Raw genomic sequence first — 143,284 nt, forward strand, 5'->3', positions numbered from 1 at the left:
CTTGGGCCCTGCTCTGGAGTAGGATGCCCTAGCCTGTGAAGCACTGGCTCCTGATGACTTGGATTGAGTAGGTCTGGGCTGAGAAGGCCTAGGTTGGGCAGGCTTAGGCTGAGCAGGTTTGGATGAAGAGCTTCTAGCTGGGGTGGGCTGGGGGTGAGTGGGTTTGGACGAAGAGCTTCTAGCTGGGGAGGGCTGGGGATGAGTGGGTTTGGACGAAGAGCTTCTGGCTGGGGAGGGCTGGGGATGAGTGGGTTTGGACGAAGAGCTTCTGGCTGGGGAGGGCTGGGGATGTGCGGGTTTTGTTTGGGTGGGTTTGGGTTGAGACGCCATGGGTTGGAAGGGTTTGGGCTGGGAATGTTTGCCCTGGGATGGTGTGGGCTGACGGAACAGAGAGTTGGGTACAAATCTGTTGTTGGACATAGGATGGGATCCCATTTGGCCAGCTGGATTTGAAGGCCCACCTGGTGTCTTTAGCTTGAATCCCTGCTGAAAAGCGGGTCTTAGGGGTCTATGTAGGACTCCTGCCGGCTGAAAGTTCCGAGGGTGAGGAGTCACCATGTGGGACGATGTTCTCACCAGTTTTTCAGTTGCCTCAGGTGGCTGTGTTCCCCGGGTGTGGGCTTGCCTAGGCGCTGGCTTCCCAACTGGTCCTGCTGGCTGTGAGTGGAAGTGACCTACTGGGGAGACCACCATGGCAGACCTCGCACAAGCTCCCGTGGTCTGTGGTCTGCCCAGCCAGGTCTTCACATGCCGCCAAATGGGCCTTGGTGGTCTCCCAAATGGTCCATCCATGTGACGTCCCCGAGCAGGTCTCGGAAATTTCATAAAACTTTCAACTGAACAAAATCTCTGGGGTTGGAAGTACTGAACCCCAAAACTTCTACCTTGACCATGGAACCTTGAGTTATGAAAGGGTGGAGGACGGAACCACTTAGACTTCTGCTCTGACCCAAGGTGGAAGCCCGTAACCCGAGGGGCTTTCACAGGAGCACGGTTAAAGTGGCCTCCAATTCCGACTGGGAACGGACAGAGGTTTTGCACGTAAGGCATGAATACTGGGGTGAGGTGGAAACTCTGAAGAGCCTGGGTGACCTCGCCTTCAGCTCCAGGCTCTTTCACAGGCATCTCAGCGGGGCGTTCAGAAGAGCTTTCTGGCTGACTATGTCTTTGTGGCCTCTCATCTTCAACTGTTCCAGCCAAGTGTTCACCAGGGGAAACTTGGATTCCTTGAACGTCCTCAAAGTCTTGGTCTACCTGGATCCCCAACTCCCTGGCCAGGGAGGCCATGTCCTCCACAGACACACGTCTGAGTGATGAGGACATCACTTCTTGGAGGGCAGCTTGGAGGCCCTTCAAGTTCCTCCCTTTCTCCCCAGCTTCCTCCTCCTCCCAGAACAGTAGCTGGGATGGCTTCAAGTTCAGAATCCTCTGGAAAATCTGAGCCTCTTCACTCTCCCTGGCCTGGGGACTGAGGATAAAGTAGCATCTTTCAATGGCATCTTCTCCTAAAAACATGAGCAGGTCCCATTCCTTTTCACCGAGGCAGTCCGTGAAGAAAAACACAGCTGAGGAAACTTCCATCAAGAAACCAAATTGTGTCCAAAAACTTTCTAGATCTCCATGAAGGTTGGCCACAGCAACAGGCTCTTGGCAAAAGGCAGGGTTTCCCCTTAGACCGTCGCTATCTGGACAGCACCACGCTATTTCCACCAGGCCATCCGAGATCTGCCGGGGAAGCACCGGAACGGGCAAATCGTGATGGAGGAAGACTTTGTGTGGTTTGGGCTGGGCAGGGCTGAGCAGCGTGTTGAGGATTCTGGACTTGGAGAAGCTACAGTCTCCTAGACGCACAAAAGAGATGACGGGCATCTTTGCGAGAGTCAGAGACCTGTCGGTTTCCCCCACTGGCCCTCCTGAACACGGTGCCGGCTGCTCCTTCACAAGGCCTGTCATGGCCCCCAGCATTAAGATGCTTTTGTTGTTCTCCGCATCCGGCAGGAGCAGAGGAAGAGCAAACCGGCATCGATACATGCTTGCCATGACTGCACGCTGCAGGGAGCTGTCGGCACACAGCAGAGAGGCACAGAGCACATCCAGGGGATGCAGGGCTGGTGTGTCCCTCATTTCCAGATTCTCTGCTCCGCTTGGCGACTCCCCTTGGGTCTCCTCACGCTGAACCTCGTGTCTAAGGATTGAATCCCTAGCCGTCACATCCAGGGCTTGAACTTTCATCAGGAAATTCCAGGCCAGGTCTCCCGGCGTCTCGGGTGTCCACTTACATCCTCGATCTAAGGAGAACTGTTTAACAACATCCGGCAGGAGCTTTCTGCTCCTATCCAAGTTCAAACAGGACAGGACATCTTTAAACACCTTTTTTCTTTCTGCGGGAAAGAAGACACTCCGTGAATGTCACTTTCAAATTGAAAGTCCCTCGCTGACTTTTAAAACTAAGTAATTGCCGTTTTCACTGTAAAAAGATGAAATGACTCTGCCAATTTTCTTCCCTTCTAAGAGACGACCCTATGTTTGCTTCCCACCCTTTTCCTATGCAAGTCCCAGAAGTCTGCATGGATATATAGAAATACAACGTTTGGTTTAATGGGTGCTAGTTTATTTGTACATAAATGATAAGGTACTAAACAAATGATTCTTCAACCTGTTTTCATTTCATGGTACTCCTTACTAATTCTCCCCAGTCAGTATTTATAGAGATCTACTTAATTCATTTTAGCTAATCCATTGTATTTCATGGTCTGGAAATTTTTTGGCTAATGTTTATAGGCAGAAAATTAAAACCTTGTTAATGTTTCATTATACACATGTAGGAGGAATTCTCTGATATTGATTCCTTTCCCAAGTGCATCTCTTGCTAAAGTTTGGAGAAAAGGAAGAGGCCATTGCCATTTAGCTTTTCTCCAAATGTCCATGTTGCACCTAATTTCTCCTGGTCTCCCATTTCCTAATGTACCTTCTAGCTACTTCTTAGGAATAGAGAGAGAATAGAGAGATAGTGCTTAGTACAGAAAGAAGATCTGACAGCATTTATTGCTCCTGATGAATGGCAAATTAGCATAAACTTCTTGAATCCGATACAAAAAAAAAATACAAAAAAAAACAACCTTAGAATAAACAATAGAAGTGAGAGAAAAGTATACATTTTAAGGATTAACAAACGTAACTCTAAAAAATCCTTTGGGTTGCCTGAAAGTTGCCAAAGATTTCCAGCAAGCCAGCAAAGCTAGAAACAGGTTTTCTCTGCAGCCTTTAGAAGGAACCAACACTGTAGACATCTTGATTTCAGACTTCTAGCCTCCAAACTGTTGAGACAATACATTTCTGTTGTTTATTGTCTAAGCTACCCAATTTGTGGTACCTCCCGAGGGCAGCCCTGGCAGGCGGATACCGGGCCTGGTGAGGAGGAAAGAACTCTTTCCCAACCCAGAACTGGATTCGAAATCCCCCAGGATTTGGACGGAATGGGAGATGGTAATCATCTTTCCCTTCTCTACTCAGAACTTGGTGATGTTTATTTTCTTAGGCAAGATCTCCCCAAATAAAGCATTTGTCATATTTTGAAATTTCAAAAAGCTGTGGCACATTTACACAATGGAATAGTTCTCGGCCATAAAAAAAAGAAGGAAATCTTACCTTTTGTGGATGGACCCAGAGAGTGTTATGCTAAATGAAATAAGCCAGTCAGAGAAACACAAATACCATATGATTTCACTTATGTGTGGAATCTAATGAACAAACTGACAAATAAAATAGAAACAGACTTATAGAAGAGAACTGACTGATAGCTATCAGAGGGCATGGGGTAGGGGGACAGGGTGAAAAAGGTAAAGGGATTAAGGGAGGGGGGAATAAACCTCACAGACACAGATAACAGCATGTGATTACCAGAGGGAAAGAGGCGTGGGGAGCTAGGAGAGGGCATAGGGGGGATACATGGTGGCAGAAGGAAACTTGACTTGGGGTGATGAACACACTACAATATACAGATGGCATAGAATTGTACACCTGACATTTATATAGTTTTATTAAACAGTGTCACTCCAATAAATTCCATAAAAATAAATATTTTTTAAAAAAGAAAAAAATATTCTAATTGAAGATGCCAGTATAGTTTCCCAAGATGGCAATATATGGACTGGATCAAGCCAAGTAACAGTATTTTGCGATTTTATCCATTCATCATAAACTCCTCTCCTGCTTTCACTTCAATAACTAGGCCCATAAGCACCATAGCCCAGTGGTTCTCAACCTGTGGGTCACGATCCCTTTGGCGGTTGAACGATCCTTTCACAGGGGTCGCCTAAGACTATCCTGCATATCAGATATTTACATTACAATTCATAACATTAGCAAAATTACAGTTATGAAGTAGTAACGAAAATAATTTTATGATTGGGGTCACAACATGAGGAACTGTATTTAAAGGGCCAGAAGGTTGAGAATCACTGCCATAGCCCATTGGTTACAAAGCCCTAAAATAACTAAAGAGACTTAATTTAAGGAATAGAAGATAACACCTAAAATGGGTGTGTAGCAGCCCTAGCCGGTCTGGCTCAGTGGATAGAGCGTCAACCTACGGATTGAAGGGTTCCAGGTTCAATTCTGATCAAGGGCACATGCCCAGATTGTGGGCTCGATCCCCAGTAGGGGACATGCAGGAGGCAGCAGATCAGTGATTTTCTCTCATCATTGATGTTTCTCTCTCTCTCTCCCTCTCCCTCTCTGAAATCAATAAAAAATATATTTAAAACAATAAAAAATAAATACAATAAAATGAGTGTCTAGCAACTCTCATATGTGTGACAGAGGTGACAGCAGAAACCTACACCTGCACTTCATATCATATTCACTTTGGCTTATCCTGTTCAGCGTTTCCTAGGTGCTGCGTCTCCCTCCCTGTCAACGCCACCTCTGAGGACAGTCCAGGCTAGAGAGGCACAAGGAATTTCTGAGAGGCTGCTCTTCGACTGACGTCTGGTGCCCTCCCTCATCCTGCCTCTCCATTATGTGACGGCAACCTAAAAATATGCTGTTGCCTAACGATCACAGGTCATTTCATACCTTCCATACTTTCCTCCTCCTCTTCCTCCAGCGGCATGCCGGGTTCTGAATCACCATAATGCTCATCGTCACCAGAGAACTCTGCGGTTTCTGAATACACAGGGTCCTCTTCCCCACCATAGACAAGGTACTCTGGGTCGTCATGATCTTCTCCTTCCAGGGTGTTTTCTGCATCTTCAGAGAATACAGCCGACTCTAGATATTCCTCTTCTCCTAAGTACAAAGAATCATCGGGCTCATCGTACCTCTGTTGGTCCTGTGAATAATCAGTAGTTCCTGAAACTTCAGACTCAACATTCTCTGCTGAATGCGGCATCGTGGTGGTTGGCGGGTCATATGCCTTCTCGTTTTCCCGTGAGGGCCACGCCATCTCGCCATCACAACTTTCCTTGTCCCTGAACATCTCAGAGGTTTCCACATCCAAGTGCTCTTTCTCTTTAAAGGACACGGTGATCTCAGAACTCTCAGGCTGTTTCTTTCCCGGGGAAAATGGATCTTCCGAATTCTTGCTTACCCCTGTAGATTGAGGAGATTCTGTATGTTCATGTTTTAAAGATTCTGAAAAGAACAAGAAAGTTATGGGGTTTTTCACTTTGTTTTCCAAATTCACAAAAAGAAGTTTTCTATTTACTTGTGTTTCCGAGACCTCGAAGCATTATCTCTCTTCTTTATGTCACTGGAGGATAGGAATACCTACCCCTTCCAACACAAATGGCAATAAGTCAACCGTCAGAACCTGCTTTTCCCACTGGAAAAAGATCAGAACGCACTCCAGCCTTGCTCAAAATTCCAAGTCTTTCACAGCAAACTCAAGTGTCAAACAAACAGAACAAAATGTGAATCTTATGAACAGTGCTAACTTGTGGATTTACTGTGACCCCAAACCAGCTCCGAACTCCCAGGGCTGTTGGTAATGAAGTCTGATCCTAATAATTTCTAATCAGGAAGCAAAGAGCTCTAATTTGGAATATTAAATCATAGAAATAAATAGTAAGACCCATTTCTTTAAGCGAACGGGTCTTGTCCCACATTAGGGACCATTAACATAAACCTTTTACCGGAGACTGCATCTCTGTAACACCTCTTAAAGTAATCCTCAATAGCCTTAGGTTCCCATAAAAGGAGCTACACTAGCCCCTGGCGGTAACCTACAAAATTGCTAACCAATCCATTCCGGAAGGATTGCTCCCTCGTTTGTCTGATTATCTCTGCACATTGGAAAATTAGGATTGGAATTACTTCAGAGGGTTCCCCAGAAAAGAAAGTGACTGATCCACCATGCAAGGGGATTATTTTCCAAATGGTTACACGAGGCTGTGGTTTGGGGATTGCTTATATTCAGGAATTCACTTACTAGACAAAGAAATCCCCGATATGACCCCTGTCGTCTCTTTCCAGCTGTAAATATTTGGGGATGTCTATCATAATAATGAGGAGTCTATACCAGCACTAAAACCATTGCTAATTTTGGATACAGTTTAAAGAAAAAATTATCAATCCCCTAAACTGATAAAATACATTATTCCCTGCTTTTTAACTGCTGGCCACTTCCTCTTTGTCATATTTCAGTGAAAAATTATCTCTGGGAGAAAGACAAATAAAAATAAAGGTGATCAGTTTCTTTTTTTCTTTTCTTTTTCCAGGAAATTTGCCTCATTTCTTTCATTCCCCTACCCACCCCACCCCCACCCACCCACCACCCACCACCAAAAAAAAAAGTGTAGAAATTCAACTTACCGTGCCTTAAGCCCCAAGTGGTAGCTGACTCTGGAAAAGTACTAAATAAACATTTGAGGAAATGCTGACAACTGTCTTCTCCCTTTTTCTGCACCAAGATCAACAGCTTCCGACTTTTCTTCAGAGGGTCTGGGATGTCCTCCAGCGCCTCATACTCGTCCTCAGAAATCAGCCTCCGAGAGGTTAGTGAATCTAGGATGGAGTCCAGGTCTTGCTGGAGGATTTCCAGTAACTTCTTTCGCTCTCTTTCTATAATCTCGGAGGGAGCACTCCCGGTGGCCATAGCTCTAGCTTTCTCTAGAGCAGGAACTGGATTACCAAACCCGTCCAATGGATTAACAAATGGAGGCGGGTCCCAGCAGCAAATTGTTGCCACATGCTCCAGAGGAAGGTCCGCTCCCGAGGGCGGCAGAGGAGCTGCCTCAGAGGAGGTCGGTGAGGTTGTCACTAAACCTGCTCCTGCCAAAGAGGAAACCGAGCCAAAAAAGTGGCAGGAAAGGCTGATCTGCAGACAAGGAAGTGCAAACAAAGGGCAAAGCAACGCAGAGGTAAAGCAGGCTGAATTGGCTAACCACTCACTATCTCACGGCAGGAAACAGAGAAACCAAAAGGGCGAGCGGAGTCCAGCTTCGGAGGAAGCAGGAGAGAAGGAAGACAAGTCTGATTAATATTGATACGGAAATTCCGGACTGGAACACACAGTGCCTCCCCCGCTCCCGCCCCCAGGGCAGGATGGCTTCCCAGGGCTCTTTGTCCTTCGGAGTCCACGTGCAGGTGGCAGCCAATCACTGCTTCTCTCTCATCATAGATGTTTATCTCTCTCCCCTTCTCCCTCCCTCTCTCTGAAATCAATAAACATGTGGGTTTTTTTTTAATTGAGAAAAAAAATGCATACAAGTCCTTCGGTTGATCTCTTACCCCCCTCCCTCCTGCCCCCCAACCCTCCCTGGCCTTCCCACTACAGTTTGACAATCAGTTTGAGGCAGCTCTGCCTCTGTATCTATTATTGTTCAAAAGTTTGTAATGGTCTTAATTATCCATGAATGAGTGAGATCATGTGGTATTTTTCCTTCATTGACTGGCTTATTTCACTTAGCATAATGCTCTCCAGTTCCATCCATGCTGTTGCAAATGGTAAGAGTTCCTTCTTTTTTACAGCAGCATAGTATTCCATCGTGTAGATGTACCACAGTTTTCTAATCCATTCATCTACTGATGGGCACTTAGGCTGAATAAACATGTTTTTAAAAATATTTTTTAAAGGACAAATTGAAATGTCTGTGTACTTATCCTCAGAACAAGCAATAAAATCTCAAGAAAGAAAAATAATTTTTTAAAAAGGGAAAGATTAATTCTATTTGACAAAGATTAAATATGGCAACGCTGCCTACTGTTGGAGGAGCAGATACAAACAAGGCAAGGCAGTGGGAGAATCCAGCCCAGAGCGCTCCCAGCCCCTGCCTTCCGGTGGGTTATTTATCTGCTCTTTCGATCACTTGACTCAGTCTCAGCATGACCAGGCCCCAGGGTCAAATCCTGAGAAGTCTCTCTCTCTCTCTCTCTCTTTTTTTTTTTTAAAGGTCCAGGTCTTTTTTTTTTTTTTTAAATATATTTTATTGATTTTTTACAGGGAGGAAGGGAGAGAGATAGAGAGTTAGAAACATCGATGAGAGAGAAACATCGATCAGCTGCCTCCTGCACATCTCCCACTGGGGATGTGCCCGCAACCCAGGTACATGCCCTTGACCGGAATCAAACCCGGGACCCTTCAGTCCGCAGGCTGACGCTCTATCCACTGAGCCAAACCGGTTTCGGCTCTCTCTCTTTTTTAAAAAATATGTATTTTTACTAATTTCAGAGAGGAGTTGTTTCAGGCCAATGCCCAAAAAAATGTATGTACAATGTCTGCATTACAAACTTTTTATAACAGAAAATTAGGAATAACCAAAATTTATCAAAATAACCAAAATTTCCATAAATTGTGGAATACATGTTGATACATTAACAATGAAGCACCAAAAAGTGGTTAAAAAGATTAAGTAAATCTGTACATATTGACAAGTAGTGGTACACAGGATATATTGTTACAGAAAACAAGGTATAGATCCCATTTTTGTTTAAAAATTAATGTGTATAGTGTACATATGTGTACATAGAGATTTAAAAGAACACAGCTACAAAAGATACCCAATTGTAACACTGGTGTGTGATTACAGAGGGGGCCAAACTTTCTACTTTAAAAATTACTATATATTTTTTTTGTTTGTTTTTATTACCAGACTTTGATTTTTTTAAAAAATTTAGTTGGGCCCTGGCTGGTTTGGCTCCATGGATAGAGCGTTGGCCTGCGGACTGAAGGGTCCCAGGTTCAATTCCAGTCAAGGGCATATGCCTGGGTTGCAGGCTTGGTCCCCAGTAGGGGGCGTGCAGGAAGCAGTTGATCCATGATTCTCTCTCATCATGGATGTTTCTATCTCTCTCTCTCCCTCTCCTTTCCTCTCTGAAATCAATAAAAAAACAACAACAAAAAAACACATTTAGTTGGGCCCTGGCGGGTTTGGCTCAGTGGATAGAGCTTCAGCCTTCGGACTCAGGGGTCCCAGGTTCGATTCCGGTCAAGGGCGTGTGCCTTGGTTGCGGGCACATCCCCAGTGGGGAGTGTGCAGGAGGCACTGATAGGTTTCTCTCTCATCGATGTTTCTGGCTCTCTATCCCTCTCCCTTCTTCTCTGTAAAAAATCAATAAAATATATTAAAAAACAAACAAACAATTTAGTTGGTCTTTTTTTACAGTGATGCAGTTCATAAGAACCTGAAAACCTCACACAGTTATCTGATCCTAAATTCCTAACTAGGCAGGTCAAGGTGGGTGGTCATGCCCGAGCATGTAACTTTTTAGTAAAATGTTTCTCTTTGCTTTTTTCCCCAGCACCTAGAAAAGAGCCTGGTCGTTATGTTAACATAAAAACATTCAAACCTGTATGTAATTTTTGTGAGTTTATTTGAGCCAAACTGTCGATAATTGCCTGGAAGCAGATTCCCAATGGATTGGGATAATGCTCTGGAGAATGGCCGTTTTTCACCTTGTTTCATACACTACAATCCAAAGAGGAGACATAAGGAGGTTACATGAAATCTGCTGGTGATAGATTACGGAGGCGGGAGAAAGCAAAGGCGGGAAGGAGGGGAGAAATTCTGGGATTGGATAAGAAGTGAAACGATAGCCCTAGCTGGCTTGGCTCAGTGAATAGAACATTGGCCTGCCGGCCTGCTGGACTGAAGGGTCCCGGGTTCGATTCCAGCCAAGGGCACATGCCCAGGTTTCGGGCTCACCCCCAGTAAGGGGTGTGCAGGAGGCAGCTGATCAATGATTCTCATTATTAATGTTTCTATCTCTCTCGTTCCCCCTTCCTCTCTGAAATCAATAAAAGTATATTTTGAAAAATAAGTAAAATGATAGACACATACTTCTGGTACTCAGGTGAGTACTGGATAGTTAACAGTCACAATTAAGAAGAGAACAATAACAATGAAGGAATTCATGGTCTCTGTCCTGGCACCCAGGTGGGTTTGGTTGTGCCCTGAGGGCTCAGGAAAAAGGGAAGCTACAAGTTACCCTGACATTTCATAGGTATATGTTATCTTTGCTGCAACAAGACCAGAGGCTCAGCTACGGTAGAAATGGACCTTGTCAGGGAAAACACTGGCCTAGGACATGACTACCCACCATAAATGCTTTTACTTAGTTTTCCTTTCAGACAACCCTTTGTGGTTACGTTAGGTCTTTGAGTTTGCAAGACCGCCACGCAGCCTTCCCTGAGCTTGTCAGGTTAGCATGTGGCCTCCCGCTCCCCCGTGATTAGGCTGAGCCTGTGGGCACCCATCAACTGTTCACCCTCAAAATTAAGCCTGATTCCTAGGTTCATCTTGTTCTGCTAGCGGTCAGTCTCGCTTGCTGGTATTTCACATGGGACAGGTTCTTGGTTTGCTTTAGAAGGCACATTCTATGGTTATTTGGGATCTTTTTCCCCTGTGATTTTTAAATGTTTGGATCGTTTATACCGTTTTGTTTTGTTTTTTTGCCAGGGTTGGGGCTTTGTTGCATAAGAGGTTACAACTGGATTCACGCTTGTCGAGGTCTGGGGGCCACCAAGTTAGAAACTATTTGGAAAGCGTTCCCTCAGTACGGACTTCCAGACCCCAAGCTGCTGACCCGGCTTCTTCACGCCTCTACGCGGGGCCCCCGCCCACGTGGCTCGAGGGCTGAGCCTCCACCTATGAGCCGGGAGGTCCTGGTTGGGTTCCCGGGTGCGGGCTCGATCCCCAATGTGGGGTGCGCAGGAGGGAGATGATCCACGATTCTCTCTTCATTGATGTTTCTATTTTCCTCCCCCTCTCCCTGTCTCTCTGTGAAATAAATAAAACATTTTTTCTTTAAAAAAAAACAAACAAACAAACCCAGGTGTGATTCCTGGGCACAATGCAATTCGGAAACAAAATTGTGCCTCTAAACTACTAGTTATAAAACACACGATTTGCCGAAACCGGTTTGGCTCAGTGGATAGAGCGTCGGCCTGCGGACTGAAAGGTCCCAGGTTCGATTCTGGTCAAGGGCATGTACCTGGGTTGCGGGCACATCCCCAGTAGGAGGTGTGCAGGAGGCAGCTGATCGATGTTTCTCTCTCATCGATGTTTCTAACTCTCTATCCCTCTCCCTTCCTCTCTGTAAAAAATCAATAAAATATATTTAAAAAATAAAAATAAAAATAAAAAATAAAACACACGATTTGCTTGGGTTTTCCGATTCTGAGTCTCGGTCCACGCAGCGACTTCAGCTCAGCACCCGGGCGAGTGGGGAGCAACCTGGGGAACCCGGCTTCTCCGCGTCGGGGTCCCAGTCCGACCCGCGCCCCCTGCACACGCCCCGCGCGGATTCGCGGCGCGGGGACCCCCGCAGGCGTCTCACTACAGCTTCCCCAGCAGCTCTGCGGGGAACCCGCGATGGGGTCTCAACTCTGACAAATTCACGCGAAGGCCCAGGAGCAGGTCCAGAAGCAGGAGTAGAGGGAGGAGCAGCAGCACCTAGAGCCCAGTCTTGGTCCCGCCCGCCTGACCAAATCGGGAGCTAAACTCCTATTGGCCCCGTCTCGCTCCGGAACCTCCTTTCCACCCAGCTCACCGCGGCGACGGACACTTGAGAACGACGCACCGCGCCCTCCGGAAGTACTTCCCTGAGCGGAAGCTTCTCTGCGCGATATAGCGGAAGTGTCTTCTCTTCCGGCCTCTTTGGTCTCGGCGGCAGAGGCAAGATGGTGAGTTGGTTGCAAGGGCTGTTCTAATCGCCTTCCATCCTCGTCCCCTGCGTCTCGCTCCTCGCTCTCCGTGGGGGTCCTGGCAAGGTCCCCGATAAGGGCAGCGGATGGACAGGAAAGGGACTCGCTGGGGCCCTCAAGACCCAGAAGAATGTCTCCTGACTGTACCTGGGGTGCTGAGCCTGTAGTCGTGGAACCGGAGCCGCTTTAGGTCCGTTGCTGCGATCCGAGCTTTGGGGTCCCGCACCGCCCTGCCCGCGGGTGGGCACTGAAGGAAGCAGCAGCTTGGTTTGGAGTGTTGGGCGCTGTAAGCAAAGGAATTAGTTGGTGGCGGGGCCGGGCAGGCTGCCTAAGGTTCTAGGATGAGGGTAGGTAGGAAAAACACACTTATCCCCCCCCCCCCCCCTCAAATGTAGCAGATTTCAAAGCACAGCACCTCTTGCGGAAAGCTTGAGATGACGTGAAAGGCCGGTGGTGACATTTTTTTCCGGTTAAAGGTTTTTATTGATAGAATCTCTGGTCCGGTTACTGCCTTTACCCACCAGCCGAGACGTGTCGGGTAGTGGTTTCTGATCGAGCCTTTCAGGAAAGCCCCGAACTCCCCCCGCGGCTCCAGCCCTTGGGACGGTCCCGTCTCCTCTAGTGTCCCGGCCCGAGGCGACCCGTGGCTGAGTTGTTTGCCCCTCCGTTTGCAGACGAAGGGGACGTCCTCGTTCGGCAAGCGCCGCAACAAGACGCACACGCTGTGCCGCCGCTGCGGCTCCAAGGCCTACCACCTGCAGAAGTCCACGTGCGGCAAGTGCGGCTACCCCGCCAAGCGCAAGAGGAAGTGTGAGTGCGGGGCCCGCGGGGGGCCCGAGGGGGGCGGCCTGGAGCTGGGCGAGGGTTAACGCCAATGACGAACCCGGGGGAGGCTCTGGCCTGATGGGCCAGCGGGGCCGGCCCGGGGCCCGGGGGGAGCCCGGCAGGCGCCTGACCCGCGTCTGTGTTGCAGACAACTGGAGTGCCAAGGCCAAGCGGCGGAACACCACCGGGACGGGCCGCATGCGGCACCTGAAAATCGTGTACCGCAGGTTCAGGTACAGCTTCATGGGCGGTGTGAGCGCGGAGGGGGGCCGGCTCGGTCACGTGCGGGTGTAAAATAGGGGTGCTGTCCCGACGAGGGGGAGGGGGTGTTGGAAGGTGTTTCCTGCCATCCAGGTTTTATTCATCTTCCAGTGAACTGTAGTGTGAGTTGTAAACGTCAGGGCGTGATTTGAGCTACAGTCTCAAAACGTGATGGCATTTACTAGTCGTGGCTACTCTCCCCGTTCGTGCCTAAACTCGCCATGGCAGTGGGTGTGTGAATGGGGTCTGGGGCCCGGCCTGGGGTTGCGTGGCTTTGGGCACGGCCGCTGGAGAGAACTTGTCAGTTGCTATTGCAGTTGTACAGAGAGAAATCTTCAGTCTTGTTACTGAAAGTCAGGCTTTAAAAGTTCGTTAGAAATGCAGGGATTTCAGCCTCAGCCTAGACTCATAAGCTGCATCTTAATGGTAGGTTTTTAAGCATTAACTGACCGAAGGCCTCAACTGAGGTGAATCCCTTGCTGTGAGCAGCTGCCCTGTGCAGTGTAGGATTTTGGCAGAATCCTTGGCTTTTCCGCCCACTCCGCTCCACATTTCCTAATTTCAAAAGACCAGGAAGCCGGGGCTTTGTAAGCAGTGGCCTTAGCTGTGTCTGTCCCTGTGCGGAGGTGATCGTTATTGTGCACAGTGGAGTGGACTTCTTGTCCAGTGGTCTGCTGGTGGCCCACGATGCAGGGCTTAAGAGCACGAACTGAACCAGACGTGGCCCTTTCTGTGCCTCAATCACAGTCTTCCTGGGGGGTAACAGCACTTGCCTTAGAGCAGGTGTGAATAGTGAATGAGTTAGAACAGGGGTGGGCAAACTTTGTGACTCGAGGGACACAGTGGATTCTTAAACTGGACCTGAGGGCTGGAACAAAAGCATGGATGGAGTGTTTGTGTGAACTAATATAAATTCAAAGTAAACATCATTACATAAAAGGGTACGGTCTTTTTTTGTTTGTTTGGTTGGTTTTTTTTTTTTAGTTTTATTCACTTCAAACAGGCCGGATCCTGCCCGTGGGCCGTAGTTTGCCCACGGCTGAGTTAGAATGTTGGGCACTGTCCAGCGTTTAGAAAATACCTGCATTTAATGTGCTCTTTGTGCTTCCTTGGCTAGGGGAAGGTAGTTAATACCTCTGCCTCAGCATAGGGATCCGTTTTCACAAGTACCTTGGGTCTCTTAACAGGTGGTGGGGAAATACTAGTCCAGTGCTCAGCACAACCTAGTGCATTGTTGAGTTTACTTTTCACGTGCAGTTACCTATATCCCTGAAATAGATACCTGGAAGCAGAAGGACACAAACTGTTGGAGCTTATCAGTGATGCTGTACAAATAAATGTCTGAACATATGAATTCAATATTGATTTCAACATATAACTGAGATAAGCTCATTAAAATCTGTTTTAGGAAAAAATAAGATGTATGTGTGGCGTTGCTGAGGTAACGGTTCTTGTTTTTAACTTCGTGCAGGCATGGATTCCGTGAAGGAACAACTCCTAAACCCAAGAGGGCAGCTGTTGCCGCATCCAGTTCATCTTAAGGATTTCAGTGATTAGTCTCGCAATAAATCTCGGTTTTCAAAAATATCTTGCGTGCTAAGGTATTTTTAATAGGCTTGTAGTGTTAACGAACTACATTTGGTGTGGGACAACTTACTATCAGATGTACTTGTTCAGTGGTGGCTTGGGAGTAATAACTTTTGTGCTGGGTTTCGATGCTGCTTAAGAGGATGAGAGCCAAGTGGAATTCCAGGTTCCTTCAAGCAGACAACACTGGAAGATGTAAAGAATATAGTAAGCCCTTGCTGGATTGGCTCAGTGGATAGAGCGTGTGGACTGAAGGGTCCTGGGTTCAAGTCCAGGTCAGGGCACATACAAATACATTTTTAAAAAAGAATATAGTAAGAGGTCTGGCTGGCTTGTCACAGTGGTTGAGCATCAACCTATGAACCAGGAGGTCATGGTTGGATTACTGGTCAAGGCACATGGGTGGGTTTTGGGCTGGATCCCCACTGTGGGGCGTGCAGGAGGCAGCCAATCAATGAGACTTATGATGGATGTTCTATCTCTCCCTCTCTGAAATCAATAGAAATATATTTTTTAAAAAATAGTAAGCGGTAAAGTTACACAGTTTATGTGGCTTATGGATGTTTAACATGTTAAGAGTAAATTAAAGCATACATTCCTTTTAGCAACATTCATTTGCTATAGAGCAGTGGTTCTCAACCTTGGCTGCACATTAGAATCACCTGGGAATCAAGGTTGAGAACCACTGCTATAGGGTAATGACTTTGGGGAGTGGTTGTCAATCCTATACAATAGGGCTTAGAGCACTGATGGTGAACCTTTTGAGCTCGGCGTGTCACGTAGAAATTTTTTGATATTTGCAACCATAGTAAAACAAACATTTTTGATATTTTACATATTTAAATGCCATTTAACAGAAAAATCAACCAGAAAAATGAATTCGTGTGTCACCTCTGACATGCGTGTCACAGGTTTGCCATCAGAGTACCAGTGAGATAGGAAGGTTAGGGGTCAAATGAATTTTTTAAATATGTTGTGGGTTTTTGCTTGGTTTGTTTTTAAAGAGTAAGGGAGAGGGGTAGAGAGATGGCAATATCCATGAGAGGAACATCATCGATCCACTGCCAACTGCATGACCCTACTGGGGATTGAGCCTGCACCCTGGGCATGTTCCCTGACCAGGAACAGAACCGGCTACCTCTTGTTTGCTAGGTCATTGCTCAACTGCTGAGCCACACCAGCCCAGCTAGAGGTCAAATGAATTCTATTTTAACTCATTCCAGTATCCAAAATGCTTTAACTCAATCCAGTACCTAACATTGTCAATGGGGTTTAAGTGAAAAACTAAAGCAACCAGCTAGGTGTGTGGAATTTGCCAGGGCCATATGCAAATGCAGTGGATTGAGTAGGAAAGGAACGCCAAGTATAAACTTACTGTAGACTAAAGGCAATGATAGATTGATCCCTGGTAGAACTTTGTTAACCTTCAACTGTGGGCGATCAAGGGTTTTTCTGTGTTAAAGTGCTCTGGGATATTGTGCCATGCTTTCCCAGTTTGGTGGCTTATTGCCAGAGTTCGGAAATGAGACAACTTTGTTGGACTGCTGAGTGAGGACAGATTACACAGCACAAGTGTTGTTGGAACAGTCACCATAAAATAGTTAAGTGCTGAGCTGCTGTCTAACTTGTAGCTTCTCATTTTAGGGTAGCATCCTTAATGTGACCTTCAGTGGGTTCTTGCGATCTTCATTGCCTCACCAGCTTGGTCTTACGGTGCTCTAGAATGCTTTCCCGAGATACTGATTACTGCCCTCGGCCTGCTTTTCCCTCAACTTATATTCACTTGTATAGAAGCCCCTGCTGATGGGAATCTCCATTGGGCTGCCTCCCAATATATGAAATAGTATTTTGGCTTGCTGAACTGAAATCTGACTTGTTCTCCAGACCTTTCTGAAGTTTCAGTATTACTAATGGCTGATTACTGAGTGATGGAGGGCCCATTAAGAGAGGTAGCACTCAGTATGGAGTAAATGATGGTAGTTCCCTGAGGCAAGAAAAGCCCTGTTCTGATAGTGTTAGACTTACATGGCTTTGCAAATAGATACTGAGCAAATGAAAAAAGTATTTGCTCTCCAAAATGTGTAGTGATTTGAACTCCTGAGTTATGTAGAGAAAATAAGTCCTTTAAGGGAAAGATCTTTGATAAAACAGGGTATTGGAGAAAGGTCTAGCTTCCTCAAGTTGGGGCAGGTGGTAGGAGTGACTGGGAAGGTAGCAAATATACCAGGTGACAAATGGTATTTCAGAAACAGCCACCTTGGGCAAACTGGGGGAAGAAAGAGTTGGTTGTATATGGTTCAGCCACCTCGGTAGAGAAGGTGAAGTCAGCGAAAACTGATTATGGTCCCTGTGTCCCAGGGGAGCAGCCCTCAGAAGTAAGCAGCTTCTCCAGGGAGGACAGGCAGGAAGCAGGAGGCCTCAGGGAAGTGCTGTCCAATTAGGGATGGCTCTGGAGAGCTCTGGGAACAGCTCAAGGAGGCGCAGCATGGCGCAGTGCTTCTAGGGCTGCAAGGGACTCCCGGTGGTGGGAGCAAGCTCCTTTCCTTAGGAGAGGAGACAGCTAAGGCACAGGGCACCTGTTAAAGGTGTACATTTGCTGGTAATAAAGATTTGGACAACAGTGAATGTTGTTGGAATGCATTCCTTTAATTAGGACCTATGGTACAATGTAGAATTAGTTTCGTAGCAAATTTGTCTTCATAATAGAATCCTTACTCATCTATGGCCTGGACACAGAATCTTAGTGCTAATCATACCTTGCAATATATAGAGGTCAAGATATCACTGAAATAATTTTATCACTGGATTAAATTTTTATGAGGTAATAGCAAGCCATTTTCCAATCATATTGATCAGAGTGAATCTGCCCTTTCCTGATACCCTCCCTCAAAAAAAAAATCTATATGAGGACATATTATGGAATAAAGTCTTCAATAGTTTTACATTTTGAGAACAGTTTTCAATTTTGAATGAATTTTTTTCATCAAAGAGACAACTCTTAGACTCTAAATAGATGAACTAATAGACTAAAGGCAGTATCACATTCTGTCTCATGGTATTTATCATTGTCTTGAGTTTAGACCAGGCGTGGGGAAAGTCCGGCCCATTGGCTGGCCTATCATTTGGTCTGGCCCTGTCCAGGCATTACGGGGGAGTGAGACTCAACCTGCATAAATCTGACCTGGCCAATACAAGTGTCTGTAAAATGTGCCAAACGAGCATTGTTTAACAAATACATGAGCCACAAATGCAAACTGCTTATGTAGTTGTAAATATTCCAGTAGCCACATTTAAAAATGTAAAAAAGTGAAGCTAATTTTAATGTGCTATTTCAACAGTATTTCCAATATATCATTTACTGTGTAATCAGTATAAAGAAATTACTGAGATCTTTTACATTCTCTTTCATATCAAGTCTTCAATACACAGTGTATATTATACTCAACACATCTCCATTCAAACTAGTCGTATTTCAAATGCTCAGTAGCTATATGTGGCTAGTGGTTCCCCTGCTGGGTAGCACAAGCCTACACAGTAACAAGTTTATTTTGGGGTTGAGTGGTCATATGGTAAAGTTGTCTTCATCACAAATAATGGTGCATTCACTAAGAATATAGGTACAATCAAAACAAAAGTTACTAGCTTTTAGGTCAGTTATTAATTGAAACCCAGTGTTTTACCTATAAAATGGTTGTATCTACCTCATAATGTTGATTGTGAAATGTTGCTCTGAGAACAAAATAAGATGGTGCATACAAAGTGCTCAGCATGGTTCCTTGCACTTGATAAGAGTTTGATAAGTGTTAGCAATTATTATCTTATATAATAAAAGCCTTAATATGCAAATTGTCCCCTCGGGTGGTCATTCGACCAGTTCAACTGCTTGCTATGATGTGTGCTGACCACCTGGGGCGGCAGCGAAGGCGGAGGCGCTGCTGGCCTCAGTGTGCCCCAATGAGAGTGGGACCACCTCAGGATGGAGCAGGTGAGCAGGCAGCACCAGGTCAAAGCAGGTGTGAGCGTGGGCTCAATCGCCCCTCAGATGGTGACCACCAGGGGGTGGGGCTGCTGCCTGCCCCCTCACTCCCCCCACAGCTCCCAGACGTTGGGGGGTGGAGGGGGAAGATTGCCCTCGCAGGCAGGATGGTGGAGCAGGTGAGGGTTGGCATCAGGCCAAGACGGGTGCCTGCAGGGGGGCAGGGGCCCGATCTCTGCAGGCCACCCCGAGGGACCCCACTGTGCACAAATTTGTGCACCGGGCCTCTAGTTACTATATAGATATCATTCCTTGATGAGGGGTATCATATTAGTCCAGATCTGAAACGACCCAATTACTAGGGGAAAATGGGAAACACTGACCCAGCATTTCCAATTCTAAACATGTATCCCACACAAGCACTATAGCATGGGCGCATACTTACATGCCAGTGGGCATTTGTTGTATTTGTAGTATTAAATAGAAACAACTAAATCCTCTAAGTAGAGGTTGTATTAAATAAGTTACAGTACATCCTTACAATGGAATTGTAATAGGTTTTTTAAAAAAACAAAAAGAACAGGCCTTTGTATAAAGCTATAATATAGTTTAGTATTGGTATAAGAATAAACAAAGCCCAGCCTGTGTGGCTCAGTGGTTGAGTATCAACCTATGAACCAAGAGGTCACAGTTCAATTATTGGTCAGGGCTGAATCCCCAGTAGGGGGCATACAGGAGGCAGCTGGTCAGTGATTCTCATCATTGATGTTTCCATCTCTCCCTTTCCCTTCCTTTCTGAAATCTACACTAATAAAAGAGAAATATGTAAATTGGTCATCACTCTGCTATACACCAGCCAATCAGGATGCATATGCAAATTAACCCAACAAAGATGGTGGGTTAATTTGCATATGCAGGTGCAGAGCAAAGACTGAAGGCTACTGCCCTAGGGAAAACGAAAGATGACTGAAGACTGAAGAGGCTTGGCTTATCCGCTGCAGCTAGACCAAAGGCTGGGTCCCGGGTGCTGGAGGAAAACCAGTGCTGGCAGCCAGGGGAAGGAAGGCCTATTGTGCGAATCTTCGTGTAACGGGCCTCTAGTAAAAAATAAGAATAGACATAAATCTGTGGGACATAATTGCATCCTGAAATAAACCCAAACACATATAATAGAGTGATTTTTAACAAAGATGCCAAGGTAATTCCATGGAGAAAGAAGTCTTTTCAACAAACGGTCCTGAAACAATTAGATAATTGTAGTGTGGGCGTGTGTGTAGGAGGGTAGTGGGTGGTGGTAGTGGGGACCCCCACACACCAGTAAGCAATTCTCAGACATCAGCAGGGTGTCCTTTAATTCCAGTCAATTCCCACACTACCTGGAGACAGCATTGAACCCTACAGGTTCAGTCTATAAGATTGCCCTTACCCCCACATCACTTCAGAACCAGCTGCAAACCCACTAGTTATGACCCACTAGTTAAAAACAGAAGTTCTCACAATCCCCCTCCTGGGGGCTCTTTCCATGAACTTGATAGAGTGGCTCACAGAACTCACCAAGATTTAGGAGTCACCTACACTAGTTAACAAGGGACAGTTACCCACAAACTAATTTTAATCACTGTCATTTCCTAGGGAGATTCTAATATAAATTGACTATCGATATTCTTTAAGTCAGGGGTCCTCAAACTTTTTAAACAGGGGGCCAGTTCACTGTCCCTCAGACCATTGGAGGGCCAAACTATAGTTTAAAAGAAAACTATGAACAAATTCCTATGCACACTGCACATACCTTATTTTGAAGTAAAAAAACAAATGTTTTCGGCGGGCTGCATGTGGCCCGCGGGCCGTAGTTTGAGGACCCCTGCTCTAAGTGTTTGGTCCCTGGAACCCTTAACTCTGCAAACCGGGGAAATGTCATCCATGATCATTGATCCACTTGTTTGGTGAGGATGCCCAATCTTTGCAGCAATACGCCTGTGTTACAGGCATATTCCTGGCTATCTTTACCTGAATGTCTCTTAGGTACCCCTTTGAGGGTATGTATCACAATCTAGCAAAGTGCCTAATACCTACCTAGTTATGTTTAATAAATATTGGGTATTAGTTATCATGTAAGTACGGCTCAGCTAAGGGAATATTCGGCTGCATTAACAGCAGTGGAGTGCTCAGAATGTGTAGTTCTGGTCGCCATGTTTAGAGGTGGACATTGAGGTATAATGTCCACCGGTCAGTGTCAGGTGCACTAACACCGAGACGTCCTTAGGAAGAGAAGTCTGCGTGCTCAGCTCCCTAGGAACCTCTGAGGGGCTACAGAGGAAGCAGCTGACAGTGCCTGCTGAGACCCGAGGTCTCGGCCAGCGTTGGGTCACTGGTATGTCTTCATCAGCGCTGACAATTTGCTTTGCTAGGGGCAGAGTTAAAACTGAAGCGCCTGGAAACGGTAGAAGCCACAGTCTACCTTATCTTTGTCTCTACACCGGAAGATGCCGAACAAGAGTATTATCTATTCTGGGGGGAGAGGGGGTTCAGAGAACTGCCATCTGAGATTAGGAGCTCCTCCTGAGCAGGGAACATGACCCTCATTCCCTATCTATCCACAGTGTCTGTGGGCAGGTGTCAGATGCCTGAAGAAAAGAAGAGAGTGAAGGTTTGGGGAACAGATCAATGGGAGAATGAAAGGAAGGGAGAGTGGAAGAAAATGTGACAATTTTTTTTAAAAAAAGGAATGAAGGAAAGAGAAAAGTAAATAAGGCTTATTGCTTCTTAGAAACTGTAAATTGGATTCAGTTTTTAATGGGACAAAATAAAACAGCAGTAAAAGCTACTTAGGCTAGACTGGGAGACCGGACAGGATGACTTCTAATCAATTCAATTATTTGATCTATGATTTTAGGTTTAATTTCTCCAACAATGCTTTTGAGTGCATAGTGGCATTTAATAAATACTTATTAAATAGAATCATAGTCCAAAATAACGCCAAAGGGCCCAGCCAGTGTGGCTCAGTGGATTGATCGCTGTCCCATGCACTGAAAGGTTGCTGGTTTGATTCCCGGTCAGTGCACATGCCAGGATTTTGAATTTCAGGGCTCAACCCCAGCCAGGGGCATGCATCGATGTTCCATCCCTCTCTCCCTCTCCTCTCTCTCTAAAATAAATAAAAACATATTTTAAAGTAACACCAAAGTGGAAGCAAACTGATGTTTCCACTAAAAATAAGTTTGTATTACTTTTCTTTTCCCCCCTGTAATTTTGTAACATACTTTTAAAAAATATAATTCTTTATTGTTGAAAGTATTACATATATCCCCTTTCCCCCCTTATTTTCTTAATTGGGTCTTTATAGTTTCAAGAAGAGATTGGCAGTGGGTTTGCAAAATTCCGCTTCAGTTTGTTCCCTGGTAAGATGCTCTGTGGCTTAGTTGGCACTGTACACAGCTGAGGTAACTTGTGATTTTTTTTTCTTTTAAAGAAATAACAAACTTGCTGGGCTAAATTCTAGACATGATACACATTTAAAGTATTTTAAGATGCTATTTGGGGGCGGGGAGATTAAAGTGTTTTTTGTTTGTTCGTTTTTTCTCTAAGAGAATCTAGAGAGCTCTTTTTACTTAGTGGAGATCCAAAAAGCTTTGAGCTGCAGAAACTCACAGGCAAACCACGGAAGGTGGAGAAATCAGCAAAAATCACAGCAGTAACCACTGCCCTGCCCCCCAAATATCTCAGTAATCAAAGATTTCTCAACTTTTTGGCCCTTCAAAATAGGAGCAGTCCATAGTAAAGCGGGAACTGGTGATCTCTCCAAGGCTAGCTGTAACTGCTCTCTGCTTAGCCGATGTAATTCTAAGCTCCAAGGCTTTTGCTGCCCCCATCGCTACCTTGCTGGAAACAAAACAGTGCTCCGTGCATGCCACTTTGATTTCCTAAACAAGGAGCATAGAAAAATCAGGACAGGTTGGTAACTTTCACTGGAAGAAAATAACATTTTTAGTCTTTTCCTTTTTAAATAATATTTTCATGAAGAGCCCAACTCTTTGCCCATTGACACTGGCCCAAATGCTATGACACTGCAAAACTGAGATCATATAAACAGTGTTGTTGTTTTTTACACTTGATTTTGCCCAAGTTGGAGAAACATAATTGAGTAACAGACGCACTTACCTTTTTTTTTTTTTTTTACAAATAAAGTGTATTTATTAAAAATGAGTATACTTTCTCTACTTCCCCTGTGATATGGCATGATCCCATTTGTATAGGAAACAGTCTACATCTTACTCTCTCCAAGTACAATAAATATTTGTCCATCCCTGTCCGCCTCCTGCTGGGACCTCTGAAGAGGACAGTCACCGCGCTGGTGGCCAGGATTTTGCACTCGGTGGTGCAGAGGCCCCCAGGCAGACCACATGCTGTGACCAAAGGTGTGGAGTGTCTCTCCTGTCCAGATAGGACTTGTCATAAAGTTACCAAGTCAAGAATTCCAGAAAAAGTGTTTCACCCTTCACCTGCAGACCATGAAACATATGGTGGGATCCTCTAAACTGCATAGCGCGACCAGAATAAAAAGTACAAAAAGACGTCCATGTTGGGGAAAAGATGTAATAAAGATGCCTGGATTAGAAAGAGTGCCTACTCCTCAATTCCCAGGAACATCCCTCTGGTGAAGGCAACAGTGAAAGAGGTTACACATTAAGAATCAAGCCCCCAGGTGGTCGCAAGGAGCAGGTCACGGCTCACCTGCCCCCAGGAGCACTGGGGGGGTGAGTGCAGGGGTATGTGAGCCCCCCGGACCAGGAAGCAATGCGGTCCTAACGCCACAGCTGTTTCCATCATTTTTTGTTAAAGATGGTGCGAAAGTGTTCTCACTAAAACAGCATATTATAAAGGCTAGTCGTTTCTACTGACTGAAAACAAATTGTCGACTGCTCTGATGCACGCAACCCTAAGTCTTGTTTTCCCTTCAGTGAAAGCCTACATTTGACGGGTCATCTTAAACATGAATTCCTAGACCTCAGAACGTCGGGGTAATAAGTACCCGGGCCTGGAACACAAATACAGCCCCTCATCGCCCCTCCCCACCTTGCCCTTCCCGCAGAGCGGCTTGCAGGAGGGGATATCTGGAAAGGGTCCGGGGGAGGCGGACCCACACGCTCCCGGGGCTGTCGCGGTGCCCAGGCGCAACTCACTGGCCCAAAGTCAAAGCCGAGCGGCGGGGGCGGGGGTTGAGCAACTCCCTCCCGGCAGCAAGTGACAAGCCCCGGGGGGCTCCGGGCTCCACCCCCGCAGGGAGCGTGCGAGGTGAGGAGGCAGCGGCCGGGCGGCGTCCCAGCCGCGTTTCAGTTCAGACTGCGCTCCGACCGCGCCGCGCGTGTGCGCTCCCGGGCGCGCTCGCACCGGACCGCCGTCCCCGCCGGCGGCGATCGCCCGGGGCCCCGCGGCGGGCGCGGGCTCGGGCTCGGCGGGAGCGGGCAGCCCGCGAGAGGCCGCCCTGCCCGGCGGCCGGCGAGCCCTCCCGCGCGCAGGTGGGCGGAGGGCGCGGGCGGAGGGCGCGGCGCGCGGGGACGGCCCGGACCGCCAGGGGGAGCGTCGGCGCCGACGGCGGCGGGGCGGCGGCGGGCTGGGCTGGGCGGCGGCTGCGGCGGGCTCCCTCCCGCGTCCCCACCCTCCTCCCGTCCGCCCGGGCTGCCCGCCCCCTCCGCCCCCTGCCGGCGCCATGCGCAGGCTCAGTTCCTGGAGAAAGATGGCGACAGCCGAGAAGCAGAAACACGACGGGAGGGTGAAGATCGGCCACTACATCCTGGGGGACACGCTGGGCGTGGGCACCTTCGGCAAAGTGAAGGGTGAGGACCCGGGGCGAGGCGGAGCCCCGGGCGGGACCGGCCGCAGGGCTGCTGGCTCCGCTGCATCCCCCGCCCCGGCGATACCCGGCTCCGGGCTCGCCGTGCGCCCGGCGGGAGCGGGGCCCGGGGCGGCGGGACTGCGGCGCGGCCAGCGGGCCGGGTGGGGGCGGGTGGGGCCGGTCGCCATGGCGACGGCGCCGCGGCCGGGCGGGTGCGCGCGGGGGGCGGCGGTGCCCGGGGCCCCGGGGGGGCGCGGCCGCGGCGCGGGGTCCCGGCGCGGGGCCCGGGGAGGCGGCCCCGTCCTCCGGCCGCGCTCCCTGGGCTCGGGGCCAGCCCATCGCGCCCGGGGCAGCCCTCGGCATTGTCCGCATTTCCGTCCTCTCCGTGCGGCTGGCGACCTACCTGCTCTGGCGGGTTCCCAAGTGTGAGGTGTGTTCCTGCCCAAGTCAGGGTGCGTTGGGGGTGGCTGACAGAATTGAGACAGACAGACAGACAGGCCATCTGGTCGGAAAGGACGCCTCGGTTTTCGGAGGAGCCAATGAATAATGAACTGTCCTGCATTTGCGATGCGCGGTTTCTGTTCTGAATGCAGACTCCATGCCTCCAGGGTTCCCGCAGGACCAGGTCCGCAGTCTCTGTGCCAAACCTGGTAGGTCGTGCGGGTGTGGCGTCCAGATCGGACTCGCTAGTTCATTCATGCAGTTCCTTTCCATTCATTTGCACGGGGCCTTTACATTTTAATAAGCAATTTAGTGTGCATCATTAGGAAACATTTTTTAGAAATGAAACGTCTGGACTCTCTTTCCCATGTGTTTCAACACGGTGTTCTGGAAATAGAAACTTGCTCTCCAAGCCCACCAGTTCTGGCACAAGAAGTTTAATTGCAAACTTTGTGAGGCATAATTTCCTTTTTTTTTTTTTCATTAAGACATTTGACTGTGTTATGAGGGATGCAGAGGAAAATAGTATGAAACGCATACTAATTCATGCATTGGCTTTGGATAAATAATAGCCTATGACTTGCATATCAAGATTTGACTTGAAAGAAAGGAAAGTTTGTGAAAGTCTGTACAGCGAATGAACTAACCGAGTCTTGCTCTCCCAGAGCTAAATAAACATTTTCTGATTTTATCTAGGGATGGAAGAGGAGAACCCTTCCTTCTCTTGCCCTTTCTGAGTCATAGAACTGGAAAAGTGCTGTGTAGCCCACAGGGAACCAGCTGCCTAAACCTTCTTATGAGAATCAGCAAGGCCAACAATGTAAGAAAGTAAGAAGCAAATGCCAGGCTAGGGTGATAGCGGCCGGTAGGGTGGGTCTGCATTCGGTCAGTGAGGCGGTTTGGTGCCCTTGACGTTATCTATTTATTTTGGCTGTGCTGTCTCTCGTTAGCAATTGCAGACTGACTGGAGTTTACAAGTATCGCTCAGAAGTGCTCATTAGTGACCCCCAAGTAGTGATGACAATAGTGATGTGCTCACCTCCCCCACCGTCCTGCTTGGGATGCTCATCATTCTCCTAATATAGACCTGAGCAGTCAGGTCCCTCTCTCTCTCTCTCTCTAATTTGCTAGGAGGCTTTTGGCATGGCAGACAGGAAAGCAAGAGGAAATCTTCCGTTTTCCGGATTTGTTCTGTGATGTGGTTGTGTGCCATGAGCAACAGCGGCTGCTGTTCCTTAACCTTCACTCGTCCCCATGTGCCTCACGCTGTCAAAGTCAACAGCATACAATAAGTCAGCAGCTTCACCAAATATAGAAGGGCCACGATTAGCCAAGGGAACGTAGGTTTTATAGGTATGGTTCAGTTTGTTCATAAATACAGTAGTCGATGTTGGTCAGAATCCTCAACCAGTGCATTTTTTTTTTTTTTTTAATCATCACCAGAGGACATGTTTACTGATTTTATAGGGAGAGGAGGGGAGAGAGAGCGAGAGAAAGAAAAACAAACATTGGAGTGAGAAACATTCATCAGCTGCCTTTCGTAGGGGCCCCATTGGGGACCGAAACCACAACCTAGGTATGTACCCTGACCTGTAATTGAACCCATGACAGTGTTCTAACCAAATGAGCCACCTGGCCAGGGCTCAACCAGTACATTTTTATTTATTTTTTTTATTTATTTTAAAATATATTTTATTGATTTTTTACAGAGAGGAAGGGAGAGGGATAGAGAGTTAGAAACATTGATGAGGGAGAAACATCGATCAGCTGCCCCCTGCACACTCCCCACTGGGGATGTGCCCGGAACCAAGGTACTTGCCCTTGACCGGAATCGAACCTGGGACCCTTGAGTCCGCAGGCCGACACTCTATCCGCTGAGCCAAACCGGTTAGGGCAACCAGTACATTTTTAAGTTGTTAAACAGTTGGGATACTTTTTATCCTAAGTTATAGAAACTCCAACTCAACTTAGCCAAGAACATCTTTTCCTGTCGTGCTCTCTCCAGAGGAAGTGCCAGCATACCTGTCATGAATCTCCTTGGCTCATCCAGTCCCTCAGGCCAGGAATGCCTTGTGCCAACTGGCTTAGGCTGTGTTCCTGAGTAGGCACTAGCAGGGGAGATGGAATTACCCTTGGAGGGAGATGGCCACTCTTGGGGGTGTGTGTGTGTAGGGGTGGGGAGGGGAATCTTATGAAGTGCTTGGATAGTGTGGGGGAGCAGGGAGATATCTATACAGAAGTGGGTATTGGGAGAAAGTGGGATATAGCTGCTCAGTGGGCAGGCAAAGATAGCTACTGTAGAGGTGACGTTGGTAACTTACACTAGCTTTAATCTGGCAAGAATTCTTATGAATACTATTAGCCATATATAGGGTGTCCCAAAAAATGTACACACATTCATTTCCGTAGATTCTTTTAAATTTTGAAAATGAACAGTATGTTAATAAACACTGACTTATAATCATTCCAAGTATATACATTTTGGGGGGACATCTTGTATTTCAGTGGAGACAATTTGGAGTAGATAGAGCTTTTAAAGTTAGTTAAACACATTGGTAAATTTAACCTAGAAAAGGAACCTAATTTTTCTGATATGCAGAACAATTTCCAATATCATATTCCATGCTTAGATGAAATTTAATTTTTGGGAAGGAGGGGACTGTAAATTTATAGTGATTATTTTGTTTCCTAATACAAGATAAAAAAACTTAATGGTAACATTTTGAGGGGACAATTTAAACAGACAACAGGGTTCAGGGTTAATTTGAAAATATGCTTGAATTATCTTTTATTACTTCCAAGGTTTTTCTTTTTTTCCTGGTTGTTAAGGTGTTAGTCTAAGGTGTTAGTCTCCACTCCCTTGCTGGTCCACTCTCCTTCCCTCCCAGGTAGAATAATTATAAAAGCATGAATGAACAAAGAGTCATGTGACTATTGCTTGATTAAACTGGCAGTTTTTGTTAGTTTTCCAAGAGAAGGCTGCCTTTTTAGTGGGCTGGGTGTGTCTTTGGCAAATGAGTAGTTTATACATAGAATCTATTAAGTTGGCAAGTATTTCTACATAAAACTGCAATTTCAGGTTAATAGGTGACGGTTCTCTTTGTGAATGAATCATAGTGGAAGTTATTTAAACATTTCTTTAAGTAAAAAATCTTATGTATGAACAAGAGCTATATATATTAGCATGAATGAATCACAAATATGTAAGACTAGGTCACTAAAACAGAAGTAGAAGGATATGTACACTCATTTATTTAAAGTCTAGAAATTTATCCTATAGTTGCACTCATGTGTGAAATAATGAGTTATTTATTGCCATATTTTTTGTAAATGCAAAAGATTGGAAGTAAGTTCTAATAGGATAAAAGTTATGGTTTATCCATACAGTGATATGCCTTGCAAACATGAAAAAAAAAAAGCAAGAGACTTTATGCAATTTAGGGAACAATTTTTAGGTGTAGTTTTAAGAGGAAAAACAAGGGGATAGTAGAACAATGTGTATAATATACCTACCATCTATCTATATATATAAAAGCCTAAGCAACCGTCTGGTAGCTATGACACGCAATGACCACCAGGGAGCAGACGCTCAACGCAGGAGCTGCTGAACTGCAATGACTTGGCAGCTGCAGTTCTCGGGTGACATACCCAGAATCAGAGAGGAGGGAGCCCAATTCTGGGGTGCGTCACCCAGGAACCACCCTTCTGCAATCCAGGACCCCTCAGGGGATGTTGGAGAGCCAGTTTCGGCCGGATCCCTGCAGGCCAGGCCGAGGAACCCCACCGGTGCATGAATCTGTGCACCGGGCCTCTAGTCCAAATGTATAAAGAGCCAGGGTCCGTCAAGACCTAAACGTCCAGATGGATGACCGAACACCAGGCTAGGGTCTCGGCCTGCGCAGTGGAAGTCAGTCCTGGGTCCCGGCCGCTCGTGGCGTGGTGGCGGGAGGGAGATGTGGGAACAGAGCCATGTTGTGATCTGACTGGCCTCTTGGTCCCTCCCCCCAAGCCCGCAGATCCTGGGGAACCAAAGCCATGCTACAATGGGACTGTACCCTACTCGAGGGGTCCTGGATTGTGAGAGCATGCAGGCTGAGCTGAGAGACCACCCCCCCCCCCCCCCCCCCCCCCCGCCCCTGAGTGCACGAATTTTTGTGCATCGGGCCTCTAGTTTATATATAAGGTGTCCGAAAATTCACACAAGATTTGAATTTTGCGTGAGCATTAACAACAACAACAAATAAAAGCCTAATTTTACTTGGTTTATTGAATCAGATTCTAATATCTGTTGCCCTTTGATTTCAATCCCTTCAATTTGATAAGCATTACCAAGTACCAATGATGGCCCAGGAGCAGGGACAATGAAGACCAGTGAAGACCATGGCTTTGCATATGTGCCAGCAAAGCCGTGGAGGCCATTTACCCGATGTGCTATTCCATACATAACCCTATACTGTATACTTTATGAATCAATCAAAAATGTACAATTTTTAATTATAAACCTGTGTTTTCTATCAAAATTACTCCTTGCGTGAATTTTGGGACACCCTATATAAAAAGCAGGGCAAGTATTTGCTTATGTATAAAGTATCTTTTAAAGATGCACATGAAACTGTTACAGTAGTTACTCAGGGAGGGGAACTAGGTAGTAGGAGACATTTCACTGTGTATCCTTTTGTACTTTTGAATTGTGTGCTGTAGGTATTGTGTGTTCAAAACATTTTTCAAAATTAAATTTGCAAGGTAAGCATAGGAAGACAATGCTGCTATATTGTCTATGGATTCATACTTGTGGGAAAGACAAACACCACATTCAAGATAGTGGTTATCTCGGGAGAGAGGAAGGAGAAAGATCTGTGAGGAGTCGTACTGGACTTCACTTGCACTGTTTACTGCTTAAGCTTGTGGTGGGTGAGACGTGGGTATTTGGTATGCCTCTTGGGATGTCTGAAGTGTTTTATTAAAAGGTAGCTTTCTCATCCTGGCTGGGTGGCTCAGTTGGTTAGAACGTCATCCATACACCAAGAAGGCTGCGGGTTCGAGGTTGGGGCACATACGGGAAGCAACTAATCAACATTTCTCACATCGGTGTTTCTCTCTCTCTCTCTCTCTCTCTCTCTCTCTCTCTCTCTCTCTCTCAAATCAACGAACATATCCTCAGGTGAGTATTAAAAAAATAAAGGTAGCTACCCTAGCTGGTTTGGCTCAGTGGATAGAGCGTCAGCCTGTGGACTGAAGGGTCTCAGGTTCGATTCCGCCCAGGGGCACATGCCTGAGTTTCGAGGTGTGCAGGAGGCAGCCGATCAGTGATTCTCTCTCATCATTGATGTTTCTATCTCTCTCTCCTCCCTTCCTCTCTGAAATCAATAACGAAATATATTTTTAAAAAGTTAAAAAAATAAATAAAGGTAGCTTTCTGAAATTTTCACATATAGCTTTTAAAGCTTACCCCTCTCCAGGATTTTTATCTTTTGATAATATTTTTAGAAGTGAGATTTTTTTTATTCTTTTAATTTTAGAGTGGGGATGAAATCGTTAGGTGATTAGAATATCTTCAGTAGATATTTCTAACTTTGTGGGTGGTATCTCTTTCCTATTTAAAATCCTCTCTTTCAAAGTATGATCCTGTTTCACTTCAGGATTACATATCTGATTAGAAGAGCATTTGTTGCAATGTTCCACAGTTAGACAAAGTTCCCTTAGAGAGCAAGAACAGGTTGTTAGCTCATATTTAGTTGACTAATCTGTTCTGTGAGGAAGATGTGAATTCCGGTAACGTTTGCTGTGAATGATATGCAAGTCTTCCATTTTGTTCAAAAGCAACACCTTAGCACTACTGCCAAACAGTGAGAGTCTGAAGAGTAGAATTTTGCGCTTTGGAAAAGGGGGACATCTCTTAGTAACGCATACCCCGACAAAGCCCATGTATGACATTCATCGATTATGGAGCAGCAGTTAAGCAACTGAGCTTAGTCAGTGGAGAATCTTTAGACTGCTTTGGAGAAAACTAGGTTTCTTGTGAGGCTAAATGTGACAATGTGTGTTTCCTAAGCTATAGGACACTCTAGTTTTAGAAGTATTATGCTACTGGCATTGAAGTATTTTGGTAACTGGGTTCAAGGCAAATCCTTCTGTTCCTATATGTAAAGAAAATACACAGGTAATCATCTGATGGCCTTAAATTGCCAAGATTTGCTGGTTAGTGGGGACACTGCCTTCTCTGATAGAGGAAATACTTTAGAGTCATAAGTGTTGGGACATTATTTGAAAACCTTGAAAGGAAAAACCTATGTCCAGTTAAGACTGGGAAATGCCAAGTTAAACACACCTCACAGGTTTCTTTACTAAAGGGCTTTTCAGAGCCTTTGCATTGTTAATATGCATAATGAGCCGAAACCGGTTTGGCTCAGTGGATAGAGCGTCGGCCTGCGGACTGAGGGGTCCCAGGTTCGATTCCGGTCAAGGGCATGTGCCTTGGTTGCGGGCATATCCCCAGGAGGAGATGTGCAGGAGGCAGCTGATCGATGTTTCTCTCTCATCGATGTTTCTAGCTCTCTATCCCTCTCCCTTCCTCTCTGTAAAAAATCAATAAAATATATTTAAAAAAAAAATGCATAATGAGTTTCTTTTTTTTTTTTTAATATGAGAACATCTGATTTTTAAAAAAAGATTTATTGATTGATTTTAGAGAGAGAGGGGGCGGGAGGGAAAGAGAAACATCAATTTGTTGTTCCACTTACTTGTGCATTCATTGGTTGCTGCTTGAATGTGCCCTGACCAGAGATTGAACCTGCAACCTTGGCATATCGAGATGACATGCTAACCACCTGAGCTACCTGGAGAGAGTTTTGAAAATGGAGAATAGACTTCCTTGAGTATGAAATCTCTTTCTGTGGAGAGTCTCCAGTCCTAGTGTTTTGTAGAGCATATTTTATAACATCTATTATACTGACTTTAGTTTTATGATTTTTCCAGTCCATAGACAATTAGAATCTCTTCATTAGAGCATTGGAAGGGGGCTGTAAGAGCTGGCTCTTGATAGTCTGTGAAGGATGAGACACGACTTCAAAAAGCAGAAAACCTCAGGAACTGGAACATACAGTCTAGGAGTAAGAAGGCCTGTCCTTTGGACAGCATGGCGGGACCTGGAGAGCATTGTGCTAAGTGAAATAAGCCAGTCAGAGGACGACAGGTACCCTATGATTTCACTCAGATGTGGAATCTAATGAACTCACTGAACCACCAAGCTAAATAGAGACAGACTCATAGATAGAGAGCAGGCAGACAGCTCTGGTTGGCGGTGTTGAGGGTGATGGAGGGACTGAGAAAAAAAAGAGAGAGAGAAAGAGCTCATGGACATGGACAACAGGGTGGTGAGTGTGGGGTGGAGGGGGCTGGGTGAGGTGGTAGAGGGCATAGAGGGGATAAAAGGTGATGGGGGGAAAAAAAGTCCTATCCGGCCAAGTAACTCCTACGGGTGTCACTGAGGGCATAGGGAGTGACTGCTGTTCTCACGCTGACCGTCTGCTTGGGTCCTAGTCCTGTACAGTGCGCTCCGTTGAAGAGTACATGAGCATGTGCAGTAGCTCAGAAACCTGTTTTCTAAAGAGATTATTTCTGTTAGCTTGTTCATGTTATTGGTGAATATCATTCTGGAAAATTGACTTATAAACTGATAAACTTACTGTATCAGTTTCCCAGGGCTGTAGTGACAAAGTGCCACAAACCGGGCAGCTTAAAACAACAAAGGTGTAAGGTATTCTTCACAGTTCCGGAGGCCAGAAGCCCAGAAGCAAGGGGTAGGAGGGCCACAGCCCTTTTGAAAGCGGGGCGGGGTGGGAGACGGGGGTGGGAGGGTGGTGGTGGCGGGGCTTGTCCCTTGCCTCCTCCAGCTTCTGGTGGCTGCTGGCCTTCCTCCGCAGCAAGGCTACAAATCCCTGCCTCACATGGCCGCCACCTGTATGTGTGAGTTGGTGTGTTGTTTCTTTCTGAGTCTCTCCTTTTCTTATAAGGACACCAGACACTAGATCTAGAGTTCACTAATTACATCTGCAAAGACTATTTCCAAATAAGATTACTTGCTGAGCTTCCAGGTGGACTTGAATTTGGGGAGGAGGAATACTATTTAACCCACTACAACAACACTTGCATTATATTTTATGTGCCTATAGTTTTATGCTCTTCATTTGTCCTTAATGATACCCTAATTTTTTTTAATGACTTTTAAATTGGTGTGATAGAGTAAATAAAATATCTTCTTGGCATCTTGTCTTAAAACATTGAAATTGACATAAGACAAGTTTTTGGTAGACTGGATTCATTTTCTCATACAGGAAAAGGTCACAGTAGCAGTGCCTGGCATATGGTAGTTGCAGGCATTCATTAACTATTTCTTTTTCTTTTTTTAAATATATAGTTTATTGATTTTTTACAGAGAGGAAGGGAGAGGGAATAGAGAGTTAGAAACATCGATGGGAGAGAAACATTGATCAGCTGCCTCCTGCACACCTCCTTCTGGGGATGTGCCCACAACCAAGGTACATGCCCTCGATTGGAATCGAACCTGGGACCCTCCAGTCCGCAGGCCAATGCTCTATCCACCAAGCCAAACCGGTTAGGGCTCATTAACTATTTCTTAAATGAACAAATGAATGTTTAGAATAATTATTACTCAGTCTATTCTTTTTAAAACTATAAGACTATAAATTAAGGAGTCCTCTGATATCTTAATTTCTACTATTTGTGTTTTATTAAAAGGATATCTATATATTATTATACCAAGTAATGTCCATTTGAGGATTTTTTTTTTAATTTATCACTTTTCACTTATCATTTTTGGAAAATGCACAACATTTTGAGACACACCTGGGTTCATGTTTTGGCTTTGCAAGCCACTTGCTGTGTCATTTCATCTTCCGGTGATGCGTTAGCTGTGAAGTGTTGCTAATAACACAGATCTTCCAGGGTTGGTGAGAGAGTCAGTATATCCGGGGACAAAGTGGGGATGCCATGAATATTAGCTAGTAAATTGTATACCTAAATTACTTTACATATTAACTAGATTTATATTTTTAAACATAGTGTTCATTTAAAGAATCTGATTTACACTGAAGCCAGATGAGCCTGTTTTTTTTGCCTCTGTGCTCTTCTGTGACTGAGTCAGGCAGGGTGCCTGTAGTTTTCAGATGGTGGGCAGAGTCCCCACCAGGGACTTGGTGCTATGTGAATACAGTAAACCCTCGACTTAATGGACAAAACTTCCGGTCCATATGTCATATTTGAAAATTAACACCCTCTTAATTTTAAAATGCTTTTAACCAAGATTTGCTTCCAATTAAATTAACAGGTGCAGTGATCCTCCCCAGTTACTCATGAGTTGAATTTTACTTGGTTCCCTAGTCCCTTCCCTCTAATTATTGCTAATTTCTTTCTTATTTTCTGGTGTGTGTTACATAAATGTTTCTGTCACATTTCTGCTATAACTTACTGCTTTCGAAATGTTTTTTCTCTGTTGCAAGAGCCATCTTGCTCTGCTCTTATTTCATAACTTCTGCATTCTCTTAACTATCGCTCTGAAATAGTTAATGATTTGTCCATTTCTGGGGTGATCTTCATGTGTATTCTCCTCCCCCCCTCCCCTTTTATCCTTTTGCACTCTAATTTTTTTTTACCTTGCCGTTACTTTGGTCGCCTTCAGTGGCGAGGTCGGTCCCAGGAGCCCAGGTCGCTTTGGGTCAGGACTTTTCCCTGGCGCATCACCTGGCACACGGATGCTCCGTGCGTGATGCCAGCGGGACAAGTCTGAGGGTGCTTGGGATCTCCTCTTGCAGCGCCTCGTTTACTGACAGAAAACTAAGTGTGGGGTTTGGGATAAACCCGGTTGTTTTCTTAAACTGCACTGAGCAGGGGGTGATATGCGAAGAGACTGGCTGACTTGTGCTAAGGGTCAGACTGAAGTGGGTTCTGCTCTCATAGCCTTTCCAGCTCTCAGTCGGCCAGTATTCCCACTGTGGTGCCTGTTTCCAGGCTGTGTCAGCTGTGCAGTTACTGGGGAAGGTTCCTGGTCAGCAGGGGAGGGGGGTTGGGGAGTCTGCAGCTGAGACAGATGAGATTCCTTCTTCGGGTATCAACGAACTAGGTCTAGAAAGAAAACGCTTCCCGAGAGCCGTATCAGAAATAAGAATGTGCGGGACTCCCACGGTTCATTTCAGCTGTGACTGTCGGGTTTTCTTCCTCGCTCAGCTCGGCATGTTTTCGTGAGGTTTTGGTGGAAGCATGTCCAGTGCCGTCTGTGACTGCCCTCTTTCAGGAGCTGCTGTCACTCCGTGGCCAGGGATGGTTCTGAGATTAGTTGGGCTATATAAAGGGTGGTTAAATTTAGAGATTCCTTTTGCATTGTGGTGATTCTAAAATGGCATTTTACCTCCTGATCCTGTGCTAATCCTCCGGGTGACAGTGGGCTGCGCTCCGTCCCACGGCGGCTCTTTGCTGGGAGGGTTTCACTGTAGAGGTTTTGTGAAGGTTACAGGGTCGGGCAGCGTGGAGGTTGAACTTGGGTGGGCTTTTTCTCCCTTGTGAAATATCCGTATGACCTGACCTGCGTTTTATATTACTAATGAAAACAGTTAAGCAAACAGCTTTAACATTTCAATACACTGAGGACTGCCCGTGCCTTGTCCTGGCCTCCCAATTGCAGGGGCTGTGGGGGCGGAGGAGCCCCTCACTCGCTGTCTGGGTTAGCCTGGTGGGGACGATGCCGACCTGTAGAAAACCATTGGACCCCGTGATCTGTAAGGTTCTCACTCGTGGTTTGTTTGTTTTTTAATCCTCACCCGAGGAGATGTTTCATTGATTTGAGAGAGAGAGAGAGAGAGAGAGAGAGAGAGAGACATTGATGTGAGAGAGAAACATTGGTTGCCTTCTCATAAGAGCCCAACCAGGGATCAAACCCGAAACCTTTCGGTGTGCAGGACGAGAGGACGTTCCAACCAACTGAGCCACACCAACAGGCTCCCTCTTGTTTCTATACATGTGTATGTACAGTTGGTTTCAGAGGGGAAGGGCGGGGGAGAAAGAGAAAACATAAGTGATGAAAGTCATTGCTTGGCTGCCTCCTGCACGCCCCCTACTGGGGATCGAGCCCAAAACTGGGCATGTGCCCTGACTGGGAATTGAACAGTGGCTTCCTGGTTCATAGGTGGGCTCTTGGGGGTTTTTAAAGGATAATGAGGCTCAGCTTTATCCCACATCCCATTGTATGAATCTGCTTGGGCTGCCACAACAAAATACAGCTGACCGGTCTGGCTTTAACAACAGAAATTTGCTTTCTTGCTGCCTGGAGGCTAGCGCCTGAGGGCAAGGTTTCTGAAGGTTTGTTTTCTTCTGAGGCCTCTCTCCTAGATGGCTGCCTTCTCCCCTGTGCTCACACGGCTTCCTGTGTGTGCCCTGCGGTCTCTGTGTCCACATTTCCTCTCATAGGGACACCAGTCAGGTGGGATGAGGGCCAACCTGTACTGACTCATTTTAACGTAGTCACCTCTCTGAAGGCCCTGTCTCCAAGTTTACTGTCATATTCCAGGGGACTGGGGGTCAGGGCCTCAATATATAAAATTTTGGGGGAGGCGTAATTCAGCCCATAGCAAATACAAAAAACTTAGAAGGGATTCCCTGTTACCATGAGTCTTGATTTTCAGCTGATGAGGATCACGATTGTCAGGGACAGCTCTCTAATAGCATCTTACAAACTGTTCTAATTGAGAGGAGAATGTCTTCCTCTTGTAAAGCTAAAACCTAAATTACTTAACATTTTTGGGGGGGTAAAGTAATACATGTATATTTTAAAAGGTCCCCTTGGTGGTCAGAGGTGTATTTATAAAATAGAATTCCCCATCTCTACTTCGGACTCTTATCTGTTTCTTTTTGTATTTATCTTTTTTTTTAAAGCCTCCACATGTCTAGTGGATATATGCATGCATATAAGTGCTCTTTTACTTCCTACGGACAGGCTTCTTTGGTTGACTGTCTATTATGGTAGATGAGGGTATGAGTTCTCTTGTACCTTTTCCTCTATACCTTCATTCTCCTAATAAAATTATATACTCTTTAAAAATCCATATGTGGTGTTTTCATAATTGTGACTGTATAAAAACTCTTTGGTAAGTCAATACTATGACAGTATTTGTCTTACTTTTAATTTTCCTTGAGTTTTTAACTCATTTTTTTTTCCATTTGCTTTGTTCTCTTTGGACCTAAGTTTAAATTTCCCACGTCTTCAAATGTCTTTGTAAAATCTGTCAGTACAATATTCTATTCTTTCAAACTTGCAAGACAATTTACTCTCTTTCTTTCCCCACAGAAATAACCCTCTTGGATCCCCTGTAGCACTTCTGTCGGGATTTGTTGCCTTCTGGGCCTCCACACACCTGTTACCTGGGGCTATGCTTCATTCTCTATGGGGGTCACCCTTAGCTTTCTCCTGTATTGGATGCCATCTTCATGCTGATTTTGATGGACTGTGTATTCTCCAGTAGATTTTTGAGAAAGGGTGGACATTTTGGAGATTTTGTCTCTATAAACATGTCTAAATTCTGTCGCCATTGAATATCAGGGCATTGCATTCAAAACTAAAAAATAATCACTTAATTTTTTTCTTATTTTTAAAAATAGATATGACATTCTCACGAACCAAATTTTATTTTATTTTTAAAATATATTTTATTGATTTTTCACAGAGAGGAAGGGAGAGGGATAGAGAGTTAGAAACATGGATGAGAGAGAAACATCAATCAGCTGCCTCTTGCATACCCTGGACTGGGGATGTGCCCGCAACCAAGGTACATGCCCTTGGCCGGAATCGAACCCGGACCCTTCAGCCCACAGGGCGACGCTCTATTCACTGAGCCAAACCGGTGAGGGCACGAACCAAATTTTAAAAGATTCTGGGAGTTACAGATAGGGGAAGTTTGTTTGTAGCATGAGGGAGTTCTTGGGGATGGTGAAACTGTTCTGCATCTGATTATGATGGTGGTTACACCAGTTTCTACCCATGTTAAAACCTATAGAGCTGTGCACCAAAAGAAAAACGTTCCATTTGAATGTCTGGTAGTTTAAGAAGAGAATTTAAAAGTGCAAAAAGGAAGTCTCTTTTCTTTCTCTTTCCCTAGCCTTCCGGCCTTCTTGGTGGAAGGAACCACTGTTATCATTCGCTTATGTATTCTCCCGCTTAGTCACTCATACAGACATTCTCGGGTAAATCAGGCAGAATGGAAGGAAGTTAAATTTGCTCAAGTATTTTCTGAGACTGCTAAGATTAGTGCTCTTAGAATATGTGTAAGTATGTAGTTAATCAAGCCAGGCACTAATCCATTACAATGGTTTCTCCTACAGTTGGCAAACACGAATTGACTGGGCATAAAGTTGCTGTGAAGATACTCAATCGACAGAAGATTCGAAGCCTTGATGTGGTAGGAAAAATCCGCAGAGAAATTCAGAACCTCAAGCTTTTCAGGCATCCTCATATTATTAAACTGTAAGATCTGCTTATATTCCTAATATAATCCTGCCACTTTTTCGTCATTGTTGTTAACCTAATTAACACGCGCAGGGAGAAAGATGACTGACATTTCTTTGGTCTGTTCTTGAGGGATTTGAAGTGTCTTCCTGTTCCTGTGTTAACCTAGCCTCTTTCAAGGTCACTTAAGCCTGTGTTCCTGTATTGCCCTTGTGCTTATCAGCAGTTACCTTCCTCATTCTTTCTTGTCTTCTGGATCTGTGCCCTTCGGATAGAATGTTCAGGGCCCTACTTGCTGCAGGACCAGCAATGAAATAATGTGCTAGTCCAAACCCTTAACCCCCAAATTTCCACGTGTCAGCCTCACTAGAGACGTGCAGCAAATAGGGCTTTCCCCCCAATGCTGCTTACTTCTGATAAAACAAATGACAGAGAATAGAATATCAGGAACCCACTATTGCAAAAGGGCAGTAACTTACCGTTGTTTTACAGTTGCCACTTGTAGGGGTGTTAGATCATTTGTCTACTGCTCAGCTTCATTCTACTGGCTATAAGTTAAAGCTGCTTAGGCTTTGGTACTGAACTAGCTGACTCCAAATTGGATTCCTTCTCACCTCTTCTCATTTGATGAGGTGCCCTGGGGTTCAGTACTGTGCACATGCTCATGACCCCTAAACATCCTGTTCTGAAGCCTCTCCCAGACTCCTGCCCACTGCCTGCTCTCCATCTCCAAGTGGCTGTCCGAGTAGCATGCTTCACTCCCCGCTGCTGAAACAACTCGCTATCACTCTCCCCAACTTGCTCTTCCCACAGTTGTCCCCATCCCAGTGAATACCCAGTTCCTCCCGGCAGGAACTGTGGAGCCATCCTTCACCTCCCCCTTGCTCTCACTTCCTCCCATCCATCCCATTGCTTCCTTCCCAGCTCCTTCATCGCCATCAACCTGGGCTGCGCGCCCTTCATCTCGCTCATGGTCTGTGGCAGCAGCTCCTGCCTCCATCTCTACTGCGCACGGTCACTTCTTCACGTTGCTGCCACAGGTAACCTGTGAATAGGCCAGATCACATGACTACTCTGCTTGAAACCTTCATCTTGGAGTAAATACCAAAGCTCCATCACAGCTTGTAAGGTTCTGTGTCCTTGGGCTTCTACTCCCCTCTGTGACAACATCCCGTTTCTTTCTCCCAGCTCACTGTTCGAGCCTTCTCACCATCCTTGAACATGCCAGGCAGGCTTCCACATGGGGGGCCTTTGCACTTGCTGCTCCCTCTGCTGGGTTCACCTCCTTCCTAGACAGTGGCACACTTCATCTCTCACTTCCATTACTTAGGCTCTGCTCACATGCTGCTTTCTCAGAGAGGCCTCCCTCGAACACTCCATATGAAAGGGTCCCCTCAGTTCATTTATTTCTTTCTCTTCAGAGCCTGTTCCACCACCTGAGATAATTAATGCTCATTTAGTTCATGCTTGTTGCCCGACTCCTAGGACATGAACCCCCCAGGAGGGCAGCGAAGTTTCGTTCCCTGCAGTTTTCTCAGCTCCTAGCACAGTACCTGGACTATTATAGTCATATTAATAACTATTGATTGAATGAATGAATATGCATGTTTTAATATTGGTAGATAATGTTTTCTCTCACCAGGTACCAGGTCATCAGTACCCCATCTGATATTTTCATGGTGATGGAGTATGTCTCAGGAGGAGAGCTATTTGATTATATCTGTAAAAATGGAAGGGTAAGCAGTTCTGATTTAATCCTGTACCTGTTTGTAACTCTCCTTACCCCTTACCAGCTTCAGGACACTGGGAGGGAAGCGATTTTGTTAAGAGGTCTGTTTAATACCCATTTCCCTTAGTCATTTGTTTGTCCAGAACCAGACAGTGTTTAGAGCTAGTAAGGACCTTACGGACGGGTTTCTCAGCCTATTTACACAGATGTGGAAACTGAGACTCAGTTTATGTATTTCCTCAAGGTCACATGACTTATTAATGACAGAACTGGAAGGAGACCACAGAACTCATGATTCTCAGACAATGCTTTGGGGGCATACAGATACTTTTAGTATATGTCGTAAAGTATTTATTTAATCCTTACGAAATATATTATTAAATCTAGGCCTTGCTAGTGAACCTAGCCATATTTAAATTGCATTCACTTTTCTGTTTCCGAAATCTGATGTGCCTGGAGTAGTAAGAACAGGCTGCATGAAGGACTTAAGTAGACTTAGAGAATTTAGAGTTGGAAGGAACTTCAGAAGATATTTTGAATAGTATCTTTAGTTACAGTTACAAAAACTGAACTCTGACCCCTGCCCATACTTTTTCTCACATCCAGGTTGTCAGTATGCAAAAGTCTCTACTATAAGAGCCATATCTAGCACCGAGAATCCATTCCCCCCGCTCCTAATCTAAAGTTCTTTATGTCATTCACTTGTTCTCTATAGCATATGTTTATTTTCATCACACTCAACTCATTAACCAAGTTAATTTTCATTTGCCATTTCTTAACATGGTTCATGTAAATTTGAGGCATTCCACTTCTCTGTTCACTGTATCTCCCCACACCCCCTTTTCTGCCTACAGTTATGGAAGTTGAATTGGCATCTAGTTTGCTTTTCCATTTCTTTGTCAGTTTGCTTAACATTATGGGAGTTTTCTTCTGTGTTTATCTGTTGCATATTAACATTTCAGTTGTCATCGTTTCTATTTCAAAGGTCTTCCTTGTTTTCTGAAATTTTCTTTTCTATAAGTAGCCTATTTTTTCTCCACGGATATAATATTCTTATCTGAAGAAGACAAGTAGTTAAATTTTTTCTTGTGTTCCCTGCATTGTTTCTGGACAGTCTGTGTGCCCTGCTCCCTGGTTTTTTTAAATTCACTTTATTAGTCTTTCTTCGTCTCCTGTGCATTGGCCCTTCCTTACTGGATGTCCACTCATTGACAGTGAGGTAGTAAAGGCTTGGCTCATGTGAGTGGGACTGACTGATGGTGGGCCTCCGCACAGGTTGGTTAGGTAGGGACTTACCATTTTATTGGGGTTCTCCAAAGGTCAGTAACAGCAAGCAGCTTTCTTTGGATCAGATAGTCGCTCCAGAAGAAACCTTCCCGTTTCCCCCAGGGCATCAGCTCAGCTGCCAGCACCTGGAAGCTGAAAGGGGAAGAGGCTGCAGGTGACACGAGTCAGTATGTTGACTTTCACGTACTCCCCATGTTTTCCGTCTGGGGCCTCAGCCCTGCCTTGCTGTCCTTGAGGACAGAGCTGGGTCAGCCTTACTGAGAAGCAAATGGTGGGTCTGACTCCCTAGCAGAGGAGTTTAGAACTTCATTCTTCAGCCAGTTGTTCTGTTTTTAGCCCACCTCTCACCTCCACCTTCAAAAATTCCCAGGACTCCCCGTTTCTGAGCCTTCCCAGGGTCCTCTGTACAGACAGGTTATTACTGGCTGCCATGCCTATAGGCGTGGGTTTTGGCCTCCTCTGGCTGGCGAAGTCTCTCACTTTCACCCACTCTCCAGCTGGGTGGCGCCTCTCAATTCTTGCTGTCTCTCCTCTGGTTTTTTGTCTTTATATGCAAATGTCCTTTCAGTAATATCTCAGGGAGTGGAGACCAAAGGTTCAGACTGCCATGAATGACTGGAAATATGCTTTGACCTTTCTAATCTTCCTTTGTAAATTTCCCCTCCTTCATCCTTTGTGCTGTATTTATTATTAATATAGTGTAATCTTCATTTTTTTGTAGCCTATCTAGTTATTTTACCTCTTATATTTTGTTTAATCAAGTTTTCTTCTCTTTCACATTTAGAACACATTCTTTTTTCATTTAGTATATTTGATATGATTGGTTAAAAAAAAACGAACCTACATTTCTTCTAGAAATAAAGGTGTTAGATTGCTAAATCATTAGCATTATTTTTAGAGGGAAGGGTATCTCATAGTTCTTTGATAACTTTTTTAAAAAATATTTTTTTATTGATTTTAGAGGAATGGAGAGGGATAGAGAGATGGATGAGAGAGAAACATTGATTTGCTGTCTCCTGCATGCCCCACACTGGGGATTGAGCCCCAAACCTGGGCATGTACCCTGACCAGGAATTGAACCCTGACCTCCTGGTTCATAGGTCAACAATCAAGGACTGAGCAACACAGTCCAGTCGTACTTGATAGTTTTAATTTTGCTTTCAAAAATATTACTATTTCATCTTTTCTCCCAATTTATCTATGCCATTTAAGGTATAAAAATCTCATTTTTAGAATGCTAATTTGTGACCTGTGTTAGAGAATTGCATATTAGAGTTCTTCACCTTAAGTATTAATAGCTTATTAGTTTGCCTGACCGGTTTGGCTCAGTGGATAGAGCATTGGCCTACGAACTGAAAGGTCCCAGGTTCGATTCCGGTCAGGGGCATGTACCTAGGTTGCGTGCACATCCCCAGTGAGGGGTGTGCAGGAGGCAGCTGGTCGATGTTTCTCTCTCATCGATGTTTCTGGCTCTCTATTCCTCTCCCTTCCTCTCTGTAAAAAATCAATAAAATATATTTAAAAAAAATAGCTTATTAGTTAAATGCCTCTTCTTGGGAGCAAGCATGTCAAAGTAATGATTATGAAAAAAAAAACACAAAATAAGAAAATATGGAAAATTGGAAAGAGAATTTTTAAAAGAATATTTTAAAAAAATGTAGTTGCAGCAAAAGATAATCTTTTCAGTAAGTAAAGATAAATGCTTTTATATTTTATAAAATAAATGGAATTAAAGTTTTTCTTCTGTTAAAACGAAAATGTCTTTTATTTCAGGACATAAAGTGAGGTGATTGCTTGTTAATTCATTGACAATGCTGTAAATGTCACTCCCTCACATAGTCTGACATAGTATCCCCGTCACAGCATAACTGTGTCCTTGTCCTTTATTTTTCTTCAAAGCACTATCACTCGTTTATTTTAATGTCTATTTTCTCAACTGTATTAGTCCCTCTGTTGCTACATAGTATTCAACAGTACATGAGGTTTTCAATAAATATTTGTTAAAGGAATGAAAGATGAAATGTTTTGAATTTATAGGAGAAAACATATCTAGTTTTAGGCAGAAATTGAAACTGTCTGAAATAGCTCCTGAGATATAAAGGAAAGCAAGCTATAGCAATGGAGTCATGAAAGTGGTCACATTAGAAAGTTGAGTTACTGATTTGGGTTCCAAGATCCTCCTCGAATTTTCATTTGTGCTGCATAGCTCTCCTCTGCATTTCAAAAGTATCTTGTAAGTGAGGTCCATGCATTCATACAGTTATATAGATTGGAGAATTAATTTCTGTTGAAAGACACACCTTTAAGATGCCTCTCTACTCTTCTTAGCTGGATGAAAAAGAAAGCCGACGTCTGTTCCAACAAATCCTTTCTGGAGTGGACTACTGCCACAGGCACATGGTGGTCCACAGAGACCTGAAACCGGAAAACGTCCTGCTGGACGCGCACATGAATGCCAAGATAGCCGATTTCGGTAAGGAGGTTCTTACGGTTTCACGCTCATCACGTTCAATGGACATGGGTAGCATTCTTCAGATAACTCTTACTTTTATGTCATAGACTGAGGATTCCAAAGTAGCATATCTTCACCATTTTGTTCATGAGCATGCAAAAGGGAGGAGAGATCTAGGAATTCTCTTTTCTTAGCTTTATGTCTTTAAAATTGAGTTTTGTGACAGTAGGTAAACAGTGGTAGTAGAGACATCATTTGAAGGAACCCATTATGTGTGAAGGAGAAGTTAGTGACCTGTTTCCAGTATATTCTTTTAATCCATTATGGAGCAAGAGGTAGGAGACTGGGATGCAGTTATTCAAACTTTGGAAGCCAGAAGATGAATTATATGAACAAAATTATTTAGGGGAAAAAAAAGGGAAGATGTTTTATTTATTTATTTATTTTTTAAATATATTTTATTGATTTTTTACAGAGAGGAAGGGAGAGAGACAGAGAGCCAGAAACATCAATGAGAGAGAAACATCGATCAGCTGCCTCCTGCACACCCTCCACTGGGGATGTGCTTGCAACCCAGGTACATGCCCTTGACCGGAATCGAACCTGGGACCTTTCAGTCCACAGGCTGACGCTCTATCCACTAAGCAAAACTGGTTTCGGCAAGGGAAGATGTTTTAAATGATAGAAAAACAATTTCAACTTGAGAAAAATGTAATCTCAGCCAGAAAATACAAATTTTGACAGATTATTAAAAATGAATTTAAGTTTCTTTTATTTCCTATAGAAATTGCTATTACCATTGTTAAATCTAACAGAAAAATGAATCGAATACATTTTTGAGAAGATATAGGGTCTTTTTGTAGTAAAACTATGAGGGAACTTCGATTTTCAAAATTATTATATTTTATTAAAGAATCAGAACAGGGATTAAAAGAAACTTTCAATTTTAATTCTTCTCTGTTCTACATTTTTTTCTAGTAATTTCTGTACTAATAAAATTTAAACATGCCAAGTTTATTTTAGTAAGCACAGTGACTAATAGCTTAATACATGCTCATTAAATTGAAAAAATGCACTAACTTTAAATGTTGAAATAGATTACAGATTTTAGGGCATAGTGGCAAAATATTTGGGAATAGTAAAGACTATAGGATTTTGTTGGAGTAAAGAATAAAATGATGTTTTACTTTAATGCAAACTCAATGGTATTGTTTAATGGAGTTTTGCTTTTATTTTTATCCTTGGGAAATCTTGAGTAGTGGATTTTGTGCATTTTCAGGTCTTTCAAACATGATGTCAGATGGTGAATTCTTAAGAACAAGTTGTGGCTCACCCAACTATGCTGCACCAGAAGTAATTTCAGGAAGGTAGTATTTGACGCTCCCTGCCCTCAGTACATCTGTAATTGTCTTTTTCTCCTAGATTTTGTTACTATGTACGTAGTGCCTATAGTGTTTAATTTAGTGAAAGGATTGGAACTTAAGGCTTACTCTTTTCTTATCCAGAAAGTGTTCTGTTTTAAGAATAAAACATTGTAGTTAAGGTCTCCATTTATAGAGGAGAATGTTGGTATGCAAAGTCAATGTTACATTAAAGTAATTAGATGAGAGTACTTAACATTTTTGCTCCTGGTGGAAGAAATTGGAGGTTTAAAAGTAGTGAGTTTTAAAGGTAGGTAAGACTTTAAAAACTTGGTTAATACAGAAATATCTAGTAGTTACAAGTGACTTACTGTTTACTTAGGTCAGGGGTGGGGAACCGTTTTTCTGCCAATGGCCATTTGGATAGTTATGATTCACTTAATAGAAATTTATGTTGCTATGAAAAAAGCTCCTAGATTTATTGAACTTCAAGTCCCGCCTGCAGTTGCCCTGGCAGGGGCAGCCCAAATGCTTTCATGGGCCTTATAAGGTCTGTGTGCTGGATGTTTCCCACCCCTGATTTAGATGAAGAATTAAAATTGTAATGTGCAGCTTTAATTTTTCAAATAGATAGTATTTTGTAGTAGCTTAAGGTTTTATGATAAAGTGTTTTTGGAGAATTGGACTCAAATATTAATAAAATCTTCAGACTTCATTTATTTTGAATTGTCATAAAAAAGTTTTTTTGGAGACTGCAATACTGTAAGAATGCTAACCTCTCAAATTACTAAGTTAATGTTTGAAACAATGAGAATCTTTGTAAGGTGCGCCTTTTTGAATAGTTTAGATGACAGGGAAGTTTGGAAGTTTAATTTTTTTTAAAAGAGTAATTGTTCTTCACTGTATCACTGAAATTCAAAACAGAAGGTTGATTTTGTTTACTAGTTTTTATAGTTAACTTATTTTAAAAATATAAATTGTAATTGATTTCAGAGAGAAAGGGAGAGAGAGAGAAACATCAATGATAGAAAGAATCATTGACTGGCTGCCTCCTGCATGCCCCACGCTGGGGATTGAGCCTGCAACCCGGGCACGTGCCCTGACCAGGAATTGAACTGTGACCTCCTAGTTCATGGGTTGATACTCAATCACTGAGCCATGCTGACCGGGCTACAGTTAATTTTTAAGAACTTTTATTCAAACCAATTGTCTTTGTTTGAATGTTTCAGATCCTGATTAATTTGTAATGCAGAAATATTATTGTACTTTCTTCATATTTTCATAGGCTTGCTTGCCTAACCTGTTCAGAGAAATTATATTTCTATAAAGTCATGGCTATGAATAAGGCAGAAGTATCCTAATTTTAGATTTAGCAAGTTTTATCATTTTATATTAACTTAGTGTCCAAAATTCTTTTAAAAATTTCATTTGTGCTATCTAAATTCTTTTGGGAAGAAAATTTAGCATCTAGATACTGGGGGCAGGGTTAAATAAATAAAAATAAATGTATTGTAATTATGCATATGTGCAATGGGCCATGACTGAAGTCTGATTTTCCTAGTTTGCATAAGGTCTTTCTGTGAGATCTGGATGAATGGAAACTTTTACTTTCAAAACAGTGTTTATAGTGGGAAGAGATCAACCAAAGAACTTGTATGCATATATGCATAACCCATGAACACAGACAATAGGGTGGTGAAGGCCTGGGTTAGGGGTGTAGGGGCGGCTAGGAGAGGTCAGTGGGGGGAAAGGGGACATATGTAATACTTTCAACAATAAAGATTTAAAAAACAAAAACAGTGTTTATCGATCAGTTCAACAATTTCTTTGACTGATTTAAAGAAATCCTTTCTCCGAAGCCAGACTTTGCATGGGGTATCTGACCGGTCTGCAGCTAGGCTGGTCAGCTGGACACAGTGCACTGCGAACAGAATCGTCTGTGAACCAGTAGCGTGGCTTCCTTCCAGGCTCAGGCCCCGTTACCGTGAGGAGGCCTTGGGTTACTGGGGAGACTGGGTGTAGAGTCCGTCACTAGAGAATATTCTCAGTTGATGAAAGATCATTTCCTCTCTCCTCTGTAACCAAATAACGGTGGCTTTAAATTCACCGATGATATATTTGCTCAAGGTTTGGGACTATTGGTTGAATCTCATGAGGGCCATAGTTGGTGGTAAGAACAGAATTTTAGCTCTAGTCTGTAAATTAAAAAACAAACTCCTGACTTTTGTTTTCATAGAAAGTACGGATAGAATTAGTACAAAATCTTAATATGTAGTATACAGCACTGATTACACAAACTATAATAATAAAAGCGTAATATGCTAATGAGACCGGACAGCCAAACGACCTTCCGGACGTCCTTCTGGACAACCTTCCGGATGAAGCTGGGGCTGTGAGGGCCAAACCCTTGCACAAATTTCGTGCATTGGGCCTCTAGTCTATAATAATAAAAGCGTAATATGCTAATTAAACTGGACAGCCGAATGACTTGGACGAAGCTGCAGTGGTGGAGGCCGAGGCAAAGGCAGTTAGGGGCGATTAGGCAGGCAGGCAGGCAGAGTAGTTAGGGGTGATCAGGCAAGCAGGTAATTGGTTAGGGGTGATCAGATAGGCAGGCAGAGGGGTTAGGGGCAATCAGGCAGGCAGGTGAGTGGTTAGGGGCATCAGGCAGGCAAGAGAGTGGTTAGGGGCGATCAGGCAGGCAGGCGAATGGTTAGGGGCAATCAGGCAGGCAGGCAGGCAGAGTGGTTAGGGGCGATCAGGCAAGCAGACAGGTGAGTGGTTAGGAGTCAGCGGTCCCAGATTGCGAGAGGGATGTCTGACTGCCAGTTTAAACCAGCAGTCAGACATCCCTGAGGGGTCCTGGATTACGAGAGGGTGCAGGCTGGGCTTAGGCACCCCCTTCCCTCCCACCCCCCCCTGCACAAAATTCATGCACTGGGCCTCTAGTATTCTAATAACTATTTATGAACTATCCATACTTAACATTTTTAAAAAATACATATATTTTTATTGATTTCAGAGAGGAAGGGAGAGGGGGAGAGATAGAAACATCAATGATGAGAGAGAATCACTGATAGGCTGCCTCCTGCCCGCCTCATACTGAGGATCGAGCCCGCAACCTGGGCATATGCCCCAACTGGGAATCGAACTGTGATATCCTGGTTCATAGGTGGACACTCAACCACTGAGCCACGCCAGCCAGGCCGTACTTAACATTTTTGGTTAAATGACTGACTCTTAAGTTGCTAACCCAGTGGGTGTTTCCTGTTGCAGACTGTATGCAGGTCCGGAGGTGGACATATGGAGCAGTGGGGTTATTCTCTATGCTTTGTTATGTGGAACCCTCCCATTCGACGATGATCACGTGCCAACCCTTTTTAAGAAGATATGTGATGGAATCTTTTATACCCCTCAGTATTTAAATCCTTCTGTGATCAGCCTATTGAAACATATGCTGCAGGTGGATCCCATGAAGAGGGCCACAATCAAAGACATCAGGTAATAAAGCAACTTGCACATGATCAGGTCTAATAGTATCAGTGATGTAAGGTAAGTGAAAGGAAAAGTTGCAGGACAGTATGTACTGTTTTTATGTTAAAAATAGCGTATGGGCACATTAATTTATTGTGTTATTTAAAAATACACACTATACTGTGAGATTGGTAGGAGGGGGGATTTTCACTTTTTACTTGTGCATCTTTATTTGTTTTGAAATTGTAATAGTGAGCATTATATTACTTTTAAAAAAAATATATTTTTTATTGATTTTTTACAGAGAGGAAGGGAGAGGGATAGAGAGCTAGAAACATCGATGAGAGAGAAACATCGATCAGCTGTCTCCTGCACATCCCCCACTGGGGATGTGCCCGCAACTAAGGTACATGCCCTCGATTGGAATCGAACCTGGGACCCTTCAGTCTGCAGGCCAATGCTCTATCCACTGAGCCAAACCGGTCAGGGCTATATTTCTTTTTAAATAAATAAAAAAAAAAAAATAGCTAATGAAAAATAAAAGGGCCGAAACCGGTTTGGCTCAGTGGATAGAGCGTCGGCCTGCGGACTGAAAGGTCCCGGGTTCGATTCCGGTCAAGGGCATGTACCTGGGTTGTGGGCATATCCCCAGTAGGAGATGTGCAGGAGGCAGCTGATCGATGTTTCTCTCTCATCGATGTTTCTAGCTCTCTATCTCTCTCCCTTCCTCTCTGTAAAAAATCAATAAAATATATTTAAAAAAAAAATAAAAATAAAGAAATAAAAAAAATAAAAAGTAAAAGGACCCTAATAGGGTCCTTTTTATAGTGCTTCTATGAGATTTTCTACAGTATGCTTCATTTTTGACATTTAAGTATTCTTATTAGGATTAAAACTTTTTAGTAGTTAATTTATGTGTAGTTATTTGAGTTCTGATCTCATGAATTATTCTTTTTCCTTTTGTTCATCTCAAGGAATGGAAACATTTTAGTGTAATCCATGACAAACTTTTTGAAGTAGTAGATATTGAAGTTGCTATTTTGTAGGCACATAATCCATCAATATTGCCAGTTTCTTACAGTTTAACCTAATAGTTTAAGTAAGACAAAGGTGATGGTGACAAATCTACTTCTCAAATTTGGGCAAGCCTTTTCTGATGGAGGCTTAAAATTCACTGCAAAGTATGTTTCTTCTACTGCTATGTTTCCTTTTTTTTTTTTTCTCCCTCCTATGGGAATTTCTCTTTGGTCTTATAATAAATGGCTAGACAGCACAGTTCTCTGATGATGGAGGGACAAGGAAGAAAGAAAGAGGTGCAGATCTGGGATTAGCAAACGAGATGCATCAGGGCAACGAAGAAGAAGGGAAGATCATAGGTGGAACTTAGAGCTTGATTCCTTCCATGTACTCCGTGTGCTGTAGACCAGCCAGAAAGACCACAGAGGTCAGCGTGTGACTCCACCGGCTGATGAAAAAGACAAATCATTTTCTAAAGTTTATTTTTTTAAACTAAGTGGGAGATGCTTCTTCTTATTTTATGTGTTTTTTTTCCAATTTAAATGTAATCTAAAGTATACACATTTCTTTTCCTGTAACTACAGCAATCCTTTCTCCCTCTTAAAATCAGAGGGAGGCCACAGCATTTCCCTTTTTTAAAAAAAGTATATTTTATTGATTTTTTACAGAGAGGAAGGGAGAGGGATAGAGAATTAGAAACATCAATGATAGAGAAACATCCATCAGCTGCCTCCTGCACACCCCCTACTGGGGATGTGCCTGCAACGAAGGTACATGCCCTTGACTGGAATCGAACCTGGGACCCTTCAGTTCGCAGGCCGACGCTCTATCCACTGAGCCAAACCGGTTAGGGCAATTTCCCTTGATAGATACAATGAAATGTGAGCCAGAAGAGGAAAATCTCAGTTTAAAAAAAAAAAAAATGATGCTACAGTATAATATATATAAATGAATTGATATCCTAAATTCCCCAACTGTTACTTTCAGTCTCATCTCTACTCAAAATCCCTTCTCCTGGCCCTGCCTTTTTCTCTCAGGGAAGATGAATGGTTTAAACAGGACCTTCCAAAATACCTCTTTCCTGAGGACCCATCCTATAGTTCAACCATGATTGATGATGAAGCCTTGAAAGAAGTATGTGAGAAATTCGAATGCTCAGAAGAAGAGGTTCTCAGCTGCCTTTACAGCAGAAATCACCAGGACCCGCTGGCAGTCGCCTACCACCTCATCATCGATAACAGGAGAATAATGAATGAGGCCAAAGATTTTTACTTGGCGACAAGCCCACCTGACTCTTTTCTCGATGACCACCATTTGAGTCGGCCCCACCCTGAGAGGGTGCCCTTCCTGGTTGCTGAAACTCCAAGGGCTCGCCATACCCTCGATGAATTAAACCCACAGAAATCCAAACACCAAGGGGTAAGGAAAGCAAAATGGCACTTGGGAATTAGAAGTCAAAGTCGGCCGAGTGACATCATGGCAGAAGTTTGTAGAGCCATTAAACAGCTGGATTATGAGTGGAAGGTAGGAAAGCAAGAGCATTCTGATTATGGGCACATTTGGCAAAGCTGTAGTGTTTCATAGACGAGCTGCTTGTGACTTTGTTTTTGTCCATGCCGTACGCCAGGTTGTGAACCCATATTATTTGCGCGTTCGAAGGAAGAATCCTGTGACAAGTACATACTCCAAAATGAGTCTACAGCTATACCAAGTGGATAGTAGAACGTATTTATTGGATTTCCGAAGTATTGATGGTATGTACATCCCCAAACACCAGAGATGGCATATGAGACCTATTATCTAACTTGGCTTTTTTGTCTTTGATTCTTTTGATGCGTCTTGAATTGTTCCTCGTAACTCAATAGAAAAAAAAATGTAATAATATGAGATTTTGTGCTTTTGTGATGTCAACATTTGTAAATCTTGGTATTCTTGTAGTCTTAGACTATATTGTCCTTTTAAGATTATGTTGTAGAATTCTTAAAGCCAGACGCAGTCTCGTCCTAAAGCAATAGTTTCTGCCACATTTCTGTTTTTTTGAAGTGGCTCATTCTGGTAAGATAAATGTTTTATTTGGAAATAATTGCTGACTTTTCTGTAAGTTTATTAAATAATTTCTTACCTGATACTTAATAAGATTTTTACTTTTCACTTGAGGGTTAGGTGATAGTTCGTAGCTTTTAGAGTTGAGTGACAAGGCACTGTGAATAGATTTGATGAGTAGCTCCAGAGGACAAGGCATTATTGGCTGGGTCGGGTTTCTTGCAGGGCCCTTGAGAAATGTTTTGTAGGGATTTCTGGTTATTTTTCTCCTCGGAACCAGCCTTTTCCTCCACGCTTGACACTACAGACATAATCAGAGACGGGCATCTTTTGTCATTTTTGTGAGAGTTCCATGTTTCCAGTATCCTTTACTTTTCAATAAGTGTGCTTAAATAATAGGTCACTTTTGTGTGAAATGCACTGTAGAAGGATTCCTGAGACTAGAACATTTTGCCCCTGGTAACTATCATAGTTAGCCAACAGTGACATTAACCTTATACCTAGACAGTTGAACATTTCTAGTTACCAGCTATTATAAACAGTCAATGACAACCTGATGATCAAATCACTGAAATATTTAGAATTTTAAATTAGGTCTTTTAGTTGGTCATTAAATTAATTACTCTATTGCTCTGTAAGATCTTAAAGTACCTTCTTGAATTTTATTAAAGAAACATTAATTATGTTGAGTATTGTTTTACTGTTTTAATAGTTTGAAAATGAAAATCTCTACTTAGAAAATACATCTTTGATTACCATTATGTATGGTTTGCCAGAATATCTCCTTTTCAAATATTTAGATTAGTTAACTTGAAGAAAATTGCAGAAAGCACATGCTTGTTTTTTGTTGTTGGTTTTATTTTTAAATGGGAAAAAAATGTCTTAAATGCCAAGGTATATCTATGATAGACTATAATACTATAGTAAATGTACAATAATCTTGACGTTGTTTGAAATTTACATTAACTCGGATTTCCCAAGTGTATATGCTATTAAAACTAATTTACCTTATCTATTAAAAAACCTGTTGGAACACATTTGACTCATAATTCAGGTAAATATTCTTTCTCTACTCCATCATTATAAAAGGGTATAGCTCTATATATAAAAATTCTCTCATAAACAAAGCCTATAATTAGGTAAATGTTTATGGCAATTCTTTATTGGCCAAATTAATTGAGTTAAGATGTGTTGCTATTTTTCTTCATCTAAGATTGTATGGAATAGTCAGGTGAGACGACTCACCTCTGAATTCTTTTGTCTTTAAACACTCAAAGACACAGGTTTGAGCTGTGAGATGCTGTCCAAGCTTTTCTGCTTATCTTTATGTCCAAAGAGTGCTTATCTGTTAACACATACTAAGTCAGTCAGAGATGTGGAGTGGGTTTTACTTTTCTCACTGTTTTTGGATCAAATTCTCAACTTTTGCACGTGGGTTTACCAATGCACTGACCATTTATTGTTTTTGTATTGTGTTCCCAACTTCGTTTTTGTCCTGCTTTTGTTCATTTTTGCTCGTTTATGAGATCTTAGATCAAATATGAAGAGAAAATGGGTGAGTGAAAACACTGAGATGAGAGTTAGGAGACGGATTCTAGACTCACTTCCCTGTTCATTGGTTACCAGTGGCAGGTCAGTTAACTTGTGGGCGTTTGTTTTCGTATTGATGAAACAAAGAGTTGGATGAGATATCTTCCAAAAGTACATTTATTCTATGATTTCATTATGGAGGGATTAAGTTCTATTGCTAAGGAATGATATTCATTAAGCCTCAAGTTATTAGTTTATTGGGCTCTTATTCTTGGATTGCAAGATTGATGAGTAGCTACATACTGTACCCAACCTTTTCTTCCTTCCTTCCTTCCTTCCTTCCTTCCTTCCTTCCTTCCTTCCTCCCTCCCTCCCTCCCTCCCTCCCTCCCTCCCTCCCTCCCTCCCTCCCTTCCTTCCTTCCTTTCTCTTCCTTTCATTCCTTTCTTTTCTCCCTTCCTTCCTTCCTTCCTTCCTTCCTTCCTTCCTTCCTTCCATCCATCCATCCATTTATTTACTTACTTATTTTGTGCCCAAACTTGATGAGCCATCAGGAGAATGCATGCTATGTGTAAAAAAGGTGAGTAATTTAATACGGATGCTTTGCTTCTGTTTGAGAAGGGATTCAAAATAGACATGCTCTTGATAGCTGGTCAGTGATTGCACTCAAAAAAGAGAGTGAAATACCATTGAAATGTGGGGGTGTGTAATGGATTCTACTAAGTTGCGTTGTGTTTTACCCAGATGAAATTACGGAAGCCAAATCAGGGACTGCGACGCCGCAGAGATCGGGGTCAGTTAGCAACTATCGATCTTGCCAAAGGAGTGATTCGGATGCGGAGGCTCAAGGAAAATGCGCAGAAGCTTCCCTTACCTCATCTGTGACCTCACTTGACTCTTCCCCTGTTGACTTAACTCCAAGACCTGGAAGTCACACCATAGAATTTTTTGAGATGTGTGCGAATTTAATTAAAATTCTTGCACAATAAACCTAAAACTTTGCTTATTTCTCTGATAGCAATAAGCATGCATAATAAATTATAGCCAAATGCTTCCATTTATAATCAAGTTATACATAATTATAACTGAGGATTAGCCTTTTGGAATGCATTTTGCACAGGGATTGGAACCTGATTTAGTTAAAAGCCTAATGTGCAGAAATGAATTAAGGTAATTTTGTTCCCTGTTTCAGTAGGCATATAGCATCATAAAATATACACAATGAATTCTAGGTCTCTCAGGCTCACTTGATTTTTGGCTCTTTTATATTTAGTATACACAGGGCTTTGTAGAATATTAATTTACCATAAAGGCCTTCATTTGTTATTACATGTTGTGTTATATATTTGCTTCATAAATTTATTCAATAAATACTTGCCTAGAATCCCCAGAGAACTTTATGGGTGATTTTGTTTTCTGGGCTCCTGAACTTCTTAGGTAGCAAGTATCTTCCAACAGTAGGGACAGCATGGAGGACTCTTCCATATCCCCCCCTTAATATTCTCTAGTATTTGGTGAGTCACATCAAAGATTTGACACATGCAAGTTTTCTCTTTAGTTTGGTTAAGTCCAGAAACACATACAACATTGAAATTTCTAGGCACTGAGTTTAATTTTAACAATTTGTCCCTATATTCTGTACATAAATTGCTCTTTTTGTCGCAAGAGCTGAGTTGCATATACTGTGAATACATCATGTTGTTTTTGCCAATCTTACCTGTTCCTTCGCTCCTCCTGTCAGTATTGAATGTATGCAAACACTTCTTGTTGTTCGGTCATATATCTTTTAAATTGATTCACTGCACAGAAAGAACACCTCTTACAAACTATTTAAAGGTTCAGATGTGACTTTTGCTTCCAGATTTCATTATAAACATTTATACATGTGTGTCTACCACTTGGGTTCAACACTTGTTAACTTGTTGCCATATTTGCTTTATACTTGTGTACATGGATATAGTTATACATATATTTTTGTATATATGATATGCTCTTCCCTGAACCGTTTGGATGTTGTAGACCTACCCATTACCCCTCAACACTTCAAGCATGTTCTAAAAATAATTATTTAAAAAAATAATATTTTAAACCATAATCCTGTTACAAAAATAATTCCCTAATGTAATTTAATCATGCATATTTAGATTTTCCCAGTTCTCCAAATTTCTTTTATAGCTGGTTTTTCAAACCAGATCCAATTAAAGTTTACACATTGCATTTGGTAATGTTCTCTTAGGTATAACACTATTTTAGTAAAATACAGAAATAATTGGATAGTTCTAAATGGTCACATTTGTTTTGCATTTTAATTACTTTTAGAAAGGTAGTATTATGGGAATGGCCTAAAGATGCTTAATCTTCCTAAGATTTCTGATTTATAGTCTTTTTCTTGCTCTTAGCAATAGCATTACAAGTATAAATGAAGATTTAAAGTCACCTCAGATAAAACTGCTATCATGTGTATGTTAATAAAAAATAAAAGTATTACCCGTATTCGCCTTATACAATTTTAACTTCAAGAAATGGATATTTTTTGCTGTTAATCATTTTTCCATTGTAAAAGCTCCCCCCCCCCCCCCCCCCCCCCCCCGTTTAAGACTGTTAATGTAGGGTTTGTTGGGTTTTTTTGTGTGTGTTTTTGCAAATACAGTGAGCACCTGTGTAATTGGACAGTAACGTACTCAGATGTCATGATAGCTTGCATAGTACTGTCGTTGATTTGCCTCCAGCGCCCCTAGAAACATGCACTGAATCCAAAAGAAAAATCTGGGCTTCTTTTTGTCCAGGGCTTGTTCTATTCAATTTAGAATCTGAAAGCTGTATAAAATAGTAGGAGTTCCTTTTAGGTATACGTTCAAAACTATATTTTAAATTGTACGTGGCCCTCTGTTTAGAAGATACTGATTTACTATGTAGGCTCTCTAAATGCAGCATTGTTCCTGATGTTAAGAACAGAGACTGTATTTTTAAAGTTACACATCTGTATATAGAACTAAGACATTGCTGTCATGTCTCTGTAAGCTGTTATGGGGCAGGGGAGGTGGGGGGAACAAAGGGAGGAACCAATTAAATAGGACCTTCTAAAAGTTGTTACTCTTGTAAACTTTGCTTCTTTTTAAGTTATTGTGATTCCTTTTAGTTACTGAGTTTTATTTTGAAGATATTTAAATATTGCACTTGTACAGATAGTATGATAAATGCATAGACTATTGCGGTAAGTTCTTTTTTAAGCTGGGACATTTGAAATGACAGCTTTTCGTTGAGTATGTAAAGGTTGCATCAGAATTTTCACGAATTTATTGTAGTTTGCAAATTCTTACTAATTGAAGATGTAAAGGAGTCAATGCAAATTATTTTTTATCTTTTTTTATCTTCAGCAATTTATATTTTTTTGTGATTTTATGCAACCATATTTTTACTTTGTTTTGACAACTGAAAGATGTATAAGGTTTTTTGCCAGAAATGTACTATATAGTTTTAAATATAACAGATTTTACTGATATGTAAAAATTTTGCCATTAAAATAAATGATTTCTCACCAAGAGGAACTTTTCTACCACGTTGGGGGATATGGGAGCTTAATATATCATATCTAACTTAAAATAATTTCACTGAAATAAAATCCATTGCTTTTACTTTGATTATATATTCTCTTAAGATGCTTTTATAGTTTTTTTTCAGAGTTTTCAATGATTTTATACAAAAAGTCCTGCCCTCTCTTACCCCTGCCCCACCCTTTTTGACCTTGTAGTGATAACATTCACATTGAATACCTGCTTGCTGGACTGTGGCTATGCGTAGAACTTTATGCATCTATGTGCTCTGACTGGCACCTTTGGAATGAAAGAAAAATATGTATTGTTTAAATCTTTTCCCCTTAAACTCCTATTGCCCACCTCCACAGTAGAAATCTCTTTTTCATTGTGAGTTCTGGCCAGATGAATGGAATTCCACACACAACATAATAGTAGTACAGTAGACATCAGTCTTAATGGTGCAATATTCGGAGACACGTCCATGTTTGTTTTGAATGGAGTATATTTAAGTATAACGTTTAAAATGCTTTGATTTAGAAATGGGTAATAAAAACCCATCATTTTTCATGTTTTACAATGTGCTTAACTTTTATAGCCTCTGGGAAAACGAAATGGGGGAAAAACCCACTTTTTTTTTTATAGCTGACCATCTGCACCCTCCTTTTAAAAACAATGTACCTAAATATAATTGCAGTGCTTGGACAAACATTAACTCTTGTCTCAACTCTATAGAGAGATGTCACAGCGTAAGTCCAGGCAGGTTTGAGAGAACATTGATTAAAGCTGGGAACAGGGACGCAGGAAGGAATTAGGGTAGAAGCAGCAACAGGGGGAAAGTTACAGGGAAGAAGCTAGCCACGAGGGGCTGCTGTGAGCTCTCCAGGAAGTCGGAGAAAAAGGGGGCTTTGGAGACAGCACCAGGGGGTGAGCTTGCAATGAGCTCCCGCTGGCCACTGCTCCCCTGGTTGCAAGTCTCCTGGGGACCCCTAGAGTTTAGGAAGAAATTAAAAGTTCATGCCCTGGGAGGGGCGGGGGTGTGCTTCTATAGCGAGTGAGCCCTCACTGAGCCTTTGTCCCGAGGGCTTTTTTTTCTGCAGGTGAAAATCTCAGGGGAGGGTTTCAGTAAAATAGTCATCCGGTTTCCAGGTGCGTTTTAAATATGATGATGCATCAAAATGAGTGTGCACTGGAGTTATTCTTTGGTCGGTTTTACTTTCACCTTAGGTCTGTCTGGCTTTAACGGGGTTTTTGTTCTGTGTTCCCTGACTTCACCTGTCCCTGGGGTAGCGGGTCCAGATGGCATTAATCGGTTCTTTGTTCTCCATTTCCCCGGCCGGGTGACTTCAAGTCCCCTGGTTAGGGTGGGGAGGTGTGAACACCTGCTCTCGGGTGTCCTTGGCTGGGAAGATCAGGTCTTGCGATTCCCCAGCTGGCTGTAATTGTCCGAACTGCTTGGCCCTGTTGGATTTTCTTGTGTGCTCCGCTCCGCTTGCTGCGGAGTTTCCCTAGTTTCTTACTGTCCTGCCGCCGGAAGCTCACCCTGCAGGAGCACTGGCGGGCACCGGGGGCTTTCAACCGGGCCTCAATGGCAGAGCGACCTTTCTTCAGGGGATGCTGGGCCTCCGGAGGCGATTCCATTGGTGGCCACAGTGGGTGGGGAAGCGCAGGGCGCCGTGGGCGGGGCCGGGGCTGCGCACCGCGCACCCGGGAGCCCACCACTCACAGGGGAACCCACCGCGCACACAGGGGAGCCCACCGCGCACACAGGGGAGCCCACCGCGCACACAGGGGAGCCCCGGCGCACAGGGGAGCCCACCGCGCACCGGGGAGCCGCGCGCACCGGGGAGCCCACCGCGCACCGGGGAGCCCCGCGCACAGGGGAGCCCCCGCACACAGGGGAGCCCACCGCGCACCGGGGAGCCCCCGCGCACCGGGGAGCCCCCGCGCACCGGGGAGCCCCGGCGCACAGGGGAGCCCCGCGCACCGGGGAGCCCACCGCGTACCACCGCGCACCGGGGAGCCCTCGCGCACAGGGGAGCCCCCGCGCACCGGGGAGCCCACCGCGCACCGGGGAGCCGCGCGCACCGGGGAGCCCCGGCGCACAGGGGAGCCCACCGCGCACCGGGGAGCCCCGCGCACCTGGGAGTCCCTCCCCACCGGGTCACAGCCCTGGGGCCGCGGAAGCCGGGTCCACAGCAATGGCCTGCCTTCACACGGCACAGCTGCAGTGACGACAACCTCAAGTTCCCAGGTGCCCGAACACTCCGCCGCACTTATTCTCAAGTCGGGAACCACAGCTTGTTTAGACCGTAATTCCCCCTCCTCTGTCAAACGTGTGTCTTCCGAAGTCCACAGCGGACGCTCCCCGGCCTGCTTCCCTGGCCCTTTTTCAGTGAGTCCGCCTCTGGCCCCTGCGTGGGGCCGGCCTCCACAGCGAGAGCGGACACTCTTCAGAGCAGGGCCATACCTTTCTGCAATAAACCGCCCACACCGCTCTCCCCACGCCGCCCGGCTTCACCGCTGGCCGGCCGGGTCGCGCAGCCGCAGTTTCCCACCCCCTCCCGCCGGCGTCGGCGCACTCGATACTTCCGCCTGCTGCTAGAGGGCGCGCCCAGCTCGGGTGGCTGGACTACAAGTCCCAGAGGGTAAAGGAGTGGGGGGCGGCCGCCATGACTTCTGGGATTTGTGGTCCAGGGGAAGGATTGGCGGATGAGAAAAGCTTTGAGAAGCGTCTCTTCCCTGCAGGTTTCTCTGGACGCTTCCGACGCCGCGGGTCGGCCAACCCGGTATCTTGGATTTTAAAAAGTAGGCAGGTCGGAGGTCGGGCATGGTGATTTCCGCTTCCTGTGGGCAAAGGGCAAGCGGAATGTAAACACGGGAGCGGGGCAGTGGTGCTCAAGTAACTGGCTCCCTGGTCGGTGCTGGGAACCGGAGGAAGAGCAGCAAAAGCAGGCGAGTGGGTCTGTGGTTGGGCGAGAAGGGAGCTTCCGAAGGGGGAGCTGAGGCGCCCGGGCTGTGGCGAAGCCGGGACGCCGAGGCTGGTGTCCAGGGGCGGGCAGGGCTGGGAGTCGGGCCCTCCCCTGCAGCGGCGCCCGGGCGGCCCTCTGCCGCCGGCCGGTGTGCGCGGCTTTGACCTTCCCCGAGCGGCGCGAGGAGCGGGACCCGGGGCCGGTGCCCGCGGCTGAGGGCGGGGCTGGGAGCTCGCGGGGACGTTCGGGGCAGCTTCGAAGAATTTCTCACATTTAAAAGGTGAAGAACGAAGGGAAGCCGCTAATGCCGGTTTCAGCCTCGCGGTGACGTTTTCGGGCGCCTGGTTTCTGGACCGCCTCATCGCCGGGTGCATCCCGGTACCGGGAGGGTCTGTTTCCATTTCCTGCCCGTGTTCTCCGCGGTTCTGGCCTGGGGTGTCGCATCCCGGACAGGGCGGGGACCGGCCTCTCCAGTGAGGGCTGGGCTCTGTCAGGCGCCGCGGGAACCCAGGGCGGCTGCAGGGACCTGCGCCAGCGAAAGAGCTCGGAACACAGCGTCGCTGTTTAGAATTTCCATGGCATCAATCCTATATAATAAAAAGCTAATACAGTGGGGCCTTGACTTACGAGTTTAATTCGTTCCGTGACGGAGCTCTTAACTCAAATTACTCGTATGTCAAATCAATTTTCACCATTACAATGAATTGAAATGCCATTAGTCCCTTCCAGACACCCAAAAACCAAAGTTTTGCAAAATAACTGCAAGCACAAATGCGAGCACAACACTGATGCTTCAACTAAGAGCTAACCGCTTCAAGTGAACCAGTGAGACACGTGATGCTGGGCTGATGTGGCGTTCACTGTGACGTTCGCTGCGCCAACTAGCGGTGGGGTATCTGAAGCTGGCTCGTATCTAGAAAAACTCGTTAGCTGGGACACTGCTAAGTCAAGGCCCCACTGTATGCAAATGGACCAGCAGAAGACAGGTGGAAGATTGGTCGCTATGACACACACTGACCACCAGGGGGAAGATGCTCAACACAGGAGCTGCCCCCAGCCCGAAGGCCCCAGGCCAGCCAAGGCAGGTGCCAGCAAGGCCCCTCTTCCGGCCACGCCCCGCCCCCCATCGCTCTGCCTGTCGCCCCACAGATTGGCCCTGATTGCCAGCCAGGCCTAAGGACCCTAACCGTGCATGAATTTTGTGCACCGGGCCTCTAGTTAAGTATAATTCTGCATAAAATGAACTTATGTGGTTTCATGAGTTTAACAGAAACCCACTTGATTATAATGTACCTATTATGTGATGTGTTTTGTTTTGTTTTTTATCCTGGTGGAAAATGTAACTACAGATTTAAGAAAGCTTTCTGTATAATAAGTTTTAATTTAATGTTCAGATAGCCTTAGAACGGGAAACTCGTACTCTTTAAGATACCCAAATCAACTTGGAGAGTTACATTTTCCAAAGCAGACAGTGTGTTGTATCCGTCCTGGGACTCACCCTTCTTTTAAGCCTGCCTATTCTTATTCTCCTCTGACATCATGACATCCTTTGTCTTCTCTCTTCTAGCACTTATCCTGTATTGTAATTAACTTTATCTTGGGGTCTCCAGACAATCGTGGAGAAAATACAAAGCTTACCACGGTGTTGGTAAGAGATCTGCACTTTTTAACCTCTGGGCACCCTTGATGCTTTGTGGTGTCTCAGCCCTTATTGTTGCTGTGTCTATTCTTCCTAGTGGCTGTTTCAGGTCTTTTTTGTTCTCCTGGCTCAGGTTCATCTCTTTTCCCTTTGCTTGGAGCAGAGGACCAGCCTTCTGTTTCTCTGAAAAAAATGTGAAGCTTGCGGGTATGAAATTTGTCATTTCCTTTTCCCTCTACTTCTGAACTTGCCTAAACTTTTCATTCAATATTAGTTCTTGTCTGAGAGGAATGTATTCTTGTCCCCCTCTGCAAGGCTAAACTTGTCAGTTGATAGGGGTCATCAGGCTGTTGATACGCCTAAAACCGAATTGTGTCCTGACCTCCCTAGCTTCTGGTCTCTTGGGATCTTAAAGGATTTATGGAGGAGAAGGGCAAAACACCTGAGGCAGCAGGGTGTGTGGCTTCTTTATTCCTGGTTGAAAACCACCATTGGGGCCTTGACCTATATCTGTCTTCATTAGGAGGATGGGGATGGGGAGTGGTAATGGGAGTCTAAATGAAGTATTAACTTTTAAAAAATATGTATTTATTGATTTTTAGAGAGAGGAATGGAGAGGGATAGAGAGAAACATCGATGAGAGAGAAGCACCATTGATTGGCTGCCTACTGCATACCCCCTACTGGAGATGGAGCCCACAAAGCCAGGCATGTGCCCTGACTGGGAATTGAACTGGTGACCTCTTGGTTCATGGGTTGACGCTCCACCACTGAGCCACACTAGCTGGGCTGAAGAATTAATTTAAAAAAATACATATAGGTCTGTCCCTTTTTTCTTTCCTCCAACCCTAAACCCTGCTCCCAGTAATCTACAGATCTGACCAATGAATTATAATGTAATTTGCCTTTAGTAACCACAGCAGATATCCATCAGTATTAATAAGGTTCCCACCCATTAAAAGAATGCCTCACAAAGTTGCATTTGGAAACTGGAAACCAGAAAACTAAGTCATCCTCATTCTAGTCACCTTTAGAAACAGTCGTACACACGAGACTTCTTTCTTTTTTAAAAAAAATATATTTTTATTGATTTCGTAGAAGGAGAGAGAGATAGAAACATCGATGATGATGAGAAAATAATTGATCGGCTGCCTCCTGCATGCCCCCTACTGGAGATTGAGCCTGCAACCCGGGCATTTGGTTAACCCTTATCAACGTGTACATTTCTTTCTTTTTTTTTTTTTTTAAATATATTTTATTGATTTTTCACAGACAGGAAGGGAGAGAGATAGAGAGAGTTAGAAACATCGATGAGAGAGAAACATTGATCAGCTGCCTCTTGCACATCCCCCACTGGGGATGTGCCCGCAACCCAGGTACATGCCCTTGACCGGAATCGAACCCAGGACCTCTCAGTCCGCAGGCCGACGCTCTATCCACTGAGCCAAACCGGATTCGGCACCTGTACATTTCTTTAAAAAAAAGGAAAAATCTGCTAAACTCATTCAATATTTATTGAACTGTGAACTGTTGTAAACATAGCTGAAACCTGATTCTACACATTTCTTGATTGTTATAACTTATTGGCACTGACTCATATTCATTAAGAACTTAGGCATGTAACACACAATTCTCTTACCCCTTCAATTTCTGCCGATATCTTGGGCCTTTCCATGTAAAGGGCCTCACTTTTTCTGTCCCTTTCCTTCTAGTGACTACTTATACTTTACTTCAGCCATGTGCCTCAGATGTGAAGACCGTGGTATCTTCTAGAACTTACTATTTCATTTCTTATTCCCACAATGCCCATTCTTGGATAGTTTTATGAAGACTTCTGGTTCATCGCTTTTCCTATCTTAAGTTGATCAGTCAGTTCATCATAATCTTTTTGGGGTCATAGATTCCTTTAAGAATGCACACACAAACAGGCACATAAAAATTGATATGAAAAATTTAGAGGTTTCTCAGTATTTTTAAGCACATACATATAATTAATAAAGAGTTCTTGGATCCCTCAGTAAATCTCTTCTCTAAATAAATATTTGTTGAATTCTTCTGGGCTTTCCTTTAACTTTATTTCATCAATTATCCTTTTATTCTTTCTTATCCTTTATTTTTATATATCATTGCAGATTTACAAAACAACTTAACATTTGTTATCTTTTTGATTCACCCACTGTGAATTTGCCAAATGAATCTTTGAAAAACTTTTTATTATGGAAAATTTCAAGCATTTATGAAAAGAGAGAAAAGTATAAGGGATCTTATGTTCTCATCACCTAACTTCCTCAACTGTCAGCTCAGCAATCTTTTCATCTATATTTCTCCTCTGCTGCACCCCTACCCTCACTGGCTACATTGAAACAGTTCCTAGTTAGCTTATAATTTCATGTGAAATAGTTTATTATGTATGCCTAAAAGATAAAGGTTTTTTAATAAATGTAATCATAATACTATTTTTCATACCTAAAAAATAATTAGTTATTTCTTAATGTCATCAAATACCAAATTGTTATGCCCAGATTTCAGGATCCCCAAAAGACCACCAGGGAGCCAGCCGAGTCTGATGCAAAAGCAAAGAGTCTTTATTCGAGCTAGCTCGGCTCCCCGACCACACTCACCGACGCAGAGGCAAGCGGCAGAGAGAGTGAGCTCTGTGGGGAGAGGGGTTTTATAGGGGGGTTGGAATAAGGGGAGGAGAGAGGACTGTGGGCCCTGCTGATTGGCCAGGTGCAAGTCGGTGTCTTGTTACACAGGATGTGGTTGTATCTATGGTGCACACTTCCCTTGATTATCATTGGTTAGTTTAAAGAAATCCTAGGTGTGGCTAGCAGAGGCTTGGGCTTCCGGGAAGAAGCTCCTTGCCGAGCACATGGCTAAGGCTGCTGCCCAAAAATGGAGGATCTGGGGTAAGATGGAGGGTGTAGCCCTCGCCCTGGGGCAAGATGGAGGGCGTAGCCCTCGCCCTTTCACAAATCAGTGTTCTGATTTCCCCTTTTTCCTCCCCATTGCCTTGTTTGAACTTAGAGCTAACAAGATCCACAAATTCTATTTGGTTAGTATGTCTTTTCGTCTCTCTTAATCTAGAGGTTACCTCCCACCTTTCTCTCCTCCTTTCACCCCTGGCAGTTTTTAAAAATATATATATATTTTATTGATTTTTCATAGAGAAGAAGGGAGAGGGATAGAGAGTTAGAAACATCGATGAGAGGGAAACATCGATCAGCTGCCTCCTGCACACCCCCTACTGGGGATGTGCCCACAACCAAGGTACATGCCCTTGACCAGAATCGAACCTGGGACCTTGCAGTCTTCAGGCCGATGCTCTATCCACTGAGCCAAACCAGTTAGGGCACCCCTGGCAGTTTGTTTCTTGAAGAAACTAGCTTTATTTTTATGATTTTGCTGTCTGCATCTTTGTCATGTTATTGTGCATGCTCATCCAGATCTCATGTTTTTTATAAACTATAGACTGTTATGATTTAGGATTAATTTTAGTTAAGAATATATCATGGCTAGTGTGTCCCTTCCATCAGGCGATGAATAATGTCCACTTGTCTTTCCTGATGTTACTTGATGATTATTTCTGAGGACCACTGTTTAATTAGGAGTTAAGAAATGATGATAGTCGCCCAGCTGGTGTGGCTCAGTGGTTGAGCATCAGCTCATGAACCAGGAGGTTACAGTTCTATTCCCAGTCAGGGCCTGTCCGGGTTGTGGGCTCGGTCCCCAGTGGGACATGCAGAAGGCAGCCAGTCAGCGACTCCTTCTCATCGTTGATATTTCTATCTCTTGCTCCCTCTCCCTTCCTCTCTGAAATTAAAAAAAAAAAAATTAAGAAAATGATGATAGCCGAAACCGGTTTGGCTCAGTGGATAGAGCGTCGGCCTGCGGACTGAGGGGTCCCAGGTTCGATTCCGGTCAAGGGCATGTACCTGGGTTGCGGGCACATCCCCAGTAGGGAGTGTGCAGGAGGCAGCTGATCGATGTTTCTAACTCTCTATCTCTCTCCCTTCCTCTCTGTAAAAAATCAATAAAATATATATTTAAAAATAAATAAATAAAAAAAAAATAAATCATTCCTTCTACCCCGCCCCCCCCCTCCACATTTAAAAAAAAAAAAAGAAAGATATTCTGATTCTGTTATTCCTTTATTCCTTTATTCCTTTTCACTTATTTGGAATATGTCTATAAAGGGCCAAGTTTGACATTTAAAGCTGTTTTTTTGTGATTCTCCAGAATGGCTTCCTTCGGATGGAAGAGGAAGATTGGTGAGAAGGTCTCAAAGGTCACTTCCCAGCAGTTTGAAGCTGAAGCTGCCGATGAAAAGGATGCAGTTGAGAGTGATGAAGGGAACGGGCTTCATGCCACCAAACGCAGGAAAGAAAGTCTCCTGGAAGGCTGTGCCAGGAAAAGCAAGCAGCTGAAGGATGAAGGAGCCAGCCTGGCTGAAAACAAAAGGTATGTTTTAGGGCAGTGGTCGGCCAACTCGTTAGTCAACAGAGCCAAATATCAGCGGTACGATTGAAATTTCTTTTGAGAGCCAAATTTTTTAAACTTAAACTATATAGGTAGGTACATTCAACTTTAATTCAACTTTAAATTCACGGTTTTCGTCTTCTGTTTTTCTTTGCTTCTTTGTAGCCATCTCAAACAGGGCACCTAAAAAAATGTTTCATTTTATAATAATAAAGCCACCAACACAAAAGAATTACAATTCTTAAATTGATGACAAAAATACCTGTAGGATTTGCAGCTGGTTGGAAAAATACAGGTAACTTTATGCTTCGAGTAGGTACTTTTGTCACCCACACATGACTTGCGGACTCGACTAGCACTAACCACTGCACAGTGAGACTGCTGGCTGACTGGCTCACTCAACTCGTGCATGAATCGCGCGCGCCTTCCCCACTGCGTATCCCACGGCTGCCTGCACTGGGTCTCCCATAGCCCGACTGACCGACACCCCCCACTTCTAACGCCACTTCCTCAAAATAGACTTGCCCAGGCCGAAAACTGACTTCTGTGCATGGGCCACAAAGTTTCAATTGCACTGTACGTGTGCTCCCGCACGTGGTATTTTGTGGAAGAGCCACACTCAAGGGGCCCAAGAGCCGCTTGTGGCTCACGAGCCTCGGTTTGCCAACCATTGTTTTAGGGTTTTCCTTTAGAACAGCGGTTCTCAATCTGTGGGTCGTGACCCCTTTGGCTGTCGAACAACTCTTTCACGGGGGTCACCTAAGACCATCCTGCATATCAGATATTTACATTATAATTCATAACAGTAGCAATATTACAGTTATGAAGTAGCAACGAAAATAATTTTATGGTTGGGTCACAACTTGAGGAACTGTATTTAAAGGGCCAGAAGGTTGAGAACCACTGCTTTAGAACATTTATGTTTTCCGACCTGCTGTCAGTAGTGGGATGAAGAGTTATGAATTCTATAAATTTATGTTTTATTTTTTAAAATATATTTTATTGATTTTCTTACAGAGAGGAAGGGGGAGGGATAGAGAGTTAGAAACATGGATGGGAGAGAAACATTGATCAGCTGCCTCCTGCACACCCCCTACTGGGGATGTGCCTACAACCAAGGTACATACCCTTGACCGGAATTGAGCCTGGGAACCTTCATAGGCCAACGCTCCATCCACTGAGCCAAACCGATTAGGAGTAGTTTATGTTTTAAAATCTGATCTAGGTGCTAAATTAAAGAAATAGGTTTTAAAGTCACCTTGAAACACTTCCCATGGAATCTGAAAGTTTGTAAAAAAGCCTTCAAGATTCTTAAAATGTCTCTGCTCTGCCAGCCTTTCTGTTCTGTCTAAAGTAGAGTAAAGGCTCTGGTCGTGGCTCAGTGGGTGAGCATTGACTTATGAACCAGGAGGTCACGGTCCTATCCCAGGCACATTCCTGGGTAGGGGCTGTGCTGGAGGCAGCTGATGGATGATTCTGTCTCTCTCCTTTTCTTTTCTCTGAAATCAATACAAATATTAAAAAATATATATATATATATATATATATTAAAAAATATAGAGTAAAAACTCAGTAAAATGTAATCCAACTTACTGGTTGGTAGCAGATGGTGTAATTCCTGGAAATGTTCTCTGTGATATGGTGGACCAGATAAATTAGACGTTTTCCTGAATAACTTTGAGGGGGTGTGTGTGTATATAAATATGTAATAGGTGCTCAGTTATTTTTTCCGACTGACTTCTTATATACTTTAGTAAATATGGAGTTTGATAATAGTTTCATTTATTCTTAGCCCTTCCTCAGCTAAACTCTTATACTTTACTTATATGCACCTTTTTTTTCTTTCCCCTTTGCTGTTTCTTCTACTTTTCTTATTCCTTTTCCCCTTCTTCTCCTTAGCCCTTTCAGTGGAATCAAAATTCATTCTTCCACAGATCAGTGGGGAAAGGACACATTGTTTAATAGGTTGTGTAGAGAAAGTTGGAACTTTGTCTAGAAGAAGAAAAAAGGATCTGTATCTCATACCACATACAGAATGAACTCCAGAGGAATCAAAAATCTTAGTGTGAGTAAAAGAAAATATATAAAGCTATCTCTATAACCTAGGAGTGCAGAAGGACTTTTTTATTTTTAAAAATTTCAAATCTATGTTAAAGTTGAAAGAATAGTTGAATCTCCCATATTGCTCTGACTAGACTCAAAATGTTATTTTTTTAAATTAAATTTTATTTATTCTTAAATTAATTTTATTTTAATTTTATTAAATTTAATTTATTTTTAAATTATATTTTTATTGATTTCAGAGAGGAAGGGAGAGGGAGAGAGATAGAAACATCACTGATGAGAGAGAATCATTGATCTTTCTCATGCCCCATACTGGGGATTGAGCCCACAACCCTGGCGTGTGACCTGACTGGGAATCGAACTGTGACCTTCTGGTTCATAGATTGACACTCAACCACCGAGCCACACCAGCCAGGCTTAATTTAATTTTTAAATTACATTTTACATTCAGTATTTTTTGAATTAGTTTCAGGTGCATAGCATAGTGGCTAGACCAGTGGTTGGCAAACCCATTAGTCAACAGAGCCAAATATCAACAGTACAATGATTGAAATTTCTTTTGAGAGCCAAATTTTTTAAACTTAAACTATATAGGTAGGTACATTGCTATTAACTTAATTAGGGTACTCCTAAGGCTTAGGAAGAGCCACACTCAAGGGGCCAAAGAGGAGCTGCATGTGGCTCGCGAGCCGTAGTTTGCTGACCATGGGGCTAGACTATCATATACTTTACAGAGTGATCCCCCCAATACTTCAAGTACCCAGCTGGCACCATACATAGTTATTACAATACTAGAGGCCCGGTGCACGAAATTCACGCACGCGGCAGGGGATGTCCCTCAGCCAGCCTGCACCCTCTCTAATCTGGGACCCTTCTCACAGTCTGGGACCTCTGGCTCCTAAATGCTCGCCTGCCTGCCTGCCTACCTGATTGCCCCCAACCGCTTCTGCCTGCCAGCCTGATTGCTCCCTAACCGCTCCCCTGCGGGTCTGATCACCCACAACTGCCCTCCCCTGCCGAGACCCGCCTCCTCTGCCAGAACCCACCTCCTCCCCGTGCGAGACAGCGGAGATGGAGATGCTGGACCAGTCTCCTCCGTCCCGTATATAGCTGTGGGACTCAGTGGCCACCAGGCACCGCCTCTGCTGTGTGCGCGGCGATGTCACACGAGGCCTCACGCGAGGCTTTTATTATATAAAATTATTGACTATATTTTCTATGTACTTTACATTAGATTAAAAAACTCTTAATAATTGCTTTATTTATCTTCCTATGCACATATATACACTTAACTGTTGATCAGAATTTTTTTGCTGATTTATTTGAAAGTAAGTTGCAGGCATTATGACCCCTGGTTCCTAATTCAGCATGCTTCTCCTAAGTGTAAGGATGGTCTTTTACCAAACACAAGAGCTGTCAAACCTATGAAAAGGAACTGTAATCTGGTATCTAGTCCACATTTAGATTTCTCCAACTTTCACCTAATTCAACTTTAAATAATTTTTTTGTTTTTTTTGTTTGTAAATTAGGATCCAAACAAAGTCCACAGCCTGCATTTGGTTATTGTATCTCTTTAGTGTCTCCTTGGGTCCCCTACTTTTATCCCCCATGTGACACTGAAGAGTCCAGACCAATTTTCTGTTTGATTGTTTCCTTACCATGTTCCTCTATCTCATGCATTTCTTGTAAACGGACAGTTGGGTTGAGGTTTGATTTAGATTCTGATTAAACGTTTTGGGTAAGAAAACTTCATGTGATGTTTATGCTTTCCACCGCCTCGTGTTGGAGGTAAATGACATCAGGTTATTAGTGCAGCCTCTGATAGGAATGCCTATGTCGGTCTGTTTGCTGTGTGTAATATTTGCTGAAAGCCATATTTTTATAAAAATCTTGAAACATTTATCTTTGGTGAAGGAAATATACTAGGAAAAGTACACTTGACATCATGAGGACTGTTGGTTTATTTGCCCTTAAGATACAATTTTTTGAAGACATATGTGTGATGAGCAGGAATAGTCTCTGAGCAGGTTATTGGTCGGACAGAATACTCCCAGACCATCCAGAGATCTAAAACTAGGCCCCGTGCTTGTGACTGCTGTCTGCTATGTGGTAATGAAGAGTCAGAGAAATTAAAAGCAGTAGTGCTCAACAAGTACTAGGTCTTTCCTGTGTTTTTCTGCTCTTTTTTTTTTTAATTTTTTCTAATCGGTAAGGGTGGTTAAAAGATTTGTTTATCATTTTTGTCATAAATGAGTCAAAGTTCAAAAAGCAAACAGTTTAGTTTCTAGGTCTGTTACTATTTTTCATTCTGGGTGTAATCTTTTATTAATATGTTTTAATATAAAACATAAAATGTTGCTTAAGCTCTAATATATCAGTACCTCAAATTGGGAAAGAATGGTAGAAAATAAATAGCAATCAAGGACAGTTAGCAGCTTAACAGCCTAATGTTAGATTGTGAATTCTCATTTGTGGTATTTTAGGCACAAAGATTTTTTTATCTTTTATAACTTGGTGAGATTGATCACTCTGTTCTTAGTCAGAAGAAAACCAAGTGTAAATTTCCTACACTTATGAAATCACTTTCAGAACACCCATAAAACATCTTTAGAAATTCCTGCAAATGTCTGTTCAAAGTTCATTAACGTTGTTTTTGCCTTTTTTCTGGACCACACTAATGAGTGGAAGGGAAAAGCTATTAAGTTATTGCCATGGTATTCCCTCTGAATTTCCTGTGCCGAGGAGGGATATCAACTTTGTCGATAAACAAAATAACTCTTGTTTTTTGCTTGCATGTCAAAACATTGAGTCATTTCATTAAAATCAGCTGGAATAGATGCTCTATTTGAACGAAGGACAATGAGATCAGTAAGTTTTTTTGCTCATTAGTATTTGTTTTAGAATAGTGTACACACAGCTTTAGGAAATAACTAAACAGAATTAAAGGCATCTAGGGGAATCAAGCAGTTTGGTGATTCTATGCCCAAAATAAGTAGAAATAATAGTTTAAAATATCTAAGAGAATATTAAACTTGGTAGAAAATAAGTAGAAAATAATAGAAGCAGAAATAGTGAAGTTAAATTTTAAAAAGAAAGCTCAGCCCCTGTTAGTACTCGCATGTGGATTTTGAAGTTATTTTACCTCCGTTCAGATCCTAGCTTTAGCGTTTCTACCTGCACAAACTTGGCAGGTTACTAGCTTTTTAAGTTTCAGTTTCCAGTTTCCTCAGCTGCACAATGGAGAGATTTATCTCATAGCCCCTGGGGAATTAAAGAGCAAGTGCATACAAAAGCTGAGCATGCCACCTGGCACCCAGCACCCTCCGTCCCTGTACTTCAGATATTACATTTTAGGATGTTATGCACGATTGGTATATTTCATGTAGTGTTAACGTTCTTTGTAAGATGTTGTTCAGACATTTTTTTTCTAGAATTATTACTAACTAGGATATACCTTCTCAGTAGTTACAGTGTGTCCTAACTTCAATATGTTGGCTTTTATGGTTTCAACCACTAGATGGTGATATTTGATTGTGTAGCTAAGTAGTCTGTTTTTTCTTTGAGAATTAGTGCGTATGTGTGTGAAGCAGGACTAGGATTAGAATTTACCATGAACTTGTCTCGTCTAGAAAGGTATACCCATCAAAGTGAACTCGAGGGTGACTTGGCCATGTAACCCACATGGTCTTGAGTGCCAGCGTGGCTGTGTCTCATGACAGTGATCTTCATCTTGATGTCATTTGTTCCTCTCTCTTGGCTCCTTCTCACTGGGATACAAGCATAATCTAACAGCATCCATTTAAAAGCTTTGGTTTTCTCAGTGCTTAGAGCACCACTCCCCCCACCCTCACCCCCACCCCAACTCCTGCCCGGACTGAAGGGTCTCAGGTTCCATTCTGGTCAAGGGCATGTACCTCGGTTGCAGTTTTGATCCCTGGCTCTGGTTAGGGCATGTGTGGGAGGCAAACTGTTGATGTGTCACTTTCACATCGATGTTTCTCTTTCTCCCTCTCCTTCTCCTTCTCCCTCATCCCTCCCTTTGACTCTCTAAAGATCAATGGAAAAAAATATCCTCTGGTGAGGATTAAAAAAAAGAAAAAAAGCTTCCCTTGACTCATATGCCCTACAATTTCTCTGCTTTCCTTCTCCACAAACTCCATTGATTGATGGATTCTTCTCTCAGTCCATTCCACTCAGGTTTCTGTCCCCACTCATCCGCTGACCCGCTCTTACAAAGATACACCTCTGTTCTCATTACTGTGCCTCGCACGGTCCAGCACAGCTGACCCCTCCCTCCCTAAACGCACTGCTCCCTAATCTACAGCACTGCGTGCCTGTCCTTGTTTCAACGTCCATACCTTCATTTTCTTGGCTTGGTCTTTTCTATTGCTCATTTTCTAAATATTGGTGGGCCACAGTATTTAGAAAGTGCTTCTTGTCCTTTCCAAATACAGTCTTTGCCTTCTTAAACTTCCATGGCCTCCTGCTCTCACCAACATCTCTAGTCTTCCCACCTGAGTCCTGGACTTTCTAATATTCGATGCTTGCTTTATACCCACTTGGGTGTCTAGTCAGTATCTCAAACGTAACATGTACAGAGCAGAACTCTTGATTTTTCTCCCAAACATCTGCTCCTTTCTAGTCTTCACTATGTCAGTGAAAGGCCCCACCCTTTACCTAGTAATTGAAGCCCAAATGCCAGGAGTCAACTCTGCTGGCTTCTGTGCTGACCAGAGCTCATCTTCCCCAGTCACCCCAGCTTCCTGCCTTTGAGACCATAAGGCCCTGGCAGCTGCTGTCCTCACAGACCAAAGAGCCCCACGTGTGGTGCTAACTGACAATGAAAGGCCTCGGTGCTGGCCAGCTGGACCTGTGGATCCTCTGGAGGGACGGATCGCACACCAAGAGTAAGCAGGTTAAAGCTTGTGGGGAAGACTTCGACGATGGGAGGCAGGCAGAGCTTTTCCTTCTTCCACCACCGGACTGCTTCCAAGACACACGGTTCATCCAGTCTCTCCGAGGATGTTCTACAGGAAAAGCGATCATCAGAGTTGGTTTTTGAAGCTGTTGCCAGCTTAACATACACCTTGTGTTTATTCTCCTGCTTTCCTGCCTCACTCTGGCTTCCCTGGGATCCTGCTCCCACAGAGTTAGTTCCCTTAGGCCTCAGACTCTCTTTCCCAGGCAACCCAAACTAAGACACCATCTTGGGTTCCTTTCCTTTTTGTTTTCTTTTTTTTTTTCTCACTTCCAAATCCAATCCATGTTGAGTTGACCTGTTTTTCAACAGTCTAACTCTCTTTTATCTTCCCCTCTGTTTTCACCTTGTCTAGTCTGCGGTCATCTCTTTCCTAGATGACTCCTCGTGTAGCTTCCTAACTGGTCTGTGCTCATTCTCACTCCCCCACGGTCCATTCTCCCCGGGGCCCCCATCACACATAGAGTGAAACCCATCTCATAACCACTGGCCTGCTGGTCCCTACGTGACTGTGGCCGTGGCTACTTTCCCTCCCCTTCCTCCTGCTATAGCCAGACTGGTGTTCTTTCTTTTCCTCAGGACACGGATGCTTAGTCCTGCCTTGGGCTCCTTCTGCCCTTTGTCTGGAATGCACTTTCTGCAGCTCTCCAGTTGCCTGAGGACTTTTTCACATTCAGATCTCGTCTCAAATGTCTGCGTAAAGGCCTTTCCTGACCATGCATCCTGAGCGGCCACCTGGTCACTACCTACCATATCACTCCAGTTGCTTTTCATCATGGCATTTATCATATTCTAACTTGTGTTTGTTATCTTTTTCTCTCCACATGCAGATGTTCTAGCATGTAAGATCTAGAAGAGTAGGGTCCATTTATATCTTTTAAAAAAATTTTAAAAATTGAATTTATTGGGGTGAAATTGGTTAATAAAATTACAGGTTCGAAATGTACAATGCTCTGACACATCATCCGTATATTGTATTGTGTGCTCAACACTCAGAGAGTTAAGTCTCCTTCCGTCACCATTTATCCCCCCTTTACCCTCTTCCACCTGTTCCACCTTCAGGCCCTTTTATATCTTGTTGAATGCTGCATCCTCAGTTCTTAGACTCCTACCTGGCCCAGAGGAGGTGCTCAATAAATATTTATGAAGTGAATAAGCTGATAACTATAGAGCTCATTAAACTCGAAACGATAGTAAATGAGAAATTTAATTAGGAACAAAGTAGCTAAACACTGATACTTCTATCTGGTGGATGAGTGTGCTATCCACTGCCTGGCCTGGGCACCAGCTGGCCCGTGCCTCATGGAGGTGTTATCTTCCCGGCCCTTGTGCAACCCTGGGCTGTTCCTTTGCTTCCTTCCTTGTGCTGTTCAGTTGGATACTGTGAAGGTTGCCTATAAACTGGCTGAATCAGACTTGGGTCACTTATTAACCATAGTGACTCTAAACCACATTTTTATCTTTTAATGCCTCCTATCCAACAGCTGCAGTAGGGCTGTGCCTGCTCAGTGTGTTCCAAACTGAAGTTGAGTTAGTAGATACTCGGTGGAGCGTATCTGCATCATGCTCTGTGAGAGCATAATAAGGGAGACGGTTGGTGTATTAGGTGCCAAGTGTCCCATGACCTGCAAGTGGTGTTACCCTTTACTCGTAGGCCAGCAGAAGGGAAGCACTCATTGGTGGTCTTGCCTGCATCTGTTATTTCATGAATGATAATTTTAAAAATGGTAATATTCCTGTCACATTTATCATCTATTTTTTGCCTATAGAGAATTTTCCCTCATAAACATTTCTTTACAGTTTATTTCTGAAGGAAGATTGTTCTATCTTTGTCCCTTACAAAGGTTTTGCACATAGTGGTCTCTGCAGTAGATCTGGCAGGCGTCTCTGCACATTCAGATGTGCTGCCTGCATGGACCACCAGCCTTGGTGGGGTGAGTCTTCAGCTTCGTCACACACAGTCTGCTGCTGCGAGATAACAGCAGCCACTGCCACACCTACAGTGGCCGGTGAGGCAGGCTGAGCAAAGCTTGCTCCCTCCGGGGGCCTCCCTGCTGCTGGCCATGGCAGACTGATTCTCAGCTGACTGTCACCCATTTGCATGTGCCCAGGTGGCATCAGACCCTGGAAATGGTGTTGCCCATTTGTGTTATTTCCTAATAAAGGAACTATTCTATAGCAAAGTGAGTACAGAGAGAATGTACTTTTATGTTCTTCGACTTTGTATTTTCTGCCAAATTCTGCCTCTTTTTTTTTTTTTTTTTTTTCGTTCTCTGCCCCCTGCTTACAAATCAGTACATTTTTAGTTATGTTTGGTTTGGATCTTCTCATGCTGGGTAGGGAATTATACTCAAGAACACATACAGAGGACATGAGGGAACTGGAAAATAGGCAACAAGAATTGATTCAAGAGAAGATAGAACATGATGGGGCTTGATGTACTATGAGAGATATTAAAATCGGCTCATCCCCCCTGGTTTTCATTAGCATTAGCTGAGGACTTTGAAAAAATACAGATGCCTGAATCCTACTCTGAGAATTTCTGTTTTAATTGATCTGAGGCAGGGACCAGCTTGTGTGTGTGTGTGTGTGTGTGTGTGTGTGTGTGTGTGTGTGTTTCCTCCATAATCTCCATAGATCATTCTGTATGTAGCCAGGAATGAAAACTGGTGGGTTATATATTTTCTATTTAGCTCTAGAAACGAGAACCAGTAGCATTGGGAGAAAGGTACAAGACAAAAAGGTACAATGAAAAATGTTCTGGTAATTAAAACTTTCTCCTCCTAGGAATACTCAAGTATACATGAGTTAACTTTCGTGAAGGATGCTGTGAAGGTGACTGCTTTGGGTAACATGTAGGACTTGCTCATTCCTTACATTTATTTGTAGAAAGGAAGAGTGCTTCTGTGCTGCTGCAGGTTTGGCCTGGGGTGTGCAGAGATCAGTTTTGGGCACGTGGAGTTTGAGATGTTTTGGGGATATCTAGATGGAGATGCTAGTTGACTACGTGGCTTTGGAGCTCAACAGAGACGTGATGAAGAGAACATCAGTGAAAGGTGTGGTGGAAGTGACTTCCAATCTTGCTTCATTTATTCAGCCAACATCTTATCCACGTGCCTGTGTTCATAGTGATGGACAGGACAGTGCTTCTGTGTTCATGGTCCTCATAGGCAAGGTCACTGAACACTGAAGGGTCTTTACACAATTCCCGGCAGCTTCTGGCCGTCTGTCAGCTAGACGGCTGCAGTCTAGAGCCCAGGGCTGCACCTGGATTGTAAAGTCCTCAGAAAAGTTCTCTGTAAGACATCTAAAATGACTGACAACATGTGCCGACATTGAGGTTGATGAGAAAAAGAGAAATTCTTGTGATGATTGCTCAGCCCAGGAAATAAAATCTTGGAGAAAGCTTTTCAAAATCTTTTTTATTTATATTTTGCTTTTTTTTTTTTCTCTCTTTTGGTCTCCTTTCCCTTTATCTCTTAAATTTTCCTACTTTTCGTAACATCATTGCTATCAGTTCTCGAATAGAGATATTGCTTGATAAACAATTATTCCTTAGTATCTGGTTTTTAAATTTGGTCATGTGCTCTCAAGGACTCATTAGAAATATGATACAAATGTAACTTTAACAACCACAGATATCGAGAGGCGATTCAGAAGTGGGATGAAGCACTACAGTTAACCCCAGATGATGCTACCCTATACGAGATGAAGTCACAGGTAAGGGCTGTGAAGAAGGCCACTTTCATTATGAAATTGCACTGTGTTTGTTTGATGAGCTTGATGAACCAAAATAGCATTTCCTGCTATTTTCTTTTTACTACTAAAGTACAGTTTATTTGGGGAGAAATTGTTACGATGTTATTTATGACTTTTTCTTATGTATCAAATTAGAAATTTGTTTACCTTCATAATGCAGTTAACTGCTATTTCAACCTGACTATGATATGAACAGATGGGCATCTTTTAAAAAGTCTCTGGTAATCTCGTAAATAAATGAAATGTGTTTGCTTTCCTTGGAAATTAATTGCAGTGGATTTTGCAATAACTTTCTTCTAGTGGATTGGATTCTAGATGATGATATTTCTCTGAAAAATGGCCTAGTCCTTAGCAAAACGTCAGAATAGGCTCAATTCATTAATAGTTTAAAAATAACACTTGTACTTAAAAATACATTTTTAATATTTTGTGGGGAAGTTTATAAAGAAAACCTCTGAGCACTTAGATTAAATTATCTAAGAGAACTTCAAATCTCAAAGCACTGATCATATTTTTGACAGGAAATAGTTGCAATGCCGCCTTCATCCATGTGCCTAACATCTTTTCTGATGATGAGCTCAAACATAGGGTACATACTTTATCAGTTGTGATTTTAGTTTATCCAGGAAAAACCCAAATTATGTCTACTAAATAAAAGTGGTATGAGGACCATCATTTGGATAAATAATTTTCTTTTTAAAAAAGTGTTTTTATTGATTGGGGGAGAGGGGGAAGAAAAGGGAGAGGGATAGAGAGAGAGAAACATCAATTGGCTGCCTCCTGCATGCACCCTACTGGGGATTGAGCCCGCAACCCAGGTGGGTGTGTGCTCTTACTGGGAATCGAACCAGTGACCTCTTGGTTCATGGGTCAGTGCTCAACCACTGAGCCACTCTGGCCAGGCTAGATAAGTCATTTTCAATCTTGAATCTGTATATACATATTAAAGGCAGGATTTGTGGTGAATTGTATGAAATGAGTTGTTTAATTTGGAACTTGATAATGATGATTGTTTCACAAATTTTGTGAAATGCATGTGGTCCCAAAGATTATTGATAATATGCAGCCCCCTTTTTTTTAAAGGTGAGGGGTTCAGGAACACCCTGGTTTTTCTGGTGTGTAGTGTGAAAAACCCAGTTGTGGGGAGGCCTGTGGAATGTTTGCATGGCTTTTATAGCAGGAAGGTGTTCACTGGGGTTAGGGTGGGTGGTTGAACACATTTAAATTTACTTAGTTTGACAGCAAGACCTGGGGTACCCTAAAATCCACATTGTAAGTGGAATAAATAGAAGTGGAATTGAGAGATCAAATAGTTGTGAGCTACCATGGCGAGAGTATGACGGCATGGTTCTGACTGATGGACAACAGTGTTCAATAATTGGAAAGGGAATGGTTTACATTTTTATAGTATTTCAGGAGAAGGGAGAAGAATGTGATTCCTGACCCTGAAAGGCAGTGGAGGAGTCAAAACCACTGAAATACTATGTTTACCAGACTGAAAATATGTTTTTAAAAATGGAAAGAGTTACTTATGTATGGTTATCTATTAGTAGTTTGCTAGTTTATGAATATTACTGACAGGTTTTGTTTCTTTTTTTAACTATAGGTCCTAATGTCACTTCATGAAATGTTCCCTGCAGTTCATGCAGCAGAAATGGCTGTGCAGAGAAATCCACATTCGTGGGAGTCTTGGCAAACTCTGGGGCGTGCTCAGCTTGGATTAGGAGAGATAGTGTTGGTAAGGAAGTCAGATATCTGATTATAATGCTAAAATTTTGTTTTTTTAATGTTTGCTTATTTATTTTTAAAGATTTTTTTTTAATTGAATTTTAAAAAGAAAGGAAGGGAGAGGGAGAGATGTGATGGAGAAACATGGATCAGCTGACCGGGAATTGAACCGGCAACTTTTTGGTGCATTGGACAACTTCCAACCAACTGAGCCACACTGGCCAGGGCTATGATGCTAAAATTTTATTTTGACATGTTTTGATCAGCTCAACCCAAACGTTAGTCATTTATCAAATCTATGCAAAAAATAAATAGCCAATCAACCTTAAAGGTATTAAACCACAAACACAGGTCAGAGTTAGTATTGTTATTTACATCATAAACACCAAGTCAATCGGTCAGCATATTTTTCAGGTAATTTGAATCATGAAAGTTAATAAAAAAATTTCACATAGCCTGAACGCATCCTGACCAGGATCGAAACCGAAACCTAGGTCTATGCCCTGACTGAAAATTGAACCTGCAACCTTTTGGTGTATGGGGTGACACTCCAACCAACTGAGCCATCTGGCCAGGGCAAAATTTTAAGTTTTTTAAATAAGAGTACTCATTGTTTAACTGTTTTATTTTTTTTCTATTTATATGGTTTTGCCCATTATATTGTGAAGTTCTTGGAGGAATTAAAACTTATTTTGTCCTCCTTTAATGTTTTTTAGGGCTCTATTTGAAAAAATCCTAAATTTGTAATATTTATGTAAACTTAACCTGTTCTTTTGAAAGACTGGAATGGTTAAAAATTACTCAATGTCATGATGAAGGGATACTGTGAAAAATATTTTGAAAGCAAGCTAAAATTTCAGACATAACAATTCTTATTACAGGGGTGGGCAAAAGTAGGTTTATAGTTATTTGTATGAAAAATAATACAATAATAGCCGAAACCGGTTTGGCTCAGTGGATAGAGCATCGGCCTGTGGACTGAAGGGTCCCAGGTTCGATTCCGGTCAAGTGCATGTACCTGGGTTGCGGGTACATCCCCAGTAGGAGATGTGCAGGAGGCAGCTGATCGATGTTTCTCTCTCATCGATGTTTCTAACTCTCTATCTCTCTCCCTTCCTCTCTGTAAAAAATCAATAAAATATATTTTTAAAAAAAGAAAAAAAAAAAGAAAAATAATACAATAATAAATAATAATACAAAAATAAACTATTTTGTGCACTCACAACTATAAATCTACTTTGCCCCACCCACATATATAAACATAAGAAAATACACAGTTAAATAGAACGGATAATAAATTAAAAGTCAATAGTTGGTAGATCTCTATAAGTAATTATTTATATTTTTATACAGAATTGGGTGTATATGTTGGAAAATGAATATAGGCTTGGTTCTTCATTTTATAATTTGTTGAGGTGTAAAGGTAGGTGCTTTTGGTTTGTTTGTTTTTAGTTGAGATTTTTCTTTTTTAACAGGCATTTAGTGCTATAAACTTTTCCTTTTCTGCTTTTGCTGCATCTCATAATTTTAGTGTATTTTTATTTTCATTTGTGTCAAGATCTTTCTTAATTTCTCTTTGATTTCTTTTTGAACTTACTGATTGTTCAGGAGTGCGTTAATGTCTGCATATTTGTGAATTTTCCCATTATCCTTTTGCTATTGATTTGTAGTTTATTCCATTTTGGTCAGAAAAGATGGTTGACATGCCTTTTTAAATTTGTTAAGACTTGTTTTGTGGTATAACATGTTTTCTGTCCTAGAAAATGTTCCATGTGTACTCGCCAAGATGTCTGTTCTGCTGCTGTTGGGTGAAAGGTTCTGTGTAGGTCTGTGTGGTCCGTTGCTCAAATCTTCTGTTTCCTTATTGATGTTTCTCCCTTCAGTTCTGTCCGTGTTGACTTTATATACACAGGTGTTCTGATGTTGGGTGCGTATGTTTTGATAAGTGTTATATAATTATGGGGAGTCGGCCATTTGTCCTTATGCAGCCTCTGCCTTGATCTCCTGTGACACTCAGTGCATGTTAGCATTACTGTGATCTAAACTCTTGGCTTCAATGTTGTGCGTTTCTGGTACCTTCCCGACCCTGATTTAGCCCTGGAAATCACTGGATTCATGTATTAGCTGATCTGCAGAAGCTGAAAATGTGCTTGCCTTGTTTTGAGCTATAATATCAGTACCTCTATTTTGATGGACTTTTAATCCTCATCAGCAATTTGTCAGTCCCTTTCACAGTTTTATAACCTTTGTGTTTTTCTTCATAGTCATCATCCATGGTTAGGGCACTGCCCTAACTTCCATCCTTACATTTATATACTATATTATATATATATATATATATATATATATATATATATATATATATATATATATATATATGCAGATATTGTGGATTTTGCTAAACACATTCATTTTTTTTTTTAAAACAATGCAAGCAGAAAAACCTGGCCTTTTCTTTCCCTAGGCAATTCGAAGTTTTCAAGTAGCCCTTCATATCTATCCAATGAACCCTGAAATATGGAAAGAAGACCTTTCTTGGGCAAGAAAGCTCCAGGAGCAGCAAAAGGTAGCCCAGAGGATTAAAAAAAATGAAGCACCAGCGGAGGTCACACATGTCTCACCAAAGTCCATTCCCGACTATGACTTTGAAAGTGATGAGATTGTTGCTGTTTGTGCAGCTATCGCTGAGAAACAAAAGCCAGTTTCAGATAATAAAACCATGGTTATTGTGTCAGCTTCTGGGACCGTGGAGACTGTAAGTGAGAAGGAAGATGGGGCCACGGCCCCAGATGGCTCCGTTTTTATCAAAGCCCGATGAAGCTTAGCAGGAGCTACTTGAATCCACCTGTTTGATTGCCACAAAGTTTTAGGCAAACAGGCATTTACTCTGGAGAAACAGGGTCACACTCCTGTTTGTAAAATCAGTTTTTCAGATGAGGCATATACAAACTAAAGGGTAGGATTATTATAGAGTGTTTGGACTCTGCTTTGATAAGTTATGATTTAAACTTAAGATTAGAATTCTGACTACAATGGTTTTTGATGAATAAACTTAATCCGAATGTATGAGTGAATACATTTTAAAGACAAAACTTGGAAGTGAATGCTCCAGTAGTCAATAACTTGATGGCCAGTGTTATTAAAATATTGACTTTTTTATGACAAAAGAAGTGGGTGATTTCTCTCCCTCCAAAAAAATATACTGCTATTACTGTTCACTCTTCTATTTTGCTTGTTTTATTAGAGTAACTTCGTCATGAAGCTTGAGTATTTTGCTGTTCATGTTTGATTCAAAATTGTCATTTGGTTATAGGTAGATTCTTTGCAAGTTCAGCTGGAAATGCATGCAACTGTGTGTGTTCTGGACATTTTCTGTAGAGACTCTTACATCAGATTTATGCTTGTTTTGACTTTAAAATTACTATCACCATGGTAGTTGCCACCTTCAGTATTTTATGGATGTGGGAATTACTGATACATTGTCAGAATGATGGTTTTAATTTTTTAATTGTTAAAGTAGACAGTCCTTAACACAAGCGAGCCATTTTTGAGATGTGCATTATTTAAATGAATGGCTCTTATAGCTATATCATAAATTGTACGGCAATGTTGTCCTAGTCAAAAGCAGTATTTCCTTTATTTTTAAAAGCTTAAAAACCTTGTCCTGGTCGGTGTGGCTGAGTTGGTTGAGTGTTCTCCCACGCACCAATAGGTTGCTGGTTTGGTTCCCAGTCAGGGCACATGCCCAGGTTGTGGGCTTGATCCCCAGAAGGGTGTGCAGGAGACAGCCGATCAATGTTTCTATCTCTCCCTTCTCCCTCTCTTTTCCTCTCCCTCTAAAAATCAATAAAAACATTAAAAGAATAAAAGCTTAAAAACCTTGAAAATAACTTATCTTTTGCTTATAACTGTTCAACTGATGCTTTGGAATTCTTTTTCTAGACAACTTGTTCGGAACTGCTCAGTAAAATGAGAAATAACCACAATTTTAAATAACTAAATTATATCTTTCTAAACAGAAAACAAACGTAGTGATGTTATTAGAAATCCAATGAGTTAATAACATAGGCACAGCACACATGGAGACTGAAATGTGATTTGTGATAGGATCTCGTGAATAGAGAAAGGTATATTGAAGAAGTAGTTCATTGAAACAACACAGGTATAGCCCCAGTATTGTCATTGCTAATGTGAACTGTTGTTTTTATAGCACACCCGTTGTAGTACAGTTACATAGAGCTGCTGGGCACTGATACTTCTCGTGTGAAATTACTTTTATCCTTGGTGGAGATGAAAGTAAGTTACTCTGTTTGAAGAAATCTTCTGTTGGAGCATTTGTTGGATGCATGTAAGTACTGGTTTCTATTTTTCTGAGATGATTTAAGGTTTTCTTTTAGTAGAATGTTTACCTCTTTTTTTTTTCAGAGTCTGAGAAGTCAGCACTTGCCTTGAAAGGTATTACATTTCCCCCCAAAGTTATATTAGAAATTTATTTCTGGTTGGAGAGGTTAATTTTAGAATGATCCAAAAAACAAATATCAACTATATTTTATTTTATGAAAAATATTCTCAAAGGGTGGGTAGTTGGGTGTTTAGAGAAGTTGCTATGTTGTTTTGAGTTAATGGGTATTTGTTTATTATATAATTGGTGAATAAGTCATTTTTTTCTGTATTTTAAAGATTTGCCTATTATTTTGTGTTGTTAGCTTTTGGAAAATTAGGTTTTTTCTTTCTTATGTGAAAATGAAATATGTAAAGAACTTTGTATGTTAAGTTGCATATGAAGTACTTGGTAAATGCTAGCTTTTTCTATGAAGAGGTGGAATTAGTTTGGAGATATTTAACCTCAGTTTTTCCTGATCTTAAGAAAGGAGGAGAACTTCTTTGTGATTTTTTTTTATCTGAAAGTGAGGAGTCACTACTTTTGATAGTATAGGACAGATGGTCATCAGTTGGGGGTTGTTCCAGAAGAGACAAGACCCAGGATGGGGTGCAGGTTGTCACTAGATGCTGCTGAAGAATCCGTGTTCCCTTTGAAGTGACATCTGTAGGCCAGGCTCGTCTCCTTCTCACTCACATAAAGGACATAGGATGGTTTACACATGAGATGGAGGAGGAAGAGAAATCCTGAATTATGGAGAAGAAAGGCAGCTCATTTCTCCAGGCCCCAAAAGATGCTTAGCTAACACTCTTTTGTGCATGAAGAGAAAATGGCAAACATTATTTTATAGGGAGGTGAATACTGAAATGCTGACATTTACTAAACTTAACTGACTGAAATAAATTCTTTTGAATCTAAAAGAAAAATAATTGATGTTCATGGTAGGATATAAAGATGTTTAATATACTTCCTGAAACAGCACTACACATTAAAATTATATGGAATACAATTTGTATTTTTCTTGGTGGAAAATTGTATGGCATAGACACTCATTAGTCGGAACACTGTACATCCAGACCATGCCTGCTAATTTGAGAGTCATGTATTATTCTCTAGACAATAGGTTCTTGTCTTGTTTTTCATCTGAAATCTAAGAAATGCTACATAAACATTGAAAAGTCATGCAATGTATAGATCACAGAACCTAAATCTCTTGTAATTCGGGTCTATGTACAGTATTTTATGGTAGTTTTAAGTTGATGTCATATGGCAAAACTATAATGAAGACTTACATCAAAAAGGTTTGTCTCAGAAAGCTGGAGTTTCCATGATTATAACTTATCAGTACAGCCTTTTGAATTTGAAAATAAAGTTATGCTTTATGTCATGTTGTCAAAAGCTAGTTTCATTGCCTTTCCCAGCAGTAGGAAAACGGTCAGTCATTTCTTAATTTCAGGCTTCATGAGTCAGAAGCCCTTCCAAATTGACTTTGGACTTTTATTTCATGACATAATGTATCCAAATGAGTTGTGAGTTGACACAGGAACCAAAGTTTCATAATTATCTTCAAATCAATGATAATATTAAATTTTTTTTTCTGAGAGATTATTAAACTGATAGTGGATTTTGTAATTGATGGCATTTTAGGATTGAAAAGGTAATGTGTTGTTTTTAAAGCCAGTAATATAGAAAGGATGCGAACTTCTTTTACCAAAGTAAATTGAAATATGTCACTTTAGTCATTTGCAATTCAATAGGCCCACTTGAATGGAAGAGAAGGGGCAGCCCTATAGCTAGCCTACCGTGAATCGTGCCTTAATGTGTGTTGTGTGTGAACTTCACCTGTTGTGTGTGCCAAGGTGGAAGAAAGGTTGAGAAACGTTGGTCTTCACTTTGTTGGGAGGCAGAGGGTAGAGATGGCTTCTTTTCACAGTGCTTCTTTGGACGTCTATTAGCCAAGGGATCCTGATCTCTCTCCCCTCCCCCCGCCCTCCCCCTCAGGAGAGGGAATGTAGGATAAATAACTGGACATAAAAGCTCCTCTCTCTCCTTCATTTGGATTCATCTTGCCTGCAGAGAGCCAAGCTTAACAGATACGTAAGCTTGGCAGTGAAGGCTCCCTGCCTCTGTGGTTGGGCAGGACTGCCCACGCTGGGTGAGTAGGTCTGTCTAATTCTGGGTTTGATATTAGGCGGCCGTTGTTGGCATGAATCTAAATTACATCCTTTAACCTAGACTTCTTCAGCAATACGTCCGCCATACTGGTTCCCCACCTGCCTGACTCCTTTTGTCTCTCAAATGTTTCAGAAGTCGGGAGGGGGCATGGGTACTATATGCCCCCTCCTAACCCCCAACAAAAAATGGGTGCAGATTATATTTCAAAGTAAGCACGAGACAAAAACCAAATTAGGAAATTTTTTCTAATTCTAGATTTTTGTGGTAAACCATGGAAATTCTATTGAAATGGGTAATGTTAATTACAAGGTAACATGTAAACATTTGTTCAGGATATTTAAAAGGTCTACTGACTTGGAATTGTGATAGACCACAATGTTGACTTTAGTTTTAATTGGAAGGAAAGAATGTGAGACGAACCATGATATCCTCTGTGAACACGGTCAACTTTCTTACATATAATAAAACACACCCATTATAAACTTACAGTTTGAGGAGTTTAGACATGTGAATGCCTATGCAATCACCATTACCATCAAGATACAGAATATTTCCATCGCCAAAAAGTTCTCTTGGGCTCATTTGCAGTCATTCTTTTCCACCCCAACAACCAGTACTGTTCTGTTCCCTGTGACTATACATGAGATTTAACTTATCTAGAATTTCAAATACAGTATGTACTTTGTGTCTGACATTTTTTGCTCAGTATAATACTTTTGTGAACCATCCATGTTGAGATTTATCCATGTTACTGTGCATGTCAGCAATATGTTCCTTTTTATTGTGGAGTAGTATTCTGTTGTGTGAATATACCACAATTTGTAGCTTTTCATGTTATTGATGGACATCTAGGTTGTTGATGAATATCTTGAGTTTTCATCTGTTATGAATAAAGCTGCTATGTATACTAGTATGTGTTACAAGTTAGTGTGTGGATATGTTTTCACTTCTCTTGGGTTAACTACTTGGGGGTGGATTTGCTGAGTTTTATGGTAAATATATATGTGACTGTAGAAGAAACTGTGACATTTTTCCAATTTGTTTCGTACCAACAATGTATTAAAAAGTTTCAGTTGCTCCATCTCCTTGCCAGTGCTTGGTATTGCCATTGTTTTTTATTTGAGTCACTTTAGTGGATCTGTAGTGTATCTCATTGTGTGTTTTTTAAAAAAATTTCTTTATTGTTTAAGGTATTACATATGTGTCTTCATCCCCCCAAACCCCCCCCCCCCCATGCCCTCAACCCCCCTGTTTTTCATTGTGGTTTTCATATACATTTCCCTGATGATGTTGGCATCTTTTCATTTGTTTATTTGACATTTGTATCTTCTTTTGGGAAGCACTTGTGCAGATCTTTTGCACAATTTTTATTTGGGTTATCTTTATATTGAGCTGTAAGAAATTTTCTATATTCTGGTTAAAAATCCTTTATGAGATCTATGGATTGTAAATATTTTGTCCCTATCAGTGACTTGCCTTTTTGTTTTCTCTTTAAAATATTTTTATTGATTTTTAGAGAGAGAGGAAGGAAGAGGGAGAGATAGAAGCATCAATGATGAGAGAGAATCAATGATTGGGTGCCTCCTGCACACCCCCTGCTGGGAATTGAACCTGCAACTTGGGCATGTGCCCTTGACTGGAATCGAATCCAGGACCCTTCAGTCCACAGGCCGCCGCTCTATCCACTGAGCTAAACCAGCTAGGGCCCTTTTTGTTTTCTTAATGTCCTTTGAAGAGCAGAAGCTTTACATTTTGATGGAGTCCAATTTTCATTTGTTTTCTTTTATGTTGTAGTTTCTTTGGGCTGAGAATCTGCTTACTCCAAAGTCAAGACAGAGTTTCTATGTTCTGCTAGAAGTTTTGCAGTTTTAGCTTTTATAGTTAGTTAGGTCTGTGATCCACTTCAAGTTAATTGTATGTATGGTTGGAGGTAAAGGTTGAGTTTTTGTTTTGTTTTTATATCCAGTTATTCAAGCACTATTCATTGAAAAACTTTGTTGAAAATCAATACATTGAAGGTTTGTCTGAGCTCTGTATTCTGTTACACTGGTGTATATGTCTATTCTTATGCCAGTAACACACTGTCTTGATCACTAGCTTCAAAATTGTAGTCTTAAAAAAATCAGTGTGTTTTTTTTTTCCAATAATACCCCTATAGCCCCACTTAGTTCATCACTTAATTTTGTTCATTAGGTTCCACATATTAGTGAGATCATATGGTATTTGTCTTTCACTGACTGGCTTATTTCACTTAGCGTAATACTCTCCAGGTCCATTCATGCTGTCGCAAAGTGTAAGATTTCCTTCTTTTCTACAGCTGTGTAGTATTCCATTGTGAAAATGTACCACAGCCTTTTTATCCAGTTATCTGCTGATGGGCTCTTGGGCTCTTTCCAGATGTTGGCTATTATAAATAACGCTGCAATGAACATAGAGGTATATACATTATTTCTGATTGGTGTTTTTGGATTCTTGGGCTATCTTCCCAGAAGTGGGATTGCAGGGTCAAAAGGCTATTCTCTTAAGAGTGAGCCAGAACCAACAATAAAGACATTGTTATGGACTGGATTGTGCTTCCACCTCCCAATTCATATGGTGAAGCTCTATCCCCAAAGTTATTATTTGAAGAATAGAGGCCCAGTGCACGAAATTTCTAGGGCCCTTCTCACTCAGTCCCAATTAGCTGGACCCCAGCAGCAAGCTAACCTACTAGAGTGTCTGCCCCCTGGTGGTCAGTGCATGTCATAGCGAGTGGTTGAGTAGCCTTAGCATATCATTAGCATATTACGCTTTAATTGGTTGAACAGATGACTGGACACTTAGCATATTAGGCTTTTATTATATAGGATAGGGCCTTTCAGGAGATGGTTAAAGTTAAATGAGGTTATAAGGGTTGCACCCTAATTCAATATGACCAGTGTCTTTATAAGAGAGACACCAGAGTATTTTGTTATGGCAGCCCTAGCAAACTAATATAGCCATATAACCCAATTAAAATGATTTGAATAGATCAAATCAAATTTGTATGTTTTTCCAGATAAGACATACAAATGGCCAATAAGCATATGAAGAGATTCTTAACATCATTAGTCAACAGGAGAAATGCAAATCAAAACTACTGTGTGACTACTTTACACCCTTTAGGGTGGCTATAATCAGAAACATGGACAATAACAAATATTGATAAGGACGTGGAGAAATTGGAACTCTTGTACATTGCTGGTGGGAATGTAAAATGGTGCAGCCACTTGGGAAAATTTGCAGGTCCTCAAAAAATTAAATATAGTTACCATATGATTCAGCAATACCACTCCAAATATATAGAATTAAAAACATGTTAACACAAAAACTTGTATGGCATTATTAATAAAAGCGAAAAAGTGGGAACAACCTCAATGTCTATCAGCTGATGCATGGATAATCAAAATGTGGTATTTATACTAAGAAAAGGGTAATATGCTAATTAGAGTCGAAAGGACATTTTCCGAATGTCTGACTTCCTTCTGGACAAAGCCACGGTGGTGGGGGCCAAGGCAAAGGCAGTTAGGGGCGATCAGGCCAGCAGGGGAGCAGTTAGGGGGCGATGAGGGTGGCAGGGGAACAGTTAGGGAGTGGCCAGGCCCGCAGGGGGGCAGTTAAGGGGCAGTTAGGGGGTGACCAGGCTGACAAGCAGAGGCAGTTAGGGGCAATCAGGCTGGCAAGCAGAGGTGGTTAGGAGTGATCAGGCAGGCAGGTAGAGTGGTTAGGGGCCATCATGCAGGCAAGTAGGTGAGTGGTTAGGAGCCAGTGGTTCCAAATTGCGAGAGGGATGTCTTACCCCGAAGGGTCCCAGATTGGAGAGGGTGCAGGCCTGACTGAGGGACCCCATCCCCCCTCACCCCCCCCCCCCCCCGCACGAATTTCATGCACCGGGCCTCTAGTATCCATATAATGAAATATTACTCAGCCATAAAAAGGAATGGGGTACTGACTCATGCTTTAATATGGATGAACCTTGTAAACATGCTAAGTGAAGAAAGCCAGACAGTGAAGGCCACACACATATATTGTATGATTCCATTAATGCCTAGAATAGGCAAATCCATATGGTAGCTGCCAGGGGTTGGGGTTAGAGATTAGAGAGCGAATGCAAATGGGTACGTGGTTTCTTTCTGGGATGATGACTATGTTCTGGAATTAGATAGCAGCGATGGTTGCACTTGGTGAACATACTAAAATACAAGGCAAATTATAAAATATGTGAATGATATTTCAATTAAAAATAATCCAGAATCAGTGTTCTGGATGGTGAATCTGAAGAAAAGGATGAATGATTTTATGCTTTGATATATTAGTAATGCTAACTTTTGAATGTGGCTTTAGTTTTTCCTCCATGAATGTGGGTGATGAATATATACATTATATATTCATTTACATATAAATTTAGGTGTTTCATTGTGTACATGGGAGAAAAAAGCCTCTTTCACAAGTAAAATATTCTCTGAAAACATTTCTTAGGCACTGATTAGTATAAATTGAGGAAACAGAACTATTTTCATTGGTAAAATAGGACATTTTAGAAATTTGAGCTGGATTCTCTCTCTCTCTCTCTCTCTCTCTCTCTCTGTGTGTGTGTGTGTGTGTGTGTGTATGTATGTATATATAAATAATTTCAGAGAGGAAGGGAGAGATAGTAGAAACATCAGTGATGGGAGAGAATCATCCATCGGCTGCCTCCTGCACACCCTCTACTGGGGATCGTGCCTGCAACCCAGGCATGTGCCCTTGACTGGAATTGAACCTGGGACCCTTCAGTCCACAGGCTAACGCTTTATCCACTGAGCCAAACCAGCTAGGGCTGGATGCCCTCTTTTTGAGCCATCCCTGCCTCAGCTGAGAATCACTGTTCCATCACGTCTGTGAAAATGAGTCGTTTTGCTGTCATCATCCAAAAATACATTTAAAAACTTGCGAATTGCAAATCATACTTTGCTCCTGGGGACTGTTGCTCCTTGAAGTGTGTCATTCAGGCAGAGTCAGCATCGCCTAGGAGCTTCTCAGACATGTGCATCCTCCTGCCCCTCTCCCCGCCAAGACCTCCCGGATCAGAACTGTGTTTTCAAGCTCTCCAGGTGACATACATGCTGAAGTGTGAGAACCGCTGAGAATTTAAAAGCAGGAAGTCATACTGTCTCTCCCACCACCCATTCAAACAGGTGAGTTAGGTACCTAGATCTTGGTTTCTAAATACCATTCTCCACTAAGTCTATCCAAGATTTTCTACTATTCTTGTAACTTTTCTGTAAATTTGATATCGTATCAAAATAAAAATTTTAAAAAATATTCCAATTGAAAAAGATAGAAGATAACCTAAAACAAACAAAAAAAGCACACTGTTCTCTCCAAAACCGAGGATATGGAACTCAGAGTGAGTGTATTTATTTATTATAATCTCCAAAATAATTTCAGTTGGTACAACTGCTTCTTTAAACCATATCACTATCAGGCTCAGAATTTAATTACAACCAGGCAATTCACAAAAACACTTGTAAGCAACAAAACATGCTTAATATTTCTTTGAGAAGGTTTCCTTCATATGTGTATAGCATTACAGGGCATGACACAAAACTGTTAGAAGGTGACCTCACGTGCCCACGCACTGCACCTGTTGTCTGGTTAGACTTCTAACATCTGTGAAAGGTTAACCAATCCTTTCACGTTGCAAAGTAAAAATTATGGTGCATGCAATCTGTCTTCCTCTTAAGTTTTCAAGGAGGTTCTAGATCATTTCTTAGGAAAGTAAAACTATACACAATTTTAGGGGGAAAACAAGCTGCTTAAACTTTTTACTTTTATATTGTACACTTCAACTATGAGTTGTTTATTAAAGACTTTTAAAATTTTATGTTACATTTTAAAAGTACCAGTTTGTGGGGACAAAAGTAGAAAATACTGGCCAGTATGTTAGGTTCTCCTGAAATCACAGATTTTTGGATAAATACATGTAGCCAGCATTAAACATTTCTCACTATGAAGTACACATAGGTTGGGAAGGAACTTTAATAGTTTGGACTGTAATTTTCATGTCTTAAAATAGTATTTTTCTTTATTCTTTTAATAGTACTAAACTCTTCCTTTTTAAAAAATCTATATCCATTTTATAGGTGTTAGTTTCTCTGTGAATTTTCAACACCTCAGCCTGAACTTACTTATGAAAATAAAATCTAACATCTCTAACTTCAGCTTGTTATACTGGGGAGGAGAGCGGTGACCATACACTTATACCTTGTATTAACAATAAACCTTCTCACAGAGAAGAAAATACTTTAAATACCTTAAATCATATTTACAACGATAAAATTCACATTTCATGCTTTAGTGAGAAACTTCAATCATCCCTAAGACAGATAGCCCTCGTAGTTCACTGGCCTGCAGCCCCTCAGTCCCGCCTGCTGTGTGCAGGTATAACGCTCCGCTCCAAATGTTCTGACAAGAGCAAAACTTGGCCGTCTTCCTGTGAAGCAGGAAACTGAGGGTAGATCTCTGCAATCGAGTTCTGGCCCAAATCCACCCCTACACGTGCGACCAAGAGTTTCAGGCCTCAGGAGCCATGTGAATCGGCTTGATTGTGTGAAACGTGCTCAAAACCCAGATGTCCCTCATGGGAGTCCCAGGACAAAACAGCCCTTCCAGCACAGCTCAATAAATGCTTCACCACGTGTTTGTTGCACAGGATGTTGTGAGCTTCCAGACACAGCTGTACTCCTTTCTTAGCCACTATATACACTTTTCTGACAAGTTCAGTGTTTCAGTGGGGAATGTGACTTGCAGGGAGCTGCCCTTGGGGGCAGGCCCAGCAGTGCCCCCAACCTCGTCCACCAGTAAGACGCTCTCTGAGTCCTGCCCCTGCGAGGAGTCCGAGGTCTCTGAGATTCGCAAAGTCCTCAGGGAGGTGGTGTCTGCTTGGGGCAGGCTCATGCCAGGCACCCCCGGCAGCAAATTCCTGCCCGCCAGGCCCGTGTCACCGAGGTCTGGCATGTACAGGAGAGTCTGTGACGTGCTGCTGATCTCCCTCAGCTCCCGGGACAGGACGGAGCGCGAGTGGCCGGACAGGGCGGAGGATGTCCGTCTGCTCTCTGAGCAGTGCTGCCCCGAGGGGTCTCTGCCGGACCCGCCGATGCGGCAGAAGAGGCATTTGATCTTCTCCATGGCTTTTCTGAGCACTGTCTTCCGCAGGAGGATGTAGATCCAGGGGTCGAGGATGGGGTTCACAGAGGCGATTCGGATGGCCTGCAAGTCTGGGTTTTTGCTGATCTCTTTCACTGAGTCCGGCTGATATAACTGGTTGATGAACACTCGCACCTGCACAAACGAGATGGCCACGATCAGATTGTATTTTTGGTCAACCGGGAAACGTTTGCTGCAGCGTTTAATTTAGCAACAGTAGGGAGCTGCCCTCTTTTCTGGTAATAAGTGCCAAAGAAAGAGTATAAGCGTCAGGAACACCATTCGCTGTGCAATTGCAGTTATGTTTCGAGTCCGTGTAACTTCAAATATTTTTGTAACATGCCTTTCCTAGATCAAAGATGCCATACAAGAATGCAACATGTGAACAGGTAACAGTGCATAAAGTTCCCTTGAAAAGCATTTTATTAACTTCTTTTCTATGTGCTTTTAAGGTTTGGTAATTCTAATGAAGTATTTTTAAAAAATTTTTATTGATTGATTTTAGAGAAGCAGAAGAAGGTAGAGAGAGAGAGAGTGTGTGTGTGTGTGTGTGTGAGAGAGAGAGAGAGAAGAGAGAGAGAGAGATCTGTTTGTTGTTCCATTTACTTATGCATTCATTGGTTGACTCCTGCATGTGCCCTGACTGGGGACTGAACCTGTAACTTTAGATCCCACAACCTTGGTGTATTGGGACTATGCTCTAATCAACTGAGCCCCCCTGGCCAGGGCAGGAATTCTTTTTCTCCAATAGCCTTTTATTTTCCTTATTCCAGCTGCCACTTATATTGAAGTGAAACTCATTTTGTAAGTCAGCTAACCATCTAGTCATCACAGACAAGCCCAGAGATTCCTTTATTTTAGAGTCTAGAAAGAATATACTGTAACTGTTGAGCCAATGTCTGAATCTGCTGTCATCCAGAATGACCAGAGAAGTTTTTATTTTTTTCTGAGTCTGTTCCCCAGTCATAATAAACTCTTCCTCTAAAAACCCGTTCCAATCTTTTCCCTAACTGCATTTCTCACCGGGATTATTGCGTCAGCCACGAAACTAGAGTTCCCGCCACCAAAAGCTCTCCTCTCCACTTCATCCTCCAAACTGCCACCAGAAGATTATTTCTAAAATGCAGATCTGATCATGCTACTTAGCTCCCTGTGGCTTTTGAACTCTTGTTCTGCTCTGCAACTCTGCTCAATGACTCCACCCTGAAACTCCAATCAGGATCTTGCCTTTGTGCCTGTCCAGCATTTGAGCTGGTAAGTAGCCAAGAGCTAAAAGAACACTCTGGATGCACCATCCCTACGATGACAGGCCATTCTAGTGCAGATGGAGCTGTTTAGGGGAAGAAGCACTGGGCCAGCCCACATACCCACAGGCCAGGTATGGCTTAAATGAAAGAAACACAAGGAGACCCTAACAACCTGCTTGCTGTTTTGGAGCCTTATTTTTGGCAGTTAGAAAAGTTTTCTCTTACTATAGTCACTTATTTACTCACTTTTTTTTTTTTGAGGCGGGGGGCGGGGGGGGGGGGGGGGGGGGTGAGGGTAATGTTCACCCCAGAATGTAAAGTTTGTCTGGACAGATTCACCTCCCTTACATCTACGGGCCTCTTCTTGGATGAAATGTTGCTGAGATCTAGAGGTTTAGAGGAACTTATCCAGGTCTCCACTCTGTGGGTGGCCAACTCTGGTCTGGGCCCCAGGTCTCCAGATGACTGACCTCCGTGTTGCTTTTTCTGTTCTACCAGGCTGGCTGGCTTTCTGTTTAACAGTTATTTCCCAGCAATGGAATTATTGCTAAAAAGAATGGGGTTTACATTTTACTCATATCATACTATTGTTCCTAAAAAGAAAAGAAACGATGGATTAAATCAGGGGCACTCTGGGTGTATACAGACTCCAGGAAAAAGGAAGACCTATGGCAGGGTTTATAGAACTTGAGACTTGCAGCCTCTAGGTGACAGTGTTGTTCCACTTGGGACTCTGGTCCCACAGAGCATTCCTAGGAAGCATTTTGCCCAGCCAACTCTAAAGACTTTTCAGAACAGAATTTTGGTGAAGTCTGAATTTAGCATTTCTGATATTTTTAACATTTAAATGTTTTGTTGCTGGTTGCTTCTCCCACTACAACCTCAAAGAAAACATGGTTACTAATGAAAGGCAGTTAAAATGGATATAAAAGGAATGAAATTTGTAGCTATTTAAGGGAATGTATTAGGGGTTAGCATTTTATTTTTAAATTTCTATGATCTTTTAGAAAGATCAGAGTTTTGTAAAAAAAAAAAATTAATAATGGGCTTTCATAATCAAAGGTGATGATAGGCAAGGAAAGAATTATTTCTAAGCCGCCCTTCATCCCCAGCAGTAATTAATTTTGACTACTATAGAGGAAATGAAAGGAAACCCTATTTATTTATTTTAATAGGAGAAAAGATATACAAATTTATTAATATTTTTTAATGTGCACAGGCATTCACAAAAAAAGTAAAAGAAGCGTATGTATCCTTTTTAACAAAGAAAAGAGGGTTTGGGCTTCCAGAGAGGTCAAATGTGGAGCAGTAACTAGGGGATATATGGGGGACTAATGGAAGATAAGAGGTTTTTTAAGGAGGTTTTGTGCAGGCTCATCTTGGTGCTGGCTGGTTCTGTCTCCCGTGATAAGGGTCACTCTACTCACCCTGGTCCTGGGAGGGAGGGGGGAAATTTATGCCACCTTCATGAAGGGAAATTCATGCCATGCTTTTAGTCAGATAAGGGCAGGAAACTAAGGAAGCCCAATTTTAGAGTTCCATTTCGGGAGTGGGAGGGAAGCTTACAATTAACACAAGGCACTGAGCCTGGTCATTTAGCATTGTTTCAGTAAGGGGGAGTTGACAGAGTGGGAAAAGATAAATAGAAAAAGCAAAATGCCAAAGTCAGGTAAGAGCATTCTCAAAAGTCAGTTAAATTATTTTAAAAGAAGACGAGTGAGTTTGCCTTTGCAGCATGTTCTCAATGACACTGACTTGAAGTACAACAACAACAAAAAAAGAAGACAAAAACGAACACGAACTCCATGCACTCCATGACACTCGAAAATTATAGCAATGTCTGCCTCACTTTCAAGGCTACTTGATTTGCTCTTCCCAAAGGGGGAAACCCCAAATTAAGATGGGAATATCCACAGCAATGTCACGTGGGTAGGTAGATGAAAGCACTTTTCTGGAGTTTTCTCTCATTAGGCCATGTATGTAACACAAATAAACATGTTCAGGCAGTTTTCAGTGTTGGAAGAGTGTGCTGATGATAAAAACAGAACCTCTGACTCAGGAGGGAAAAACACCATAAAAAAAAAATCACCGAATACAAACATACATAACCTCTTGCAACTTTACAAGTTAGCCTATTTTTTAGTAGCTGCAGATTTGTGCATGTAGTTAATTGTTAGTATTGGCATACCTTACAATAATCTCAACTTCCTGAAGATGACTACAGTGTAGGGTGAAGGAGAAAATATGACACATTCAATGGAATATGTGACTACAGCAAAGTTATGAGGAGGCTGTTTGCTATAGAGGTAAATGCCTGAGCATTGGAATCAAACCTCTATTCTGGCTCTGCTCCTTCTAATTTATGTACAAATTATGGAAGCACTTAGTAAAAATGGCTAACAGTTCAGCTGGTGTGGCTTGGTGGTTGAGCCTTGACCCATGAACCAAGTGAACACCAGTTCGATTTCGGGTCAGGGCACATGCCCTGTTGTAGGCTCATGCCCGAGTGGGGGGCGAGCAGGAGGCAGCTGATGGATGTTTCTCTCATTGATGTTTCTATCTCTCTATCCCTCTCCTTTCTTCTCTAAATCAATAAAAAATATTAAAAGTGGCTAACATATATCTCTAGGCTCTTCTCACTCTTTTGGTAACCCATATGTAGAAGTTTGGCCACTGTGGAATCTATCAGTAATTTGAAAACTGCAGCTTAGACATAGCTTTTGGGTACAGCTAATGACACGGTATCAAAAACATGTACTTCCTGTTTAAGAAGAACCTGTTGGCAGGGGATGTCTAATTGGAAAAGAACGCTCAAGTCTTGATTGAACCGATGTTTAGTCATCGACTGTCAAGGTAGAAATGCTTTCCAATAAAGGACAAGATCCCGAAGGTGGATCTGTGCATGTGTCTACTTGTTTGTGCCAGGCACATCGAAGGCATGTCCCGTGTGTGCTCAGCTATCCTACTGCCCCACATTGATACAGCTGTTACTAGAAATTATTACCTTTTTTTGTGTGTGTGTGACAAAAACCCACTTTACATAAAGAATAATGAAAAGAGTTCTTGCCTGGGTGGCTGGAACTCAGTTCCCCCTCCCTTTGGGTCACTAACTGGCCACATACTGCAGGCAGATTGCCTAATCCTACAGGCAGGCTCTACACCGAAAATTTTATTTCAGCATCCTACTAGGAGTCTATAGGAGTCACTCCTGCTCTGGGGAAAATAAATCTTGTAGATGTTTAATAAAACCCAGCCTAGACAGGCAGCACAGCATGGTGGGAAGAGCCTTAGAGGAGGACTCATCCACCACCACCCGGTTAGCTGCGTAATAATGTAAATTCTTCGTCTGCAGTTGAGGAAACAGGTGCAGAAAGAGTGAAAATGTTGGCCAGCCCTGAATTCTCAGAGCTTTTGTCAACAAGATACCAGATGCAGTCTTCAAGGTACAAGTCCTGGCTCTGCAATGTGAGGCTATAACTAAACAACTGCCTTGAGGAATTGTTATTTTTTTTTCTTTTTTTTTTTCGTTTTTAATTGTTAATTTAAAGAAAAAACTCAGCTCAATTTATTTGAATAAAAAAATCCTCATTTCCTTCAGGTTCTGCTGTAATCACACTCAAATCTATGGGTCTCTTGGACCTAGAGAAGGGAATTTTACTCAAGTGAAATCCCAGTAGGTGTTTTCTGACTCTACTTCCTGTTTGCCTAAGGGAAACAAGTGTCTCTCTCTATGTAGTTCCCATCTGCCCTAATAATCAGAAACACTCACAGGACACTATTTACCTAAAGACCTAAATTTCAGGCAAAAGACTAACCAAATTGGCCATGCTACCCCTTAACAGATGAATACTTATTACTTCAGAGTAAGAAGAGAGGAAATACAAGGAACTGTAAACAATAAACACGGCGGTGCTTGAGTGGGGAAAATGCCTCTCCCTGTCCTACAGTGTAACTGTTTAGTTCCGTGGCAGAGATTTGGTTGTAATTGTTCCCTTCACACCAGTGACGGCAAACTTAGGCACCGGGGTTGATCCAGCTACGCATTCACACTGGACCTTAGCAGGCTGTCTTGCTTGCATATTTCTAAAGAATACAATCCCTTTTATTTATCTTTCATTTCTTCAGCTTCTCCTGTGTTTCAAAAAACCAGAGGCTGGTTGACAAGAAGCACCTTCCCACTCTATCCTGTCATGTGCCATCCCTTGTCGGTTACATGCACAACTGCAGTTAGTTGAGTATGACTCACTTTAGAAAATCTGGCAAGTTCAGCACACTTCTTCATGGCCACAACTAACGTCCCAACCTCCCTCACATTTCCAATCCCAGCCCCACTTGTGAGCCACGCTCCTGTTGGATAACAATATTTACTTTGCATCCTGGACTCTGTGTCAACCGCCCTGTAAGAGCCACCCGGGCTGCTGCTTCCCCTTTTCCCCCAAAAGACAAAAACTTGGCTTTTCAGTGGCTGTGCCAGGCTCCCTGAAATTCTAAGTAAACCGTATGAGCTCTATGAGCCTTGCCGGAGCTTTTCAGTGTTTTGAAGGATTTGATTTTCCTCAAATAGAATTAGCAACCAACTTGATTTGATAAAGTTTTTTAAAAAAGATGCTTCATTCGTTTTTTCTTTGGGACTGAAGATAGGTCCGGCTGCTTTAAATGTCAGAGAAACATCAAAACAAAACAAGAAAGTTGCAAACAGATGCCAAAGAAGGCTGTAGTTGTGGATAAGTTTCCATTTGAATTCTTCGGGTAATTGCAAAGCTGTGGGTGGGTGGGGAGTATGCATGTCATTGTTTGCGTGTCATTAATTTACGATTAAACTGACTCTGAAATTCGATTTTCAGGGTGAAATTACTTAATATCTACTACACGTTAATGACTTTCTATAGAGTGGACAGGATTCATTACCTAAAATGTGGTTAATCTGCAAACCACGAATAGAGCGCCTGTAATTTCTTGCCTCTGGCTTCTCCAGTAGTTTCAAAAAGGTTTTGTAATAAACCGTCCTGCACCACAGGGCGCCGTCGGCCCCTTCAGCTGGAAGGAAGCAATTCACCTGGGACTGTGCAGTAGTTGGTAGCTTCACAGGCTCACTCCAACCACAACACAATTAAAAAGTAGTGCAGGCTGCTAGCCTTCTAGCTCCAGCGCCTCTGTTCTTGCGAGTGGAAGTGCGGGGCCCTCCCTTTGTCCTGTATGGCTCTGCAACACGTCAGGCAGAGGCCCAGGAAGGGGGCCCCAGCCAGAGCTGCGTTGCCTCTTCCCAAATCTCCCTTTTTTCTGAGCTGCCACTGCGCACACTAAAATATATGTATCTGGCTCAAGTGAGACTTAACTCCCTAAATTATAGCGGGTCCTGGAATGGTTTAAAGGCCCCTTTGGCCAATTATATTTACTTCTGTTTATACAAACTGGCAAGAAGCTACTACTGTGTGCTGGCTCTCAGCCCCCTCCAAGTTCCTTCCTCTACAGTCACTTTTATGAGAGATATACTATTCTACATCAAAATCGCTGGGCAGTTTTAGGAAGGGGAAGAAAGGAATAATACGTTACATTTATTTGCTCTTGCTCCCAATCAGCATAAGAAAGAGAAGTCCTCTCCTCTTGAGTTTGTAGTTTAGAATATCCAGGCATGCAGTGTTTTGAGAGATGAAAAAACTCAGAAGTAGTTGCTTTTAAGGGAAACTCTAGGTAAAGCATTATGTAATCTGCCCATGGGTTTCTGGTGCGTTCCATTTTAACGACACGCAAAGCAGAGGAGAGCTAGGTAGGTCTTCAACATTTCTGCTTATAACGTTTTAAAAGTTAACCCAGAGGCCATTTTAAAAAAGGTGATGCCCTAAAAACGAAGTGTATGGAAACCCAAGCACACACTGGCAGAAAGGCCAAAATTAGAAGCGTCTGTAAGGGCAGGACTGGGGGTCACCAGCTGCAGAGTGGGGGCCCACAGTACATAAGCACCTTTTCCCTAGAATGGTCCTGCACCCCTCACAGTTGCTGAGATTCCAATCCAGCACCCATGGCCCTCAGCCTGCCGGGAATAGGTCCCCTGAGGAACCCTGCTTTCCTAACCCCGAGAGAATGCCAGACCTGCATGCCGGACGCCGCGCCCCTGTAGCACCTGTCCCCACAGTGCACCCAGGCACTGCGGGTAGAGCAGGGAGTTCTCTAGATTATTGTAAGCAAGTCACTTCGCAGGTAACCTGAGGGAGTTGGGTTCCAGCCCTAAAATTCTGGAGTCTCCCCCCAAACCCTACATAAATCAACACCCCCTAGTCCCCCACCGCTATAAGACACGGTGTACGCCAGAGACCAGCACCCTGATGTTTCCGATTCTGCTGTTCTCAGTCACCCTACAGCGGTTTCCCCTCCACATTTGACAGAGGCGGGGTTCCGGGAAGGCTCGAGGCCAATGTCAGGCAGCCGCGGGTAGGGGCTGTCCCAGGGGAGAGAGGAAGCACCTGCTGCAGGCACCTCCTTAGCGATGCGGCCTGAAGGGAGATCGGGCTGCTCTGAGCCGAGGGTGGGATCCCAGCCCGACCTGGCGGGGATACCTGGAGGAGACCTGCCTGCTGCCCCGGAATGAGAAGGAAAGGAGGGGGGCGGGAGGGGCGAGAGGGAGGGAGGTGGACGGGAGAGACGGCCGGAGCGGGGCCCCAGGCCGGCCACTCACCACGAGCGGGATGGAGCAGATGAGCACCACCAGGGAGGTGGCGATGAGTAAGATGACCATCTGGATCTCGGCGCCCGCGATGCGGCGGAAGCTCCGGCGGCGGCGAAAGTCGTTGAGGCGCGGCAGGGCGGGGGAGGCGGCCGGGGACCCCAGGCGGGCGGCCGCGGCGGAGGCGAAGGCGGAGACCGCGTGGTGCGCCTCGGTGCCCAGCGAGGTGCGGCGCATGAACTGGCGGTGCATGCGGAGCAGCGCGACGCACACCAGCACGTTGCAGAGCACGGTGGCGAGGATGAGGAAGGAGCTGAAGCCCGCGTACATGTAGGAGAAGGCGGCGTGCACCGTCACGTTGGTGGTCCAGTCGATGAAGCACCAGGTGTCCGGGTACTGCCGCCGCGAGCTGCCCAGGCCCATGTTGGGCAGCGCGCAGAACAGCACGTTGGACGCATAGACGGCGAAGAGCGTGAGGCCCGCCAGCCGCTTGTCCACGTAGTGGCTGTAGAAATAGGCGTGGTTGATGGCCAGGTAGCGCTCGATGCTCATGGCGCAGATGATGCTGAGGCCCGACAGGCCGAAGAAGAGCAGGATGAAGGTGCTGTACTCGCACAGCGCCGCGCCGCCGGGCCACTCGCCCTTCATGTACGTGGCGATGGTCACCGGGCTCACCAGCAGCGTGCCCAGCAGGTCGGTGACGGCCAGCCCGCACACCAGCGTGTAGAAGGTCGTCTCCTTCTGCTCCTTGCGCGATTTGCACAGCACCACGATGGCCACCAGGTTGCCCACCACCCCGAAGATGAACATCACCGCCGGGATGGTCACCGGGTTGGGGATCGCGGAGGTGGAGGCATTGGCCGCAGGGGCGGACATGGTGGTGGCCGGCACGGCGCGGCCTGGAAGTGCGAGGCTGGGTCTGGGGAGGGGAGGAGAGACACAGGAGCTGTGAGATGCTGTCACTACCAGCCAGGGGTCCGATCCGCGCCCCACAAACAGTATGTAGAGGAGACGGAGAACGGCTCGATCCTACTTTGTGAACTGTAGCCACTTGCCAGCTGCGGCTCCCCAACTCTCCCGGCTCCCGATGCGTCCTGCCGGCGGCACCACTCCACGCGCATTAATATTTATAAGTGGGTGCAGCCATTCTCTCCTCCCCTCTCCCCCCCACCTCAACTTCACTCCACTGCCAAGATGAACAAGGCCTATCTCAAGGGAAAAGTGGTTCGCTCTAATTCCTGACAGATTCTGAGTCAATAAAATCCTCACTGAAAACAGTTAGGAAAGACAATTTGGAGAGCGCGCGCTCTCCTCCCCCGCTCCACTCTGGGGGCGCCCGCCCTCCGCTCTCTGCCCAGTGCCCCCCCCCACCCCATCTCACCTGTGGTGGCGGCGAGAGCCCCCAGAGTCAAGCCTCCGATGTGCTGGACACGCCTCCAACCTGCCCTCAGCCTCGCCCCGCGCAACGGGGAGCCTGTCCAGCCCTCGCCTCCTCCGAGCCGGGTCTCCGGTGGCTGCCAAGTTTCTGGAAGTGGGATCGGCGTGGCCAGCTTTCAGAAACGCGGGGAGGGGGTCTGTGAAGCCGGCTCCGGGGTCTCGTCCCTTCTATGTTTCCGGCCCTTCACCGATGATCCCTGCTTGGCGGGCTCCGTGGGCGGAGAGCCCGAGGGGCGCGGCCGCGCGCGCAGGTGGCACTGAGCGCCGGTGCCCGGCTCGGCCCCCTCCTCCGCGGTCCCGGCAGCGCGGGCGGCTACCGGGGCTGGCGGCTGCCGCGGAGGCCGCCTCTGGCTCCCTGGGGGCGGCGTGAGGTCCACTGGGCCTGAGGCTCTGACCTGGGACCGCTCATCTTCTCCTCTCGGGCCGCCGCGCTCCGCGCTCCACGGGTGCGCTTCCAGCCGGTCTCTGGGCAAACTTTTCTCCGGCTTCAAGTTTCCCTGCGGAGGCGGGGCCCCGGTGCGCGGCCCGGGCGCCCATTGGCCGGGCGGGAGGGGGCGGGGCGGGGCGGGTGGGCGGGGCTCGGGCCGTGCGGGTCCCACCGCGCCGCGTGGGGACGCTGTCCGTGGCTTCCCCTCGTCGCCAGGGCGGGAAGGTCGCGGGGTCAGGCTCCCGCGCCTCGCGCTGACGGTGCGGAGAGACCGCCATAGGCGGGGAGTCTGGGAAGCCGGCCGCGCTCGCGGGCCCTCTCGTAGCCCCTCTGGACTCGGCATCCCGGCGGCCAGCGCTGGAACCCGCATTTCTGACTCGCTGCCTCCCGCTCCCGGGGGCTCCTTCTCGCACCTCTACACGCGGGTCGCAAATTCGATTGCTGGGAGGTGCGGTCCGCTGCTCTAGGACTCGCCCTGGCGCGGCCCCAGGTTGGAAGTAGGGTGCGCGCCCGGGGCGGGTGGGTCCCAGGCTTGGCGGGGAAGCCACGAAGTCATCCTCTCCCCGAGAATGGGGTTAGTTGGCAGTTCCCACGCTGTAGGCTGCGCTCCGGAGGGTAGCCCCGGGCAAAAAAGAGAAAAAAAAGAAAAGAAAAAGGGAGCCGGGATAGAAAGCTCTCCCAGAGCAGGCAGGTGGCAGCGCCCAGCAGCTTGGAGAGGTGGCCCGCGGGTACCACGTGGGAGAGGAGAGAGCATGGGAGGGCTGTCTAACCGCGGAGACCTTTCTCCTCCAGGCACTCCGCCCTGCAGGAACGGTTACCCTGAGGTTTGGGCCTTTGCCCTGTTACACTCACGTTCGAGACCTTTACCATGAATCCCGGGACAGGCTGATGCAGGGTGAGACAGGAATGGGAAGTCCTGAGAGTAAAGGAATTCTCCAGGCATGACCTCCACGATTAACTCTTGGAAAAGCCAATCTGCTCTACCTTTTTTTGAAGTAGAGTTTGATTTCTTTTAAGGTGGGAACAGTTTTTCTGTATACTCATTATTCACTTCTTTCTACTCTATTTCCTAAATTCAGAACTGAAAACTAAAAAAAGAAAAAGATTGTGAAACTTCATGGTGTGATTATAACCGTTTTACCGTTTTTTTAAACCATAAAGTGAGACGTGTGGGCCTTCACAGAATTTAAATTCCTAGAAAAACCTCTCTCCTTGTGCCCCCTTATGCATTTTAACGTATTGCATTTCCTCACAGTTAGTGAATAACTCTATTTTTTTTATATCTGATAAGCAGTCACTGAGTCCTTAAATGTTATTTTATGAATGAACAAACCTAAGACTTTATCTGGTTCTCCAGTTATTCTCAAATGGCACAGTAACAACTGAGCAATATAAACAAAGAGGGCATTGCAGGTTTCAATGACAGGACATTAACTGTCTAGACTTACGTTGACTGTGGAAGGCACCATGTGGATGTATTACTACAGTATCATTCTATTTATACTATTTCCTCATGAATATCAGGGATTCAAAAACGGAAACATTTGTTATCCAGCAAAAAAGAATTGATGGCTATTGGTCCATCCCTTAGAGTCCTTGCTTAATCACCACTATGATCACTTCTTTTGCCCATGCTTCTTTTGAGTAGGAACTTCTATGATTGTGTCAGCACTGAAAACACAACAACACTAAAAATAGGAAACCGCGCATTCTACCCCATCCTTCTCTAACCACATTGCATCACTGTCACCCTGTCAGGTGGTTGTCAGTCAGTATGTGAAGGTGAGGTGGGAAGTCCCACCTCTTTCACTTTCTGCTGATAAAAGCATCTTTCCATCTGAAGTTCCAAAAATGGAAAGCAATCAAGACTGGTACATGTTATTTTTTTCATGATAGAGTATATTAAATATAAAAATTTAGGCACACGGCAGAGATGATTACATAGTAATCAGAGATAACAGATATTACAGGTTTTAGCATGTCATTGATAACTTGGGCTTGTTATCAATGGAGCTGTTTTTCTTTCTAGTCCTTAAAAGTTTTTTTCCACAGTAGCTTTAGGAAGATGAAACTAAATAAGAATCCTGGACACAAAACTAAAAAAAAAAAATGTAATGAGGTTTACTGGTTTACCTGTACCCCTGTTGGTGCATGATTCTTACAGGTTAAGTTTAGCCTTCAGAAGTAGAAGTTAAAGATTTGGGAAACAAATCATAATTTGAAAAACTGGGATAGTATAGTTCTATTTCCCACACACTCTGCCAGGAAACCACATTGCAAAATGAAGAATTGTCATGTGTAGGTGGATACTGTTTGTCACTGTTTGTGTATTTCCAATGAAGAGATTTTTATTTTAAACATTGTTTTCTATCCTCCCCTGCAGTTTCTGCTGGAATCCCACTTCTCTGCACTGGGAGACCTTGGCTCAGCTCTTTAGAACTGTCTTGAGTTCCTCTCTGAAGGTTTGAACTAGTGCAAGAATGGCCTGCCTGACCAGTTCCATTGCTCTCTCTGGGCTAATTATTTGACTACTCTTTTGAGTAAACACCATAGGTGAGAACCCAAAAGTGAAGACTGCCTGGGGCTGCCAACCACATCCTCTTGGACTCGGTTGAATTGTCCTTGGGTCAAAGAAAGGGGATACTTGCTGGGAGGAAGGCAGCAAGATGAATCCGATCTGGCCTGAGCCCCTTAGTCTACTAGGCCAAAGCTGGCCAGGTCTGACTTAGAGCATTTCTGCAGCACTAGTGTTCATGGAGCAAAGCCTGTGCAAATTGTGTTTGCTCTCTGTCTTCCATGACAGGCCATGCAGATACTCCAAACAGAGTGAAAAAGGCATCTATCTGGTATAAATAACACAGTGGCCTCGGCCACCTTCGCCTTCCACATGCTCACCCAGGTGGTTCGGTGGATTACAAGCATGCCAAGCACTGACCTTGGGCATGAGAAGAGGTCCTGGATGGTGTTTGTGGTCCCGATGACCGCCCTCCCATGCTAGTGGTGCGTGTCAAATGTGTGGTCTCCAAATAATTTTCATTTTCTAAGCATGAATTTTATGCTGAATCTAGTGCGTGGATTTGTTTCACACGTGGGTACTAGGACGAACTCCCCAACACCTTCATGTGGTGATGAATTGCTGCTGGGGAGGCTGGTTGCCACCAAATGATGGCTTCGGGCTGCCTCCTTCTCTGGCAGTTACACTCCTCCAAGTGATGGCTCTCTTCCCTTTTATTCTTTCCCCCATTTTGCTCCAAATAAATATTTTCACTGTACACCCCTTGTAGATTGAGCTAATGAACAAAGAAAGGGGATTGTTTACTTACTGTTGCTCATTTTTGAAGATACAGTGGAGAGATAAAGCCTTATGAGTTCAGGTGTCTCATCTACAGGATGATGGACACTCTGATTATATTTCAGTTTCCTCTCATCCCTTCCCCCCCACCTCCCCCACGTCCCCCACCTCCCGCCCAGAATTGCTGTGTATTTTAGCACTTCAAAAAATACAGAGTCTCCCTGGTTGAATCAACCACACTACACACTACCATAATCTGTAGCTTGTTAGTCACTTTCCACAGCATTTTCACACTTGCTATGATCTTATTAGTCACCTCCTGAGGATGTTTGGCAGGTGTGATGCAGATTGTCACGTTTCACCAAATGCCGCTTCCCTTTCTTCTGGAACCTGTGGCTGGATGATATTTCTCATACTTCTGTGGTTACGTGTAGCCGGGTGACTGGCCTCCAGCCAGTGGAATACAGGTAGAAGTGATGTGTGCCACTTCTAGGCCTGGTCCTTAAAGACCCCCAATCCTCAGAGGTGCTGTCTTCCTTCTGCCAACAACATACAAGGCCCTGGTGTATCGCAAAGCCATTAGGTAGAAGGTGACTGGGTCACTGAATGCCTGCATGGAGTGGGGACCTCATTCCAATCCCAGTGGCTCTCATGGGACAATGAGGTGAGAGAGGAACAAGCCATTGGACTTGAGGGGCTGCCTGTTTCAGCAGTTAGCCTATGCTTCATACAGCATGACTGGAATCATCTCGTTTTACTGATAACAATGTAGGTAGGCATAGAAAAGCCATGTAACTTGCTCAAAGGCTTGAGTGGGAAGACCAGCTGAAATGTATCCAACAGTTAGTCTGTGTGAGACACTGTGCCGAATGCTTTATGCATGTGCTTTATATACCTAATTCTCACAACAAAGCTACGAGGAAGGTAATATTCCCATTTTATAGATGAGAAGACTGAAGTTTGATTATTTTTAAAAAGACCGCAGAGCCTTTGGGGATGATGGTGCTGAGGTTCTGCAGTAAAAGTGGCTGCCGGCGGAGGCATCCTGACCACCCGTGTGCTACTGCCAGGCTTCCCATTGACCCTGTGTGATTGGTTGTCTTTCCAATAAATTCCTTTCCTGCTTAAAGAGAACAAACTCAGTTTCTGTTGCTTGTGAATCATAACCCCACCCAGTACAAGGAGGCTGAGTGAATTACAGATCGCATTGTTGACAAATGACAGGGCAAAAAATTTAATCTAGACCTGTCTGATCCCCAAACCTGCGCCCCTAACCTCTGTATTTCTGGAACTCCAGCCATATGACTCTTACATCTCTTTCTTCCTCAGTGTCATGGGCTTTGAGATAAAGAAAATCAGAGTTCAAGGCCATAGTAGGTAAATTGCCATAGTGAAAAGTAGTTTTTATTAAGTTGGTTCTTTTTAAAATATATTTTTGATTTCAGAGAGGAAGGGAGAGAGAGATAGAAAATTAATGATTAGAGAGAATCATTGATCTGCTGCCTCCTCAACCCCCCTCCCCTCCCCACCACACACACACAAACACTGGGGATTGAGCCCGCAACCCGGACATGTGGCCTGACTGGGAATCGAACCGTGACCTCTCGGTTCATGGGTCACTGCTCAACCACTGAGCCATGCATGTCAGGTTCTAAGTTGGTTCTTTTGAAGTTTAAATAATATAATAATGAATACAAATAAAATGTCATTTCCATATTAAAAACAAATATTAGCCTATGGTTGTATTTATTATATACAATTACATCTCCAAAATTGACTTCTAATGATTGTATGATTAGTTGTTGGGCATAATTGTTTAGAGGGTGTTGTGGTAAGTTGAGAATATATAACTTTGATAGAACTTATTTTTGCCTGGGACTAACCCAAAACACCCAAGACTGGTTTTGTGTATAATCTCAAAAGAGGTAATTAAGGTAATTATTCAGATAATTTAGGCAGTCCCTATCCCTGTCTTTTGATGAGAAGGAAATAATTACTTTCAATGAGATGATTTCTATTGCCTACTGATACCGCTGCACTGCATTAGCTAATTGCTCAGGAGTACATTTAATATTGATTATGTAATCACTGTGTTAATTAAAGAGATATTAGTGAATTTTACCCCAGACACCTGATTCTTTTCCAGGTGAATTTTTTTTTTTTTTTTGAGATATTTGTAAGAAAAACAGACACATTTGTTTGGGAGAGATGAGTACAAATCTGTCTGGAAACAAGGAGTCAATGTGATGACCATCTGCTTCCCCTTCCCCAGGGCCCACTTGGAAACACCTCTCCCAGTCTGGTCTTTTACAAAACCAAAGACTGCCCTAGCCGGTTTGGCTCAGTGAATAGAGCGCCAGCCTGTGGACTGAAGGGTCCCAGGTTCCATTCAAGTCAAAGGTACATGCCCGGGGTTGTGGGCTCGAGCCCCAGTGTGGGGTGTGCAGGAGGCAGCCGATCAATGATTCTCTCTCATCATTGATGTTTCTTTCTCTCTCTCTCTCTCTCTTTCGCTCTCTCTCTCCCTTTCCCTTCCTCTCTGAAATAATAAAAATATATTTAACAAACAAACAAACAAAAACACCAAAGACCAAAGCCACCACATCCCAATAAAAGATAAGTTAAAACTATGACTAATAATGGTATATTCATCTAGCAACTCACCACCCATCACTGCACTCCTAGGAAGAAAGTGCCAAAAGCAAGAAGCAGAGAATCCTTTACAATGTGCTTATAACCACTTAATTTAATTTTCTATTTCGTGTGAAGTAGTTTACAACTCCTGCAGCCACCAAAGGGACAGACAACAACTTCTGTGATATGTTGTTTTGTTTTGTTTTGTTTTTGACCACCACACAGCTTTATTGGGACAACCTACATGAGATGCTGCTGGCCCGTCCTAGGGAGGACAAACAAGCCTTTTCTCTCCTCCTGTTACTGAAATGTAAGGTTAACACCATTGCAAAGCAAACTTAACACATTCTTGGCAAACGATTCTTAGCCCCTGTTTTAATTATGATCATATGATCATTGGGGGGAGGGGGGGAAGGGAGGAGAACGCCTGTTCTCAAGACACGTAGCTGCAGAGGGCAGGTGTGGCCGTGTCCCTCAGTGGTCCCGCACCTTTCTAGAAAAGATGCTTTCAGGCTCCTTCCCGTCCTCCAAGACAGCAGCAAATCCTCCCTTTCGCCTCCTTCTGGACAAAGCAGCCAAGGATTTAAAAGTCTTGGGTTCATCAATGGCCAGATCAGCCAGCACTTTCCTGTTGAGCTCCACCTGGCACTTAATTAAATTGCCAATGAACGCTGGGTAATGCAGCCATGTTCCTGGGAGGCAGCTGTAATTCGATTAATCAAGAGCGTCCTCAGGATCCTCCTCTTCCGTCTCCGGGCTTTCGTGCATTTCACAAATGCTCTGATCACAGACAGAGGGCCAGCCGGTAGCAGCAGTTCTTCAGCACCTCCCGTACCTGCCAGTAGCGGTTTGTGACATGGCTCCACAGTCAGAGCTGCGTCGTGAGAAAGACCATGGCGCCCAGGTGGTGTCCCTGCATTTTTTGTCTGTGTTTTTTTAAAGTGGAATCAAACAGCATTTGTCTTTTAAAAAAAATCTTTATTGCGATTATTACAGATATCCCTCTTTTTTCCCCCCATTGCCCTGCCCCAGGCCTTCGCCATCCTCTTGTGTGTGTTCATAGGTAATGCATATATGCATATAAGATCTTTGTTTAATCTTCCCAACCCCTCACCCCACTTCCCTCTGAGAATCCTCAGTCTGTTCCATTTCCATGCCTCTGATTCTATTTTATTCACCAGTTTATTCTGTTCATTAGATTTCTTATTTATTTTGATTTTTAGTTTCAATTGTTGATAGGTATGTATTTGTTGCCATTTTGTTGTTCATATTTTTTTTTATCTTTTTCTTTTTCTTCTTCCTCTTCTTAAAGAATACCCTTCAAAATTTCATGTAATACTGGTTTGGTGGTGATGAACTCCTTTAGCTTTTCCTTGTCCATGAAGCTCTTTATCTGACCTTTAATTCTGAATTATAGCTTTGCTGGGTAGAGTAATCTTGGTTGTAGGTCCTTGCTATTCATCACTTTGAATATTTCTTGCCACTCCCTTCTGGCTTGCATAGTTTCTGTTGAGAAATCAGCTGACAGTCATATTGGCATTCCCTTGTAGGTAACAAACTGCTTTTCTCTTGCTACTTTTAAGATTCTCTTTTTGTCTTCAGCCCTTGGCATTTTAATTATGATGTGTCTTGGTGTGGCCCTCTTTGGGTTCCTCTTGTTTGGGGTTCTCTGTGCTTCCTGGACTTGTAAGTCTATATCTTACACCAGATAGGGGAAGTTTTCTGTCATTTCTTCAAATAGGTTTTCAATATCTTGCTCTCTCTCTCTTCTTCTGACACTTCCATAATGTGAATGTTGGTAGGCTTGAAGTTGTCCCAGAGGCTCCTTACACATCTTCATATTTTTGGATTCTTTTTTCTTTTTTGCTCTTCTGGCTGGGTGTTTATGCTTCCTCATGTTTCAAATTGTTGATTTGATTCTCAGAATCCTCTAGTCTACTGTTGAATCCCTGTATATTCTTTTTTTTTTTTTTAATATATTCTATTGATTTTCTACAGAGAGGAAGGGAGAGAGACAGAAAGCTAGAAACATCGATGAGAGAGAAACATCGATCAGCTGCCTCCTGCACATCTCCTACATGGGATGTGCCCACAACCCAGGCACATGCCCCCGACCGGAATCGAACCTGGGACCCTTCAGTCCGCAGGCCGACGCTCCATCCACTGAGCCAAACCGGTTTCGGCTATTCTTCTTTTTAAAAAAATTTTTTTATTAAGTTATTACATATGTGTCCTTATCCCCACATTACCCCCCATATTATTCTTTTTTTATGATATTTTATATCAACAAACATTTGAAATATAAATATTCACCAATAGGGGAATTTTAGCTAAATTATTTTTTAAAATTTTCTCTTTCTCTCTTTCTTCCTTTCTTGTCTAAAGTTTTACATATGTCTCCTTTTTCCCCGATTGACCCCCACCTCCAGCCATTCCCACTCTGGGCAAGCCCCCACAGTGTCTGTATCCATTGGTTATGCTAATATGCATGCATGCAAATCCTTTGGTTGCTCTCTAACCACCCCTTCCCCTATCATTTGTCTCTGGATCTATTCTTGTTTATCAGATTATGTTGGTCATTATATCCCACATAGGAGTGAGATCATGTGATATTTATCTTTCTCCGAGTGGCTTATTTCACTTAGCATAATGCTCTCCAGTTCCATCCATGCTGTTGCAAACAGTAAGAATTCCTTTTTTTTTTTACAGCAATGTAGTAGTCCATTGTGTAGATGTACTACAGCTTTTTATCCACTCATCTGCTGATGGGCACTTAGGCTGTTTCCTAATCTTAGCTATTGTAAATTGTGCTGCTATGAACATAGGGGTACATATATCTTTTCTGATTGGTGTTTCTGGTTTCTTGGGATATAGTCCTAGAAGTGGGATTACTGAGTCAAATGGGAGTTCCATTTTTAACTTTTTGAGAAAACTCCATACTGTCTTCCACAGTGGCTGCACCAGTCTGCATTCCCACCAGCAGTGCACAAGGATTCCTTTTTCTCCACATCCTTGCCACCACTTGTCGTTTGTTGATTTGTTGATGACAGCCATTCTGACAGGTGTGAGATGCTATCTCATTATTGTTTTGATTTGCATCTCTCGGATGATTAGTGACTTTGAGCATGTTTTCATTTGTCTCTTGGCCTTCAGTATGTCCTCTTTCAAAAAGTGTCTATTTAGGTCCTTTGCCCATTTTTTTGATTGGATCGTTTATATTCCTTGTGTTAAGTTGTATGAGTTCTCTGTAAATTTTGGAGATTAAACCCTTATCTGAAATAGCATTGGCAAATATGTTCTTCCATGCAGTGGGCTTTCTTGTTGTTTTGTTGATGGTTTCTTTTGCTGTGCAGAAGCTTTTTATTTTGATGTAGTCCCATTTGTTTATTTTCTCCTTAGTCTCATTGCCCTAGGAGCTGTGTCAGTAAAGATATTGCTACAACATATGTCTGCTATTTTGCTGCCTATGGAGTCTTGTAGGATTTTTATGGTTTCCTGTCTTATATTTAAGTCCTTTAGCCATTTTGAGTTTGTTTTTGTGTATGGTGTAAGTTGGTGATCTGATTTCATTTTTTTGCATGTATCTGACAAATTTCCCAGCACCATTTATTGAAGAGACTCTCTTGACTCCATTGTGTACTCTTGCCTCCTTTGTCAAATATTAATTGAGCATAATGGAGTCAATTTCTGGGTTCTCTGTTTGTATATTATTCTTTATTTCAGTCAGTGTATGCTTAAATTCTGACTGGTGTTTTTCCATTTTTTGGAGGTTTCTAGAAGATTCTTGAGTAACCTTATAACCATGGTTTTGAACTCTATATTCAGTAGTTTTCTTTCTTCCATTCCTTTCACTTGTGACATGTTTCTTTGTCTCCACATTTTGACTGCTTCCCTGTATTTGTTTCTATATATTGGGTAGAGCTGCTATGTCTCCTTGAGTTGGTAGAGTGGCCTTGTGTAGTAGGTGGCTCAGCCTCCCCAGTCATCTGAGCTGAGTTCTAGGTGTACCCTTTTGTTGGCTGTGAGCACAGTCTTGTTGTAGTTGAGACTTGATTGCCATTGGTGTTACTGGGAGAAATTGACCTTCAGGCCAATTGGCTGTGAAGGCCAGCTGCAACTATAGTGGGAGAGCTGCTATGCAGGAGACACCCTTATGGAGCAGGACTTGCTTCAGTGGGGCTTTGGTGCTCATTGAGTCTTCCCCTTGAGTGTGTTGCTTATGGATGTGCAGAGTTGTAATCTTGTATGATCTGACACTGACCACTGGGAATACTGGCTCTGGGTCTCCAGGGAGGTGCAAAATGAGCAGAAGCTATAGAGAGATCTGCAGATTCCTCCTCTTTGTATCAGGTTTAGAAGTGCCCAGATGAGGTCCAGCTGTGAAGCAAGGCAGGCTGGTGGTGGTGCCAGGTCTTGGGCCTTTTCTTGATAGGTTTGGGGCTCCCTGAACCAGCTGCAGCTTGTTTGAGATATTTTAGCCTGAGTAAGGACAGGCCATTCATATGCAAAAGTCGCTGCACACAGCTTAAGTGGGGTCTTAAGGAATCACCAGGGTGGAGCAAACAGAAATGGCTGCCAGTCAGCCCTGTGACTGGGGAGGTCCAAGTATAGGAACAATGACCCCTGTAAGCACCTCCATCTGGGAGAAAGCCGCCCCCAAGTTCCTGCCCTGAGGCCAGACAATCCAGTTCCTCCTCACATGTAGCTGTGTTCTCCAGAGCCTCATCCTGGTGCTGGAGCTCAGAGGAAGTGGGACCTTGTAAGTTCAGTTCATGGTGCTGGCAATTTAAGAGAAACAGTTGGGTCTCCAGCAGCCTCTATGTCACTGAGCCCTAATAGCACTGGTTTTTACTGCCCATAGGAACTTCTTTTCTCAGCTCTGGGACCCTGGGCTGGGGCTGGAACCCCCTGCTCCTCTGGGTGGCCTCTGCAGAGACGCTCTTCCTCCTGATTAAAAATAGCGGCACATGTTGGTGCCAGACCAGCCGGTTCCATACCCCTGCACCTCCTATCAGTCTCAGTGTGCTTTCGTATTTACTTCTATAGTTGTGGGACTTCAATTCAGCCAGCTTTTCAGTGATTGCGGATTATGGTTGTTCTGTATTTTAGTTGTAATTTTGATGTGTTTGTGGGAGACAGTGAATACAGGCGTTTACCTATGCTGTCATCTTCTTCTCTCTAGGATGTTTAAATGATGAAATACTTCCTTATGAAGTCCTGGCTTATTCTGTTCACAAACACACAGCTAAAAGCAACTTCCTTGCTTGTTTTGAGCCAATGAACAATAATAAAGTGGAGAGTGTTGTCAGTAACATGAAAAAACACCAATAAAGTATAATCTATGTTCCAGGGATTATACTAAGCCCTTTATCTTTATCTTAGATAAGCCTATGGAATGAATACCTTCAAAGGAGGTGACATTATTGCACTTGCAGCTCTATCAGGGTATAAAGGCACTGAGAAAATCTGTGTTCATTTGGTGCATCTCTTTTATGGAGATGGTGTGGGGATGGGCATAAACAAGGCTTAGTGTAAATTTTGGGATGCAAGTAAGGGAAGCGGGAGATGATCACCTATCCCTTTTTGTCTTTCTCTACTCATTATAGACCTTGCTAATCAATAATATCCTCACTTCCTTCAGGGGCCCAACACCAATCTACGAGCGATGGCAGAAGAAAGGAAACTTCTTTGCTCATTTGATCTAGCATATAATGTGTGCAGAACTGATTCAAAGAGATCTAATATTGTGCTTTTGTAAACCTGCATAGGTAGGTGTGGGGTCCTCCTTGCCTGGGAAGTTCTGGAAGGGCTGTGAGAAAATTTTATCAAAGTTTTGTGTGTGTGTGTGTGTTGGAGGGCAAACTTTCTGCCAAGAGAATATGAAAGGGGTATATAGCAGGAGAGAGATAATGATCTTTAAATATATAACTAGAAAAAAAATCTAATCTAGGATAAAGGGTCCTGCAAAGTATATGCACCTATAAAAGAGGAACTTCAAGGATGCCCAGCAAATATCTTCATGCAGAATACCCACATTTACAATTTGGGGAGCAGCAGGACACAAACTGAAGAGGCAGGGATGGATTGTACTTGGGTCAAACTGTGACATTTCAGTCTGAATGTCTTCAGCTCTTAATGAACTAGCTAAATCTTTCAATAACTCATATACAATGTGGGGAGCCAAGCAGGGAGTAAATGACTGAAAAAGATGAATTGTAACCATTAAAACCTAGATTTGTGTGATTCAGTAAATACTTTATGATGTTTCAACACACGTAAAATGAATATTTGGGAAATGGATTCATTTAAAACCAATGGCATACAGTTTCCTATAATAATGGAGTCCTTTGGGTATTATTTCCCTAAAGGATCAAAAATTTATTACTTATATCTATTTTATCTTTTGTTCCTGATGCTTGTACAGTACAATAATTCTTACTTGTGTAAAGTGGAATAGATACATGAAAATATATGTATATGTAATTTTAAAAAATTTCTACCAGAGGATATTTTTCCATTGATTTTTAGGGAGAGTGCGAGAGAGAGGGAAAGACAGAGAAAAACATGGATGTGAGAGAAACACATTGATTGGTTGCCTCTTGCACAAGCCCTGACCAGGGAGGAGCCTGCAACCAAGGTACGTGCCTTTGACTAGAATTGAAACCGGGACCCTTTGGTCCACAGGCCCACTTTCTGCTGAGCCAAACTGGCTAGAGCTAGAATACATATTTTTAGTTATATTTATACAAGGTGAACTCTTGCTGATCTCCTTTGCCAAAAGGATAGAATTTTATTCATTTCTTGTATTAGGAATGTAGTGCAGTGCTCAGTTGACTATGACCAGAGAGAGGAGAAAACTCAATGTTTAGTCTCAGTTTGTATCTACCTTAAATATTTCAAATAACTGAGCTCATTTGGGCTGATCTCTTTGCATCAGTGTTCAACATGGACACTTGCAAGAGCTGAGTCATTTTCTTAAATGTTTTCTGACCACCAGTGTTTGGTAAGGACCCTCAGAAGAACACAGCTTTCCAGTAAAATAAACATTTTTGAATAAAAAGTGTTATTGGTGGGGTGTTTTCTGTGTCCCCACCTGTTGCTGACAGAAGTAGGCTTCTTTCGGTGCCATGGGAATGAGACTTTCCTGAGGCCCCACGGGAGGATGAGGTGTTGCGGAAAGCTTTATTGGTGATGTAACATGAAGGGGGTTGCCCTTCAAGGCCCTGTTTCCCTCTGTCTCTCCATGGAAGAAGTCCCATTTTGTCTTCAGCATGGCTAAGATCAAAGCTATTGCCCAGGGTTTCCGCTCCATATTTGCACAATGCAGTCCAGCACCCGATAGCTTAGCTTGTGTTCCCATCTGCAGTCGTTGTGTGTGGGGTCTGCATGGCCTATGCTAGTGTCACATGGCTATGGAGGGAGCACGGACGAGTGCAAGGAAGCAGGAGTGAAGCAAACTGAATAAGAAAAAGAGGATTCCTTTGTCTGGGGATTATGTATTTCTAAATTTTCATGGGTTTGCATTGGCTCTACCCCTCTAGCCAATCCATGGTTCCTCGGGCTGCTAGACCGACAGGCAAGCATCTATCCTATGTCACCCTGACTTCACTGCACAGACATCCATTTCTCCCTTTGGTGGGCCCCTTCCCCAGGTGGTTTGCAGGGAACAGCCGGTGGTTCCTTGTGGAGCATAAATGTGCAGCTTCCTGGTGAAGCTGCCCAGATGACCATGCTTATAATGTCTGGCCTTCCCTTGGCCTTCTTCCTATTATTAATATTATTAAACTGACTAGTTATGATGGTAACACAAGCATTCTATAGAATAAAAATTAACCATATAACTTGATAACTGTTGTAAGGAATGGAGGAAGAATATAGTGAAATCTTGATTGTTGGGAAAAATAAGTAAAAGTAATATACTCAAGAAGGTCTGTGAATTGGTGCATGGTTGGGTGAGGAAACACCTTGTTCTTTTTTTTTTTTTTAAATATATTTTATTGATTTTTTACAGAGAGGAAGGGAGAGAGATAGATAGTTAGAAACATCGATGGGAGAGAAACATCGATCAGCTGCCTCCTGCACATCTCCCACTGGGGATGTGCCCGCAACCCAGGTACATGCCCTTGACAGGGATCGAACCTGGGACCTTTCAGTCCGCAGGCCGACGCTCTATCCACTGAGCCAAACCGGTTTTGGCCTTGTTCTTTTTTAAAAAAATATATTTTTATTGATTTTAGAGAGAAAGGGAGAGGGGGAGAGAGATAGAAACATCAATAATGAGAATCATTGATTGGTTGCCTTCTGCATGCTCCCTACTGGGGATCGAGCCGCAACCTGGGCATGTGCCCTGAACAGGAACCAAACTGGCTGGTCAAGGAACTCCTTGTTCTTAATACATAAGCATTCTTCCTTACTAATGTGATACTTAATTTTATTAACATGAATACTGAAGGTATTATAGCATTTCTTTTTGCTTTGAGTCTTAGTTCTTAATTTTATTTGAACATGCAATAGAAAGAGATATTAATATACTTTGGCTTTAAAGCATTAATTTAGTAACTATGGGATGTTTTCTTACGATAACACAAATACTTAAAGGTAAAAATGCTAAAGATGAAGCATTTGAAAGGTAGGAGACCTGGAAAGAGAGAAAGGAAGGAGGAAGGCAGGGAAGAACCCAGGAGGGAGGAAAGGAGGAAGTTAGGGAAAGAGGCGGAGGGAGAGGGAGAGAAAGTGACTGGATGGTAAATCAGTTCTACATTTTCTCACAGGTACACCCACAGATCTCAGGTGGTATGGAGGTCCACCTAGAAGTCTTCAATGCAGCAAAGAAAAATCCGGAAAGGAAACCCTGTATGTCATCAACTACTAATAAGGTAGGAGCCCAACTGGTGTGGTTCAAGGGTTGAATGTCAACCTATGAACCAGGAGGTCGCAGTTCGATTTCTGCTGAGGGCACATGCTTGGGTTGTGTGCTGGATCCCCAGTACAGGGCATGCAGGAAGCAGCCAATCAATGGCTCTCTCATCCTTGATGTTTCTATCCCTCTCTCCCCCTCTCTGTTCCTCTCTGAAATCAATAAAAAGTATATAGAAAGAAAATCATACAGTAATTAATATATAATAATACAAGAATAACCTGCTTTGCATGCTCACAACTGTAAACCTGTTAGCATAGCGAGGTAGTTAGTGTTAATAAAGCAAGGGAGCAAATGAATCAAACGTTAAGCCTAATAAACTAGGAGCTGAATTGGACATTAAACCTGATTTACTGGGAAGCTGTAACATTCACAAGTTCCTCAAGGGACGGTTGCATCATCTGCCCTTGGGACTTAATCCCTGAGCAATTCGCAATTCGCTAGCAGGCAGGGTAGGTACAGGGATTATTGATGGTGGTGGAGAGAACACGTGTGGGAAAATTCCTCTGCTAGGCTCATGAGCAGAAGCCAAGATGGCAACCATAAAGGGGAGATATCTAAGTGGGGAAATAATCAGATTAGATAAGGGCATGGAAGGTCCAGGGAAGGAACTGGTTGAGGGAGGGCCTTCCCTTTGCAAGCAGGTTGGATAGTTTGAAAGAAAGCCTGCTCATTCCTGAAAACCAAGAAGATGTATGGAGGAGTATCAGGGATCTCAGAGCAGTTGCTACTAGAGCCTGCTCCCCCTCTACATTCTTGAGGGCATATTATTTCCCTTCACCCCAATAAATCTCGCCACTACACTTTAACTTCTCTCACGCGTGTGCACTTTAAAATTCCTTTCTCATGACCCCCCAAGAACCCCTTTTCACCAGCATCAAGCCTGCCCACCCCTGTATGTGCAGTAATTCAGATGTATATATTCAGAGGGGTCATCAGGAAACTAAAGAAAGGCAGGTAGTTAACTTTCTAGTTGTGGCTTAAAATGATTTTGTGACCTAGGAGGAGAAGCCTGTTCCAGACCTCACTTTTCTTATCTGTAAATAGAGAGGGATTGGAGAGCATCTATGGTGATGTCTGCTCACTAGTGTAGATGTGACTGGGAGGTTACTGTGGTGGTCGGATCTGCACTCTGGGACTCGGGGAAGGCTCTTGCATTTCTGCAGACTGGATAATTGTAAGGTCTATCGCTGTCTTTGCCAGGAAGACAGTGGGTGAGTGTTGCAGTGACCGCACCTTAGTGAATGTTGACCAGGCTGTCATGCTAGTACTTTGTTCCTGGGTGTCAATGAAGCAGCACGTTTCATTGCTTGGCATGTCATTATTTGGGATTACCTTAAACCCTTTTCTCAATCTAGCTGAACCGGATCCAGGATTTGAGCTACTTCTGTGTGAATGGGGCACCTTGCTCTAGGCAGACCCTAGGTGTCTGTCCAGAGGGCCAAACTGCCCTCTGAATGGACCCCAAGGCTTACTCTCCTTTTGTTCACCCCCACAAAGTTTTTTCTTATTTTGGAGAATTGACATTCATATAATACAATATTTAGTCTTCTAGTCTGCTTTTGTTTTAAAATTTTAAAAATATGACTTTTTTTGTTAAATTTATCCCTTTTGGTTTTGACTTTTGTTTCTTTATTTTTTTAAAATACATTTTTATTGTCTTCAGAGAGGAAGGGAGAGGGAGAGAGAGGTAGAAACATCAATGATGAGAGAGAATCATTGATTGGCAACCGGCATGGTCCAACTGACCAGGAATCGAACCTTGATCTCCTGATTCATAGGTCGACATTCAACCACTGAGCCACGCCAGCTGGGTGACTTTTGCTTCTTTTAAATTATTCTTGGTTGTTGTTTGAATGGGATCCTGTGTCCTGTTACATTTTCCACCTGTTTAGTGCTAGGGCAGTATAATGTAATGGTTTTGTGCACAAACTCTGCTAGGCTCTGTCACTTACTGGCTGTGTGGCCTTACACAAGGTTCTTGACCTATCTGTCCCTTACAGCATTTTTAATTTTTGAGAACAATATAATAATACTAAACCCTTTCAGGATTAAATGAGTAAATACATTAAGAAGCATTTAATACAGTGTCTGATACATAGCCCTCAAAAATTGTTAGCTGTTATTATGGCTGGTGACTAGCACAATGTTTGATCAGATTGCTGAACTATTTATTCATGTTGGTACATTGTGTGTTAATTGTCTTGGAAGTTTTAGATCCATAATTATATCAGATGAAGAGAATATGGAGTTAGGTGGTGTGTTTTCCTTTCTTTCAATTTTCTACAGGAATTGAAAGATCTTCAGTACATCGTCACGTAGTAGTTGGATGATTTCTGTGTCTTTGTAGTAATGACCCCAGCCTTCTTTTACATAATATGTATACCATTGTTTGTAATCAGTTTTATGTCTTTTTTTTTTTTTTACTCTGTTTTGAGATGAACATTTTTCATGTTGATACCCATTATTTATTCTGGATTACAATGAAAATTGCATACTGTAAAATACAACAATATTAGGAAATAAAACATATGTAAAGTTTAAATAATGATGATAGTAGGAATACCTGTGTATGCCCAAGCTTAAATAGAATATTAGTAGGCTCTTAGGAGCCCCTTATCCCTTTCCCCAATTGTATGGAGAATTTTTATTAGTTACTTCACTGCATTTGTTTCTCCTTTTACCACCAGTGTATACATATTACCATATAGATGTATTACAATTTGCTGAATAGTTCCCTTATTGTGATTATTTGGGTGTGTTTATATTTTGGATGTTAGGAATAGAGCTTTTTCCCCATTGAAGATTATTTCCTTGGCATAGATTCTGAGAAGTGGAGTTACTAGGTTAATGGGTATGATTGTTTTAAAAGCTTTGAACAAATATTGATCATCAAATTGCTTTTCAAAAGGCTTGCATTAGGCCCTAGCTGGTTTGGCTCAGTGGATAGAACGTTGGCCTGTGGACCCTTCAGTCCCGGGTTCGATGCCGGTCAAGGGTACGTACCTCAGTTGCTGGCTCCTCCCTGGTTGGGGCACATGCAGGAAGCAACCAATCAATGTGTTTCTCTCACATCGATATTTCTGACTTTCCCTTTCTCTTCCATTCTCTCTAAAAATCAATGGAAAAATATCCTTGGGTGAAGATTAAAAAGAAAGAAAGACTTGCATCAGTTTATATTTCCAAAAAGCAATGTATATGAGAATGACCATTGCAGTTCAATAGCTGTCAACATAGAGGGTTATTCACGTGAAAGGCAAGAGATATACTCCTTATGAGTTGGAATTAAAAAAACACACAACAGTTTAATCTTTTGAAAGATACTCTGTACACAGAAATGTTCATATATCACAAGGGTTTAACTTGCTAAATTTTTGTAAAGAGAACCTTTGTAAATAACAAGTTAGATCAAGAAACAGAACATCACAACATAAACCGATGAACAAAAACAGATCAAGAGACAGAGAAGCATCGATCAGATGCTCAAACCTCAGAGGGAAGGTAGGGGAGAGTGGGGGTAAGGGGGAGAGATCAACCACAGGACTTGTATGCATGCATATAAGTATAAGCGATGGACACAGACAACAGAAGGTGAGGGTAAGGGCAGGACTGGAGGGATGAGAGGACAATGGGGGGAGGATAAAGACATATTTGTAATACCTTAATCAATAAAAACAAAGAAACAGAACATCATCTGCACCCCAGATACTGTCCTTGTGCTCACTTCCAGTCTAAAGACCACGATCTATGATAAACCCCCTGAAAAGAGAAAACAGACTTTGCTTTGACCACTTTAGGTTGTTTTTTTTCAGATGGGGACCCCCACCCCCCCACCCCCCCCACCCCCCCACCCCCGCTCCCATTCAGAGGCTGCCTGGTGCGTCTCCTGAGAACCAAGAAAAGACTTTATATACAGACGCCAACAGCAGGAGAGGATTTTCCTGGACCACTTTAGTTTTTTTTTTTTTTTTTTTAATTGTTTATTGTTTTTTAGAGAGAGAGGAAGGGATAGGGAGAGAGAGAAACATCGGTCAGCTACCTCTTGCCTGGCCCTCACCAGGATTGAATCTGCAACCTGGGCCTGTGCCCTGACCAGGAATCAAATTGATGACCTCTTGGTGCATGTGTTGATGCTCAACCACTGAGCAACACAGTCTGGGATGACCGCTTTAGTTTTGACAGCCAGCAGTAAGTTTTTAAATTATGAAGGCTGGAAGATTTTAAATGTTTATGTGTTTTGAACCCTGTTACTCTCCTCATAAAGTAGTGGATTTGTAATTCTACTGAAAATCTCTTTTATGGGGGCAATGATTTTATGTCTGTCTATCAAACTAGATAATGTTGCATTTACTCAGAAATTTTATTCAAGCCATGATAGTGTATTTTCTGTGGTGCCAGTACTTAAGTTCTAGTGTATAGAAGTAGGGACTACTTCGGGGGCTTAAGACAGAGTTTAAGGGGCTGAGCTAGAACTCACTGAAATAGCATCTTCATTCCATGCGCACCTTGGGTGATGTTGATGCATGCAGATGGCCCCCAGACCACACTTTTAGGAACATTGCTCTGGAGGATAAATGTCTTTTTTTGACAAATGAAATTCTGAAGCAGTTACCTTAGAAAACTCTCCTCAATTGCCTGACCTCAGTTTCAAAAATGTGCAATCAAATCATCGTTGTCCTTTAGTCCTGTCTAGGCTGTCTCACTGTAGTCCTAGATGCTTGGTGTTTCATGTGGGAGAGGTGCAATTAGTGTAACCAGAACAGGAAGCATCTAACTCAGAACACACCCCTTCACTGCACCGGCCTTGGAACCAACCTGGGGGAAAGGGCCAAAAGGATCACCCGTAGCTTATTTATATCAGCAGTCTTATGGGTCTGTTATCTGTATTATCGCGGTAGCCAGGCAAAACACTATAACTTAAGGTTTGACATGACTATCCAGTAGCAATAAAATGGAAACACACAACTGACTCGCCTAAATAGTATTTTATATGCTGTAAGTTCATCTTGGGTGCTGCAGTTATGTAACTGGATTATTTTATAAAAGCAATTCAAATTTCTAGTGAAAAAAAAAAGTTCAGAAAATGACCCGTCTGTTTCCTTTCTCTAGACATTGAATAACACCAGGATGCATATATTTTTGGAGAGTAATTTTAGAAAAAGTAGAGTCATGACTAAATAGTCAAATGTTAGGTAATCACTCAGAAAAATTTTAATGGGGTTTGGCTTTTGTGTTCAGTGATCTTAATAAGAGGTTTGCCTTGTTCTGCTGGACTCAGTGGATTAAAGTCTGATTGACTATATACCTCTCAATATTGTTTAAATTCATGTACATCCCTCCATCTCTACCCCCACCTGGGCCCAGTCCACCCTCTGTTCCACAGCCAGAGGCTCTTGGGGGGGCTCCCCTTCTGTTCCTGCTCTTCCAGTCAGTTCTCCACATGACTTTCAGAGTGGTCTTTGAAATAAAGTATATTCAATCATGCCATTCTTCTGCCTCAGATCCTTCCCAGGCTCTGAAAATCCTCATGATGGCCCACAGGTTCCTGCATGACCTGCTTCTGGCCTCCCTTTCCAACTGGGACTAACTCCTCTTGCTCATCACGCCCACGTCGCATTGCCTCCCTCGCCCTCTTGGTTCTTTGACCCATCAAGCCCTTCCCTCACTCAGGGTCTTTGTGCAGGTTATTTCCTCTGCTTGGAGGTCTCTTCCCACAACTCTCACCTGGCTAACCACCACCCTCTTTTAGATCTACACTTAAAGGACCCATCCTTAGACGGAGCCTCCAACTCTGAATTCTGTCTCTCCTTTCTCTCCTCACTGCATGTTCTTTTCTCTTAGTACTTACCTCAATCTATAAATATAAATGTTGGTGTTTATTAATATCTGCCTTTCCCGTTAGTTGGTCTCGAGAGAAAGGATTACAGCTGTGTTGGTCATCACTATATCCTCAGTGCCTAGCATAACACCTGGCCCTGTTGTTGGCTACAAAATGAGGTCCAAGGGTGGAGTCTCCTGGGGTGTGGTGCCTTAAGTAGAGCTGCTTTAATCCAATTCCTCTAGATCCTAAGACCTACAAACTGAAGAGACAAGTTATCTCGTCTTCCCACAGCCAGCCTACAGTGGGGGTCTGGGGCTAGCCTAACCACTGTAGACCAGGTTGTTAACTAGGGAGAATGGAATGTGCATAGGAGTCCTGGGTTCATGGCAATTCTGAAATCCAGCTGGGCACAGGTTATAGTTCTTGATTAGGAATCAAGGCCTGGAAATAATTTTTCATGCCTCTTGGCTACACTCTCTGCTCTTATTTCCAACCTCTGAACCATTATTATTTTTTTTTTTCATGAAAAATAGTATGTATTTGCACCCAAGCAGGTGTTTTTTTTTTTTTTTGCAGCCTACTTCCTGCTTGCAGAAGTTTCTTTTCATTTTGTATTCTCTCTGTCCCTCTCAGTCCCAGCTGGCAGTATCTCTGCCAATGTGGTATATGTAAAAATATAAGTGTTAACTGGCACAGAAATTATATGGAGAAAGAGATTAGTTCTGCTATGGGCAAGGAAGGACTGGGAAGGATCTTAGCAGCATTCCCAAGAATGACTAGAAATCCATTAGGAAGAACACACATAGAGGAGCGATCTGAACGCAGGGAAGAGCATTTGCAGAAGTATGATGGACTAAAACTGTAATGTAGCCCTAGCTGGTCTGGCTCAGTGGCTAGAGCGTCAGCCCGGGGACTGAAGGGCTCTGGGCTCCATTCTGATCATGTACCTAGGTTGCAAACTTGATCTCTGGCCCTGGTCAGGGAGCATATAGGAGGCAACCAATTGATGTGTCTCTTTCACATTGATGTTTCTCCCTCTCTGTATCTCTCCCTCCCTTCCACTCTCTCTAAAAATCAATGGGAAAATATCCTCATGTGAGAATTAACAACAACAAAAACACACAAACAAACACCAAAAAACAAAACTAAAAAAACCCTGTAATGTATATTTAGGTACATACACATAATTTGGTAATAATAGAATATATGACATGCCAAGACTGGTGTGTGTGTGTGTGTGTGTGTTACTTTGCAAAATCTCTACCTCAGGATGAGCTTGGGACTTGGAGCCAGATGGCCAACTCATCAACTTCACAAACATTTGTTAATGATGTGATTTGGGGCAAGTCACTTAGCATTTTTAGACCTTGATTTTCCTCATCAGTAAAATGGGGACAATAATAGAACCTACCTCACAGGGTTGTGGTGGAATTAAATGAGTTAATATATGTAAAGCACTCAGTAATGCCTGGTGTGTAGTTAGCACCCAATAAATATCTGCTGTGTTATTATAGTCCTTAGGAATGTGTCCTTCCTACTCCATGAAACATGTAATCCATCTCTTCTTTGTACACAACCTTACAAATATTTTCACACTCATTATCTAAGTACTTACTTTAAATTATCTTGTTTGGGACTGTATATAGCCACAGTCACCTTTCCCATTTATATGTTTGACTCTGCAAACAAAATTTAGCAGCTATAAAATTTGCATTTCCTCCTCATCTACTTATTAATTCTACTTCCCATTTCTTTAGTGTCATTTCCAGCAAGTTTTATTTTTTTTTTTTTATTTTTATTTTTATTTTTTTTTTTAATTCTTTTTTTTTTTATTTTTTTATTTTTTTAAATTAAATCTTTATTGTTCAGATTATTACATTTGTTCCTCTTTTTTCCCCCCATAACTCCCCTCCTTCCAGCACCCACCCCACCCTCCACCCTCACTCCCCACCCACTGTGTTCATCCATAGGTGCATGATTTTTGTCCAGTCACTTCCCGCATCTCCCACACCCCTTTTTCCCCCAAGAATAGTCAGTCTATTCCCTTTCTATGTCCCTGATTCTATTATAATCACCAGTTCATTCTGTACATCAGGTTATTTATTCACTTGATTCTTAGATTCATTTGTTGATAGATGCATGTTTGTTGTTCATAATTTGTATCTTTACCTTTTTCTTCTTCTTCCTCTTCTTAAAGGATACCTTTCAGCATTTCATATAATACTGGTTTGGCGGTGATGAACTCCTTTAGCTTTTCCTTATCTGTGAAGCTCTTTATCTGACCTTCAATTCTGAATGATAGCTTTGCTGGATAAAGTAATCTTGGTTGTAGGTTCTTGGTATTCAGCACTTTGAATATTTCTTGCCATTCCCTTCTGGCCTGCAAAGTTTCTGTTGAGAAATCAGCTGACAGTCGTATGGGTATTCCCTTGTAGGTAATTGAGCCTCTTTCTCTTGCTGCTTTTAAGATTTTCTCTTTGTCTTTTGCTCTTGGCATTTTAATGATGATGTGTCTTGGTGTGGTCCTCTTTGGATTCCTTTTGTTTGGGGTTCTCTGCGCTTCTTGGACCTGTAAGTCCATTTCTTTCACCAGGTGGGGGAAGTTTTCTGCCATTATTTCTTGAAATAGGTTTTCAATATCTTGCTGTCTCTCATCTTCTGGGACTCCAATGACTCTGATATTAGACCGCTTAAAACTGTCCCTGAGGCTCCTTACACTATCTTCACACTTTCGGATTCTTTTTTCATTTTGCTTTTCCAATTGGGTGTTTTTTGTCGAATCTTTGGTTTGATTATTGTACTCCTCTGGTCTGCTATTGGGTATAATATTCTTTATTTCAGTCCGTGTATGCTTACTTTCTAATTTCTTTATCGTAGCATCGAGGGTCTCATTAGTTTTCGTGAGGCTCTGCACAAATTTATGGCAAGCCCTCAAAATTGCGATTCTTAGCTCCATATCCTCCATTTCTGTCATGTTTTTTTGTCTCCGCATCTTTTATGCTTTCTTGGTGCACCCCCTTGTGGTCTCTGTGCGCAGTCTTGTTCTAGCCAAGCCTTAATTGTTGTAGTTAACACTAGAGGGATTTGACCCCCAGGTCGACTGGCTGTGGAAATCAGCTGTGTGGAAAACGTCTGCCTTCTGGGGAGGCGCTAATCCAGCCTTTGCCTGAGGCGATCGGCAAATGGCTGTGCGCAGGGCCTGGGCGGGGCGGGATCAACAGGGCGGGCGGAGGGAGCAGTTATGGCCGGCCGCGCTCAGTCCCGTTCCCAGAGGCTCTGCTTCTCAGAACCCCGGCAGCCGCTGCAAACCTCGGAGAGAAAGCTGCCCTCAGGTTCCAACTGATGCCGGATAATCCCGCTTCTCCCGTTTGAGTCTGGGTCCCTAGAGACTCGCCCGGATCTGGAGCCCAGAGTCTGAGACTCACTCCCGACCGAAAACGACAACCGCGCCCTCAGCCACCAGCCCGCTTTGCGCGCGCACCTCGGTACCTTTGTATTTTCCACACTGCGCCGCCTCTGAGCCTCGGTTTGCTGTTCTCTTTCCTTCTAGTTGTAGAGTCTCTCTTCAGCCAGCCTTCCTGTGGTTCTGGGTGATGTCCGTTCAGTCTTTTAGTTGTATTTTTGAAATGGTTGTTTGCGGCAGTGGTCTCCGGTGTTTACCTACGCCGCCATCTTGGTCTCCCTCTCCCCAGCAAGTTTTAAAATAGGCTCAGCTATAACATGATTATGGGAATGAACACAGAGATTTCAAACACAGAAGACACATACACACATATACAAAGCAATTCTCATGAGAAATAACCTAAAAATTATATATATCTTCATGTTTAAAGAGACAGAATTTTATTTTCTTAATGGCTTTGCATCTTTTTCCTGAGGCCTGTCTTCATTTCTTTCAGTTCCTGGTAGTACGACCTACATTAATTTGCATGACTGTATAAAATGTTATCAGAGATCTTTAATGGAGCAAAGTAGATTATAACATAGTAGTCTTTTGATTCCCAAAACTATAGCTCTTGGCTACACAAAAAAAGGTGGCTAATATGGTATCTATTACTTCCTACGTGTTTTCTGGGATCTGGCTGGCCCCCTTGGCTTTACGGAGACTGAACTTGCCCTTACATTGTTGGGAATCACGGCTAAAGTTTATTAGCTTTGCCTTAATTAAGCCGGTGCCTTACAGCAGGAGCAAGGATATCGTTGCCCTGTTGTTACCCTTGGCAATCCTCCCTCTTCTTTTGTGATAAATCACCTACCCTTTGGCCTCTGGTTATGTACCAGGGAAACAGGTTATTGCTTTATGGAACAGAAAGGGAAGTGTCTTATTGTTTAATTTTCAACTGCAAGGGTTGGCATGTTGTATCAGGAACAAATAAATCTGACTAGTTACTTATCTAATGTTTAAGCAATTCTGGGCTTCTTTTATTAGCACTTTATAGAAGGCTGTCTGTAAGGGCTGGCGTTCTGCTCTGGCTGGCAGATATGTAGGGGAGGGAGGCACCACTGTGTCTCCAGCTCTAGAAGCCAGGGAGGTATTTTTCCTCCCAGGGAGTGAGACCTTTGCTAGAGCAGTGCTCACAGAACTAAAAGCAGGCATTCTACACACTAAATGGCCCTTGGTGGCTGTTTCTTTGGAGAAGGATTTGGCGGATGGTCAGCATGCAGGGGTAGCTTCTCTTTTTAACTTTATATAATCAGATTGTTTAATATTTAAAAAATAATGAATGCAAATTAACATTTGTAATAAAAACGACCTGTGACCAAAGCTTCTGGCTCTGAAATGCTTCTGATTTTGGAGAGCCACTCCGACCCTTTATCCTGACCTTGCTAAAAAGAAAAAAGTTGTCAGCATTTATGCGTATCTTTTAGAAATGATCCTCTCCCCAGAGCAGTAGATGGCATTTTAAAACTCGGCATGATTGAGTAGAGAAGAGGAGGAGCAATTTGACATGCGGAGGGAAGGTAAAGAAGGAGATGACGTGGACAAACCAGAGTTCTAGAAGCATGACTGTAAGGACTGGACATTGTGGGAGAGGAGAGCCAGTGTCTCCATGGCTGTATTCGTTTCCTAGGGCCACCGTAATCAAATACCAGGCGGGTGTCTGAAACGACAGACATTTACTTTCTCGCGGTTCTGGAGGGTGGAAGGTGAAGGTGAAGGTGAAGATAGCAGCGGATTCTGTTTTTGTCAAGCGCTCATTTCTTGCTTGCAGATGGCTGCCCTCCCACTGTCATTACACGATCTTTCCTCATGGCTACACATCCCCGATGTGTCCTAATCTCTTCTTATAAGGACACCCATCGGATGGCATTAGGACACACCCCAGCAGCCTCATTTTAACTTACTTACCCCTTAAAGGTCTTATCTCCAAATGCAGTCGCATTCTGAGGTTCAGGCTTGGACATATGAGTTTTGGGAGTCACAGTTTAGTCCACAACAATACATACATTCCCCTAGAACTTTTTATGATTATTACAGATTTCAGTGAGAATGAGTTGGGAATGAAAATGACTATAAACATTAAACTCAAACTACCTGATTATACTTTACTGAAGAACATCAGATAATCATCAATGCATTGTGCATCTTATATCCCCAAAGACTTTAACCTGAATTGCTTATAAAATGGACATTAAAAGTTTGTTTTAATTTCTTTTCTCAGATTATCTGTGTTAGGTGTAGCATGGTGGTAAAAATATGTGCGCTGCATTCATCATCTTGGCAATGCCATTACTAGCTGCCTGACAATGAGCAAGTCACCTGCTGATTCTGTGCCTGGTTTCTCATATAAAGTGAGGTAACTAACACCTACCTCTTAGGGGTTTTCTCAAGATGAAGTGAGTTGATCAGTGTAGAGCTCATAGAAGTGTGCCTGGTGCATCATAAGTGCCGTATGTGTTTGCTTTTCCAGATGTTTCATCAGCTCCAGGAAATGGCTGTGTAGACACTCCTTGACCCCCAACCCAGTTACTTTTTCTGTCTCTTGTGCTTGGTGATGTCACTCAATTAAACAAACAAAACAAAATTATTTCACCGATAAGTGTATCCCACAAGCAAAGTACATGTTAACCAGCTTCCCAGGCCAGCTCTGAGGGAGTCTACCAGTCAAGAACAAAGGGGTCCTTCTGAAAGTCCCCGATCTCTGGAGTGTTCTACAGGGAGTGCTGTGCATGGCAAATGCTCAGGAAATGAGCCGATGAAAGGGAAGTCCAGACGGGATTGATCTGAGTTTCCCACAAAGGAATCACTTCAGAATTTTTTTAAATGTATATTTTTTTTATTGATTTCAGTGAGGAAGGGAGAGGGAAAGAGAGATAGAAACATCAATGATGAGAGAGAATCGATTGTCTGCCTCCTGCACCGCCCCCCAGTAGGGATCGAGTTCACAACCCGGACATCTGCCCTTGATGGGAATTGAACCTGGGACCCTTCAGTCTGCAGTCCAACGCTCCATCTACTGAGCCAAACCAGCTAGGGCTCATTTCAGAATTTGATTGGAGAACAGAGTGAGCTTTTCTCAGAGCTCCACGGGCAGGTGGGCCTTCCATGTTGTGAGTTACCTAACAGAGAGGGTGGAGGACTTGGTAGGACCCCGGGGGCACCCACTTGGCAGCCTCTCTGGGGCCAGCAGGGCAAGGTCAAGCCATTAAAAATTACATTCATCCAAATAGGTTGTGGGACCACAGGGAAGCTGTGTCCATGGGTCTTGATTGTAGCACCTGAGAGTCACGGGCAGCCTGCAGGCAGCCTGTGGGTCTCTTGTACTCGGATGCCCTTGGTACAGTCCTGAAGGTAACCATCCAGACATTGTTAGAGGTCCTGACACTGGCTGCATGGCTTCGGGCTGGTCACTTAGCCACTCTGGACTTCAGTGTCCTCATGGGTAAGTGAGAGGGTAGAGCAGGGTGTTCTTCAACTTCTTTTCCAAACCCAATGGCCTGCGATTTGCAGTGGAAATGGAAGCCAATAAGATATCCTGCCCTGACCAGTTTGGCTCAGTGGATAGAGCGTCAGCCTGGGGACTGAAGGGTCCCAGGTTCGATTCCAGTCAAGGGCATGTACCTTGGTTGCGGGCACATCCCCAGTGGGGGGTGTGCAGGAGGCAACTAATCGGTGTTTCTCTCTCATTGATGTTTCTGACTCTCTGTCCCTCTCCCTTCCCCTCTGTAAAAAAAAAAAAAAAAAAAAAAAGATATCCTTCACCAGTCACAGACAGCTCTTCATGAACACAAGACTGGAGTTTCTGCAATGATATAGTTACTTACTATTTAAAAAAACACAGCCCTGTTTTGTGATGATAAAATGAGAACTGGAAATGAACTAATTTGCACTTCTAATTTAATTTTTTAAAGCATCTTGACTTTTCAGAGAAAGCAAATCCAAAGAAAAAAATTGATTATAAAAACCAAGTATCCTCAAAATCCATTGTCAATAACCTTGTGGTTATTGATCCATGGAATCTTGTTTTGCTCACTGCTGCACTCCCAAGGTCCAGCTTTGTGGCCATCACACAGTAAATGCTTGAATCACTGAGTGAATATGCGCCAAGCATTTTGCATGCAGTATCTCATTTAATCCTTACAACAACCCTATAAAGCACATTGTATTATTAATCTAATTTTACAGATAAGGCAAGATATCTGACCCAAAGTCACACAACTGCTATGTAGCAAGACTGGACCTTGAATTCTGGTTTCTCTGAATCCAAAGTTGGGATTTTAAATTTCTGGGCTATTTAGCCTCTGCCGGATGATTAAATATATAGGAGCCGAGGGGCATGAGAACAACTGTAAGAAGATGGAATGGAGGAGATATAAAAGAAAGAGTAGGGAGTTTTAGGGAAATGGAGGTATTTGAATTTGAAGGACTCGTAAAGTCCACAGAAACCAACCCTTCATTGCACAGGTAAAGAAAAGCAGTGCCGGAGCTTAGATGCCCGTGCCAAAGCCACACAATTGGTCATTGTTTTATTTTAGCTTCTGGCTCTGTGCCCTTCCTATAGACAGGGCGGATGGGGACAAGTTGTCTGGGGCCAACGAGTAGGCAAGTCACTTCACTCTAAGCCCCAAGTTGAAGGCAGAAGGAAAAGAAATTAGGAAGGAACTGAAATGTGTGCTGTGGGTAAATGAAGTGTTTTATGGAACCGTGTGTGGCTCTGATGACACCATAACCATCCTTTGTTGTAACAACAGACTGAGTTTGCCTTTGCTTTTGGTGCCTCAGGTTCCTTGCACTTTAGTCACCACACTTTGCCAGGATGACTGGGCTAGGGAGCTAATAGGTATGCCTTTGCCTCATGAAAAAGGGTGGGGCTTCTCGAATACTCAGGCTTGTTGTTGCCTAAAAGTAGTCCCTGTTCGACTCCCAATTGACCCCCAACTTTGCCTATGAGGAAATGAAAATATAAAGAGGTGAAATGACTTGTCACCTTTGGGTAATAAAGTGGGGTAGCTAAGAAGTAATAAAGAGGAAAAAGGGAGATATGTGAACTTGTTACCAGAATTAAATTTGGGATATAGGTCCTATTTTTTATAGGTCTGGGGTGACATAAACTTGTTAATTTGACATAAGTGAATGAATTTCATGTTCTCAAGAGCACCTGCCTGGTCACCTTGCTTCGCACTTTCCCTAGGGTCAGACCGTGTCTCCAGAGCTCCTTTATTGAACTTGAGACATCTAGGATTAGGCAGGATAAACCTCCCCTGGGGAAGAAGGGAGGTGGTGCTTCCTTTTCGGGGACAGTGTCGGGGCTGCCACATACCTGCTTCCATCACTGCCAAGCCCAGAGCAGAGGGGGCATTAGAAACCAGAAGGGGAAGGTTCCGTGCCCTGACCTGAACTTTATTTATATAACTACAAACAATGTGGACTGCTTTTACTTCAGCTATCTTCAAGGTTATTCCCTATATTTAAAACTTGGCTGCTCCTGCGGGCATTTCCCTGACATAACAGTCGTGTGCCGCCATTTTCCCCGAGAGGTTCCCTCCTTGTCCACTTTCTCAGCACTGCTGTGGGTGGGAGTCAAGCTCCTGTATTATTACTGCTACGTGTATTCGATGGAAGCTGAAGGCTAGATCAGGATAATTCCCCCGAAGTTCTGACCAGGGAGAAATTCTCCCACAGCCTGATCTTTGTGACAGTTCTCTAACAAAGCCAGGAACTGATTTGGCATCTGTTTCTCTGGAAATCAAAATGATTAGCAGATGTGATCCAATTATCCTCCTAAGTCCCCAGACCTGCCTGCTAAACCTGTGGGGGCACCCGGATGGAGGCGAAAGGTTCCCCCCAGGTCATGTGCTTATTTGGGGTAGAAACCCGAGATTTCTTGCCTTTCAGTGGAGCTTCTTAGTGGCCTTGTCTTCACAGAGGAAGGTGGGCTTGTGGTTCTGCTTAGTCTCCCAAAGACAAACTTTCCCTCCAAGGGTCTGTAGTCCTCCATAAAACCATGATAAAAATGGAACAGGGATATAGTCCTCAAGGTCTGCACTTATCCTATTTGCTCATAGAGTAAAATAAATTCAGGATCTGAGCCAGAATGTTCTAGAATTCCTTACCTTAAAAGTTGCCAAAAAGTAGAGTGAACATGACAAAGGCTTTTGATTAGAGCAAAGGTATGATTTCTCTTGCCAAACATGACCCTTTGGGAATGGAGGAGATTACTATTACCTTACAACAGGCTTAAGCTGGGGCTGTCCTGAGTGAGCCAGGATTGTGTAGCCACTCTCCTTATGATGGTGCTGGCAGGGGGGTACTCTCTGTCAGAGTTGGGTGCTTGGCACATTCCATACATTAAGTTAATGTGGAATAAAGTCTTATTGTAGGTGCTGTGAGAGAAATCTATATATATAAAAGGCTAATATGCAAAGTGTCTCCTTGGGAGTTTGACTGGGAGACCAGGAGTTCAGTTGCTCACTATGAAGTGTGCTGACCACAGGAGGCAGCGTAGAAAGAAGGAAGGCCCAGGCTGGCAGCTGGAAGGCCCCGATCAGCCCTGATCACCAACCAGGTTAGGGACCCTACCTGTGCATGAATTTCATGTACAGGACCTCTAGTAGATTTATAATAGATATATGCCTCCTGTCCACAAGGAGATTACAGTATTGGGAAAGATAGCCATTACTAAAAATCAGAACAATACTGGTATGTTTTTTTCCCCATCAGTCGTCTATGCTCTCAAGATTTTAATCTCACAGATGATCAGCACTTCCTTATTTGAAAGGAAATGTTGTCATATCTTTCTTAACTTCATTAAGTGAGATATACATATTACGGAAATTCAGTTCTCTTTATCAAGTGTTTTACTTTTGCTGTTGCTTATACAGATGTTTTTAACTATCTTCTTTTTATGGATCATAACAATAGTAGGCCTGTTAGAAAAATTTTAATGGTAAATATGAAATTATTTTTTATGAAACTGTATTCACTTAACATAAGTAAGCATAGTGCCTTGTGTAGCACTTTATATATTTTCTTGATTTTTTACAGAGAGGGAGAGGGATAGAGAGTTAGAAACATCGATGAGAGAGAAACATCGATCAGCTGCCTCCTGCACACCCCCCACTGGGGATGTGCCCGCAACCAAGGTACATGCCCTTGACCAGAATCGAACCTGGGACCCTTGCATCTGCAGGCCGACGTTCTATCCACTGAGCCAAACCGGTCAGGGCCTGTGTAGCACTTTTAAGTTTACAAATTACTTTAACATAAATACTCACTCAAATATTTGCCTGGTAGTGGGTTTGATCCCCTGTTGGGGTGCATACGGGATGCAACCAATTGCTGTTTTTCTCTCACATCAATGTTTCTCTTCTCTCTCTCTCCTTCTCTCTCTCTCTTTCTCCCTTCTTCTCTCTCTAAAATCAATAAAAAATTATTTAAAAAGCCAGGTACAGAAGTCTTCATATTGTATAACATTAATTATATGAAATTCTAGAAAAGGAAAACCCATTATGATAGAAAACAGATCACTATTTGCCAAAGACCAGGGACTGGGGTGACAAGACTACAAAGATGTGTGAGAGAACTTGCTGAGATAATGAAATTGTTCTTTGTCATGATTGTGGGAGTGGTCACACAACTGTGTCCATTTGTCAATGCTCTTTAAATTGTATACTTAAAACTCATATTTTTTTCTGTATGGAAACTGTACATCACTTTAATAAAAAAGTAAAGTAAAAATTATGGTATCCTATATTTTAGGAAATTTGGATTTTCATTTTTATTTTAAAACTATTGTAGAGAATATCAAAGGCAGAAAGAAGGAGAAATTACTTAGAGTTGCACTACACAAAAATAACCATTTTAAAATGTTATATTTTTTTCCCTACTAATCTACTTTTACATCCCCCCCCCCCCCCCCCCCCCCGCATAGTTATATCATAAATGACATTCCTAACTATTTTCCTTGCGGCATTAACATTAGACACTGTACGGATGGAATGAGGTTTCCTTGCCTTCATGGTTGTTGACCTTAATTAGGCTAAAGTATCCAAAGGTTCTTCATGTTTAGGTTCCTATAACGTCTCTCTGTGGAATGTGACTCAAGGAATTGGAAATATTTATAATACTTATTTTATTTTTTTAAAAAATATATTTTTATTGATTTCAGAGAGGAAGGGAGAGAGATAGAAACATTAATGATGAGAGAGAATCATTGATTAGCTGCCTCCTGTATACCCCACACTGGGGATTGAGCCCACAACCCTGGCATGTGCCCTGATTGGGAATCGAGCCGTGACCTCCTGGTTCATAGGTTGATGCTCAACCACTGAGCCATGCCAGTCAGGCTATGATACTTATTTTAAATCATCTCCCCAAAGGATATTGGTTTTTGATCATTGAGAAAGAACTCTAGTACAGAACAAAAAATATATTATTTAGAGGGGATTTTAGAACTAAGGCCTAAATATGATTCAATTGTATATATGATTGAATCATTAGGTACAATCATATATACAATACTAGTGACCTGGTGCACAGATTCATGCACATTGAAAGGAAATTAATTAGAAGGTGGCAGGCGGGATGAGACTGGGTGAGATGGGCTGGATGTGCTGGAGGCGCCCTGGAGCCAACCTCCCATGGTCCCTCCCAGGCCAGCCACACCTGGGGTGGCACCAAGGCTTGAAAGGTGTCTGTGGAGTGAGTGGGGCCCCTCTGGCAGGTGGGGTCCCTCAGCTTGGCCTGTGGGGATCGGGCTGAAACTGGCTCTCTGACATCCCCCGAGAAGTCCCAGAGTGTGAGAGGGCACTTTACAAAGTTGCTGTTATACAGGGTGTGGAACGCAAATGCAAGTGTGCGGTAAACCAGATTCAGGGCCGACAGTGCCCCAGTAACAACCTAACCCACGGCTGAAGATGGAATCACGTGGTCCAATGAGGAATCAGGCTCCCTCCTCTCTGGTTTTGGGGTGCCTCACCCAAGAACCGCTGCTGCCAAGTCACTGCAGCTCAGCAGCTCCTGCGTTGAGCATTTGCCCCCTGGTGGTCAGTGTGTGTCATAGCGACTGGTCAGATAGTTGGATACTTAGCATATTAGCCTTTTATATGTATAGATATATATAATAGTTGGGTGATGAGTGAACCTTTTTGAGTTGCTTCTTGGAAACTTTCAGTTTAATTTTTACTTGCTTAAAAAAGTTATGTAACCGATTCTATAGCTTTTCTTCAGCAATACAGGGATTTGCCATGGCATATACAGAATTATTTCCTTCTTTGACTCCCTGCTCATACCTACCTGATAGACTTATATAAGGGGAGATGGCTTCAGCATGTTTGCATTTATCTCATGGTTGTGAGCTCAGGCCCGTCAAGGGTTGGGGTGAGGAAGTTTAAAGGAAGAGAAGATTGTTGTCCTTGGGAGACAAAGCTATCTGACATTGAATTTTTGATGCACCTTGTTTTGTATAATGAACTGTGTTTCACAGGTGGTCCTGTGACTGTGAATGGGGCGCAGGGAAGGCTTATGTAGGATCAGGTGACTTGTTCCTAAGAGCCAGGAGAAGGGAAGTGTTCCTGGGATGGGGCATGGGCGGGGACAGTGGGTCCAGCCCCTTCTGGTGCTGACAGGGGCCAGTAGCTTCTGACTGTGGAGACTGAGTTATTCCAAGACTAAAGGCTTCTGAATTCCAGTTTCTGAGGCCAGGACTCTCTCTTCCATTGATGATTTGGTATAGTTTCTTTTATTCCCAATTTTTTTCTTTAGTGACAACTACATAGGCTTTTCATAGGTTATCTCATTTAACCCTCACCACCAACTCAAGAGACAAGTCTTTCTCATTTCCGTGTTATTCATTCTTACCTGAGGATATTTTTCCATTGATATTTAGAGATAGTGGAAGAGAGAGAGAGGGAGAGAGAGAGAGAGAGAGAGAGAGAGAGAGAGAGAGAGAAGTGTATCGATGTGAGAGAGACACATTGATTGGTTGCCTTTGCACAATGCCCTGATCAGATCCAGGGATTGAGCCTGCAACCAAGGTACATGCCCTTGACCAGAATAGAACCCAGGACCCTTCAAATCCTCATAAAATAACATGTTTAAAGACTAATATTCAAATTACTAACATCTCTTATTTGACGCTCTGTCCACTGAGCAGAACAGGATAGGGTCTTCTTTCCATTTTAGAGAGAAAAAAGTTGAGACCCAAGATGGCTTTAGATCCCGCCGACAGCCACACCATTGGTCAATGAAAATGGGCTCCCTTTCCCATCACCCAGGGGCTTCTTTCTGTTTGATGTGTGAAAAGGAGTCAATACCTTTCAACTGGGAGGAGAGGAAGGAATCTGATCTTGCCACCCACGCTTCCATGTAAATTAATTTTCTTAGCATCATTTTCCTCAAAATTTTAAAGTGGACCAATCCTCTCTCTTTCATTTTCTTATGGTGTGAAATTTTGGGCAAGTCTCTCTTCCCCCTTTTCTATAAGAAGAAAGAAAAAAGTTGCCAGAAGAAACTTGAGTAAGTTGCTTTACTTCTTTAAGCCTCAGTTTCTCTATCTGTAAAATGGGGATAACAAGACTGATCTCGTATAGTTGTTCTGGAAGTTAGATGAGATAATGTGTGTAAAGCTTTGAGCAAAATTGGAATTTCAGATTGCTGTTACTATCACTACTGTTTTCAGAGAATGTTTTGCATGCAAAGGGAAGTGGGGACAGATACTTGTATGTGGAAATATTCCCCTTACTTTTGTACTTAACCTCAATGGTCAGAGAACTTGAGATATAGTATTTTTGACCTGAAAAACTTCTCCTGACTTCCTTACTTTCTTTTTGTGATAAGAAAATGAACTTAGAAAAATTTAGTAAGAAGATTATTAACTGAAGGTGCTATGGAAAATTATGTTCAGTTTTCTCTCAATTTGGCTTGGTTAAAAAATTAAAGGAAAGTCTTTGGCTGTCATTCAGGGTGAAAGAGAAACTGTAACTAAAGTTTTGAAGTAGAAAGAGTGGTAATATTTATGAACACCTAAAGTGATTTTTTTGTCATGCAGAATTGCCAAATTCCTCCCTTGCCCCACTTTTTCTGATATTAGAATAAGAAGAAAAGGCTTTGAAATACCAACTTTAACGACTAATATTCAAATTACTGACATATATTACTTGAGTGCTATACATAAAACAGGCTTAAAACTTGACATCCAAACCATCAATTTGTTGCAAGAAGTTCCCACATAGTAGCCATGCAGAGCTGGTCTGTATGTGTAGAAACAGGTCATCCCATTAGTGTACTTGCAGTGAAAAGAGCTGTGTTGGTAGAACAGGCTCCATTTAGAACTTTTAATCCAACAGGCACTTATTGCAAAGCACTGCATGACAGTGAAAGAAAGAAGACTAAAACCTAGCCTCCGTGGAAAGCAGTAAGTTGAGAAAGGGAAAGGGAAAGGAAGAACGTCTTGTGTGCACAACTGGTTGGGAAAGGAAAAATCTGGGCTGTGTGTTGGGCACAGAGCTTTGCATGTTGTGGTCTGCAGATGGCAGGACCTCGGCCTCAGCCTCCTCTAGATATTAAGGGCAATGGCCACAGGGACCCGCCTGTGGGATCAACTCCTGGCCTGGCTCTCTTCCCCCAAATACTTTCATTTCCATGCACCAAACTTAGACGAAGACCTTGCCTCTCTTGGTGGTGTTTTTCTCCATTTGGGGTTTGGTGGTTTCACTGTAGCAACTTGTTTTATGGTTTGAGTTCTGCCTTTGATTATGTAACCTTCACACTGTTTTATCATTGTTCACTTCCCCCTTTTTTCATTTTGAAATGAAAAATAGGACACAGCGTGAATGATGATGAGAAGTGTAGGGAGTGAAAATGGAAAGAAATGGAATTTATGGCTATGATGTAAAGTGACAGTCCCTGTCCCTTGCCAGGAAGATTTCTGTGTCTCCTCCACGCAACCCTGACGAGGCCTTTATCTTTCTCAGAGCAGCCCTCCTAGGCTGACCTATGGAGAAGCCCCAATCTTACATGCTATATGGTAGAAAGACCCTTCCACTCTCAAAGTACCCTTCCAGGTAATCCGAGAGACCCCGAGGGTAAGTGTCCCTGCCAAAGGGCAGTCAGTTAGTGCTAATGTGAGCTCAGATGCTGCTGTTTTCTTTGAGACTGTCACAAGAGCATCGCCGAGTGTCCCCAGCGCAAAAAGGGAGCTCCCAATTTGAGTATTGAAGCTTGGATGCCAGTTATAAACAAAGTAGAGGCCTGGTGCACAGATTCATGCACCGGTGGGTCCCTCAGCCTGGCCTGTGCCTTCTTGCAATGCAGAACCCCTCAAGGGATGTTGGACTGCTGGTTTTGGCCCAGTCTCCACAGGCCAGGCCAAGGGACCTCACCGGTGCACTAATCTGTGCATCGGGCCTCTAGTTTGCATGTGAGATCTTTGGTTAATCTCTTCCAACTCTCCCCTCTTCCCTCTGAGATTCATCAGTCTGATCCATGTTTCCATGCCTGTGCATTAAGCATCTGCTCCCTGGTGGTGAGCATCATAGCTACTGGTAGAATGGTTGAACGGTCGAATGGTCGCTCAGGCTTTTATATATATAGGTGGTGCCCTTTATAATAGAAAGAGGGACACTAAAAGCTTGTTATTTAAAAAGATGAGCACATTTCATTAATGAATGAATGAACATTTCAGAGAGAGTAATTACTGAGATCGAGCTTAAACTGTTAACAGGGAATTCAAGGTTTTCAAGTGATAAGATTATTAATACAAAAAGGAGGTAGAGTGGAAAGTGTGCAAAGGTTGTATGTGTTTTTGTGGTTGAAGTCACAAAGTTGAAGTGTTTTAGAAGAGAAGCGCTTGGCTGTGTTTCCATTGGTAATATATTGCAAATGTGGTTCATGTAAATTGGCTCCTGCTTATACCTAAACACAGAGCCTCTCAAAAGATCCTGTTTCTGGTTCCCCAAAGAATCACAGAGCAGCCGAAACCGGTTTGGCTCAGTGGATAGAGTGTCGGCCTGCGGACTGAAGGGTCCCAGGTTCGATTCCGGTCAAGGGCATATACCTGGGTTGTGGGCACATCCCCAGTTAGGAGTTGTGCAGGAGGCAGCTGATCGATGTTTCTCTCTCATCGATGTTTCTAACTCTCTATCTCTCTCCCTTCCTCTCTGTAAAAAATCAATAAAATATATTAAAAAAAAAGAATCACAGAGCAATTAATGTGCTTAACTTGTTTATATCAATATTGCTCAATGCTGATAGGATGCTTTCCCATCTTCCTCCTTTGGATGGCTAAGTTTTCTATTTTTTAAATTGGAGTCTTTTATTTATCCTTGGTAGGGGATAATATTAACTAATATGTCCTCAGTTTTAGTTAATTTTAAAGCAAACTTACTGTTTTGAGTGGCTGGTTCTCTTGTAGTTCCCAGTGTAAGGTCATCCAGAGCAACCTGTTGAATTCAATCATAACCTTTAACAAATGAGTGTGAGGAATCCTCCAGATTAGTAACTTATTTTTTCCATTGATGTGCAGTCCTGCTGTTCTAGGTAATACCCAGCACCAGGTAGAGTGGAGATATTTCTTTTCGGATGAGCTCTGAAAGGATGAAAGGAAAACGTTTCTTTACATGTGAACAGAGAAACAATGGCTGGTAAACAGTTGCCCCTAAGTTATAGAGCAATGATATTTCCTATTTCAAAGCAAAGTGCAATGGGACGTTTTATTTCCTATGACATTTCTAACAGAATCCTATTTGAGAAGGATCAAAGCCATAGAAATGGTTTTCTAGAAACACCAGATGTTGACCCACCTGCCTGATTACTCTTAAGAGCTCTAATCTTGTAGTTAGGTAAACACCTTAATTAAATCACATGCCACTTCTGCATCATTAGATTAGGTCAGAAGCTGGAACTCTGTTTGGAAATTTGAGCCTCTGTTGGTTTGTATACTGTTTGCTTATATCCAGTTAGGCACCCACCATAATCATTACGTCATTCTTACGAAGCCAGATTCCAGCTTTGCTGTTCATCAACAATGAATGATTTTGGGCCTCAGTTCTCTCAATAGAGAGAGTAATGTGTACTTAATTGACTGGGTTGAGTATAAAACAACACGCAGCATGTGAAGAGCCTGGTACATAGAGAGCACTCAGTAGATAGTAGTCACTGCCTATCTCTCTTGCCTTCTGTGTAATATTGAAGTCATCTCTCTGAAACATTGTCATTGTCTTATCCATTGGCTCAAGTGCCTACAGTGATTTTTTTAACTTATTGTATTTATTCATTTATCCAACCATTTATTCAAAAATATTAATTTAATATTATCTTTGTACAGAAATGAATCAAAATGTGACCCCTGCTTCTGAGGAATTCATAGTCTAATGAGCTAAATTAATTATGGAACTTAAACTCTCTTTTAACTACGTTGCAAATATGTTTCCCATTTCAAGCACATTATTTCCCCTTTTTCAGTTACAAGGTCTCTTTACCCAAGTGCCCTCAACATTGGCTGAACACCAGATATGTTGGCTAATTTTCTTAAAAATATGGATGCCTGGGCCCTGCCCAGATCAATGAAGTCATAATCTCTGGGTGTGGGTATATTTTAAAAGCTAGAGTCATTGCACACTCAATCTCCTGGCTTTATTCTGCGCATCCCTTTTTATTTTCCTCCCATCAAGCGCCATTCCTTTCTTTTCTCTCTGTCAATGTCCCTCATTACCTGCAGAATGCAGCTTCAAATACATCTTTTCAGTGAATGTTCCATGATTATGCTCCCTGCTCTATATGGTGCCCTCTTTATTCCCATGTATTATTGTTCCATTTGAATTTATTGACAAGTGAAATTTATACTAGTTTTCTTCATCTATTTGTTTTGTTTCCCAAATCAGTGCAGAATCTTATTGTGGGAGAAGATTGGATGTTCTTTGTGCACTTTTTAATTGTTGACACTATTACAGATGTCCCCCACTTCCGCCCTCTTTGTCCACTCCACCCAGTCCCACCATCTCCCTCCCCTGGCTTTCAACACACTGTAGTCTATGTACATGGGCTATGCATATATGTTCTTTGGCTACAGTAGACGCTCAGCAAATGGCTGTGGCCAACTGATTCACTTCTGGTAAGCTGACTTCTTCCTCCAGCCTGTGTTGGTGTTAGCAGCTGTGGGATCTCTGCATGAAATATTGACTTTCTAACTCCAAATGTTAATCTCTTTTATCAGCCAGTCTTTGGAATTTAATTTTCTTTCCTTCCTACTAATCCAAATGAAATACTTGAAAATTCCTTATCTTTAGGCAGTTTTGGGGAAGGGACCCGCTTTAGTTAAATCCAGATAGAACAAAAGCCATAGCACTGAGCCACACTCTGCTAAGCTTCTAGAAGGCAGGGACCATGTCATATCTATCTTTGTGTCCCAGACACATGGACAAGTACCTGGCATACAGCAGGTCCTCAATAAAGATTTGTTGTCTTAATTTAATTAGTCTTTTGGTTAAATTCATCTATAGTGCAGAGTATTTAGCAAATGAGAGGCACTTTGAATAGCACATTTTCTCTGTATTTATCTTTTTATTACTCATAAGTTCTGGGAATCCAGTGTTCCTGTTTTATGTCACTGTGCCTCCCTCTGCTTTTCAGTTCACTGACATCTTTTTGGGTTTTGTGTTGGCTCATGTTGGTCATCGATCTGTCTGGCTGTCTGTGGATCTGTGAATATCTAATGTCACACCTAAACACAGCCATTCCAAGTTATTGGATTCAATGCACTTAATTTTATTTCTCGAACTTCATTAGAGAAAACATGGGAAATATTAAAAGTAAAATAATATAAATGTCAGTCAATTAATTGCACTCAAAGACAACCACTGAGAGGTTTTTTTGTTTGTTTTGTTTTTTGCTGTATTTCCTGCCAATCTTTTTAAAATTTAATTTAAATTTTTATTGTTTAAAGTATTACATATGTCTCCTTTCTCCCCCATTGACTTCTCCGCAGCTGCTCCCACTCCCTAGAACATGCCCTCACCCCCCTACTGTCTGTGTCTGCCAATCTTTTTAAAAAATATGCATTTTTAAAGCATGGTTGTGATCTAAAATTCAACTGTTTATTCAATTTTGCATTTTGGTTTATTCCTTTACTATTGCAAGCTATGTGTTTTTCAAGGGTTTATAAATCCTTTGTTAAGTTTTACTTAATGGATCGATTGTATACTAAGATATAATTTTAGTAAGCCATTCTATTGTTAAACTTTTTGATTTTACAGCATTATTTTCTTTTACCATAAACTACCTTATGATGATCTCTTCATGCATAAAGATTTTCCTATAAGTGAGATTACATACTAGAAGCTGTGTCCAAGAGTATGAGCATTTTTAAGTTCTTGATACAGGTGAATAAATTACTTTCCAAAGGGTTGCAATCTTCCACAGCCCTGCCAACCGTGCATAAGAACTCCCACTTTGAATGAACTCTTGTCAGATGTAAGGATTTTTCATATGAAAAGACTACTTTTCATTTTACCTAAGATCCCACTGGAGGGGCTCATTGTGCACGTCTTTAAGGTTTTACTCCATTCACTTTGGCATATTGCCACACCAACCTGTGACTCCACAACAATGCTCTCCTGATGCAGTTGTTGCTATGAAGAAACTGGTGAGTTGGCTTGGATTGAATACACTGCTATGGGTCTACTGATAGAGAAGGCTGGTTGGAATGTGCTGCTATGGATGTCCTAATAGAATTGCTGGAGCCACCATGTCACATGAGTGTCAGTACATGTCCTTATAGGTTGAGAATATCCCCAAAGAGAAATGGAAGTTTAATTATTTTGGCTAGAATTCCTTATTTAGAAGTTTGGGTATGTAAACTATAAAGTCACAGGGCATTGACAGACTTCTAAAAAAGGAGTTTGCTAATGAGACAGGGGGCTTTTTGGATGGCATCAGTTAACTCTATTTATATCTTCAGGCCACTTCTATATTCTGTTTCATTTAATCTTTCAAACTCATTCTCAAACCAAGAGATGAAATGTGGTTT

The 143,284-nt window shown here is 43.1% G+C and overlaps 5 protein-coding genes, 1 non-coding gene and 1 pseudogene across 7 annotated transcripts in view; 4 read left to right on the plus strand and 3 right to left on the minus strand.

Moving 5' to 3' along the window:
* CARD6 (caspase recruitment domain family member 6) overlaps positions 1-7,460 on the minus strand; it is an 8,076-nt gene extending 616 nt beyond the window's left edge. The window contains exons 1-3 of one of the 2 annotated variants that reach the window (XM_070411784.1): positions 6,814-7,451; positions 5,077-5,634; positions 1-2,381 (exon numbers count right to left, since the gene is read on the minus strand). The exon at positions 1-2,381 is cut by the window's left edge and continues 616 nt beyond it. In XM_070411784.1, coding sequence (XP_070267885.1) covers positions 1-2,381; positions 5,077-5,634; positions 6,814-7,096 — 3,222 coding nt within the window. In that variant the 5' untranslated portion in view covers positions 7,097-7,451. Of the gene's footprint in view, positions 2,382-3,179; positions 3,318-5,076; positions 5,635-6,813 lie in introns of those variants that run through there. The other variant, XM_070411785.1, reaches the window with a different exon arrangement.
* A 4,595-nt stretch (positions 7,461-12,055) lies between these two features.
* RPL37 (ribosomal protein L37) lies at positions 12,056-14,816 on the plus strand. The gene is made up of 4 exons (XM_070411786.1): positions 12,056-12,124; positions 12,820-12,955; positions 13,119-13,203; positions 14,703-14,816. The coding sequence occupies exons 1-4, from the start codon at positions 12,122-12,124 to the stop codon at positions 14,770-14,772; spliced, it is 294 nt and encodes a 97-aa protein (XP_070267887.1). The 5' UTR covers positions 12,056-12,121; the 3' UTR covers positions 14,773-14,816.
* On the plus strand, positions 14,542-14,621 carry LOC139009678 (small nucleolar RNA SNORD72). The gene has a single exon (XR_011471392.1). It is a non-coding gene; the product is annotated as a small nucleolar RNA SNORD72 (small nucleolar RNA).
* Positions 14,817-24,471: 9,655 nt separating the features above from the next.
* PRKAA1 (protein kinase AMP-activated catalytic subunit alpha 1) lies at positions 24,472-57,111 on the plus strand. Its single transcript, XM_070411787.1, has 9 exons — positions 24,472-24,628; positions 38,455-38,596; positions 40,221-40,314; positions 43,923-44,067; positions 45,326-45,413; positions 48,684-48,908; positions 50,936-51,422; positions 51,526-51,652; positions 54,215-57,111. Exons 1-9 carry the CDS (start codon positions 24,502-24,504, stop codon positions 54,457-54,459), a joined length of 1,680 nt encoding a protein of 559 aa, XP_070267888.1. The 5' UTR covers positions 24,472-24,501; the 3' UTR covers positions 54,460-57,111.
* Positions 57,112-59,839: 2,728 nt separating this feature from the next.
* On the plus strand, positions 59,840-82,511 carry TTC33 (tetratricopeptide repeat domain 33). The gene is made up of 5 exons (XM_070411790.1): positions 59,840-59,958; positions 65,853-66,074; positions 76,773-76,854; positions 78,500-78,631; positions 81,086-82,511. The coding sequence occupies exons 2-5, from the start codon at positions 65,854-65,856 to the stop codon at positions 81,437-81,439; spliced, it is 789 nt and encodes a 262-aa protein (XP_070267891.1). The 5' UTR covers positions 59,840-59,958; position 65,853; the 3' UTR covers positions 81,440-82,511.
* An 8,055-nt stretch (positions 82,512-90,566) lies between these two features.
* On the minus strand, positions 90,567-102,176 carry PTGER4 (prostaglandin E receptor 4). Its single transcript, XM_070411788.1, has 3 exons — positions 101,673-102,176; positions 100,304-101,210; positions 90,567-92,518 (listed from the first exon to the last, which is right to left on the minus strand). Exons 2-3 carry the CDS (start codon positions 101,165-101,167, stop codon positions 91,934-91,936), a joined length of 1,449 nt encoding a protein of 482 aa, XP_070267889.1. The 5' UTR covers positions 101,168-101,210; positions 101,673-102,176; the 3' UTR covers positions 90,567-91,933.
* Positions 102,177-108,555: 6,379 nt separating this feature from the next.
* Positions 108,556-108,976, minus strand: LOC139008006 (large ribosomal subunit protein bL20m pseudogene; annotated as a pseudogene).
* Between the last annotated feature and the right edge of the window lie 34,308 nt (positions 108,977-143,284).

Source organism: Myotis yumanensis, unplaced genomic scaffold, assembly GCF_028538775.1.
Source record: "Myotis yumanensis isolate MYYU_CA2020_CCGP unplaced genomic scaffold, mMyoYum1.0.hap1 SCAF_4, whole genome shotgun sequence".
NCBI lineage: Eukaryota > Metazoa > Chordata > Mammalia > Chiroptera > Vespertilionidae > Myotis > Myotis yumanensis.

Bases quoted from the DNA above. Each gene is read 5' to 3' on its own strand.
- PTGER4 (XM_070411788.1), bottom strand. From the start codon at position 101,167: ATGTCCGCCCCTGCGGCCAATGCCTCCACCTCCGCGATCCCCAACCCG. The intron at 92,519-100,303 runs GTGAGTGGCCGG...TCGTTTGTGCAG, and splicing joins TCTGCTCCATCCCGCTCGTG to GTGCGAGTGTTCATCAACCA.
- RPL37 (XM_070411786.1), top strand. The intron at 12,956-13,118 runs GTGAGTGCGGGG...TCTGTGTTGCAG, and splicing joins CGCCAAGCGCAAGAGGAAGT to ACAACTGGAGTGCCAAGGCC. The intron at 13,204-14,702 runs GTACAGCTTCAT...AACTTCGTGCAG, and splicing joins ATCGTGTACCGCAGGTTCAG to GCATGGATTCCGTGAAGGAA.
- TTC33 (XM_070411790.1), top strand. From the start codon at position 65,854: ATGGCTTCCTTCGGATGGAAGAGGAAGATTGGTGAGAAGGTCTCAAAG. The intron at 66,075-76,772 runs GTATGTTTTAGG...TAACAACCACAG, and splicing joins AGCCTGGCTGAAAACAAAAG to ATATCGAGAGGCGATTCAGA. The intron at 76,855-78,499 runs GTAAGGGCTGTG...TTTTAACTATAG, and splicing joins TATACGAGATGAAGTCACAG to GTCCTAATGTCACTTCATGA.
- PRKAA1 (XM_070411787.1), top strand. From the start codon at position 24,502: ATGCGCAGGCTCAGTTCCTGGAGAAAGATGGCGACAGCCGAGAAGCAG. The intron at 38,597-40,220 runs GTAAGATCTGCT...TTCTCTCACCAG, and splicing joins CATCCTCATATTATTAAACT to GTACCAGGTCATCAGTACCC. The intron at 51,653-54,214 runs GTATGTACATCC...TGTTTTACCCAG, and splicing joins GGATTTCCGAAGTATTGATG to ATGAAATTACGGAAGCCAAA.